At 45.6% G+C, this 121,896-nt stretch overlaps 6 protein-coding genes across 26 annotated transcripts in view; 4 read left to right on the forward strand and 2 right to left on the reverse strand.

Moving 5' to 3' along the window:
* LOC112859445 (uncharacterized) overlaps positions 1-7,558 on the forward strand; it is a 26,018-nt gene extending 18,460 nt beyond the window's left edge. For both annotated transcript variants that reach the window (XM_025922682.2, XM_086695818.1), the window contains one exon: positions 3,407-7,558. In XM_025922682.2, coding sequence (XP_025778467.2) covers positions 3,407-5,766 — 2,360 coding nt within the window. In that variant the 3' untranslated portion in view covers positions 5,767-7,558. The remainder of the gene's footprint in view (positions 1-3,406) is intronic.
* Positions 7,559-27,438: 19,880 nt separating this feature from the next.
* ZNF16 (zinc finger protein 16) lies at positions 27,439-44,800 on the forward strand. 2 transcript variants are annotated; one of them, XM_025922683.2, is made up of 3 exons: positions 27,439-27,972; positions 30,740-30,944; positions 40,025-44,800. In XM_025922683.2, the coding sequence occupies exons 2-3, from the start codon at positions 30,749-30,751 to the stop codon at positions 41,869-41,871; spliced, it is 2,043 nt and encodes a 680-aa protein (XP_025778468.1). In that variant the 5' UTR covers positions 27,439-27,972; positions 30,740-30,748; the 3' UTR covers positions 41,872-44,800. The 2 variants fall into 2 exon arrangements, with proteins under 2 accessions (XP_025778468.1, XP_086551953.1); XM_086695827.1 differs by having other exon boundaries at positions 27,439-27,573.
* An 11,649-nt stretch (positions 44,801-56,449) lies between these two features.
* On the forward strand, positions 56,450-77,214 carry ZNF250 (zinc finger protein 250). Of its 10 annotated transcripts, none has more exons than XM_086695842.1 (6): positions 56,450-56,573; positions 63,424-63,519; positions 63,755-63,896; positions 64,101-64,214; positions 64,682-64,744; positions 73,504-77,214. In XM_086695842.1, the coding sequence occupies exons 2-6, from the start codon at positions 63,478-63,480 to the stop codon at positions 74,826-74,828; spliced, it is 1,686 nt and encodes a 561-aa protein (XP_086551968.1). In that variant the 5' UTR covers positions 56,450-56,573; positions 63,424-63,477; the 3' UTR covers positions 74,829-77,214. The 10 variants fall into 10 exon arrangements, with proteins under 10 accessions (XP_086551968.1, XP_025778470.1, XP_086551971.1 ...); XM_025922685.2 differs by having other exon boundaries at positions 63,770-63,896; XM_086695845.1 differs by lacking the exon at positions 56,450-56,573 and adding an exon at positions 56,995-57,223.
* Positions 77,215-87,682: 10,468 nt separating this feature from the next.
* Positions 87,683-103,235, reverse strand: ZNF34 (zinc finger protein 34). 7 transcript variants are annotated; one of them, XM_086695857.1, is made up of 8 exons: positions 101,791-103,235; positions 101,324-101,419; positions 97,235-97,318; positions 95,055-95,106; positions 94,555-94,642; positions 94,117-94,243; positions 93,560-93,679; positions 87,683-91,367 (listed from the first exon to the last, which is right to left on the reverse strand). In XM_086695857.1, exons 5-8 carry the CDS (start codon positions 94,585-94,587, stop codon positions 90,007-90,009), a joined length of 1,641 nt encoding a protein of 546 aa, XP_086551983.1. In that variant the 5' UTR covers positions 94,588-94,642; positions 95,055-95,106; positions 97,235-97,318; positions 101,324-101,419; positions 101,791-103,235; the 3' UTR covers positions 87,683-90,006. The 7 variants fall into 7 exon arrangements, with proteins under 7 accessions (XP_086551983.1, XP_086551977.1, XP_086551978.1 ...); XM_086695851.1 differs by having other exon boundaries at positions 94,117-94,261; XM_086695852.1 differs by having other exon boundaries at positions 94,117-94,261; positions 101,256-101,419.
* Positions 103,236-103,377: 142 nt separating this feature from the next.
* On the reverse strand, positions 103,378-106,122 carry RPL8 (ribosomal protein L8). The gene is made up of 6 exons (XM_025922687.2): positions 105,977-106,122; positions 105,599-105,745; positions 105,378-105,519; positions 104,620-104,838; positions 103,807-103,922; positions 103,378-103,575 (listed from the first exon to the last, which is right to left on the reverse strand). Exons 2-6 carry the CDS (start codon positions 105,734-105,736, stop codon positions 103,417-103,419), a joined length of 774 nt encoding a protein of 257 aa, XP_025778472.1. The 5' UTR covers positions 105,737-105,745; positions 105,977-106,122; the 3' UTR covers positions 103,378-103,416.
* Positions 106,123-111,961: 5,839 nt separating this feature from the next.
* Positions 111,962-119,897, forward strand: ZNF517 (zinc finger protein 517). 4 transcript variants are annotated; one of them, XM_086695861.1, is made up of 6 exons: positions 111,983-112,032; positions 114,263-114,401; positions 114,912-115,035; positions 115,712-115,838; positions 116,124-116,237; positions 117,024-119,897. In XM_086695861.1, the coding sequence occupies exons 3-6, from the start codon at positions 115,003-115,005 to the stop codon at positions 118,223-118,225; spliced, it is 1,476 nt and encodes a 491-aa protein (XP_086551987.1). In that variant the 5' UTR covers positions 111,983-112,032; positions 114,263-114,401; positions 114,912-115,002; the 3' UTR covers positions 118,226-119,897. The 4 variants fall into 4 exon arrangements, with proteins under 4 accessions (XP_086551988.1, XP_086551989.1, XP_086551987.1 ...); XM_086695862.1 differs by lacking the exon at positions 114,263-114,401 and having other exon boundaries at positions 111,962-112,032; XM_086695863.1 differs by lacking the exons at positions 114,263-114,401; positions 114,912-115,035 and having other exon boundaries at positions 111,977-112,032.
* The last annotated feature ends 1,999 nt before the right edge of the window (positions 119,898-121,896 follow it).

Here is a 121,896-nt window from a genome sequence, read left to right on the forward strand (position 1 = left end):
GACCGCGAGATCGTGACCTGGCTGAAGTCGGACGCTTAACCGACTGCGCCACCCAGGCGCCCCGGTAGTGTTTTTGTATTCTTTGGGAAAATTCCCAGTAGTGCAATTGCTAGGTCATATGGTAGTTCTATTTTTAACTTTCTGAGAAACCTTCATACTGTTTTCCAGGGCAGCTGCAACAGCTTACATTCCCACCAGCAGTGCACAAACGTTCCTTTTTCTCCATATCCTTGCCAGCATCTATTATTTCTTGGGTTGTTGATTTTAGCCATTCTGATAGGTGTGAGGAAGCCAGTATTTCTTTTGTCCTGTTCCTTTTCTCCTCTGTTTCTGGGATTGTAACTATACATATATTACACTGTTCTACCATATCACACCTGTTTCTTATGCTCTTTTCTATATTCCCTGTCCTTTTTTCCCCCTCTGTGTTTCAATCTGAAACTTAAGAATACTTTTACTTGTGTACCTTCCAGTTAAGTAATCCTCTGTTCTATTATGTCCTGTCTGCTAACAAACTCTCTATTGAACTCTTAATTTCAGTTTCCGTTTGATTTCTGGTCACATTCTGTATCTCTTTATGTTCTTATATATACTAATCAGTTTTGCTTTTGATATTGGTTCATGACAGTATCTGAATCACCTGTGGGTTTGTTTCTATTGTGTATATTTTTCTCTTGGTTTCTTGTCATTATTCTTTTTCTTAACATACTTTCTGATATTTAATTGAGAGTCAATATTATAGATAAAACATTATAGAGTCTCCATTTGATGTCATACTCTTGAAAGAGGATTAAGTCTCCTTTTGGCAGAAAGATAACATGACATTGAATCACCATGTCTTGTCAAGGGGTTGGTCTTAGGCTTTGTTAGAGCTGTTAGAGTTAGACTTTGTTAGAGTAATTTCCTACTCATTGGTCACCTTTGAGGAATGCTAGGGAGTTGATTCATTATTCTGAAAACTGGTGAATAAAAATATCAAGTGTTTATTCTGCCTTTATAAGATGTATTATACCTCAGGATAACTGAACAATTGGTGAGTAGAAATTTGTCTTCATAGAGCTTCCAGCTTTAAAAAAAATAAAAGAAAAATAAAAGAATGACAGAATTAGAAATCACTATTTCAAAATTCCAAATTTAAAAATGAATATGGGGACGCCTGGGTGGCTCAGTCGGTTAGGCAGCCGACTTCGGCTCAGGTCACGATCTCGCGGTCTGTGAGTTCGAGCCCCGCGTCGGGCTCTGTGCTGACAGCTCAGAGCCCGGAACCTGTTTCAGATTCTGTGTCTCCCCCTCTCTCTCTCTGACCCTCCCCCATTCATGCTCTGTCTCTCTCTGTCTCAAAAACAAATAAACGTTAAAAAAAATTTTTTAAATAAAAATGAATATAAATAATGATCACTAATGGCTGCTAACATTGCAAAAAAGAGAAGCAACCAGACATTTTGCACCTCCTGATGGAAAAACAGTCTACCACTTATAAAGAGTTGTTTTTAGTTTAGTTTTTTTTTTTTTTTAAAAGACCTGAATCCTGAGATATCAACTAAAAGGTGTAAATACAGAAACAGCTAATAGTGACACATCCTTCCTCTAACTTTGTACAAAGAATACCCAACAGTAAGGCATCGTCTATCTAAGGCAAAAATTAGGGGATTGCCTCAAAAAACCAACCATAGAAGAAAGACTTCTAAATTTTGACATTTGGGGATGCCCTGGCCTTATAACTACCACCTTACTCAAATGTGCCTCCACTTGACAAGTACCATTCATACACAGAGTTCCCAAGCATCTTTTTATTGTCTCATGTTAAAATACAAATAGGCAACCAAGGATCACTAGATTCCTGAGGGAAAATGGCAGCCTGAATCAGCATGAGATGTTGGTTCTTGACCCACAGATCATTCTATTCTGTGGTTTGTTTGTTTGTTTGTTTGTTTGTTTGTTTGTTTTTGAAAGGGAGAGAGTGCACACAAGTCAGGGAGGGGCAGAGAGAGAGAAAATCCCAAGCAGGCTCCACACTGTGAGCACAGAGCCCAAAGTGGGGCTGAATCCCACAAACCATGAGATCGTGACCTGAGCCAAAATCAAGAGTTGAACACTTAACCAACTGAGCCACCCAGGCACCCCTCTTCTGTGGTTTCTCATTTTGTTCACATTCTTCATTGTTTCCTACCCAGTGAAATAATACCTCTTGACTGGGATCTTTTTAGACTCCACTCCTAAGATGTTGAGGACTCTTGACACTTCAGATACTCCTGATAGAAGCCACAGGAATTCTGGGTGTTTACATCCAGAGTCTGCCCCTTCAGACTGCTCATAAGTTTCTAGAATAAATTTTTGTTTGTTTTTAGCTTCCATACTTAAGTAAATCCCTTTGAAGTACTGTGAGTAGTTCACTGAAGTCTGTTAAAAGGACTTAGCCCAATGCTAGACACCATCTAATCAACGTTTTCAGCTCTGTTTCCTTGTCTGGCCAAACAGTCTGCAAGTAACAGCCTGTTACAGCTCTATAAGAACTAGGTTACAAAAGAGGTTCAATTATGCTTTCATGGCATCCCACAACAGGGCTCCCCTCTCAGTGTTCTGACCTGGGTTATCCTTCCAACAGTCATTGTGTCCACATGATTCAGTGGTTTAGTGTGAAATTTTTGTTTGGTCTTTAGTAAATTTCCTTTCATTGAATTTCAGAATTCGGTTGTATCACAATTTTTACCAATACTCAGGTACTTTTGTACATTGGGAATGTGTGGTATGGACTGTTGCACACATTTAGCTTTTCTGCCTTGTACTGTGCCTGCTGTTTGGATGAGTATCTGTTTTTGCATCTTTTCTTTGTATCTGTTTTTCTCTATTTACCCTAATTTGCTTCTATAAAGCCAATTTGTCCATATCAAATCATTTTTCCATTATCTATCACTCTGTATACCCTTTATTCATTACAAGCCATTTATCATTCATTTATTTTTAAACAAATATTTGAATATCTATTATAGAAAGCTATAAGCAGCTATAAGAAGATACCTTGTTTGCAAAGTATGCAGCAATGACATGATCAGCAGAGGTGGTGACCTTCCGAGCCTCCTCTCCTGTTACCCTCATCACCTTTCTGAGCGCCCTCAAGTCATGCCTCACTGTTTCTGCTCCATCTGTGCCTAGTTGGCCCATATGCAGATGTAACACTTTGACCTTGGGCTTCTCCTTACTTCCTCCCCACACCAGCTTTTGTTGCTTTGATAGAATGCTTCTGTCCCCTCTTTCCTCATCCCAGTGAGGTCATTTTTTGCTTTTGCATTCTGAAAATCCAGTATCCTCCTAGGAGATACTTGTTTCATATAAATGTTCCTATTTATGCTCTAATTCTTTTTCCCATAGTAGAATACACATAACTCATTTTTCTTCATTCTTTCAGGTTTTGAGTCTCTAATGGAAAAAAAGGAATTAACTCCAAAACAGGAAATTTCCAAAGCAGTGGAGTCCCAGAGAGCAAAACCAGAAGAACATGCAAGAAATATATCCAAGGAATCTGATTTTGAAGAAATGTGTAAAACTGAGGGAAAGATAAAGAATTACTGGGAACAATCTACAGTGGAAAGACTTAAGAAATCCTTCTCCCAGAAGAACAATTCCAGACCGGTGACATTGACACGTGTGAAAACCCCTAGGGGGGAAGGCCAGATATCCGGTTCCACGGAGGTAAACTGCACTGCAGACCCAAACCCTGTCGGATTTCATCGAGGGTCTAGAGGGGAGAGTCTCCACCAGAATGTGCCACATGTAGATGACTTTCAACAAACTCAGGACCTCATTAATCTCCCATGTTTCCATCTAGGAGAAAGATCATGTCAGACAGATGTGTTTGTGAAAGTGGCCAGGCAGAGTTCAGTTCCTGGTGAGAGTCAGAGGGTTAACAGGCCAAAGAAATCCTTTGAGTGTACTGAGTGTGGAAAACCTTTCAGCCCGAGTAGAGCTCTTTCTCAACATGGGAGTAATCACACCAGAGAGAAGCCCTTTGAGTGTGGTGGATGTGGAAAAACTTCCTGCCACTGCTCTGTCTTCAACCAACATCAGAGAGTTCACTGTGGAGAGAAGCCCCACACCTATGCTGAGTGCGACAAAGCTTCCAGGGCTCATGCCTACTTCATTCAGAACCATAACATTCACACTGGAGAAAGACTTTATGAGTGCAGTGAATGTGGAAAAGCTTTCAGTACGTGTTCATCTTATAGTCAACATCTTAAGATTCATACTGGGCAGAAACCTCATGAGTGTAATCAGTGTGGGAAAGCCTTCAGTCATAGCTCTAACCTGATTCATCATCAGAGAACTCATAGCGGAGAGAAACCTTACACGTGTAAGGAATGTGGGAAGGCTTTTAGTAGACAGTCACACCTCCTTCAGCATGAGAGAACTCATTCTGGAGAGAAACCTTATGACTGTACTGAGTGTGGCAAAGCCTTCAGTGCACGATTATCTCTCATTCAACATCAGAGAATTCACACAGGAGAAAAACCCTATGAATGCAATGAATGCGGGAAATCCTTTAGCCTGAACCGAACCCTTATCGTTCATCAGAGAATTCATACTGGAGAGAAACCCTATAGGTGTAATGAATGTGGGAAATCCTTCAGTCAACGTTCCCAAGTCATTCAGCACAAGAGAATTCACACTGGTGAGAAGCCTTATGTATGCAATGAGTGTGGAAAATCATTCAGCGCTCGCCTGTCCCTTGTCCAGCATCAGAGAATTCACACTGGAGAAAAACCTTATGGATGCAATGAGTGTGGGAAGACATTCAGTCAAAAGGGACATCTGATTCAGCATCAGCGAATTCACACTGGAGAAAAACCCTATGAGTGTAATGAGTGTGGAAAAGCCTTCAGCCAGAGTTTTAATCTCATTCATCATCAAAGGACACACAATGGTGAGAAGCCCTATGAATGTAATGAGTGTGATAAAGCCTTCAGTGTGCTCTCTTCCCTTGTTCAACATCAGAGAGTCCATAATGGTGAAAAGCCCTATGAGTGTCACAAATGTGGGAAGGCTTTTAGCCAGGGCTCACACCTCATTCAGCATGAGAGGAGCCACACTGGAGAGAAACCCTATGAGTGTAACGAGTGTGGGAAAACCTTTGGGCAGATATCCACCCTAATTAAACATGAGAGAACACACAATGGAGAGAAGCCCTATGAGTGTGGAGACTGTGGAAAAGCCTTCAGCCAGAGTGCACACCTTGTCCGCCATCGAAGGATTCACACTGGAGAGAATCCCTATGAGTGCCGTGACTGCGGGAAGGCCTTCAACGTCCGCTCCTCTCTCATCCAGCATCACAGAATTCATACAGGAGAGAAGCCTTATGAATGTGAGAAGTGTGGCAAGGCCTTCAGTCAGCATTCACAATTTATTCAGCATCAGAGGATTCACACTGGAGAGAAGCCCTATATGTGCAATGAATGTGAGAAAGCCTTCAGTGCACGCTTGTCCCTTATCCAACACAAGAGAATTCACACAGGAGAGAAACCCTACAAATGCACTGAATGTGGAAAATCCTTCCGACAAAGCTCTCACCTCATTCGTCATCAGAGAGTTCACAGTGGAAAACGACCTTATACGTGTAATGAATGTGGGAAAACTTTTAGTCAGAAAATAACTCTTACTGGTCATGAGAAAATTCACACTGGAGAGCAAGCCTATAAGTGTATTAATTGTGGGGCCCTCTTTAGTGCACAGGCAGCTTTCATTCAGCATCGTAAAGTCCACAATGGAGAATAACTCCACTTTATTCGATAGTCTTCCCGGTTTTACATCAGAAGCAATATACTGATGGGAAAGCTGTCACTTTTACAGCTTTCATTTTGGAGATTCATCTCTCCAGTGATTTAAGATCTCTCAGTGTGCTGTTAACTAAAGGTAGGCTGCAAAATTATGTGCTAAAAATTCCAAGGTCACATGCCTTCCCTCAGATTCAGAGGGTGGCCCTGTGCTTCAGTACTTTAAACAAGCATGGCTTAAATATACTTATTTAAAATCATGTTTTCATAGCACCAGATCTTAAGGTGCAGTGAGGTATTTTATGTGGTCACTTGCTTTTCTTTCCTTGTACTCATCTATTTCAGGTTCAAGAAAAGTTCACTGGAATCCTTGCACTTTCAATCATGATAGAGCCAGGTTGGGATTTCTTTGTTAGGGCCTCTTCAAAATGTTTTCGTTCTATTGTGAGGAATATCCCTTTAACTTCAAAAATGTTATCCCTTTTCAGCATCAGGTAATTCAGACAGGAGAGAAACCTTATGAGCTTGAGCAAAGTTTGTTAAGGAACGACATGAGGCTTATGTGTAGATTGAAACTTGTAAGATCCTGCTAAGAAGTCGAATGACACAAGTAAAATGGGTTTTTCTACAAGGTAATTGGGAAAGACAAAATCCTGTGAATTGGGAGGAAAGCAGCCATAAAGTAGACACACAGTGGTATATGGGATATGACTTAACAGGTTTTGTTCTCAAAACCAAGGTTGGTGTATTCTGTATCAGTTTCTCAGGGGGAGAAGGTGAGTGGTCATAACTGTGTTCTGGGCAGCCTGGCACTGAGCAGACTCTGGTGAGGAGTGGCAGGTCCTCCTGCTGCCAGAGGACAGGATTCCAGGTGAGGTAGGTAAGTAGATAATTGTGCAGGTTGTTTGTCAGCCTGGGAACTCTTGTGTGCATGTTTTAAAGCTGCCTTTTGTCCTCCAGAGTGATGTTGGTCAGCAAGGTCTCAGTGTCCTTTGGTTCTTGATATTTGAGATGACAAATATCCTAGGAGCTCTGTTTTCCTAAAGCCAGTTTCCAGAGTTGCCACCCTTGCCTGTGGTGCTTCTGGCCCAGGTTCCCTTATGAGTGGTTCACTTCAGTATCCTCAGAACCCTGTTCTCCAGAAACTTCTTTAGCACTTTTTCCTACTTTGTGGAGGAAAGATTAACATCAAAATGGTCTGAAACAGGCTATAAATAAATAGAAATTCAGCAACAGCAGTCTGTGAGAAACAGTTGTAGAAGCTGAAATCTGACAACTGAAAGTAGCTTAGAGTCTTTGATGAACAATTTGAATGCCATATGAACAAACACTTGAGAGGAGATTGACCAGTTAATATTTGGGATAAGCTATAATGGAATGGTGCTTTGTATATAAGAATCAGGGTAAGAAAGAATAAGTGAGAGCAATTGGCCATTTTATTCCTTTATAGTGTCATTTTCACTAATAAAATTATTCCAGTTTTCCCATTTATTAAAGGAGCTTTCTTAGAATTTGACTCCATTCTTTTTTCTTACATTGACTTGACCTGTACTTCAGATTTTATTTTACAGGCTGTTGTCCATATGGTAGTGGCAGTGGTCTTTACTTCTCTTAGAATGTTGAAAAGCTGATTAGAAAAATCTGCCTCTTGATGATAATCCTCCTAAGCATACTTCACCGCAAATAGCTTTGACTTAAAAAATGAAAATGGGAGTGAATTTACTGTGATAATAATGGTTGTATGCTGAATGAAAATTGTGATTCAGTCAATAAACCTTTACTTTTTTACCTTAGCATGTGCCAGGCATTGTGATTAATGCTTTGCATGGGTTTTCTCATTTAGCCCTCACATCAATTCAGTGACGTAGGTACTTTTATTTACCCTGTTTCACAGTGAGACCTGAGGCACAGTCTGCTCAGTGGTAGTGCTCTCTGTGTGGCTCCACCACCCAGGCTCTTGATACCTCCTGAGTCCTGCAGGCTAGCACCTGCTGCACCCCAGCACCCCAAGAATGAAGGCAGTGCTGGTAGGAAGCTTGCAGCCCCAAGGCTGGCCCATCTGCTGATTCCAAATGGTACATCTTACTTAAATGTGGTTTGGTAGATGGGTCTTTAGGTGTTTGATCAATGACGGAAAATGAGAAACAGTTCAAAGGTAGGAGCCTCTGGCTTATGACTTCACTAACCATTGCCCGACAGGCATGTTCCACATAAGAAAGAGAATGTCTGTCTTTTCCTGAGGTGGCTGGAAACTTTAGTCTCTGGAAGTTGTGTCAGAAGCTCCTTCTGGCTCTCCTGGTTTCTCAGTCTGAGATAGGACCTTGGAGCTTTTTATTCAGTTACAACTTTTGCTTCTAGAGAAGGGCCCTTTAGGAAGGAAGACAAATTAACTGTTTTTGCTCCAAGGGTCTCCCATCCTTTCAAGAGACAGAAAGACTAAGAAGCCATGACAGTGTCTTCCTCAAGATTGCATGTGATCTTAGAATGCCAAATCCAGAAGAAATATTTTTTTTCTTTTTAAATCCATCTTTATATACAGTGCAGATGTTTACTTAATTAAGAATTCCAGCCTTTATTTTAATCCTCTGTTTAAGTAACTATGGCTAAGACATCCCTTCTAATTCCTGTGATGAATTTTTAATTGTCTTAGTTTTCAGTTAAGTATTTCACCCAAGTTGTATTAGATCTTATTTACATAGTCGTTCATATGCTCCATTCCGTCATAAATTTCTCTCTTACCTAATTTTTTACTTAGCGTGATGATGACATCAATATTGGCTGGGAGGCAGACTGTCTTCTGATGATGCAGACCCGCTCTGTGCTACACTTGTTGCTTACCACAGAGCAGTCATCCCTTGGGACCCTAGCTTCTAAACCAAGTAAATTAATTACAATTGAGAAGAGAAGGACATTTCACTTTCTCCAGTTGATGAAAAGAAGCTTTCTGGAAGAGATACTCATTCTGTAGTGGCTGGAGCCTACTTCCCTCAAGGAGCATCACCCAGGCTTGAGAAATGCATTGGTGGGGGAGCACCAACGTCCTGGGAAGGTGATACAGTGGCTCATTTCTATAGGCTAGGAATGACAGTAGGAGGGCTGTCATGAAAATGGGTTCCATAACTCAGTGGGGATTGTTGAATACCAGACAGGAGCTCATAACCTTTTCAGTGGAAGTGTGTCACCTTAACAGGCCCAGGGCCAGAGCAGTAATCAGAGCAGTTAGAACATAGATGTTTTGGCCCTGGATAATGGTGATGGTGTCTCTGAGACAGAAATAGACGGCCCACTAAAGTTTCTATCAGTGTAAGTGAAAAAACCATATATTTGGTGAAGAGACACCTGAACCTCTTGAAAGAAGAAAAGGCCAGATTCCCTTGAGGAAAGACCCTAATGCTCTCCCCCAATTTTATACTATACCTTATTTCCTTCCCAAAAGGGAATGTGGCCAATTATGGAGTAACCATGTTGAAAGACAGGAAATACCCACCCTTATGAGAGATGAGAAAGTAAGAATTAGCTTGGACCGAGGAAGAAAACAATCTATTAAACTGCTGGAATTGCAGATGAGGATAAAGCCAGCTTCAAAGTTAATAGGAGACAATACTTTCCCAAAAACGATATGTACCTTTAAAATGTCATGACATTTTACCTCTGTTTTCTTACTGAAGAACTTTGTTCTCTAATGTCACAGAAAACAGGGATGTGTGATAAATTATCAAGAATGAAACACCCACTCTTTCCTGACAGATCTAAGTCACTGACACAGAGAAGCAGACTTGATTTACAACTGGAACCAGATAAGGAGTTTAGGACCCCATATTCCACATCTATATTTTGTGGTTTCCAGGGAAATAGGAGGCTGGGCCCACTTCACAGTCCAGAACCAATGTTGACCCACTACCCACAGCCTAGTTTTGCTTCCTGCCCGTCCAAGCACTGCTTCAGACAGATTTCACCTAAACACCCTTCCCTGAAGTCCTGTAACAACTCCATTTTCCTTTGGTGAGACACCCCACAGATCTCATTTGTCACCCTTGTGGTAATAGCTCCATGACCCTAACTTTGTTGGAGTATAGGCTTGTTCCTGGTAGTCTGAGGCTGATCAGGCAAGGGGAGGGGATACTGGACTCTGGCTCTGAACTGATGTTGGTTCAAGATATTGCTGTTGTTCACCAGAGTAGGAGTTCATGGAATCAAGTGGCAAATGGATTTTTAACTCAGGATAATTTATTTCACAGTAAGATCACTGGGGCCCAGAACTCACCCCATGGTATTTACCCAGATCCTGAATGCATAGGTAGAGGAGACATATTGCACTTGGCAGAATCCCCACATGAGTTCTCAGGGTGTTACGATAGGAATCTTTGGATTAAACAGGCCTGGAGGTGAGCCCAGCTCCCCACTTGTAGGCTGGATTACTCTGGGCAAACTAACCTTTCTGAGTGTTTGCTTCTCTGCAAAATGGGAAAAGAAATAAAAACCCATGTGGGGCTATTTGGGGGTTAGGATTAGGTAGAACCAAATATGCAGAGTGACCAATGTGCTACTCAGAACACAGTGGGCACACAGCAGAGCCAGCTCTCTTTCCTGCCACTCTGGTCAGGGCAGCAAGAACAGTAGAAAGAGCACACTGCCTTTGGAGAGGGTTAGCTTGAGTCTTGGCTCCACATCAATGGGCTGTTTTTCATTGTAAAAGAGGGCATAATGTAACTCCTATTGGAGAGAGATTTATGTGTAATAACTCCTATAATGGAATGTGGTGTTTTCCCAAATACTACCACTCTCTTCCTTTCTTAAAAGAGAACTAGTGTGGTTGATCATGGATTCATTTAATCAACAAATGTATATGGTAAGTACTTATTCTGGGTATGGTTCTAGATGCTGGGGATACAGCAATAGATAAAATCCCTGCCCTCATGGAGCATACATTCTAGCAAGGAGAGAAAGATGATAAGCAAAGAAATTATATGGTGGTGGTGAATGCTCTGAAGAAAAACAGGGAGTAAAGTAGCTCATTATGGAACAGAAGTAAGGTGTCCTCTCGATCCTGTGGCCAAAAAAAAATATCTACAAGCTCTCATCTCAGAAGAATTTGGCAAGTAGCTGCAGGGCCTGGGTCCCCTAGCCCGCAAGACTTGGATTGGGAATTGTGCCCTGGATGGGAACAATTGTTTTCCCCTCAAAACTATGGGGCCTGCTTGAGGGTGGGGACTGGTCTTTATTTGCTGTTGTATCCTAAGTATTTCAGGTAGAACAGTGGTCATTGCACGTTTCAAACACTGGCTAACCATTGTCACTCATTCCTCACCCCTTACACCCATACCATGCCCTTGGGAAGAGATTAGGGATCAGGTTTCAAGGTTGGGGGTCACAGGCTTTTCGCTATTTCAGGCTGCAGCACCAGGCTCCAAGGACTGATGACTCACCTGGGTCCCAGCGGTTGGAAGAGGAGACAGCAGCAGGAGTGAGCGCAAGTTGTTCAGGGCCCACCTGCCCTGCCTTCCTCACCAACGCAGCAGGCCGCAGGCTGGTCCTCAGTATGGGCAACCATTGTGAATCAAACTAGAGAACCAGGCTATAGTATCCCCAAGACCCATGAAACAGCAGAGAGCCTCATGGAGTTCCCATTCTGACACTTCCAGATTCCCGGGCCATTTCATTTGCTCCTCCCCAATTTGCTTCCTCTTTTCAACTGTCTGGGCTTCAAGGTCACCATTCTAACTGCAGAATGAGAGGATCGAGATCAGGAGAGTTCTCTGTATTATTCACAATCCCATTTTTCCAGAAACCTGGAACTAAAGAGGCCTTAAGAGGCTCCCAGTTGTGTTGAGAATCCCTTTTTCTAGGGATAGTGATTCCTTGCCACACTGAAACATCCATGATGGTATCCAATTCCCAGTAGTGAGAGAGGTGCACTACATCCAAAAGCCTCTGCTGCATTTTCAGGGCAGTTTCTCTGGTCTTTTTTTTCACATTTATTGGGGTAAATTAAGAAAAATAGTATATATTTAAAGTATACAATGTGATGAGTTAATATACATTGTGAAATGATTACCACAATCAAGTTAATGAACACATCCATTACCTCACATAGTTTTTCAACACTTTTCTTTATGTGATGAGAACACTTAAGATCTATTCTCAGCAAATTTCAAGTATAATACGCAATATCATTAAGTATAATCACCATGTAGGGGCGCCTGGGTGACTCAGTCGGTTAAGCGGCTGACTTCAGCTCAGGTCATGATCTCGCAGTCCGTGAGTTCGAGCCCCGCGTCGGGCTCTGTGCTGACAGCACAGAGCCTGCAGCCTGTTTCAGATTCTGTGTCTCCCTCTCTCTGACCTTCCCCCATTCATGCTCTGTCTCTATCTCAAAAAAATAAACATTTAAAAAAAAAAGTATAATCACCATGCTGTACATTAAGTCCCCAGAACTTACCAACTTGTAACTATAAGGCTCTGTCCTTTAACCAACATCTCTCCATTTCCCACACCACAGTTTCTCTGGTCTTGATCATTCCAAGCTTCTTCATGAGAACACAAAAAATTTCCTACAAACCATCAAAATGAAGTAAACACCACTCAAGTGGGCAAAGTCATAGCTAAAAACAACCTCCCTTCCACTCCTCAAAAACAACTCTGAGAACCCAGCCCTCCCTCAGCACCCACATGGGAATGTACACCTCCAATCCTCTCAATTTCTAAAGTGAGTACTACCTATGGGTGTTGGAGCAGTAATGTCACCTCCCCTCTCTTCCATCCCCAAGTGAGTAAGGGAGAGACCAAGTCTTAGTGGGCCAGGGGCACTGGCCAGGCAGTGACAGGGAAAGGAGAGAAAGGAGCCAGGACATGCATGATGGCAGGTGAGTATAGGCACAGGGGCAGGCCTCATGCTAGGTGCAGAGCTCCACCCAGGCAAGCAGAGGCTGAGGCTGAGGCTGAGGCTGAGGCTGAGGAAGCAAAAAGTGTCCCAACCATGCAGGACCCTGTGGACCAGGACTAGGCTTTAACTGTAAACAAAGGAGCACTGAAAGTTTTGAGAGTATTTAAGCTCTGTCATGTTGGGACATTGGGCAGATAACTAATTTTATGGAGTTATTTTAATCAGCAAAAAGAAAGGCAGGGAAGCAGCTGTTAGAGGCTTAGTGGTGGGGGAAAGAATGAGAAGGTTACAGGGAGGATCCAGGTAAAGGGATATGGGATTTAACTGGTAGTAGGGGAACTGGGCAAAAAGAATGTGTCAATTTTGGTGAAGGTGATGTGGAACTGAACTTATCATACAGAAATGGTTAAGGGAGATGAAGGGGTGCCAGGTAAAGTCGTTTAGGACTGGAAGGGATAGGAATTATCTAGGATAAAGGTGATATAGGACTGAATTCTTGATAAGCATGCAAGAGAAGGAACAGATGCCAGAAATGTTTAAATGGTAAAATTGGAAAGACTACATGACTCAACACATCTATATTTATTTTTTTATTTAAATTTTAGTTAACATGTAGTGCAATATTGGTTTCAGGAGTAGAATTTAGTGATTCATCACATATACAACACTCAGTGCTCATCACAAGTGCCATCCTTAATACCTATCATCCATCTAGCCCATCTCCTACCCACCTCCCTCCATCAGTCCTCAGTTTGTTCTCTGTTGTTAAGAGTCTCTTATGGTTTATGTCCCTCTCTCTTCTTCCCCACTCCCTTCCCATATGTTAATCTGTTTTATTTCTTAAATTCCACATATGAGTGAAATCATGTGGTATTTGGTCTTTCTCTGACTTATTTCACTTATCAAAATACATTCTAGCTCCATCCATATCATTGCAAATGGCAAGATTTCATTGTTTTTGATGGCTGAGTAATAGTCCATTGTGTGTGTGTGTGTGTGTGTGTGTGTGTGTGTGTGTGTGTGCATGCGTGCCTTCTTTATCCATTCATCAGTCAATGGACATTTGCTCTCTTTCCATAGTTTGGCTATTGTTGATAAGGTTGCTATAAATACTGGTGTCCATATACCCCTTCAAATCTGTATTTTTTTTTTTTTTTGTATCCTTTGGGTAAGTACCAAATAGTCCAATTGCTGGATCACAAAGGAGTTCTATTTATAATCTTTTGAGGAACCCCCATACTGTTCTCCAGAGCTGCTGTAGCAGCTTGCATTCCCACCAACAGTACAAGAAGGTTCCCTGGTATCTGCATCCTTGCCAACACCTGTTTTCTTGTTTAATTTTAGCCATTCTGACAGGTGTGAAGTGGTATCTCATCATGGTTTTGATTTGTATTTCCCTGATGATGAGTGATGTTGAGCATCTTTTCATGTATCAGCCATCTGGATGTCTTCTTTGGAAAAGTGTCTAATCATGTCTTCTGCCCATTTTTTTTTTTTTTTTTACATTTTATTTATTTATTTATTTGTTTGTTTATTTATTTATTTATTTTGGTAGAGAGAGAGAGTGCACAAGTGGGGGAGGGGCAGAGAGAGAGGGAGACACAGAATCCAAGCAGGTTCCAGGCTCCCAGCTATCAGCACAGAGCCTGACGCAGGGCTCAAACTCACAAACTGCGAGATCATGACCTGAGCCGAAGGTGGACGCTTAACCGACTGAGCCACCCAGGCACCCCATGCCCATTTCTTAATTGGGTGATTTGTTTCTTGGATGTTGAGTTTTGTAAGTTCTTCATAGATTTCGGATACTAACCCTTTATCAGATAGGTTGTTTGCAAATATTTTCTCCCATTCTGTAGGCTGCCTTTTAGTTTTGTTGTTTCCTGACTGGACAGATTTAGAGACTGAGGAAGAAATAAGATCAAGAATGACCCCTCATTTCTTATTTAAGTGTCTGAGTGGATCAGGTAAAGTTGGTGTGTTCTTGTATGGAGATGGATATGAAAGAAGGTGAGGAAGTGATGGTGCCCTGGGCCATGTAGGGGTTCTGTATATTGGCAGAAGTTTGGAGTAAAAAGTTAGGGGCTGGGGTCCTGGGCAAAAGCATCACTGAGGGCAGATAGAGGAAATGGAGTCCATCAAGGAGAGAGGGAACTCATTTGTAGAATCAGACTAAAAATAAGATCCTGGTAACATTGAAGCAGGAAAAAATTTAAAGGCCTGCGTGATAACTGCATCAAATACTACATAAGTCCTTTACAATAAGGACTAAAAGTGTCCCAGGATTTCATACCTAGGATATCCATTGAAACTGCATGCAAATCCCTGTGGGGAGGAGGGAGAGGGGTAGAAGCCAGGCTGCGCTGGGGGTGATTGCATGTGGGTGGCAAGTGCAGACAGGTTTCTGCAAACACCCCAAGCTGAAAGGGCTAAGGCCAACTTATTAGTGAGTCTATGTAAGGATCAAGAGAAAAGGTACAGAGGGGAGCGGCCTGAGAAAAGTTCACAGGAAGACATGACATCACAAAGATTAGGCTGTGAGGTCTGATGGGTAAAGTGCATGCACCTGTTGTGAGCTTTTAGAGGCAGGCCATTGGGGAGATGAAATCTAATCCTCAAAAGGAAGGACTGCTTGAGGAGAGCATGATGTTGTGACTAGGAACACTGAAGTCCCCGCATGGAGAAGAGGGTGCCCTCAAGAGGGCCTATGGTGATACTGCTGGCACTATGAGGGAGCCAAACATCTGGCGCTCAGGGGCAAGGGGCTCCCCAGGGTGGAGCCATTAGGAGTGTGCAGTGACCCCACGCAGTAGACCTTCCCAACTTCTTGACCCTCCAAGGGGAGCATACACAGTTGCCTGTAAGAGACAAGACGTGAGAAGTGCATCCTGGAGAGAAGGGGGCAAACAGGCCAGACGGGGCGGACAAACATTCCATTTCCCCACATCCTTGATTTCTTGTAGTCCTTCTATCCCTTATCTCATTGCTTCTGTCACCCCCCCCTCCCTTTCCCTATACTTCTCCCTCCCGGGTCAACCACATGCTGAACAGGCCCTGGAAATGCATGGGGAAGCTAGGGAGAGGAACCCTGAGATAATAGAGGGCACAAATGACTTTTCTGAGGTGGAGGCCTGTCCACTGCCACTTGAGGGCCTCTCAGGCCAGTCTCACAGCTGGGAAATAGAAAAACAGATTGTAGTGTTGAAGAGAGGAGCAAAGGGAACTTTCAGGAGCTTGAGCAGTTGTCTTGGGTGTAGGCTACTTCAAAACTCAACCCTGAGTGCCACCAGGTATTAGTGTTCAAGGTCAAAGTGTCAATGGCCACATCAGTAAGGCTCAGTCTGTGACTGCTGGGTCATGTGGAAGGTGCTTCCACACATATAACCCAAGTGGCCATGACAAAAATCTGTGGGACCAAGTGACCTCTTAAGGGAGGATTCTGAAAAATTAGGGACTTTAATAACTTGTCGAAAGCCAGGACCCCAAAATTTTGCCTCTGAAATATCCACTATGTGTCACTGTCCCTAGAGGGTAAAGACCCCTGCTCAGCTCCCTCACTTGTTACTCCCACAGAAGGCAGAGCAGAGCAAGCAGTGTGCCTGGTCCCTATTCCCCTGACAAGTTCCTCAGGGTGCTCTGGTTTCTGAGAAGGACTGGCTTTAGGAACTGGTGTCCTCCATGTTGAGGGATCTGAGCCTGGTAGAGAGAGAGATGGTCAAACTTGTGGGAGCCCAGGGTTGACCAGCAGAGTCTCACCTTTAAATTTTTATTTTTTTAATGTTTTTTTGTGAGAGAGAGAGAGAGACAGAGAGAGAGACAGAACACGAGCGGGGGAGGGACAGAGAGAGAATCTGAAGCAGGCTCCAGGCTCTGAATTATCAGCACAGAGCCCGACGCGGGGCTTGAACTCAGGGACCACAAAATCATCACTTGAGCCGAAGTCGGAGGCTTAACTGACTGAGCCACCCAGGTGCGCCAGAGCCTCATCTTTAAAAGCCCCCACTCATTTCTTCCTCCTTCTGTGTTCCTGCTGAAAGACAAAAAGAGACTAAAAGAGAGTTTGGAGCCTACTTCTTACTGTCCTCCTACTGTAGATTGTCTACATTCATTAACTTTGTTGAGATCTCTTTTGTTTTCATGTTACTCATTTTGAAGGTGATGAAAACACTTTCTAATGATCCTTTTCCATCAGTCCCAAGTAAGGAAGCATTTTGTGCATTGGTCTTCACTTGACATTTCAGTGTCCCCTATTGAAAAGGAGTCCAGATGTCAGATCTGGGGGACCATCTGTGCTGCATTCTGTGAATTCTGCTCCCTGGGGAAAGATGGAGTGGTTTGTGGTATGTCTTTTGAGCTCAGCAGTGATTTCTAAGTAGCCCTGATCCAGGGAGAAGCTTGGCCCAGAGACACCTGAGGTGGCAAGGTGAACCAATGTGAGTGAGGCCTATCCTCTAGGGGTCCTGAGCTCTCTTAGATCCCTTCCAACATGCTAAGAATATGGGCTGTTAGTTTTGGATAGAAGCCCTAGTCTTCACCTGACCACATGCCCTGACCAACCCATTCTCATAGGTTGAGAATGTTCCCATTTCATCAGAGAATGGTCCTCTGTTCCAGCAATTGTTTTAGGAAAGTGTAAATGATGGGGTGCCTGGATGGTTCACTAGGTAGAGCATAGGACTCTTGCTATTGGGGTCATAAGTTTGAGACCCACGTTGGGTGTACAGATTACTTTTTTTAAAAGTTTTAAAGAAAACTGGGAGGGGCTCCTGGGTGGCTCAGCTGATTAGGTGTCCAAACTCTTGATTTCCACTCAGGTCATGATTAACAGATCATGGGATCAAGCCCCGCATCAGGCTCTGCATTGACAGCTCAGAGCCTGCTTGGGATTCTCTCCCACTCTCTCTTCTCCTCCCCTGCTTGCTCGCTCTCTCTCTCTCTCTCTCTCTCTCTGTCTCTCTCAAAATAAATAAATAAACTTAAAAAGAAAAGAGTCTGTCTCTTTGGTGGGCTGGACCTTGGTTTCCCTTCCTTGAGTGATGTTTGTGTTTTTTAAGATCAGTTTTAGGTTCATAGGAAAGTTGAGGAGAAGGTACAGAGAGCTCCCATATATTCCCAAACTCCCACGCATCACAGCCTCCCCCAGTTCCAACATCCCCACCAGACTGGAACATTTGTTACAATTGATGGATCTATATGAACACACTCAAAAGCCATAGTTTACGTTTCTTTTTTTATTAATAATGTTTTAATGTTTATTTTTGAGAGGAGGTGGGAGAGGCAGAAAGAGAGGCTCAGCATGTGGCCCAAACCCATCAACCCGTGAGATCATGACCTGGGCCAAAATCAAGAGTTGGACATTTAACTGATTGAGTCACCCAGGCACCCAGTTTACATTTCAATTCACTCTTGCTATTGTACATTCTTTGGATTTGGACAACTATATAATGACATGTATCCATCATTATGGTATCATATAGAGTATTTTACTGCCCTAAAAATCTGTGCTCCACTTATTTACCTGCCCCCTTCTACCCCTGAAAACTACTGATCTTTTGACTGTTTACATAGTTTTGACTTTTCCAGAATGTCCTACAGCTAGGCTTATGCTATATTTAGTCTTTTCAGATTGGCTATGCTGGCTTATAGAATGAGTTAAGATGTGGTCCCTCCTCTTGAATGTATTGGAAGGTTTAAGAAAAATTGGTGTCAATGCTTCTTTAAATGTTTGGCAGAATTCACCAGTTAAGCCATCAGGTGCGGGGCTTTTGGGAGGTTGCTGTTTCAATCTCCTATTTTATGACAATTCACATTGTCTCTTTATTCATGGTTCAGTCTTAGTAGGTTGTGTATTTCTGGGAATTTTTCCATTTCATCTACATTATCCAGTCTGTTGACATACAGTTGTTCACAGCACTCATTTTTTTTCAAAGCGTCTTTTTTTTAAATGTTTATTTATTTTGAGAGAGGGAGAGAGAGAGAGAGAGAGAGAGAGAGAGAGAGACTGTGTGTGTGTGTGTGTGTGTGTGTGTGTGTGTGCACGCGCACGCGCGTGTGAATGAGGGCAGAGAGAGGGGAGAGACAGAATTGCAAGTAGGCTCTGCTCTGTCAGCACGAAGCCCAACTCGGGGCTCAATCTCACAAACCATGAGATCATAACCTGAGCTGAAATCAAGAGTCAGATGCCCAAATGACTGAGTCACCCAGGTGCCTTCACAGCCCTCTCCTGTATTTCTTTTTATTTCCATCAAATTGGAGGTAATATCCCCATTTCTGTTTCTAATTATAATAGTTTGGGTTTTTATCTTTTTCTCAGTCAATATAGCCAAAGATTTATTGTTGTTCATTTCCACACATATTCATCATTTTATTGTCTTCTCCCAACTTGAGGAGGCTGACTTATCATTTATATGGAAAATTCAGGACTGGTGAACTCAGATGTGGTGACTCCTATGCCATATGAAATTCTCCATTTTTTTACTTTATTTATTTGTGAAAGAGACAGAGTGAGTGGGGGAGGGACTCGGGGGGTGGTTGCAGAGGATTCAGAGCAGACTCCATGTGGCTTGAACTCGCAAACTTCGAGATCATGACCTGAGCCGAAGTTGGATGCTCAACTGAGATACCCAGGCATCCTGGAAATTCTCTATTCTGAGAAAGACAGTTAAATGTGGCAAACCTCTAAGGCCCAGATTTTTTAAAAAAAATTTTAATGTTTATTTATTTTTGAGAGAGAGAGAGAGAGCATGAGCAGAGAAGGGGCAGAGAGAGAAGGAGACACAGAATCTGAAGCAGATTCCAGGCTCTGAGCTGTCAGCACAGAGCCCAATGTGGGGCTTGAATTCACGAGTTGTGAGCTCATGACCTGAGCCAAAGTCGACCCTTAACTGACTGTACTACCGAGGCGCCCCAAGACCCAGATTTCAAGTAAAGTTGACTAGTGTCTTAGTCAGCTTGGCTTCTATTACAAAATACAATAGATTGGGTGACTTAAACAACAAACATTTATTTCTCACAGTTCTAGAGACTGGGAAGTCCAAGATCGGGGTGCCATCATGATCAGGTTCTTGATGAGGGCCCTTTTCCTGACTTGAAGATGGCTGCTTTCTCACCATGTCCTCACATGACAGACAGCAAGAGTGTGACTGAGAGAGAGTGGAGAGAGAGAGAGAGATAGCACAAGCAGAGCACACTCTTCTTCTTCTTACAAAGATACTTATCCTATCACAGGCATCCCATCCTCATGACTTCATGGAACCAAATTATCTTCCAAATTTCCCACTTCTAAATGCTATCACATAGGGGATCAGGGCTCCAACATATGAACTTGGGAGACACAAACATTCATTCCATAGCACTCCCTCCATGGCCCCTCAAAATGCTTGTCCTTCTTGCATGCAAAATACATTCTTTACATTCCTACAGTCCCAAAAGTCTTAACTAATTAAGTTAAGAGTCATCAACTTTAAAGTCTAAATTCCAAAGTCTCATCTAAATATCATCTGTGTCAGGGGTGCCTGGGTGGTTCAGTCAGTTAAGTGCCTGACTTTGGCTTAGGTCATGATCTCACAGTTTGTGAGTTCAAGCCCCCAGTCAGGCTCTGTGCTGATAAGCTCAGAGCCTGAAGCCTACTTCAGATTCTGTGTCTCCCTCACTCTCTGCCCCTCCCCTACTCATGCTCTGTCTTTTTCTCTCTAAAAATAAATAAACATCAAAATTTAAATATCATCTATGTCAGATATAAGTGACACCTGAGGTATGAATCCTGAGGCAAAATTCCTCTTCAGCTGAGAACCTATGAAACCAGGTAAATTATATACTTCAAAATGACAATGATGGGGCAGGCATAAAAAAAAATTCCCATTCCAAAAGAGAGAATTGGGAGGAAGAAAGGGGTGATGAGTTCCAAGCAAATTGAAAACCTAGCAGGGAAAATATCACTATATTTAAGGCTCAAGAATAATCCTTACAGGTTCAGGGCTCTGCCTTCCAGATCCACCAGGGCAGCAGTCTTTCCTCTGTGGCTCTGCCAAACAGGTGGCATCCTGAAGTCTCCAGAAAGTCCTGCAGAGGCTGCCCAAGGCTCCAGGCCCATTGAAACCAAGGTAATAGGCACCCCCTTTGAAACTGAGAAGACAGCTTTGGTGATCTCTGTATCAGCTTTAGGGTCATTCTTCACTTGTCTTGCAGAATAGTGCACATTTGTAGCCAAGTAGCTCTGTGGTTCAGTCCTATAGGATCTTAGAAGTCTAACAACCTTCCTTCATTTTATCCCATCTCTGTCCCCTTCAATGAAAGTTGTAAGTGTTTTTGCTCATGTCCCATAAGCTCTTTATCAAGTCATAATCCAGCCACATTCCTGCTGTTCTCTTCTGAACACACTTTTTTTTTTTTTTTCAATATGGGCAGGCTGAGAATTTTCCAATTTTTTATGTTCTTATTCCTTTTTGCTTAACAATGCCTTCTTCAATTCATCACTCCCTTCTTGCATTTTATTATAAGAAGTCAGGAGGAAACAAGGCACTCCTTCAATACGTTGCTTAGAAATATCCTCAGCTAGGGACACTTGGGTGGCTCTGTCAGTTAAGCATTCAACTCTTGATTTCAGCTCAGGTCATGATCTCATGGTTTGTGAGATTGAGCCTTGAATCCAGATTTGCAGTGACAGAGTAAAGCCTGCTTGGGATGCCCTCTCTCCCTCTCTCTCTGCCCCTCTCCTGTTCATGTGTGTTCCCTCTCTCAAAATAAATACACTTAAAAAAACTGGCTTTGTTTAAAAAAGATCTCCTCAGCTAAATATCCAATTTAATTGCTTACAAGCTCTACCTTCCACAAAATGTTAGAACACGAACACAATTCAGCCAAGTTCTTTGCCACTTTATAACCAGGATCACCTTTCCTCCAGTTTTCAATAACATGTTTCTTGTTTAATTTCCAGTTTAATAACATGTGAGACTCATCAGAAAGGCCTCTACCATTCATATTTCTTCTGACATTCTACTCATGATTATTTATGTATTCTCTAAGAAGATGGAAGCTTTCTCTACATCACTCCCATTTTCTTTCTGAGTTCTCACCGGAATCACCCTCAACATCCACATTACTAGCAAAACTCTTCCAGCCTCTACCCACAGCCTAGTTCCAAAGCCAGTTCCACATTTTCAGGTATCTGTTACTCATCACCCTACTTTTTGGTACCAAAATCATTACTAGTCAGCTTGGGCTGCCATAACATGACACCATTGACTGGTTGGTTTAAAATAGAATTTATTTCTCACAGTTCTCCATGCTGGGAAGCTCAAGACCAAGATGCGGGCCAATTTGGTTCCTAGAAGAAGGCTTTCTTCCTGGTTTGCAATCTGACAACTTTTCATTGTCTTCACATGGGACAGGGGTGGCAAGGTGGGAGGGGGAAAGAGGGGAGTGGAGAGAGAGAGAGAGAGAGAGAGAGAACACACTCTGGTCTCTCTTCTTATAAGGGCACTAATCCCATCATGGGGGTCCCACCCTTATGACCTCCTCTAAACCTAATCAGCTCCGAAATGTCCCACCTCCAAGTACTATCACATCAGAGATTAGGGCTTCAACATATTAATCTAGGGGGCGGGGACACAAACATTCAATCCATAACAAGTTTTAGCTTGATTTCTTCCTCATTTTTTGCTTTAATCTGGTTTCATGGTTTTTTGCTTTTGTTGTTGCAATCAACCATTAACAAAAATTTTCAGGGGCGCCTGGGTGGCGCAGTCGGTTAAGCCTCCGACTTCAGCCAGGTCACGATCTCGCGGTCCGTGAGTTCGAGCCCCGCGTCGGGCTCTGGGCTGATGGCTCAGAGCCTGGAGCCTGTTTCCGATTCTGTGTCTCCCTCTCTCTCTGCCCCTCCCCCGTTCATGCTCTGTCTCTCTCTGTCCCAAAAATAAATAAACGTTGAACAAAAATTTTCAGGCTTCAGTATATCACTTGTCATGTGAAAAGCAATTTACAGCAGTTCTGTGGTCCATTCTTAGTTTCAGTTTTCTCCCCTTTCTTTTATTTCTAAGTTTATTAGATAGCTTATCCTCAATAAATTTATTAGAAGTCTGCCTATTATGTCCTATTATGTATTATAGTAAAAATGCCACTATCTCATGAATTAATCTAGAAGTAAATATTTTTATTGCAAGGGTGATGAAAAGCATTATTTTTTCAGTCAATCTTAACCATCTCTCTCTCTCTCTCTCTCTCTCTCTCTCTCTCTCTCTCTCTCACACACACACACACACACACACACACACACAAATATAAAGGTAAATGTGTTGACACTACACAAGATGGCCAGCTGCTGAACTGAGAAACTCCCAATGACCATGAGATAGTGATTTCCTAACCACCAGCCTACACCTCCAAATCCTGACAAGAACTCAAGGCCCATTTGAGAAGAAGGCTGGGAAGAGCATGGGACCAATGATCTATCATATTCTATACAAATGTGCTTTCCCCTAGGTACATTATGGTGGGTTTTCACAGACCTTGTGTTGGGCATCTTTATCAGTTTTTCCTCTAATATTTGCTGATGTTGCTTCCTGATTTTGTATTTTATTTTGTATTTATTGTGTTATTTTCTCTCATAATAGATGCAGAGAGACTGCTGTTTGTCCTTTACTGCCTTTCCCTTCTCTGTGCCCTTTTTAGAGATGAAAATGTAGCAGAGCGCTTGTCCATCCATGCAGAAATGGCCTTTCTGAGCTGTGCTGGAGTAAGGTGTGACATGTGGGCCATGGGTAGAAGGAATGTGTGCATCTTCTTAGTGTGTCCTCAAAGTTTCACAGTTTCATTTTCCCACTGGACATGGTAAATGCATCATGTTTGGCCATAAAGGTGCTCTGAAGAGGGTGGAATCCTCAGGTAGAAGAGCCCTATGACCCTCCAGCTTCAGGAAGACAGCCACCACACCCATGTGGACCATTACAGGAGACCCTGTGCCTTGTTAAAGCCAATGTTTGTTTTGAGCCTCTTTATATCAACTGAGCTTTATTCTAATTCAGAACTTGACACCTGGGAGCAGAGTGGTGCCAAAACAGAACCTAATACATGTGGAATTGGCTTAACGATCAGCCAGTCAGGACAGAGATGTTACAGGTAGAAAGCTAGTGACCCTTGATATGCATGAAAAAGCATTTGGTATGACTCTTGCCTGTGGTGTATTTATAGCCCTAGAAGAAATGGTTGAAAATGGTTCAGAATATTGGCAAGTGTTGGTTACTTCTTGACACTTTCAGCAAAGCCCACCTAGAGACTTGGGTAGAGAAAGGAAGATGGACGAGACTACAGCTGGACAAGTGGGTTTTCTTCTGCCTGTGGCCTGTGATCTGTAAGTCTGTTAAGAAGGCCCCATAGGTTGAAAATACCAGTTGCTTCTGAACCCCACATGAAGCTTTGAGAAAGCAAGGCTCTGAAAAGGCAGCCAAGTGTGTGCCCCACATTCCTCTCAAATCCTGAGTTCTTAGCCAGATAACAGGGGTCGGTCCAGCATTAAACCAAGTGCTAGTCCTTCCAAGCAGAGGGCTCTTCTGACTGCACCAGATCCAATACACGTGAAGAGAACCCAGTCAAGAGAGTGGGACTGTGTCTTGCTTGTGGAAGGTCATTCTGCAAATATTTGAGGGACAGTTGGCGGTGCAAGTGGCCTCAAGGTAGCCACCTTGAGCTGGAGAAGCAGAGAAGGATGATGAGCATATAGAGACCAACAAATAAAAGACAAGAATCCTCAGGCTTAAACGCATGACTAGATGAGGCCTTTGCATGTGGAGCTGAGTGGGAGTATGTATGTAAGAAGCTGACCCAGGGACCCAGCTGTCAATCAGGAAGCCCCTGCAAAGCTAGGCAGCTGTGGCTAGGGCAGCCTCTCACATTCCTTTGCAGTTGACCATGAAGATTATGGACAAGGACACACCCCAGAAAGTAAAGTCAGACCTAATGAGGCCCAAAGTCCAGGGAGCTCCTCCCAGCTGAGTTTGGGTGATAGGGTTCTGTCCAGAGACAGAAGGAGACAGAGAATTCAAAGTAGGCTCTGTGAAGTCAGCACAGAACCCAATGTGGGGCTCGAGCTCACAAACCATGGGCTTGGGCTGAAATCAAGAGATACCTAACCAACTGAGCCACCCAGGTTCCCCTACACAGTTTTATTTAACTAACCGCGTGCCAGACTTACCTTGGACAGTGCCAAGCAGAGTTTGAAAGCTGCTGTGTGTTTCCCATTCTCCTCCTTTTCCACACTCCAGGTTGGGGGAGGGGGGGAGGGTGGCACACAACTGGCCCTTCAGTGATAGAACCTGTTGGAGAGCCTGTACCTTGTCCAGAGGGACTGGACTGAGCTGCATTGGGGATTGGACAGAACTTTGCGTTTTTCCTCTTGACCAGGGGCTGCATCCTGGTGCAGCAGGTGACCACATGGAAAGACTGTGGCAGAAGCAGCTCATTATCCCTATGATCTGTTCTTCTCCTCTCCTCCAAATCAGCGGGCAGAACATCCTCAGGGGAGGCACTTGGGTCCTTGATCACTGCCTAGGGAACCTGCCATAAAATTTGTGATTTTACATAAGAGAAAAATATTTGAACCTCAAGTGCTAACACTAGTGTGATCCAGGCTTCTAAGTTCTCCAACCCAGCAGTATGAAGTCATATCTCACTCATTTATTTGTCTTTCTCTGATAGCTGATCAGCAGAGCATCTCTTTCATCCCAGGGTTTCAAAATATTTCCTGTGTAGTTTTTGAGCTAACCTCACTTCTGTTCATATCAGGTCTTTAATTCATTTAGAGACTAACATTGCACGTGTTGTTAGGTAGGGATCTGGTTCTGTTTTTCTCCATTGAGTGAGCTCATTTTCTCAGTACCTTCTACTAAAGAACCCACCCACTCTTTTGCCATTGATTGTGGTGCCAGAATTATCATCTATTGAATTTCTACCTCCACAAAAGTCTGACACTGATCTCTTCACTGTCCTGCTTCTGCTGTCTGTGTTTTCTTCTGTCAATACTAATAGCACATCCTCCTCTTTCCCTTTTTAGGTTGATTTGGCTATTCAATGATTTTTCTTTTTCCACGCACATTTTGAGTTTCCTCCTAACCAAGTAGAACTTTGACTAGATTGCAGTGAATTTATAGGTTAAATTGGGGGTGGGGAGGAATTTACATCTTTGAAATATTAAATTACCTGATCCAAGAACAAGAAATACCTCTCTATTGACTAAGATCGCCTTCTGTGTCCTATACTACAGTTTCAAAGTGTTCACCAGATGTCTTGAGTGCTCGTTGTTAATTACCAAATGTTTTATGGTTTTTGTTGCTATCGTGGAGTACATTTCATTTTTTGTTACATTTTCTTGTTGGTTATTGCTGGTGCAATGTATTATTCCTTTTTCTAATTTCATCAAATACACGCAATATTAACAAAACTTTTAGAATCTCTTTAAAAAAGTGAGTTTTATCTGAGTCCAAATTAGGACAGCTGCCCTGGGTACACAATATTCACAAAGAAGAGAGTCCTCCAGGACACCTGGGTGGCTCAGTCCGTTAAGCCTCCAATGCTTGATTTCAACTCAGGTCATGATCTTACAGGTTCATAAGTTCGAGCCCCACATTGTGCTCCACACTGTCAGTGCAGAGCCTGCTTGGGATTCTCTCTCACACAAAATAAATAAACTTTTAAAAAAAAGACAGTTTTATGCCCCATAACAACAACAACAAAGAAGAGAGTGCTCCTGGGAAAGAACATTTGGTGCAGGGTTATATACTTTTTTTTTTTTAATAAGAAGTTAGTTACAAACCATTGGACAAAAATCATTTCAGAAAGTTACAGTTACAGTTATCTTTTTAGTATATGCAGAGCTCTATGACCTTAATCTTATGGGAACTGGAAAGGTTTTGGTTTTGGTTTTACTCTTCTCTTTATGTTTGGAATGCTTCCTTTTAGGTTATTTATAAATGAAGCAGACTACGATGTGTTCAGGGTAGAAACTGAGCTCATGCTTTAAAGTTTTGATGACTATGATGTTAAAATATAGCTTCCATGAGAGTCCATGCAGGGCCTACAAACATTAAAACTTGACAATTTCCTTTTTTTTTATTTCCTTTATTTTATCAATACATTATATATTTTTCTCCGAAAAATATTCAGTGAATTTTATATCTTTTACACGTTATACTGGGTCCCATAGGTTTGAGAATTAAGTGTTTCGCTTTTCGTTGCTTTATGCATTATCTGTACTTTTCTAGCTAGTATCATTTTTTATTAAAAGGTTATGTAGGCTGTTTGTAAATTCCGATACTTACGTTTTTTAAGTCAACTTTATATATTTCTAACTTTGATAACTGCCTGTCAAACACATACCTTAAAACTCGTATTCTTAATGTCTAAGTGTATAATCAACTTCTGTAAATGTTCCATGGACACTCCCACTAAATGTGTATTATCTATGTAAGGAATTTCAGTTTTTCCATCCATCTGCCCCATCATTTACTGATTTAGGGATTCAGTTCTACCACGTGCGCCCTCATGTTTTCATCAAGCTGCAGTCTGTTTGATTCCAGGAATTGGGCATCCAAGTCTCGCTACAGCGGCACGGCTCATTCTTCTGCATTTCTAACCGTCGTATTTTCACGTTTAGTCGCCACCGCACTGGTGGCTCGGTCGACTCTGAAGCAGGAAAGCTAGGGAGCTCCACCTCCGCGCCGGACCAGGGGCGGGACCACAAAGTCGCTCTGGCCTCCGGCCGCCTAGAGCGACGACGTTGGCCCGGAAGTCGGGAGAGGGACTTCCGGGGTCCGTCTCGGGGCCCAGCCGCAGGACATCTGCGGCGGTGCCGGGAGAGATTACCCGGAGTGGGGAGTTCGAGCCGGGGAAACCCCCACGTTTTGGACCGCGCTCCCGCGTGACTCCGATACCCCAGCGGTGGGTGCCGGCCACGGGTGGTCTAGGCGGGGCGTCGTGGGAAGAGGGGCAGGCGGGCGGCTCGGTCTGGGCGGGGTTGGGGCCTCGGAGGCCCCTCCCCGGAGCAGGCCTGAGGGGCGCCCTCCAGAGGGTGCCCAGGACGGCCGATCCTGACCCGCCCGGGAGTCAGCCTCAAAGCTGCGTGGCGAAGCTGCCTTAGGCGACGGGGCAGGTGTGCGGTCTCTGGCGCATGGGGGTTGGGGTTCAGGAGAGGCCTCTGGACTTGGGTGCGAACGTCAGAACTGTACTGAGCTGCATGAGAAGTGACGTTGTCGCTTGTCGCCTGGAGGCCTCAGGTGATGGATTCACTCTTCAGGTGGCGAAGAAGCTCTGAGGAGAGAGGAATTTATTCTCCTCCACGTGAGTGGGGCTGAGGGATGAGCCATGTCCATCCTGTGGATGCCTGCAGTGGGCTGCTGTCTGCTTGTCTTTCCCAGTTGTCTCTGCTCAGCACCCTGTTGGGCTCTTAGCTGAGAGAATCTGCTTCCAGGCTTGTTGGCAGAATCGAATCCTTTGGGGTTATTGCACTGAAGTGTCAGTTTCCTTGCTGACTGTCCTTAGCTCTTGAGGTCCCAATCTTTGCACAGAGACCTTGCATCTCAGAGCCAGCAATGGCTTATGTAATTAGATTGGGTCCACCAAGCTAATTCTCTCTGCAAAGTCTCTTTTGCTGTGTAGTGTATCATATCCACAGGTTCCGGGGAGTGGGATGTGGACATGGGTGTTGAGGGACATTCTGTTTACCATAGATTGACCCCATAGATTGGGTTTATAGCCTCCTGGGCAAGTTCCCACATATACTGAGGTGAGAAAAACAAGGTGTAAAATGAGCATAGACTATTCTGGAAGGATACATTAACAACTGGGAAGGGGAACTCAGTGGCTGGCCAGGAAGTTCTTTTTTGCCTGTTCATATTTGAGCCATATGATTGTGCCTCCATTCAGTGACAGTGATAATTTCAAGAATTTTATTTTATTTTTTTAAGTTTATTTATTTATTTTGAAAGCAAGAGAGAGCGAACACATGCATAAGCAGGGGAGGGTAGAGAGAAGGAGAGACAGAATCCCAAACAGGCTCTGCACGATCAGAGGAGGCGCCAGTGCGGGGTTCAAACTCAGGAACTGTGAGATCACGACCTGAGCCTAGATCAAAAGTAGGGTGCTTAACCAACTGTGCTACCTAGGTGCGCCTTCAAGAATTTTAAAATAAAATGAACTGGGGCGCCTGGGTGGCTCAGTCAGTTAAGCGTCTAACTCTTGATTTCAGCTCAGGTCATGATGTCAGGGTTCATGAGTTCAAACCCCACATCAGGCTCCATGCTAACAGTGCGGAGCCTGCTTGGGATTCTCTCTCTCCCTCCTCCTCTCTCTCTGCCCCTCCTGCATGCAAACTCTCTTTCTCAAAATAAATGAACTTTAAAATAAAGTGAACTGAATGAATATTGCAAATGACTGAGTCTCCCCTTGGAAGAGGGAGAGTGAAGGTTCCCCCCATGGAAGCAGCATCTGCTCTGTTCTGCTGCTGCATAGACAGACACCTTAAGTCAGTGCTGTCCCTGCTTTGAATCTTGTCTGTGCCATTCCCCTGAGCACCAGTGTCAGGTTAGTTCTGTCTGTCCTAATACAGAAATGTGGCCGGTGCCTCACCACTCAGGCAGCCAAGGGCCCTGATAGTCTCTATCCCAATGACCCTGCCTCTGAGCTCTGTCCACATCTTTGCCCCATCTTCTCCTACCTCTCTAACCAGGCATTGCCTAAGCCCTTTTCCCTGGGCTGGTTTAAATACCTCCCTGCCCCAGGGTGCTGCTCCTTCCTTGCTTCCTCTGTTTCCTGCGGTCTCAGCCTGTTAAAAACCAATGATTTGGTTGGATCAACCCTTGGAGTTCTTACCTGCAACAAAAACCATCAGGAAACTTTCAAAACAAGGGCCTATAGATTAGCACACCTGGAGCCACACAGTGAGGTTGCAAGTAATGAGAGAGAGAGGTTCATGGGCCTAGGCTTCTGCTTTTATTGGAGTTGAGGGTGGACACCTGGGGTTTTGTAGGCTACTCTTTATTGGTGAATTTAAAACATAAGAGTGGGAATTTAAAGTTCAGGAAGAGAAAAATGACGAGTGACCCAAATGACCAGTTATCAGAATCAACCAAGATTGCTAAAAGGAGGCTCAGTCAGGGGAGGCAGCCAGGCTTTTTATCTAGTCCAGTGGCTGGCAATGCATTTATTCTCCAATAACCATCTTTGAAATCGATGCCTCTTTGCAGTGGATGCCTCAGCAATCAAAGCTTAATTCAGGCATTTGCCTTATAAAACAAAACAACACGACTGGGAGGGCTGATACTTCCCACTACCCAGTAGGCAAGTAGTGTCCACAGTGGGCTTCTGCCAGCATTTCCTGATTTGTCTTCTCAGTCTCTGAAGGACAGAGGGGTCATTATAATCTATCAATGGTTCAGTGTGAATAAGGGGCCAAGGGGTATTGCCACAAACGTGTGGGCCACTGAGCAGAGCATGGTGCATTTGAAGAGACAGGGCAGTGGGAGCGGTGGAGGAAATCACTAACTCGGACCCATCGTGTCGTTGAGAATATTTTATCTTCTCAGAAGGAGCATTTAGAGCTGGAGATGAGCCCAAGCTTGGGAATCTTCACATAAGGGTCTTGATGCCTTCCTTAATCAAAGAAATTGGTATAGGTTCAAAAGTGAACCCTGGGGTAAGAACATGAAGAGGGAGATAAGGAGAAGCCTGGGAGGGAGCCACTGGTAGAGTGGGAAGACAGGGATACCCACTGTGGATGCTGCCAGGAGGACACAACTCAGATACCATGGTGGTCCGCCATGAATGGATCAGATGGTCCACCTTCAGGACATTGTGTCAGGAATTAGGGGTGGGCCCATGGTGGGCGCAGGTTTTGTGGGACTATTCTATCATGGCAGGATCCCTTCTAGGGGGACACTGTGCTCACCTTGCCCTGGGGTCAGCATCTTACCCCTTCCTGAGACCTAGCAGCAGGCCCTCCTCTGGTCTCAGTCTGTAGGAGTAGAAAAAGACACCCCTACCTGGTGGGAGGATGGATCCCTGGAGCTAGGCCCCCTGCACATTCACCTACATCCTTGTTGGTCTCCAGGTCCCAGCCATGCCCAGCCTCAGAGCTCGCTCTGAAGAGGCAGAAATGGAGCCCTCAGTTCCTAGACCATCCCCTTGGATCCCTGCAGCCCAGGCGTGTGTGAGTGATGCTCCTGCTGTGACCCACCCTGGATCAACACTCCGTGATCCCCACTGCTGTGACTACACTGAGCCAGGAACCACCCCTTCTCACCATCAGCGGCCAGGTACTGGGAGCAAGTCCCCCACTGGTGCCCTCATTCTAGAGGGACTTTATCCATGTCACCCTGTGCTTACCCCTAGAAGGCAACCATGTCATTATTAGGGATGGGGTGCCTCATGGACTTGAGGGCCAAGGCTAGAGATCAGAACGGAATTTGGCCTGGCCCCAGGCTGTCTTGGTGCCAGAGCAGGACACATGTTTCCCCCACCTGACCTAGAGGGGTGTGGTATGATGGTCACCAGCTGAGGCCTGCCCAGCCCAACTTCCAGGCTAATGATGGTTGCCTGCATTCAGGCAGGTAGGTACTGCCTGATTCAGTTACTGCCTTACCTGATTCAGGTACTGCCCTAATTCAGGCTTTCGTCCTGCTCCCTTCTGGCTGTGTTCACACTGCTCAGCCACTCTCATCCACTTCAGAACACTGCTAGAGTCCTTTTCCAAAGAGCCCTCAACTAGCTTGCCTTTTTCATGGACCTCTCAGCAGTGATTAGGGTGGATAGTAGTGTTCACTTTCCTTACCGGGATCTGATGTTGGCTATTTTACAAAAGGCACTCTTAAATGCAGGGACCTATGGTTATTCTCAGGACATCCGGGCAATGTACAGACTCTGTATGACCAGGGAAGGTTGGGATAATGGCAGTGTTGGTTGACAAACCTTGACAACTAACTTCCTGGGTATAACTTAAACTGGCCCCTATACATGGAGGGGAAGGAGAAGCTGAATAACAAGGCAGGCCACCCCGATTGGTAGGTGGCAGTTTAATAAGCAAGAGAGCTTACTTAAGAAGCTTGTCATGAGTGGCTGCAATACAAGTAAATCCCACCACCTGGCTGCCAAATCTTAAAAGTTGATATAGTGGCCTTAACTGGGTTTAGTCCTATGTACTGTCCAGATGGTCTCAGCACCATATCACTGTCTCAAGGCTCTGTCCTTGGGGCAGCTTCTGGGAGCAGGGAAGGCAAGCAGTATGTACATCCAAGGACAAGTGAGAAGATGAGGGGCCTCCAATCCAGGATTGCCTGGATCCAGCTCGTAAGTCAACCAGTGGTCGCATCCTCTCAGTGACCTTCCCCAACAAGCAGAGGTGGTACAAGGCAGTCCTGGATGTTTTGGAGCAGGAGAGTGTTAGGGGATGAGAGACATGATGAGGTCCCAGGAAGTAGAAGTAGCCCCGAGAGACAGGTCTGCTGACTGTCCCACACAGAGGCAGAATGTGAACCGAGTGGTTAAGGGTATGCTAGGCAGAGAATGGTGAGAGAGGCCAAGCCCTGCTCCATTAAAAAAGAACAGATTGATGGTAACTTATGTTTTAAATTTTTTTTAGTGTTTTTATTTTTTTTTTTTGAGAAAGAGAGTATGAGCAGGGTAGGGGAAGAGAGAGAAGGATCAAGGAAAGAATCTGAAGCAGACTCCAGGCTCTGAGCTGTCAGCACAGAGCCCAATATGGAACTCCAGCTCACAAACCACAAGATCATGACCTGAGCCCAAGTCAGTCGCATAACTGACTGAGCCACCTAGGCGCATGTTTTAAAAGCCACTGTGGAGGGGCGCCTGGGTGGCGCAGTCGGTTAAGCGTCCGACTTCAGCCAGGTCATGATCTCGCGGTCTGTGAGTTCGAGCCCCGCGTCAGGCTCTGGGCTGATGGCTCAGAGCCTGGAGCCTGTTTCCAATTCTGTGTCTCCCTCTCTCTCTGCCCCTTGCCCGTTCATACTCTGTCTCTCTCTGTCCCAAAAATAAATAAATGGTGAAAAAAAAAAAAAAAAAAATTTAAAAAATAAAAAAAAAATAAAAGCCACTGTGGGGGGAGGGGAGCCTCGGAGGCTCAGTTGGTTAAGCATCTGACCCTTGATTTTGGCTTAGGTCATGATCTCATGGTTCATGGGATTGAGCCACATGTTGGGCTCTGTGCTGACAGCGTGGAGTCCTGCTTGGGATTCTCTCTTCCTCTCTCTCTGCCCCTCCCCTGCTCACTCTCTCTAAATAAACAAACATTTAAAAAAATAAAAAGCTACTTGTGGAACTAAATGGTGGAGTAGGTGGTTCCAAATACCCAGTCCTCCACAAAAACAAGCAGAAACTGCCAGGACCAACTTCTTCAGGAATCTAGAAAATAGATTTACAGCAACCAAGTGAATGCCAAATCAAGAAAAAAGCAACTTAAAAATGATAGGAAAGCTCTGTGGTGTTTTTACTTGCTCATGTCCCCATAAATCCCCTCGCTCAGTAACAGTCTTAAAGTGAGCAGCTTATGTTCCCAGTGTGTGATCATGGTCCCTGATTCCAAAGGGAGAAGACCTATTTAGAAATTATTTTGTTTGTCCTAAGCTATGTGGGGTAGTATAAAGTATTGATGCAAAGTGCTTGTCTCTGTTTTGCCTAACTCAGAACTTACTCAGGGCAGAAAAGTAGTGGATTCAAAAACATTCTAAGGGGAACTACCTTCCCCAACCACCTAGGATATCACTTAACAGTACAGTCAACCACCTAAAGCCTAGGAGGAAAAACTGGGGAAATGAGGACTTTCAAAAGCACCCCAGTATATCAGGGAATGTAGAAAGTCACATACATGCCCAGGACAGGAAATGTGCTCTGAAAAGACCTCTGAAGATCATAACTTCACCTCTGGATCATCTCTAAGTTCAGTAAAAGCAGAAAGCTAAGATAGTTATATATAGTATTCAAATAGTACCCCAGCATAAAAAATAGGAGAGTGGTAATTACTTTTCTTTTACTGTTAGCATTCAAGGAAATCTCTGTCAAAAGACTAGCTGAACACAAGCTAAAGAAACAGAGGCCTCAGTGACCTCACATGACAGACTTGTTTTAGTTTGCAAAACTTGTTTGAAAAGTCACTAGATGAACAGATGATTGTAGCCTCAACAATCAGGAACAGCAAACCCTGGAGGAGGGAGAGACTGATTTACAGAGTTATCACAATAAATATTCAAATGTCCAGCTTTTAACAAAAAATTACAAAGAATACAAAGAAAAAGGAAAATAAGGCTCGCCCTTCAAAGGAAAAAAAATTAAGTGGCAGAAAGTGTCCCTAAAAAAGCACAGATACTTGACAGACTGTAAACCAACTATCTTTAATGTGCTCATGTAACTAAGAGAAACCAGAAAAACAATGTGCAAATAAAATACCTAGAGGTTTTAGATTTATATAATTATACAATATATAGTTACATAATTCTAAAAAGAAACAACAGAAATTCTAGAGTTGAAAGGTACAATAACAAATGGATTCACTAGAGGGTTTCAACAGCAGATTTGAGCAGACAAACCTGAAGAATCAGCAAACTCGATGGTGGAACCGTTGAAATTATTCAGTCTGAGGAGCAGGAAGACTAAAGGTTGAAAAAAAGTGAACATGGCCTAATAGACCTATGGAATACCATCAGTCAAACCAACATACATATTATGGAAAAAAGAGAGAAAGGGGCAGAAAGAATATATGAAGAATTAATGGCCAAAATGTCTCAAATTTGATGAAAGATATGACTATATACATTCAAAAAGTTCAACAAACTCCCAACTAGGATAAATTTGAAGAGATTCACACAAAGACTCATAATCATATTGTCAAAAGACAGAATCTTGAAAGCAACAAAAAAAGTGACCCGTCCCTTATAAGAGATCCTGAATAAGAGTAGTAGCCAGTTTCTTATCAGAGCCTGTGGAGGTTGGAAGGCAGTGGGATGACCTATTTAAAGCGCTGAGAGACAGAAAAAAACTGTCAACCAAGAATTCCTTATCTGGCAAATTTACCCTTTAAAAAATGATATTCTCAGATATTTCCAGATAAAAGCTAAGGGTGTTTATTACCAGTGGACCTGCCCTATAAGACATGCTAAAGGTCCTACAGGTTAAGATGAAAGGACACTGGGTAGGGACTAAAAGCTATATAAATAAATAAAAATCTCTGGTAAAGGTAACTATATAGGTAATTATAAAAACTACTATTATTGTATTTTTGGTTTATAACTCTACTTTTATTTCCTAAATGATTTAAAAGACAAATTTGTAAAAATAATTATAAATCTGTGTTATTAAACACAACGTATAAAGATACATTTCTGACAACATGAAAGTAGGGAACAGAGGTGTATAAGAGCAGAGTTTTTGTATGCTGTTGTGGCTAAGTTGATATCAGTTCATACTTGATGGTTATATTCTGGGGATATTATGTACAGCATGGTGACTATAATTAACTATATTCTATATTTGAAAATTGCTAAGAGAGTAGACCTTAAAAGTTCTTACCACAATAAAAGGGGTTGCCTGGCTGGCTCAGTCAGTAGAGCATCTGACTCTTCAATTCAGGGTCATGAGTTCAAGCCCCACATTGGGTATAGAGATCACTTAAAAAAAAAAAAAAAAAAGATAACTGTGTAAAGTGACGGATGTGTTAACTAACCTTATGATGGTAATCATTTTACAGTGTACATGTATCAGTATACAAATAATCACATTGTGATTAAACTTATATGATGATGTATGTCAGTTATGTTTCAGTAAAGCTGGAGGAATAAAAACTAAAACAGCTGGGAAGGGGGGACCATGCTACATTGCTTCAGGATATTAGGATGTTAATTGTCCCCATTGTACAATCCCCATTGTACCACTAAGAAAATATCTTTAAAATATACATAAAAGGAAGAAAGAAGAAAATTAAGATGGTACACTACAAAAAATAACCCAAAAGAAGACAATAATAGAGGAAACAAGGGACAAAAAAAGGTGAGATAACAAAAATAAATAGCAAAATGAAGTACATCCTTCCTTATCAGTAATTATTTTAATTATAAATGGTTTAAGCTCTCCAAAGGCTGATATTAACACAGTGGATGAAAAAGCATGATCCAACTATAATGTCTACAAGAGGCTTACTTTAGATCCAAAAACACAAATAAGTTTAAGGTGAAAGGTGAAAAAAGATATTACATGCAAATAAATAGTAACCAAAAGAGAGCTATGCTATAATACCACACAAAATAAACTAAGTTAAAACCTGTAAGAGAAAAGAAGGAACTTATGTTTGGATGAAAGAAATCAATTCATCAGGAAGATATGTTATAAACTTCTACATGCAAAAAGAGAACTCCCAAATATATGAAGCAAATATACATTTGAAGGGAGAAATGGATAGTTCTACATTAATAGTTGGAGACTTTAGTACCTCATTTCCAAAAATGGATAGAACATCTATAGACAGAAGATCAATAATGAAATAGGGTACTTGAACAACACAATAAATCAATCAGACCTAACAGACATATATGTACACACCACCCAAAAGTGCACATACTCTTCTCAAGTGTATATGGACATTCTCCAACATAGACCATATATGTTAGGGCCAAAAATAAATTTTAATAAGTTGAAAACAGTTGAAGTCATGTAAAGTATTATTTCCAGTCAATAACAGCAGGAAAATTGAAAAATTCACAAATATGTAGAAATAAAACAACATACTCTTAACCAGGGGGTCAAAGAAGAAATCAAAGGAAATTGGAAAATGTCTGCAGACAAAACAAACAAAAAGTTACGGTATGCAAGGAAGGTAGTGCCAAAGGGGAAATTTATAGCAGTAACCTAATTTGATATCTTAAGGAACTACCAAAAAAAAAAAAAAAAAAAAAAAAAAAAGGAGGAAACTAAACCCAAAGGTAACAGAAGGAAGGAAATAATAAACATTGGAGCACAGATGAATGAAATAGAAAGTAGAAAACAGTAGAGATTCAACAAAATCAAAAGTTGGGTTTTTTAAAATGATTAAAATTGACAAACCTCTGACACAAAAATTTAAAAATTCAGAAATGTACATTATTACCAATCTTACAAAACAGGAGTATAAAAGAAGACTGTTAACAGTTCTACACCAACAAATTATATAGCCTCAATGAAAAAAATTCCTAAAAACAAAAACAAAAAAAATTACCCGAGTGACTCAAGAATACATCCCATGACCAAGTGAGATGTAACCCAGGAATGAATACAAAGGTAGTTTAACATGGGGCACCTGGGTGGCTCAGTCATTTAAGTGTCCAACTCTTGATTTTGGCTCAGGTCAAGATCTCATGGTTCGTGGGATTGAGCCCTGTGCTAGGCTCCATGCTGACAGCACAGAGCCAGCTTGGGATTCTCACCCTCTCCCTCTCTGCTCCTCCCCCACTCTCTCTTTCTCTCAAAAATAAATGAACTTTAAAAAAATGTTTAAAGGTAGTTTAACATAACAAAACCAATGTCACTTACCACATTAATAGAATGAATAGGACTAATAGAATGTAATCATCTCGATGCAGAAAAAGTATTTGACAAAATAAACACTCTGTGATTAAAAAAAAAAAAAAAGCAGAAAACTCAATACAGGGGAACCTCCTCAACATGTAAAAAGGCATTCGTGAAGTACCCACAGCTAGCATCATTTAAAGCATCAAAAGAAAAAAAAAATACCTACAAATAAATTTAACCAAGGAAGTGAGAGACTTGTGTATTGAGAATTACAAAGCCTTGACAAAAATTGACAGATACCTAAATAATTAGAAAGACATCAAGTCCTTGAATTGGACTTAACAGTGTTAAAATGTCCATGCTATCCAGAGCAATCTACAAATTCAGTACAAATCCTAGCAAAATTCCAATGGCCTTTTTTTTGCAGTAATTGAATAGTCCTCAAATTCAGATAGAATTACAAAAGGCCCGGGGCGCCTGGGTGGCGCAGTCGGTTAAGCGTCCGACTTCAGCCAGGTCACGATCTCGCGGTCCGTGGGTTCGAGCCCCGCGTCGGGCTCTGGGCTGATGGCTCAGAGCCTGGAGCCTGTTTCCGATTCTGTGTCTCCCTCTCTCTCTGCCCCTCCCCCGTTCATGCTCTGTCTCTCTCTGTCCCAAAAATAAATAAACGTTGAAAAAAAATAAAAAAAAAAAATAAAAAAAAAAAAAAAAAAAAAAAAAAGAATTACAAAAGGCCCTAAACAGTCAAAACAAGCTTGAAAAGGGAGAACAAAGTGAGAGAACTCATACTTACTAGTTTCTAAAATTACTACAAAGCTGCAGTAATCAAAACATTTTGGTCAATGGAATAGAATTGAGAGCCTAGAAATAAACCCAGACATCTATGACAAATTGATTTTCAACATGGATGCCAAGACCATTCAGGGAGAAAAGATAACTCTTCAACAAAAGATGCTGGGACAAGTGGATATCCACATGCAAAAGAATAAACTGGGACCCCTACTTCATACTGTATACAAAAATTAACTTAAAATGGCCCACCAACCTAAATATAAGTAATAAGGTCATAAAACTCTTACAAGAAAACAGGTAAATTTTTACGACCTTGGGTTTGGCAATAGATTCTTAAATATGACACCAAAGCATGAACAGTAAGAGAAAAAGATGGGTAAGTTGGACTGTATCATAACTTAGAACTTTTGGGTATCAGAGGACATTATTGGGAGGCCTGGGTGGCTTAATCAATTGAACATCTGACTCTTACTTTCAGATCAGGCCATGATCCCGGAGTCATGAGATCAACATGGAGCCTGCTTAAGATTCTCTCTCTCCCTCTTCCCATCTCCCCCACTCATGCATTCTCTCTCTCTAAAATAAAATTCAAAACAAAACAAAACAGGACATTATCAAGAAAGTAGAAAGATATCCTACAGAATGGGTGAAAATTCTGTGCCAAGTGTATTTCTGATAAGGGTCTAGTACCCAGAATATATAAAGAACTACAACTCGGAGTGCCTGGGTGGCTCAGTCAGTTAAGCATCTGAGTCTTGATTTTGGCTCAGGTCATGATCTCATGGTTTGTGAGATTGAGCCACATGTTAGGCTCAGTGCTGATGGCATGGAGCCTGCTTGGGATTCATTCTCTCTCTCTCTTTCTCTCTCTCTCTCTCTCTCTCTCTCTCTCTCTCTCTCTCTCTGTCTCTCTCTGTCTCTCTCTCAAAATGAATAAACATTTTGAAAATAATAAAGTCCTAAAATGTATTTAAAAAAAAAAAAAAGAACTCTTACAACTCAACAATAAAAGACAACCCAATTTTAAAATGGGCAAAGAACTTGAATAAACACTTCCCAAAAGAAAACATGCAAATGGCCAAAAAACATATGAAAAGATGCTTAAATGTATTCAGTCGTTTAAGAAATACAAATCAAAACCACAACAAGATTACCACTTCATATCTACTAGAGAAGTAGGCTCCAAGCTGTCAGCACAAAGCCCGAACCGTGAGATCATTACCTGGGCTGAAGTCAAGAGTCGAATGCTTAACAGACTGAGCCACTCAGGCAGAGCCTTTCTAGTGTGATGAGGAACGTTGTGCACATTTCTGCCTTCAGAAAGATGGACACAGCAGCTTAAAACATTGTACCAGGGCACAGAATTGTCCAGCTAACGCCGGTTAGAATTGCAGCTTTTAGGGGGTAAGCGTTGCTTTGGCAGGACAGGGCTCAGTCTCTGAAGACCTCTTTGTTGACGGGACAGAATCTGATATTTTAGGCAAGTCCCTACTGCAGTTCTTAGCCTACTATGCAATCAGAACCACCCTTGCTTCTCTGAATGGAACAGGTCCCTCTGCACCTGCCAGCAGAGAGCCTGCCTCTCTGTACTGGTGACTTCTGAGGCAAAGCCTGAATGCCATTAGTTGGTGCTAAGAAAACAAATACTGGCCCAAGAAACATTGTGGGAAAGAAAAAACGGTAGAGTGTTTAACAATATAGCATAAGGCATGTAATGGTGGGAATGGTGAGTGCCTGCATTTGAGGCGCTCCAGGGTAGAGCTCACAAGACTTGTTGATGACCTGCTGTGAGACAGGAAAGGGACAGTTGAGGGGCAGGATTTTGGCCTGAGCCAGTAGGGGGACTACAGGTGATTTCCTGAGATATGGGTCAGGGGAGTGAGGGTCAGTCTTGTAGGTTGAATGCCCTGCAGCCTGGTCCCCTCAAAGCCATCCCAGCCCCCTCTGTGGCCCCCTTGAGAGATCTAGGACTACCACCCCTAATGGGTCCCACGTTCCCAGATGTGTCATCTGTATTTTCCTGTTTCCTTCCAAGTGACTGGGTTTGTTATTTCAGATTGGGACACCAGGACTGAGGACAAGGAGTTTCTTCAGAAGAGAGAAGTTTCTGAGGATTTGGAATCACAGGCAGAAGTATCAGAAAACTATACCAGTGATTTTTCCCAGGCTTCTGAGCTTGGAGAACTCTGTGAGGATGTCCTGGAGGGAGATTGGGCAGCCCCTGACAATGAGAAACGGGTGCAGTCCCACTACCAGGAGCGGGGCTTCACACCAGTGGCAGTGCTCCTTAGCAGCACCTTAGAGAAAGAGCTAGGCTGTAATGACTTTGTGAGAAGCTTCAGTCTGAGCCCAAACCCAATGGCATCTCAGGGAATTCCTACAGAAGAGAGAACACATATGTATGACATGTGTGGCCACAGCTTCCAACACAGTGTGGAGTTAACTAGCCATGAAGGGCTTCACGTAGCCGAAAGCCCACTCATATGTAATGATTGTGGGAAAACCTTCAGAGGAAACCCTGATCTTATCCAGCATCAGATAATCCATGCTGGACAGAAGTCCTTCATATGCAATGAATGTGGAAAATCCTTCAGTCAGAATTCATTTCTTAAAAGTCATCAGAGGTCTCATGTGAGTGTAAAACCCTACCAGTGCAGCGAGTGCAGGAAAACCTTCAGTGTGCATTCTAACCTCATTAGGCATCAGATTAACCACAGTGGTGAGAAGCCTTATGTATGCAATGAATGTGGAAAAGCCTTCAGCCAGAACTCAAGCCTTAAAAAGCACCAGAAGTCTCACATGAGTGAGAAACCCTATGAATGCAGTGAATGTGGGAAGGCATTCAGGCGGAGCTCAAACCTCATCCAGCATCAAAGAATTCATTCTGGAGAGAAGCCGTATGTGTGCAACGAATGTGGGAAGGCCTTTAGGCGGAGCTCAAATCTCATTAAACACCATAGGATTCATACAGGTGAGAAGCCTTTCCAGTGTAATGAGTGTGGGAAAGCATTCAGCCAGAGCTCACACCTGAGGAAGCATCAGAGAGTTCACACTGGAGAGAGACCTTATGAGTGTAATGAGTGTGGCAAACCATTCAGCCGGGTTTCCAACCTCATTAAGCATCACAGGGTTCACACTGGAGAGAAACCCTATAAGTGCAGTGACTGCGGGAAGGCCTTCAGTCAGAGTTCAAGCCTCATTCAGCATCGAAGAATTCACACTGGAGAAAAACCTCATGTGTGTAATGTGTGTGGAAAAGCCTTTAGTTACAGCTCAGTGCTCAGAAAGCACCAAATAATCCACACAGGAGAGAAGCCGTATGAATGTAGCATCTGTGGGAAGGCCTTCAGCCACAGTTCGGCTCTCATTCAGCATCAGGGTGTGCACACGGGTGACAAACCCTATGAGTGTCGGGAATGTGGAAAAACATTTGGTCGGAGCTCCAACCTTATCCTTCACCAGCGCGTTCACACTGGGGAGAAACCCTATGAATGTACCGAATGTGGAAAAACCTTCAGCCAGAGTTCAACTCTCATTCAGCATCAGAGAATCCATAATGGATTGAAACCTCATGAATGTAACCAGTGTGGTAAAGCCTTCAACCGAAGCTCAAACCTTATTCACCACCAGAAAGTTCACACTGGCGAGAAGCCATACACATGTGTCGAATGTGGTAAGGGCTTCAGCCAGAGTTCACACCTTATTCAACATCAGATAATCCACACTGGCGAAAGGCCATATAAGTGCAGTGAGTGTGGGAAAGCCTTCAGTCAGCGTTCGGTCCTCATCCAGCATCAGAGGATCCACACCGGTGTGAAGCCTTACGACTGCTCTGCTTGTGGGAAAGCCTTCAGCCAGCGGTCCAAGTTGGTCAAACACCAGCTGATCCATGCTAGGGAGTGAAACAGAGCTCCATTCCCGACTCCTCTGGCCATGTCCCAGCCTCACCCACTTCCCAGACTTGAAGCCAGGCTCACTTGCTGCCCTGTAAACCCATATCCCACTGTCCAAAAAACCTCAACCCTCCTTCCCCTGTCATCATTCCAGCCTCCTGTGACCTCTTGTTTCTTGTTTGTTTTGTTTATACATTTTGTTATCAGACTGCCACATTTATTAGGAGGAAAAGGATGATAGAAGGTGCATATTCATGAATAGAGTTTATTACTATAATCAAACAGAACCAAAAAAGTAAACTGACATTTGGTTCAAAATAACAACAGTAATTCTTTTATTTGGTAATTATTCATAGTGAGTTCTTTTCTATAGTTATAATGATACTCTGTTTACATATATCAGGTCGAGCTTTTCAGTTTGAATTATAGTCATCCTTCCCAGAAGTGGTGTGTAGTCATCACCAGTGACCCTCCCATACAGTCACTGGATGCAGGACCCCTTCGCCCCCCTTGCCCTTGTGCCTGAGTCTGAGGTCATGCTTTCTGCTTACAGTTCCACTCAGGGTTGCTGCACAAGTACACATGCAGGTGTTTCCCAACTTCCCAGCTCTGTGCCTTATGGTCCTGGCTGTTGGCCCCACAGAGGCCTGCCCTCTCCATGCCCCTCCTGTTCTCCCCACAAGTTCCCAGGTTGTTTTCTCCCAGGCCCATTCATCACCAGACATTTATGGAGGACCTGTGAGTGCCCCCAGTAGGTGGGGACCGGCCTCCTCAGTTTCCCAGAGCTGTGCCCTTCTCCGTGAGCAGGGGGAGTTGGCCCAGAAGCAACACATCTGCCACGAGAGAGGCCCCTGGGTGCCAGCCACCAGGTCTCAATTTAGGAGTATCCTAGGATGGGTGGACGGAGAAGCACTTCCCTCATGGTTCAGGAGGAAAGGCATTAATGGGCAGATGTAGTCAGGTTTGCAGTTGAGGTAGGAAGATAAGGGCTTGGCTTCTCTGCTTTCGAGGATGTAGAGGCAGAGTCATCAGTTGCAAATGAGGAGGGAGAGGTTTGAAGAGAGAAGTATGTGAAAGTTGGATCAAGGGTGCACAGGTTGGTTCCATGGGCTTGGGCTACAGTGGGCTGCCTACCCTTCTCTCAGAGGCCATCAGGGTAGCCCATCACTACTCACTCACTCCCCTCCACTTCAGCCCTGCTTTCCCAAGGCAATACGCTAGATAACAAACTGTCACACTTGCAGTTTGGTGACAGCCTTGCTCTGTTATCCTCATTTGCTCATCTTTTCACTCCATGGAGACCTCCATCTGTTAACCCTCATTCTGTCTCACCGTCAGGCAATCCTTTCTGGCTTCACATTCCCCATTGTCCAGCCTGGATTCCACAACCCCACCCCCACCCCCCAGTGAATACTTGTGAGATACTTACTACATGCCATTCATAGGGACACAGCAAGAAACAAGTCTGTCCTTGAGGTCAGTGGGTAGAGAAAAATGGCCTAATGGTCATGGTTGTCATGAGGTGAAAGGAAAGCAGGAAACAAGGTGTGGGTGTTTTGGCAGATTCTGTTTTAAATGGGGGCTGTCAGAGCAGGCCTTGCCACAATGCCCTTTGAGTGACAACTTGAAGCAAATGAGAAAATGACCAGTGAAAATGGGGGAGTGGGGCTGACAGCAAGAATAGCTGGTTTTGTTGGGAAGCCAGATCTGGGGTATTAGGAATGTGCAGATTATGACTGGCTGAGGTGGGACTCACAAGCCACCCACACGGGTTGGCAGGTAGCTCTCTCATTATCCAAGCTCCTGCTTTGGGAAAGTGAAAACCCAGAGTCTTTTTTGATTGAAGGCACAGTTTCAATACACTTACACAAAGGAAGTAAAGTCACAAGATTTGCTACACACACATCCCAGAAGCAAGGGAGCACAATGATGGAGGGCAGTCCATCATCCCAGGTCATGAGCAAGCAAGAAATAAGAGAACAGGGTAGCAGGCACCTATTACTTAGGAAGTGGTTAGGGTGGTGAGCACTGAATTCACGTTCTTATCTAAATGCCCAGACTCTGATAATAGGGTTATCATACAGTAAAATGCCTAGGCAATAACTGGGAAAAACAACTTTTGTTTTTCCATTCACACAGTACAAAAGCCCTGAGCAGAACAGGTCTAGAGTGTTCAAGAATCATTGGAGTTCAGTATGGCTAGGAGTTGAGTGAGCAGAGGGAGAAGCAGATGGGATGGGTAGTAATGGGCCATATCACAAAAGCCCTCATGGCCATGACAAGGACTTCGGCTTTTACTCTGGGTGAAAGGAGATGTTGGAGGATTTGGATGACTTACATTTTAACAGGGCCATTGCTGTGTGGAGAAGAGGCTCTAGGGGCAAGCATGTTCTCTGTATCACTCCCTCATCAACTCCTTTTGCTCCTTCCCCTGGCCTCCACACTGTTGGGAGACCCCTGGGGCTGAGGCATGGCTGTGGGAGTCTGGAGACAGGAAGGAGGAGTGAGTGTCAAGCTCTACTGGACCCTTGTCCATACCCAGTGTCTGGGCAGAATTGACCACATTTAGGGGCCTGCTATCCGCAGCCTGAGAGTTTTGATTTTGGAATGTCACATTTCCAAAGAGAAAGTCTGGGAAACAAATGGTCAGCCACAATTTCTTTCTTTTGACTTTGATGATGATATCCTTAGAAATGTTTCTTGGGAAACGGGCTGAGAGAGAAGCCTGAGTGCCATCCCCTTGGTGCCAGCAGATTTCAAACCATTCAAGTCCCACTCAACAGGAAATGTGCAGTATGTACTGCAGCCTCATCCCAGGCACAGCAAACACCCAGTTCAGTGCCCTTCCATCATTCCTTAAGCCACTTTGGGCCTCCCCAAGGAACCCTGCCCTGCTCACCTCAGTTACGTGAGTAATAAACCATCTCATGCCCTCTTGGTATGTGTGGCATTGTCAGTCTTGACATCTGAACCAACTTTTGGGTGGGGTCCATCCACCGTGCAGGTGATGGTAAAAGTTGGAGTTGGCACTGTGAACAGGACATCTAGACAATGGCGTCCACAGCCTTTCAGCCACAGTTTGCCTTCACCTCTGAAGGAACATGATATATCTTTACTAGGATGCCCATAGGGTGCCTCAGCAGCCTCACTGTCACATACAGTCTTGACTGCATCCACCTTCCTCTGGGAGCACAGATGTGACATTACATTGATGACATCCTCCTCCAAGGTGATTTAATTGGCATTCATTTGTGTGTCACTTATTCAGGACATACAGATACAAAGCAGCTCACCAAAAGGAATGGGCCATTGCCCCCAAATGTAGTGCAAGGCCCTGCCACTTCTGTTAAGTTGCCAAAAATGTTTTGTAAACCAAGGACTGCTCCATCCTTGAAGCTTCAGAAATAATCAGTGTCCCTATCAGCACCCACAACTCTTTTAGATCTTTTGGGGGTTCTGGAGGCAACATGTTCCTCATCTACAGATTTTACTTAACCCCATTTATGTTGTGACTTGCAAATCAGCCCACCTTGGTTGGGGCCCCCTCCAACAAAATCCTCTAGAATCTGTCCAGCTTCCAACACCACATTCCCATTAGTGTCCCTCCCACCAAGACTTTTCCATCACAGGGGATTCAACAACCTTTCACATCTCCCAGAGTCTCCGGACCACCCATCATGGCCATAAGTTGTCCAAGGGCTTCTGATCCAAGAAACTACCTTCCTTGCCCTATACTACATGCTACCAGAGCTGCAATTGCTGGCCACATACTGGAACCTCCTAGAAATGGAGGCTTTCACAGGCCCTGAGTCTGTGACTTTATCTCTGTACCCAGCTGCCCATTGTGTTCTGGGTTATGGAAGTAGTACACCATGAGCTCAATACAACTGCTGAGGCCACCTTGGTACAGTATAAAGCCAAACCTGGGCCCCCTGGTATATTCCACCTGCAGAAAGGGCAGCCTCCTCTGTCCTCTGTCCCTTGCCAGATGCCAGGGTGTTGGAGGGCAGCCCTCCCCAGACCCTTTGGCTACCTGGAGAGCCACCTGGGATGAAGTAAGTTAACAGCAGAGGGAATCCACAGACTATACAAGCAGCACTGCCAACCATCATAGGTGATGGAGCACAGTGGGGAGCTACTGTTCCTTATTTCTTAACCAGGACTTCCCTAATAAAGAACCAGATCCAAACGTCAGCACAAGTGGCTGGGCTGAATTTCCGGCAATTATCTTAGCACTGGATGGCCTAGCTAATGAATAGCCCCATCTCCACATTTTACAAACTTTTGTGCCATTGCCTTAAAAGTTGCCCCCTTTAGGGTGAAGAACTCTCAGAACCTCTTACCCCACAGATAGATGCCCCAAAATATCAATCAAGGTCAAGATATCTCTCTACCTATGCTCAGGCCTAAGTAAAAGGTCTCACCAGGACACCCTCATCCCCTCTGGAGTAGCTGAGGCACTCATGTCACTTCTCAGAAAACACAATGCTGGACTCTTGAAAAAGCAATTTAGTGGGATTTTCATCTCCCTCAACAGCCTCAGGCTGCAGGTGGCAGAGAGTGCCATATAGTTTATTTAAACGAGTACTAATTCAATTAGTATTTCAGTCATCAAACATCAGGGATGAATTATAATGAATGGTCTGGTTCCATTTTTTAGTGTTGGCTGATAGCTTTGGAACCACATCCTCCTACTTCTCCATGCCCACATTTGGACAAGCTGATAAGAAAGCTGGTGCTTGGGGTGTCTGGGTGGCTCAGTCAGTTAAGCCTCTAACTCCAGCTCAAGTCATGATCTCACGGTTTGTGAGTTCAAGCCCCACATAGGGCTCTATGCTGACAGCTCAGAGCTTGGAGCCTGCTTCAGATTCTGTGACTCCCTCTCTGCCCCTCCCCGGCTCGCTCGCTCTCTCTCTCTCTCTCTCTCAAAAATAAACATTTAAAAACAAATTTAGAAAGAAAGAAAGAAAAAGAAAGAAAGAAAGAAAGAAAGAAAGAAAGAAAGAAAGAAAGAAAGAAAGAAAGAAAAAGAAAAAAGAGAGAGAAAGAAAGCTGGTGCTCTCTCTTTTGACACCAGCAGGAGATTCAAACCACACAAGCCCTCACCTATGCTTGGCAGTCCTCCCACCCACCATACCTACTGACCACAATAAAGACCCAAAGTTAACATCCCTTACTTGCTCTCTTAAGCCATTTCAGACCATTCTGAGAGGCCTTCCCTACTCTCCCAAAAGACCTCCATTATGTAAGTAATAAATATTTCCACACCTTCAAAAATATATAGAAACTCTTTGGCCCCCACACCTTCTACTCTTCGGTTTACAGACATAAACAAATTACTCTGTGTTGTGACTTCACTGAAAGCTTCCTTCAGCTTCCTGTTCAAACTAAAACCTGGTTGCCCCCTGACACATGGTCTCCTGAAGACTTCTCCCTCCCCCATGTACCACTGGAACCAGAGATTGGGTGTTCTCCTTGCTCTTTATTTCCACTCCCAGATATTATTCCTACCTTCATCCAACAATCCCAATTCCTTTAATGGGGTGCCTCAGTTGGTTGAGCATATGACTTCAGCTCAGGTCATGATCTCACAGTTCATGGGTTTGAGCCCCGCATCAGGCTCTGTGCTGACAGCTCAGAGTCTGGAGCCTGCTTCGATTCTGCATCTCCCTCTCTCTCTGTCCTTTCCCCACTCGCACTCTGTCTCTTTCTCTCCCAAAAGTAAATAAACATTAAAAATTTTTTAAAAAAGAATAACAAGCAGCCCTAATAGTTGGTAGCTGGCTTGGTACCAACTGTGCCAAGAGATTCATGTGCTTGGTAGAGTCCTGGGAGATCCCCTTCACAGAACCCCACAGTTCGTGCCCCACGAAGTGTTTCCTGCAACTTCTGGAGTTAAATTGGTGAGGGATTAGAGTTTCCCCCAACATCCACAGGCACCCCTCCACACAAGGTGATGCAGGGAAACTGTGGAGCATGGTATGTGCAGAAAAGGGCCAGAATCCATGCCAATCCTAAAACCTCCATGGATCTGGTGGGAACTCCTGAATCTGAGGGGAGAACAGGGACCTGATGGCTGAGGACAATGCACTCCATGCCAGGACAGTTGTGACAGGAGCAGAGTCTTACCTGGACCATTCTCCTAGGGAGATTGGCAGGCATGGGCCAGACAATCGTCACTGGCCACTGGCCTTCCCTGGAAGTAAGATGAAGGCCTGGGGGTATCCTGGCTCCTAGGTACCCCATGTGGTTTGTTCTGTGTGCAGGGTCTTCTTCTGTGTCCATGGGATAGGCTCTGAGCATTTCCACATGTTAGAACATCAATTAGAAGGCCACTCCTGGTATGTACAATAGCCAAACTACAGACAGAGCCCAAATGTCCATCAACTGATTAATGGATAAAGTAGAAACAGTTTATATATACAATGGAATATTACTTGGCAATCAAAAAGAATAAAATCTTGCCATCTGCAACAATGTGGATGGAACTGGAGTGTATTATGCCAAACGAAATAAGTCAGAGAAAACAAATATATTTCTCTCATATGTGGAATTTAAGAAACAGAACAGATGCATATAGGGGAAGAGAAAGGAAAATAAGATAAAAACAGAGGGAGGCAAACCATAAGAGACTACTAAATACAGAGAACAAACTGAGGGTTGCTGGAGGTGAAGTGAATGGGATGATGGGCTAAATGGGTGATGGGCATTAAGGAGGACACTTGTCAGGATGAGCACTGGGTGTTATATATAAGCAATGAATCACTGGGTTCTACTCCTGAAACCAATACTACACTACATGTTACCTAACTCGGATTTAATGTTTTTATTTGTGAGGGCGGGGGGGAGGCAGAGAGAGAGGGAGACACAGAATCTGAAGCAGGCTCCAGGCTCTGAGCTGTCAGCACAGAGCCCAACACCGGGCTCAAAACTCACAAACCGTGAGATCATTACCTGAGCCAAAGTTGGACCCTTAACCTAATGAGCCACCAGGTGTCCCTAACTTGAATTTAAATAAATAATTTTTTTAAAAGGAAAAAAAAATATGCAGAAGGAGCAAAGGAGCAGTAGACCTTTTGAAAGTGTTTGACAATAATATAAATCATTGTTTTATTATTATTGAAATAATTTCACAAATTAACTCTCTTTGAAGACACTGGCAATGTAGATGCCTCACAATCAGATTATATAAAACACAGACATTATAAAAAAGAGAAGAAGAAGAAGAAGAAGAAGAAGAAGAAGAAGAAGAAGAAGAAGAAAAAGAAGAAGAAGGGGGAGGGGGAGGGGAGGGAGAGGGGGAGAGGAAGGGAGGAGGGGGAGGAGGAGGAGGAGGAGGAGAAGAAAAAGAAGACCACTCCTGGGATGCCTGGGTGGTTCAGTTAGTTAAGGGGTGTCTTGGTGTCTGCTCAGGTCATGATCTCACAGTTTCATGAGTTCAAGCCCCGTGTTGGGCTCTGTGATGGCAGCATGGAGCCTGCTTGGGATTCTCTCTCTCTCTCTCTCTCTCTCTCCCTCTCTCTCTCTCTGCCTCTCCCCCACTCGCACTGTGTCTCAAATAAATAAACTTAAAAATTATATTTGGCACAAAAACAGACACTCAGATCAATGGAACAGAATAGAGAACCCAGCAACGGACCCACAAATGTATGGCCAACTAATCTTTGACAAAGCAGGAAAGAATATCCAATGGAATAAAGACAGTCTCTTCAGCAAGTGGTGCTGGGAAAACTGGACAGCGACATGCGGAAGAACGAACCTGGACCACTTTCTTACACCAGACACAAAAATAAACTCAAAATGGATGAAAGGCCTAAATGTAAGACAGGAAGCCACCAAAATCCTCGAGGAGAAAGGAGGCAAAAACCTCTTTGACCTGGGCCGCAGCAACTTCTTACTCAACACGTCTCCAGAGGCAAGGGAAACAAAAGCAAAAATGAACAATTGGGACCTCATCAAACTAAAAAGCTTCTGCACAGTGAAGGAAACAATCAGCAAAACTAAAAGGCAACCGACAGAATGGGAGAAGGTATTTGCAAACGACATATCAGATAAAGGGTTAGTATCCAAAATCTAGAAAGAAGTTATCAAATTCAACACCAAAAAACAAATAATCCAGTGAAGAAATGGGCAAAAGACATGAATAGATACTTCTCAAAGAAGACATCCAGATGGCCAACTGACATATGAAAAAAATGCTCAACATCACTCATCATCAGGGAAATACAAATCAAAACCACAATGAGATACCACCTTATACCTGTCAGAATGTCTAACATTAACAACTCAGGCAACAACGATGTTGGCGAGGATGCAGAGAAAGAGGATCTCTTTTGCATTGTTGGTGGCAATGCAAGCTGGTGCAGCCACTCTGGAAAACAGTCTGGAGGGTCCTCAAAAAATTAAAAATAGAACTACCCTATGACCCAGGAATTGCACTACTAGGTATTTATCCAAGGGATACAGGTATGCTGTTTCGAAGGGACACATGCACCCCAATGTTTACAGCAGCACTATCACCAATAGCCAAAGTATGGAAAGAGCCCAAATGTCCATCGATGGATGAATGGATAAAGATGTGGTATATATATATATATATATATATATACACACACACACATATATATATATATACACACACACACACATATATATATATACACACATATATATATATACATATATGTGTGTATATATATATGGAGTCACTCATATGATGACTTTGATACAGAACAGATGAACCTAAGGGAAGGGAAGCAAAAGTAATATAAAAATAGGGAGGGGGACAAAACATAAGAGACTCTTAAATATGGAGAACAAACAGAGGGTTAATGGAGGGGTTGTGGGAGGGGGGATGGGCTAAATGGGTAAAGGGCACTAAGGAATCTACCCCTGAAATCATTGTTGCACTATATGCTAATTTGGATGTAAATTTTAAAAAATAAAATTAAGGGGCGCCTGGGTGGCACAGTCGGTTAAGCGGCCGACTTCAGCCAGGTCACGATCTCGCGGTCCGTGAGTTCGAGCCCCGCGTCAGGCTCTGGGCTGATGGCTCGGAGCCTGGAGCCTGTTTCCGATTCTGTGTCTCCCTGTCTCTCTGCCCCTCCCCCGTTCATGCTCTGTCTCTCTCTGTCCCAAAAATAAATAAAAAACGTTGAAAAAAAATTGTTTTTAAATAAAGAAAAATTAAATTAAATTAAAAAAATTTTTTTTAATTATTTTAAAAAAGAGAAGACCATTCCCATATGGAAATTTGATATAAGTAAAAGGTAGCATCTCAAATCCATGGGGAAAGGATAAACTTCAAAATATGTAGTGTTTTGGATAACTAGATAGCCATTTAGAAAAACAATAAAATTAGATCCATTCTTCACATCATATAACAAAATAAATCCTGTTTAAAAAATTTTTTTAACATTTTATTTTTTATTTTTTGGGAGACAGAGGGCAAGAGGGGGAGGGGCAGAGAGTGAGGGACACACAGAATCCGAAGCAGGCTCCAGGACCTGAGCTCTCCATACAAAGCCTGACGCGGGGCTGGAACCCATGAACCATGAGATCATGACCTGAGGCAAAGTCGGACACTTAACCAACTGAACCACCCAGGTGTCCCTAAATGATTATTTTTAAATTAGGGCTTTATTTTCAACATATGGTGCTTGGACTATAGAATAACCATATACCAACAAACTGAACCTCAACCCTTACACCGCATCATATATAAGAATTAAAATATATCGTCAACCAAAAATGCAAAGTAGAAACTTCCATGGGACACCTGGGTGGCTCAGTTGGTTAAGCGTCCCACATCGTCTCAGGTCATGATCTCACGGTTTGTGGGTTCGAGCCCTGCGTCAGACTCTGTGCTAACAGCTCAGAGCCTGGAGCCTGCTTCAGATTCTTTGTTTCCCTCTCCCTCTGCCCCTCCCCACTCATGCTGTCTCTCGAAAACAATAAATAAATAAATAAACATTTTAAAAATTAAAAAAAGAAACTTCCAGAAGAAGACATAATAGAAAACCTTAGTGATCTTAACTTTGGCAAAGATTTATTGAATAGGATACAAAAAGTCATGAAATTTCAAGGAAGGAAATCAACGAACAGGACTTCATCAATTTTAAAACTTTTGCTCCTCAAAATGAAATAAAATGAAAAAGCAAAGCACAAACTGGGAGAAAATATTTGCAAAACATATATCCCAACAAATGACCTGTATCCCATGCTATAATGAAGTCCTGCAACTCAATTAGAAGACAAATGATCCAATAAAAAATGGACAAAACATTTGAATCGGCACTTCACCAAAGAATATACGCAGATGGCTAGTAAGCACAAGAAATGACACTCAATATCATTAAACACTAGAAAAATGCAAGGTAAACGGCAAGACACCACCCCACATCCCCTAGAATGGCCATTTTCAAAACAAATGACTCCACCAAATGTGGGCAATATGTAGAGCAACTATAGCTGTCACATCTGCTTGGGGAGGCAAAGTAGTAAAAACACTTTGACAAGAGGTTGGTAGTTTCTTAAAAAGTTAAACACACATCTACGATACCACCCAGCCAAGCCACTTTAGATGTAAACCTGAGAGAAGTGAAACATAGGTCTACACAAAGATTTGTACATAAATGTTTGTAGCAGTTTTAGTTGCAGTAGCCAAAAACTGGCAACCCAATGTCCATTAACAGGTAAGTGGATAAATGGATAAACAAGTTGTGGTATATTCTTACAATGAAATACTACCCAAGAGTAAAAAAAAAAAAAAAGAAAAAGAAAAAAAACTATTGCTATATACAGTAATAAGGATAAAAATCAAAATAATTATGCTGAGTGAAGAAAGTTAGACCCACACATCCCCCCAAATATCTACTTTGGGATTCCATTTATATCTAATCAGATATACAGGAAGTGCAAAATAAGCTAAAGTGACAGAAAGCAGATCAATCACCAGCAACACTGGGGATACACTTAGGGCTAATAGATATGTTCATTATCTTGATTGTGGTGATGGTTTCACAGGTATATATTTATGTTGAAATTTTCATCCAAGTGTATACTTAAAGTATTTTCAATTCATACCTCAATAAAGCCATAAAAAAGAAAAACAGCAGTAAATTTTTTTTTAAATATTTAAAAAATATTTTTGCAATTTTTAAAATATTTTAAACAATATATTATCGGCTTTATACTGTATTTTCCCCTAAGAAATTTCCTCTGCTCTGAACATGGCATTTCTAAGTATCCTGTAAACTATGAACATTAGCTACATCGAGGATGAACTGAGTACTGATAGTTAATGAAATCAGGTTTAGATAACAGAAATTAAAATGTAGTTTGAAGACTATTCTTTATAACCATCTCTCTGGTATCAAATTCCTTATTAATTTGTTGGGTTGCATCAAAAAAACGTAAGGGCTTATTTTGTAATTTTTAATCTTAACTGATAAATTGGTGCATTGATAATAGAATTTTATAAATATCTGCAACTTATGTCACAAAGGGGTAACATAATAGCATTTCTACAACCAGAGGGAAGAGACCACCAACTAGGAAAAGAAGCAAGTTCACAGACAAATAAGTGAAGATGATGCTTAAATATATGAAAAGATGCCTGACTCCACCCACACACACACAAAAAAAGATGCAAAAGGAAACCACACTGAGATGCTATTCTTCTCAGATAGGAAGATTACATATATTTGACAAAATACTTGGCTTACAAGGCTGTGAGGACACATCACAGTGGGAATGCAAGATGGTGCACCCCTAAAAAAGGGAACTGGGCAACATACAGCAAAAACAAATTACAAATGCCTGCTGACCAGGCAATTTCTAGGAATCTAACCCAAAATTAAACTGGCAGAACTATACAAAGATCTGCATAAGACTATTCACTGTAGCACTAAGTTTAATAGGAAAAGACAGGAAACAACCCACATGTCCAGTAATAGCTGACTAGTTGAATACTCTATGGTACATTCACAAAAGAAGGGAGTTACAGCTGCAAAAAGGAACAAGGAATATCCCTAGACACTGCTAATGAGAGGTCTCCAAGATACTGTTAGGTGCAAAAGCCAAAATGCAGAACAGTAGATACGGGGGAGTCTGGGTGGCTCAGTCAGTTAAGCATCTGACTTCATCTCAGGTCATGATCTCACAGTTCAGGAGTTTGAGCCCCGCATTGGGCTGTCTGCTGTCAGCACAGAGCCTGCTTTGGATCCTCCATCTCCCTGTCTCTCTCCCCCTCTCCCACTTGCAGTCTCTCACAAAATAAATCAATACACTTAAAAAAAAAATGCTTACTGATAGGGAGAGGAAGGTAACAGGTTTGTGGGGACAGGGAGAGAAGTCAGACTTCTCTGAATGTACATTGTTTTGTAGACTTGACTTTGGAGCCATATACATGTTTTACATAATCATGAAAAAATTTTTATAAAAACCTGAAAATTTGGGGGCACCTGGCTGGCTCAGTCAGTGGAGCATGCCCCTCTTGATCTCAGGGTTGTGGGTTCAAGCCCCAGGTTGAGTGTAGAGATTGCTTAAAAATAAAATCATAAAAAAAAAAAAAAAAAAAAAAAGACCTGAGGGGCGCCTGGGTGGCTCAGTTAAGCATTTTGATTTTGACTCAGGTCATGATCTCACTATCCAGGACATGGAGCCCCACATCAGGTTCTGCACTAACAGTGTGGAGCCTGCTTGAGATTCTCTCTCTCCCTCTTTCCCTGCCCCTCCCCCATCATGCTCTCTCTCAAACATTTTTTTAAAAACCTGAAAAACTTAGCCCTAAAGAGCATAAGCAAAATGAAACAAATGAACCAGTATATATAACCCCACAGAAACAAATTATTTTCATTGACTTTAAAGTTTTATATCTATTTTTGAGAGAGAGAGAGAGAGAGAGAGAGAGAGAGAGAGAAACAGAATGCAAGATGGGGAGAGGCAGATAGAGACGGAGACACAGAATCTGAAGCAGGTTCCAGGCTCTGAGCTGTCAGCACAGAGCCCAACGCCAGGCTCAAAACTCACAAACCGTGAGCTCATGACCTGAGCCAAAGTTGGACGCTTAACCAACCCAGGCGGCCCTTAATTTACTTTAAAGCATGGGATATAACCTAACAACAGAAAGAACTGCAAAAGAATGTTACACTTTTCAATAACCATACCATTAGTAATATTGGCATTGTTATTCTGACATAATTATATATATATAAATAATAAAGTAAATCCTTGTGTTAAGATAATCAGGATCCAAGATTTTTTTTTTTTTTTAATTAGAGACAATGCATGTGCAAGTGGGGGAGGGGGGCAGAAGGAGAAACAGACCGACTCTTAAATGACTCCTTGATTAGGGTAGAGACTGACAGAGGGCTGGATCCCGCCACCCTGGGATCATGACCTGAGCTGAAACCACGAGTCCTATGCTCAACTGAGTGAGCCACCTAGACGCCCCCCAAGATTCTAAATATGAGGGGGAAAAAAGATACAAACATAAAATTTTAAAAATTAATAGCCACCTAGCTCTAAATTTGAAATATCACTGTAAACTCATGATGTATTTTTACATTTAAAAAAAGTTTCCTACATTTGATAATAAAGGATAATCATTAACATTCACGGGTGATAATAGCTTTGTAATTACGTTTTTAGGGGCCCTTATCTTTTAGACAAATATGAGAATAATTATTATATAAAATGACCTCCTCTACGGGATTGACGAAAGAAATAACCAGAGAAATAGGTGAAGAGACTGCCCATTTCAACTGTTTGATGGACACGTGGGGTTCATTACACTACTTTGTCTACCTTTGCCTATCTTTGAAAGTTTCTATAATAAAAAGCTAAAAGGAAAAAGGAAAGAGGAAAGGGTGTCACTGTTGAGGGACTCTCTGTCCCCTCCTCCTTAATTTTTCTTCCCATCCCTGCCTGAAGTTAGGGAGTCCTACTCCCAACCCAGGGTCGCTTATCAGAAAAGGCGAGATGGCCAACTCTTCCTCCGGCTCCCCAACCGCTCCTCCAAGAAAGCCCTCACCGCTCTAGTTTTTCTAGAACACGACTAAGCATTCCAGCCGTGGCTGTCTCAGCCTCCTCTCCCGGGAGTTGCTACCGCACCGTGCAACGCCCTCACGGACGGAGGCTTCACGGCCCCCCGCCGCCCCCCAAAAAAGTCTGTGAACAGCAGTGCAGGTGGTTGAGGAGGCGGTCACTGTCACACGTGACGACCACCGCTAGGTCCTCGGCGGGTCTCAGGGCACAGCAACGAGGAGGCACGTTCAGAGGGGGTGGCACCCGGTTAGGAGCGGAAAAGGAACCCGCCTGGACACAAGCGGGAAACCCGACTCTACAGGCACTAGGTGGCCCGTGGGTCCGATGCTCGGAAGCTTCACTAGAACTTTCCACAAGACCGCCGGAAGTGCGGTAAATGCGAGGCCGGAGCGCGGTGTGGCCTCTCTAGGCGCGCGGGAGATCTCGCCTCTCGGTGGCTCCGCAGAAAGCGGCCTCGCTGTCAGTCAGGAAAATGGCGCCGGCGGGGAAGGCGGGGACGACTGGGAGGTGTCCGCTCCAGGAGTGGTGACCGGGGGCGTGGGCGGGGACTGAGGAGGCGGGGCCCCCAGGGATTGGCGGATGCGCAGACCAGGCGGGGCGTCCCCTTTGTCTGAGTGCGTTGCGGGCGTCCGTCCCTTCGCGCGTGAGGCTGCGGCGTGGAAGGTGAGTTGGAGGTGCGCGTGGGCACTGGCGCCCGGGCCCTTCTGCCAGCACGCGCGCTGGAGCCGTGTCGTCCTCACGGACAGGGCACTTCCCCGCGGGCACGCTCCGCTTCCGCCCCTCCTGCCGGGTTCCTCCTGCGGGCGTGCGGTGGGCTCCTTCCCCTCCTCGGACCCCACTCTGAGCCCCCTCTCCGCCAGCGTTTTGCCGCATCCCAGTCCTCTCTCCGCTCCTCACACCCGGGCTTCTCCCGACCTCCGCCCCTCGGCCCCTGCCACGCCCCAGAACCCTCTCCCCTTACCCGTGACACACACCAGGCTGCCTGCGACCCAGTCTCCGGGCCCTCAGCCCTCCGGCCCTGCCACGCCCGGAATCCCCGCCGCCCCCCCCCCCCCCCCCCCCCAGGCCCTGAGACACCTCACCGCCCTCCTCCGACCCTCCCGGGCCCCCTCCCCCGCGGACGCCGAGCGCTGGCAGGAGGTGGAGGTTTGCGGCGGGGCCGCGGCGAAGAGAACGGTGGCGCGATTGCCCCGGGAAGGGTGGTCAGCGACCCGCGAGTCCCCGGCTCGCTCAAGGTCTCCCCAAAATACAGAACCAGAGGCTGAGAAGCCCATCCGGACCCCGCGGCGGCAGGAGCGCCTGTGCCGTTCGCAGTAAGCCGTTTCTCCGCGTCCGAACGGCGTTGGTATCTCGTTGGCTCAAAGTACTTTCCTAATTTTACATCCTTTCTCCATGTTTCTATCCATGCTCTTCTCCTTACTACCTTGTAAGAGCCCCTTTTTAGTGAACGAGACCAACCTTTTCTAACATGGTTTGCAAATATTTCCCTAGTTTATTATTTGCTTTTTAAGATTTCAGTAGAAAATAACATGCATTTTTTAAAATGTTAACGTGTGAGAAAAATAGAAAACTGGAAATCGTCGTTGGGAACAGCCTGCCAGTGTGCGCAGAGGCAGCACTGGCTGGTTTCCTTTGTACCCTTTCTGGATTTTGCGTGCGCTGTTTTCTGTTATTCACCTAAAAGGGAAGCTCGGGGGGGCAGAGGGGTGGCCATGCTCTAACGGTCGATACTTGTTAGATTTTTCACTTGCAAACCGTCTTCGTGGCGGTGCGTTCCATCGGTTTTGTACACCCGGTGTGTGCAGGGTGGACTCGGAGGCGGAGTGAGGGGGAGGTTGGGGCCTTAAGACCGCCCGCCCCGCATTGTTGTCACATGAATGTTTTAATTTCCGTTCCCCGATGGCTGGTGAGGTTGAAACTGTTCGTGTGCCTTTGTATTTCCTTTTTTGTTTTCCTTTGTTTTTCCTTTGTGATCTGCCAGCTTATACTCTTTTCCGTATATGTTGAAAACACTCTTCACAAACTGACATTTGACTCCAGTTATGGTGCTTTGTTCTGGTTTGGGGTTTTTTGAAGAGATTTCAAGTTTTTAATCGTAACATATTTACTCCGAAGGCTTTTGAGCTTTGCTATGTCTTAAAAGACTTTCCCCACGCCAAGATTATTTTTAAAATAGACTCTTGTTTTTCTCTGGTACTTGTGCAATGCTGGATCCATCTGGAATTTATTTTGGTGTGGGGTGAGTTGGGAATCCAGCTTCATTTTTTTCCTTCTATGCTATTTCTAACACTACCTACTGAATAATTCATCTTTCCATTGATTTGGAAAACCAACTTTGTCATGCATTAAATTCTTACATGTTTTTGGGCCCATTCTGGAATTTGGTGGCTTTGATGTGCATAAGGTATTAATTTTCATGCAGCAAATGTGGGAGTCTCTGCCCAGCAGGTTTCTGCTTTTGCTATTTTGCTTAGAACAGCCCTTCCCACCTAAAATAATACAAATGTATCTATACTTGTATTCAAGTCCTTAAAATGTGATCTAAAATTTCAACTCTTACTCATTAGTTAGCCTAGTGGATTTATTGGACTGAGATGATCTAATTTTTTCTGGCCAAATTTTTTTGTTTGTTTGTTTAAATCTCTTTGCCTCCCTCTACTTTCTGGGAGATTTGTTGAATTTTATGTAAAGGGTTAATTTTGCTTTTCCTAAAGCATTTAAAAAATTTTGTCTTCGCACCATTTATTGAATCATCTTTCCTGAGCAATTTGAATTGTCTCATCTGTTCTTCATTTGTTTATACAGACTTGGCCCTGCTCTGCCCCGTTCGGTAGCCACTGCTTTTCCTCCAGGCCCACCGGTTCTAGGCACCTTGGTTTTGTGGATACGGTGGGCAGAATTAACATCACATTTCTAAAGTTCATTTTAAGCTTGTTCCTTGTTGCCATTTATGAACAGAATTTTCCCCCCTATACGTTTTCTGACTGGGTGTTGCCGGTGTATAAGAAAGCTGTTGCTTTGGATGCTTGATCATTCCCTATGGAAGATTGCAGGGTTGTGCTTTGTGTTCGCAAATGGCTTGGAGCTGCCCTTTGTGAAGATGCTTCCACCGTGGAGGTGGGGCAGGGCATTCCACCAGGAAAGCCTGTGGGTGAGGATGGTGAGGACTGAGGGAAGAAGATCCTGGGAGCCTCTCACCCCAGACCACGCACGTCTGGTATGCCCATGCTAGCCTGTCACTGTGTGCGAGCTCTTTGGACAGACATGCGTGTTCTTTTACATCAGATCTATCAGGGATTCCAACAAGGGTGATAAGTTCCTAAAGCTTAGCTTACAAAACAAAACAATACTAGTAAACTTTAAACTCTAAGCTCTTTGCATCTCTGCAGCCCCTTCTTTAGTTCCTGTCCACGTAGCTGGCTGCTCAGTCATCATGAGAGCTAGATTCTGTTTGGCTGAGTGTCTCACTGCAGTGTGGCTTCTGTCCCATTAAGCATCCAGGGCTGCTGAGAACATGGATCTGTTCTGGTTTTGTTTGGGTTATTCCCTGAGGAGATTTCCAAAAATGGAATTCCTGCATCTGAAGAATGACTGTGATTGGTGGATGGACGGTGCTCTTTGTGCTTGCCCCTTTGTGGGTGTGGCATGGCCTTGCTCAGAGTCTGTTAGGGGACTCAGTGGTGGTGATTCTGGCTTGGGGGGTCATCCAAACAGGACTTGTCGTGCCCACCTGTTCTCTCTTCTTGTCTAAACTGTGTTTTTCTCACAGAGCATCTCACAGGGCATCAGAATCATGGAGGTCAGGGTTGGGGAGAGGGCGGCTTGTTAAAAGCCAGTTTGGGTACCCTGGATGACTCTGTTTTCCTGCCTGACAGTTGTTGGTTTTGAGATGCACAGTGTTTTGTACGTCTTTGCTTGAAGTCACAGGCTTGTTCAAAATTAGTATCACTTCTTGTGTTTATTTTGGGTTTTTTTTGTTTGTTTTTTAATCAGAATACAGTCGGGGCGCCTGGGTGGCTCAGTCGGCTGAGCATCCAACTTTGGCTCAGGTCGTGATCTCGCGGTCCGTGAGTTTGAGCCCCGCGTCGGGCTCTGTGCTGACAGGTTGGAGCCTGCTTCATATTCTGTGTCTCCCTCTGTCTTGCCCCTCCTCTGCTGATGCGCTCTCTCTCTGTCAGAAATAAATAAACATTAAAAAAATTTTTTAAAAAACAAAAGAATACAGTCATCTTAGTTCCTCGGGCTTCCAGAACAAATTACTGTAGACTGGGTAGCCTATAAAACAACAGACATTTCTCAAAGTTCTAGAGGCTGGAAGTCCAAATTAGGGTGCCAGCATGGTCAGGGGAAGGCCCTCTTCAGGTTGCAGACTTCTTGCTGTGACCTCACATGGTGGAAGGAGTGAGAAAGCTCTGTGGGAGTCTCTTCTTACAAGGGCACTAATCCCATCATGAGGACTCCAGACTCATGACCTAAGCACTTCCCAAAGGCCTCACCTCCTAACACCATCCTACTGGGCATTAGGATTTCACCATATGAATGTTGAAAGGACACAAATCTTCAGATCGTAGTAAAAATACTGTGTGATAGTGTAACACATACTATGTGATATGCTTTTTTTTTTTAACTTGGTAATGTGTGAAGGTCATCTAGGTAGAGATCCTTTGTTTTTGTGCTTTTCTAGGACTCCCCCCGCCAGGTAGGAATCTTTTCCTTTGCCCTCTCCACCCACCTCTGTTTCTCACTCGTGTTGACAGCCTGGTTGTTTGGAGTTAGTCTAATCGAATGAGATAACACTTGGTCCAGCGGCATCTGACTCTGCGCCCAGTGGTTCTGAGCACTGTCTCCTCTTGAGGCCCACAGAGGAGGGATGTGATCTTCCTGTTTTACGGGTGAGGACAAAGCACACACATACCCTTCATGGCCCTGGAGTCATTGTTTCTGAAAGAGGAACATTTTGGACATGCTCTCTGTGTCCCACGGTGTCATTTCCCTGTCGTCTATCTAGCACAACCTAAATCTTTCTCTTAGTGGGTCTGTGGCCTGTGTGTGGAAGGACTGTGGGTTGGCAGTCACACCATCCTCATCCATTCCAGCGGAGTTCCCACTGTCTAATGGCATGTCTGGTTCATCTACATAACTGTTAGGTGGCTTTTCTGAGACAGGGTGTAGAGTATGGTGTCGTTGATTTTTTAATTTCATTCACTTACTCAGCAAACATTGGCCTGATGGCTGCTTTGCTGAGACAGGAAGGGAGAAGGAGGACTGGGCAAGGCAGAGGCCCTCAAGATAAGGGGTCAGGAAGGGCCTCAATGAGAAGGTGATGTGGCCAAGCACCAGCGAAAGGGAGGGAGCCTCCCTGGCAGAGGGGAGGTTCAAGCAGGGTTCTGAGCAGCCTCATAGCCATAGAGGGGCCAGGATGTTAGTTGAAGCCAAGGACAGTCGCTATTCCCATGGAAGACAGATGCATGACCCTGCTGTAACAGGGCCAGGTTCTGGGTGCACTAGGAGAGTGGATTTGGAGTAGACTGTGAAAGAATGAGGAGGAAAGGTAGTTTCAGGATCAGGTCTTGGGTAGAGGTGCCCAGACCAAGCTGGGGGCAGAAATAGGAGCCTAGTGTTAGATGTTAAGTATCTGAGATGCCAAAGAACATCTCCATGAAGATGTTGAGTTGGAGGGAAGGGGATTGCCAGTTCAACTGCACCAAAAAGGAGACCCTAGGCTCCACTGAACATTCAGGCTTGTAGGATAACCATGGCCAGTGCCAGATATGTGCAGGATGTGGGGCAGGAAGAAGCACGGGCAGGAGCAGGAGTTGGTCTGGCTTAAGGCCTTATGGCCACATGTGCAACATGCCTCCTGTGTCATCTGTACCCACTGGGAAGGCCCTGAATGAGGTTCCTATTGGTGTTTATCGTTGGATCCTGGCCTAGTTGCAGTGGGGCCATAGTCCCAATGACTACTTCTGCCAGGTTCCCATAGGACCAGAGCTGTATTATACATGAAGGTCAAATTCTCAAACAGGTGAGGATGGCTGGAGGCCTTGGCTGAGGGAGCAATGTCCAGGAGACTTGGTAGAGACCAACTTGCAGGAGCACAAGAGACCAGTGTCATCCTGTCAACAGGGGGCAAGGATCTGACCACATGGAAGTCATGGGAGACCCTGACCAGGGCCACTTTCTGGTGGGGTGGGGGTACGGAGACCTCTCATGGATAGGTATCTGGACGAGACCATGGGGAAGATGACTGACAATGAGAGATGGCAAGTCTGTGAGCTGGTCGAGTGGATGTGGGTGTTGGATACACTGCCAAGAGGGCAGGAGGTGGAGTGGGTGGTGGAAATGGCTTCCTCATCTTTGTTCTGAGATCTGGTGAGGCAGGCCCACCCTGCCTCACACCCATTTTTTTCAAATTTTATTCTTAATCTGTTATCCACCATCTATCGTTCATGTGAATTCAAGGTAGTTTTACTCCTTTAAAAGGCACCTGTTGGAATCCTAATTAGAGTTGCACTGACACAAGCACACACAGATTTGGGGGGAATGGACATTCTTGATGAATAAGTCTACCATTGTGTTCCGCAGAGGCAGCTGCAGTTGGGAGTTCAGGATTTGTCTTCCCAAAAGTTGTCCATGCAAACTTACACATACATCTGATATTCTACAAAGAAATCAAACAAACAGATGAAGCACCCTGTTTGTTGAGGTACCTGCTGAGCTGCATGCATGAGAAGGTTGATCACCATCTTGTACCATTTTTCCTAGAGTGATCTGCCCACTTGGCTTCTGTGTCCCTGTTATAGACACCCTTTGGCACTCCAAAAGATGTGAACCCCATTCCCCCATTAGGAGAGCCTTTGGTCCCCCTTTTTTTCCCCCGTATTTTGAGTATGATAGACATCTCAGCTTAATTTAGCCTGATAAGCCCCCAGAACCCGCTCACCCCCAGGCCTCCACATCGGGTGTTCAGACCAGATCCCTGGGTGACTCTGTACTTAGTCCTCCAGAATCAACCATTTGTCCTGCCTCCGTTCCCAGTCCCTGGTGGAGCCACCACCAGGCTGATGACCCCAGCCTCAGTGGAGCATCAGGGCAACTGGGGCACAACCACATGAGACTGAGGCGTCAGTGGGGCCACAGGAGTTACAGTCAAGCCAAGCATGCCGGACCTGGGGTGAGGCCCCCACAGGAGTGTGGACCTTGAGGAAAGCCTGTCTTCACTGGGAGATTGTCTGTGGAGGCAGCCTGGCCTGGCACCCACACCAGACCTGATGAACATTTCACACCTACGTGAATGCTCTGGCATGGGCCCTTGTGCCTAGACTGTGGGCCTGAGCAGGTGCCTCAGAGTCCTTGCTAGCTCCCTAGCTGATCATAAAGACCCCAGGTCTGGAGAGCAAAACCTTGTGGCTAGGCCCATGGGAAGAGTTCACAGTGGGGGCTGGACTCCCTCCGAACTCAGGGTCTGTGGGGGCAAGGGTGGGCCCCTCATGTGCTCCCTCCTCTTCCTCAGCCCCACAGGCTCCTCTGACTTCCACCTTCCTTGGAAACCTCAAGGGATCACGCGATGGCAGCAGCCAGGCTCTTACCACCACCAGCAGGACCCCAAGTGAGCTGCCTCCAGGGCCTTTGTTGCACCCCTGGATTTCCTCACAACCCTCCCATGCCCAGGGTTCTGGGTGACAGCCTGAGTGTCACTGTATCTCCTGAACAATGTGGCCCCTTCCTGATGCCACCCATCTGCTCGCATGTGTTTTCCCTCCCCCCTGACCTAGGGCATCTCCTCTCCCCCCCACCCACATTGCTCCATCTCAGACATGGAGACTCAATCCAACCTTCAGCAGCCCCTGTCATTCCAGGCCAAGGTGACCTTTGAGGATGTGGCTGTGCTCCTCTCCCAGGAGGAGTGGGACCGCCTGGGCCCTGCTCAGCGGGGCCTCTACCGACACGTGATGATGGAGACTTATGGCAACGTGGTGTCACTGGGTATGGCCCCTCAGCAGGCGTCTTCTGTGTCTCTGTGCTTGGCCAAGGGCAGGGACCTGGGGTGGGGGGTTTGGGGTTGCCTCCAGGTGTTACAGCTCTAGAGGGACATCACACCTGTCTGTCTCATGCCTACAGGTCACTCAGGTGGGGTAGGGGTGTTCACAGATGTTGTGCTGACAAAAGGCCTTCCTTCCCCATGAGCAGGACTTCCAGGATCAAAGCCCAACGTGATCTGTCAGCTGGAGCGAGGAGAAGAGCCATGGGTCCTGGAGGGGCAAGGGGCTAAGGAGACTGGGGGCTTGGGCATTGGCCATTCAGGTGAGTGAAGGGAGCTGGCCCTCCTTCAGTTGGACTGATCAGCTCCTGGCAGCTGTGCACACTGACAGGTGACAGACAGCAAGAGTAGCTTCCACCTGGGGCCTCTTCTGCCCGAGGAGCCTGTGGTCTTAACTCTGTGAATTGCACTTACCTGCTGTAACAGCCAGTGGAGGAAGTTCCTGCTCTTTTTTTTTTTTTTTTTTTTTAATGTTTGTTTATTTTTGAGAGAGAGAAAAATAGAGTGCAAGCAGGGTACGGACAGAGAGAGGGGGAGACACAGAATCTAAGTAGGCTCCAGGCTCTGAGCTATCAGCACAGAGCCCACCACGGGGCTCGAACTCACAAGCTGTGAGATCATGACCTGAGCTGAAGTCGATCACTTAACCCAGTAAGCCACCCAGCTACCCCAGGAGTTCCTACTCTTAAAAACTGTTTTGTTCTCTCTTAACTCTCTTTTCTTTTTGCAGATAACTCCAAACGTGACCACATGGCAGCTTGTAGGCAGCAAGACAGTTCACCCTGTCCATGGGGTAGGTGTATGTCTTATCTTTTTAACCCAGTACAATCCCTGAAGGTGTTAATGCTGATGGTTCACCAGAATGTAAAGAAATTCCTGGGGTTCTCTGATGCAGAATGTATGCTCTTGTTATACAATACATACACTCTATACAAAATCATGGAGAGGGGTTTTTTAAATTAAAAATTTGTTTCAGTGGAATTTTTTTTTCCTTTGTTTTGTCCAATGTAAAACATTCTTCCTAGTCTGTACTTGAAACAACAGCTGAAGCTGTATTGTTCTGAAAGTGAGGGCTCTGCTCTTGCAAGTTTGGTCATGTGTTGCTTTTATGCCATGGATGATTGAATAACCTTTTGTACAATTATTTATTAAAGTCATTTTGCTCATCTCGTTACTTTGGCATCAGGAAAGACACTACCTATTTAGGAAGCTTCAAACAATAGAAGAAATACTTTTCAATGGAAATGGGTAATTATTTCTTTGGCTTGCTAACTTTATGAAGATGAGGCTTCTTAAGTAAAAAAAAAAAAACTAAACCATGTGTTCTCCAGTTTAAAAAACATATAGTATAACTTTTAAAAAATGAGATGTGTAAAAATTTTATTGGCCATAAACCCAGATTTTTTAAATGAAGAACTTATTGGTATTGCCATTTTTCAAAACAGTGTATACACTTAATAATTGCTCTGAAGAGAATTTAAAAAATGCAGAAATATCAAATAAGAAAAGTGGGCACAAAACTTGAACTCAAGTTCTGATAGAGGAGGAAGTCAAAGGGCTAATAAATGTGAGAACATGCTCAGCCTCACTATTTATCAGTGACATGGAAATTAAAACTGCTGTGATATACCATGTTAGACCTTCAGTATCAAAAAAAAAAAATAGATCTGACATTATCAAGTTTGGTTGAGAATATAAAGCAGCTAATGATGATGTAAACGTGCACATTCACTTTGGAAACCAGTGTGCCATTATCAAATGAAGTTGAAAATATGGATCCCTATGGCAGATGTTCCACTCTTAAGTGTACAGTAAGGACGTTTGTGTGTAAACCCCAAGAAACATGTACAAGAATCTTCAAAGAAGCATGTTTCAAGATAGAAAAATCTGGAAATGACCCAGGTGTTCATCAGCAGTAGACAGATAAATAAGCCATGGTGTTGTAATAGAACAGAATGTACTGTAGTGAAAGGGATTTGATAACTGTTGTAGAACAATATAACGAATCAGGAACACAGTGTTGAGAGGAAATTAAGTTGCAGAACACCAGGCAACACAAAATTCTAGAAATCTCAGAAATACGCCTAATTAAGTTATTGGTTAGAGATCCAACCTTTAATATAAAACTATTAAAAAACCCAGCAGCAACAAGGGCTTCTACTTCCAGCCAAGATGGAGTAAACAGAGATGGTAGTTACCCTCTCACTTGAAACAACTGAAAAACTGGACAATGTATATGAAACCTCGGCTCTCAAGATGTTGGACATCATTCTCTCAGTGGAAGTCAGTCAGTGAAGGAAAGTAATTCCCAAAAGACAGGAAACAAAGGGATGATCCCTCCAATTGTCCCAGCTCACCACTTGGAGAAGATCCCAGTGTAAGGAGGGGAACCCTGGCAGAGCCCAGTGGTGTCCCAGACTTGAGGACATTATTGCCAGGAATCCAGAGATGCCAGGGAGGCCAGGGGAGTCTGTGTGACAAAGAATTCTGGAGATCTGCAGGAAGACTTCTTGAGTATTAGCAAGGAAATCCAAAGCCAGGAAAGAGCTGCCTCTTTAGAAGGAGTAGTAGCTGTGGTAACCAGGATTTAAGATGGTCCTCATAATAGAATGAATGTTTGTGCCCCTCCCCCATTCATATGTTGAAGCCCTGACCCCCAGTGTGAATGTATTGGTGATGGAGGCTTTATGGAAGTAATTAAGTGACCTCATAAGGGTAGGACCTTGATTTGCTATGATTAGTGTTCTTAGACGAGGAAGAGAGACCAGAGCTCTCTTTCTCAGCACAGGACCTGCCCTGCCTGCATAATCCCCAAGATTGTGAATGTGGATTTTATTCTCGTGATTATGTTACGTTAAGCTTTTGCCTTTAAGGAATGGAGAACTCTTTAAATCGGGGTCTGGGGGGTCTGGGGGTTGGAGACCGAAGCCAGATTCAAAGAATGGGAAGAAGGATTTGATGCACCATTGCTGCCTTGAAGGTGGAGGGGGCCACATGGCAAGGAATGCAGGTAGCAATCAGGAGGTGAGGGTGGCAAAGGAAACAGTCCTCTTAGTCCTGTAGCTACAAGGGGCTGAATTTTGACAACAGTAAGAATGAACTTTGAAGTGCATTTACTCCCTGAGCCTCCACATGAGTATTCAGACTAACACTTTATTTTTCAGCCTTGTGATACACTGAGCAGAGAACCCATATGGAATTCTAGCCTGCAGAGCTATAGGCTAGTAAATACAGTGCCCAATGCTCACATAAGGCTGGGAATGCTATCTGTTCCCAACAGCAAGAGTGGGAAACTTGTAACTCACAGGGAATCCTTAATTAGAGAACTAACGTGTGTGTGTGTGTGTGTGTGTGTGTGTGTGTGTGTTGGGGGGGGTGGGGGGAGGGCTGGTGAAAGAGCCCTAAGCACTATTCTGTTCTGGTCTAACAAAGATCAAAGGCAAGAACCATACATGCTACTTCCAAGTAACTTAACCAAGAATACTTAAGTTCGAGACAATTTCTAGAAATAAAAAATATCCAACATGAAGCAAGGTAAAATCCATAATATCTGGCATTAATAAAAAGTTATCAAGCATTCAAAGAAGTAAGAAAACAACCATAATTAGAAGAAAAAACAGTCCTGTTAAACGGACCAGAAGTGACATCAGTGATAGAATTGGAAGACCAGGAGGAGTGCCTGGGTGGCTCAGTCTGTTAGGCATCTGACTTAGACTCAGGTCATGATCCCATGGTCAGTGAGTTTGAGCCCCGCTTTGGGCTGTGTGCTAACAGCTCAGAGCCTGGAGCCTACTTTGGTTTCTATATCTTTCTCTCTCTCTCTCTCTCTCTCTCTCTCTCTCTCTCTCTTTCTCTCTGCCCCTCCCCTGCTCACGTGCTGTCTTCTCAAAAATAAATATTAAAAAAATAAAAAGATTTGGAAGACCAGGAAATGAAAACAAAATAAATTTATTCTGTATGTTCAAGGACTAGAGGGAATATTCAGCATGTTAAGTAGAGTCTTGGAAGATACATGAAAGGCCCAGTTCTGATCTCTAGAGATGAAAACAATGCATGAGATGAAGAGTTTACTGGGTAAAATTAGTGACAGGTTAGATATTGCATAAGAAAGGATTAGTGAAAAAAATCCTAGAAACTGCTGAAAAGGAAAAGGAAGGAAAAAAAGACCACAGGACATTAGTGAGCTGTGGGACAATCTGAAATTGCCTAATATATCTAGCTGAAGCCAATAAAGCAGAGGTGGGAGCATCAGAAAAAATATTCTAGGAAATGATGGTTGAAAACTTTCCAAATGTGATGAAAACCATAAACTCACAGATCTAAGAAACTCCAATGAACCCCTTACATAATAAACGAATAAAATCACTAAGCTATATCATAATCAAAGGAAGTGTTAAAGCTAAGAAGCTGGGGGCGCCTGGGTGGCTCAGTCGGTTGGGCATCCGACTTCGGCTCCGGTCATGATCTTGCGGTCCGTGAGTTCGAGCCCCGCATCGGGCTCTGTGCTGACTGCTCAGAGCCTGGAGCCTGTTTCCGATTCTGTGTCTCCCTCTCTCTCTGACCCTCCCCCGTTCATGCTCTGTCTCTCTCTGTCTCCAAAATAAATAAACGCTAAAAAAATTAAAAAAAAAAAAAAAAAAAGTGAGAATTTGGTGAGGGCTCTATTCCTGGCTTGCAGTATGGCCACTTTCTGTGTGTTCACGTGGCCTCTGTGTGCCTGTGGGGGGAAAGTGAGTAAGCTCACTGAGGTCTTTTCTTAGAGGGCAGTGATGCCATCATGGGGGCTCCACCCTTGTGACCTCATCTAACTCTCAATTACCTCCCAAAGTCCCCACCACCAAATACCATCACATTGGGGGTTAGGGCTTCAACATGTGAATTTGCGGGGAGAGACACAAACATTTGCTCCATTACAACTATTTTTTTCAGGTTTATTTAAGTAATCTCTACACTCAACGTGGTGCTTGAAGTCATGACCCCACGAGTAAGAGTCCCATGCTCTTCCAACTGAGCCAGCCAGGTGCTCTAGTGTGTGATCATTTTTGCTTTGGACAATTCTCTTAGAGTGATTTAGAAAACCGTTTTACATAGTCTTTTATATTTACCTTCATTTTAACCATTTCCAAAAGCCTTCATTTCTTGTATAAATCCAGCTTTGTCGGGTATATTTCTGCAGCCTGAAGAATTCCCTGTAACATTAGTTTGGATTTGATTGTTGGATGTTCTCTCCATTGGTGTTTGTAAATTGACTTGTTTTTTCTTTTTCTGCCCTTCAAGGGTGTCAGTCCATTGTTTTCGGACTTGTTTCTGATGAGGAGTCTACTGTAATTCTTACATTTGTTCCTCTGCGTTGTATGTGTTTTTCCTCTACCTCTAAGATGTTCTCTTTGGTTTTTGGCAGTTTGAATATGATGTATCTAGTCAGGTTTTTTTCTTTTTCTTTTTTTTTAATGCTATTTTTGAGGGAGACAGAGACAGAGCATGAGCGGGAGAGGGGCAGAAAGAGAGGGAGACACAGAATCCAAAGCAGGCTCCAGGCTCTGAGCTGTCAGTACAAAGCCTGATGTGGGGCTCAAACTTACGGACCTGTGAGATCATGACCTGAGGCGAAGTCATATGCTCAACTGACTGAGCCACCCAGGCGCCCCTCTAGTTGGTATTTTAAAAACATGTTTGTAGGGCGCCTGGGTGGCAGAGTTGATTGAGCATTCCACTCTTGATTGCGGCTCAGGTCATGATCCCAGGGCTTGGGAATTGAGCCCCATGGCAGCATGGAGCCTGCTTAAGATTTTCTTTCTCTCTCTTCTCCTCCCCCTACCTGTCTCCCCCACTTGCACTTGCGCCCCCTCTCTCTCTCTCATATTAAAGACAAAACAAAATGTGTGACACTAATATCTTGAATCTGTGTTATGATGTCTTCCGTTATTTTTAGGAAAATCTCAGCCATTTTCTTTTCAGATATTTTTACTTCCCTGTTCTCTTTCTCTTCTGCAATTCCAACTACATGCAGGTGAGGCCATTTGATATTGATCCATATCAATTTTATTTTTATGTTTCCTACATTTTTGTCTTTGTGTTTCTTTTTGGGTAATTTCTGTTGACCTATTTTCAAGCCCACTGGTCTTTTCCTCATCTGGGTTGAGTCTGCAATGAGCCTATCAGAGGCGTTCATATGTTGCTATATTTTCTACATCTAGCATTTCCAGTCCTTTCTTACAGAATCTATCTGCTGAGGTTCCCCATCTGATCATTCACATTGTTCAACGTATGGGTCATCTCTAATTCTGGTCCTGTTGGTCACTTAGTCTCTTGACTCTGTGTGTGTGTACACACAAGCAGTCTTTTTCCTTTCTCTTGGGTGTCTTATATTTTATTGAATGTCAGCTATCACTAATTAAGACAGGAGATACAGAAGTAAATAGTCTATCTGTCTGGGAACATAGCCCCTCCTACTAGGCGGTTAGTGTGAAAGCCTGAGTCAGGAGTTTGGCTGGGTTCTGTTCCCATAGTTGCCCTCAGTATACCACTGGACTCCCGTTCTTCTGGCATTTCCGTGTGCATAGGGTGGGGACTTTCAGTCTTCCAGGTGTGCCTGCGAGAGAGGGTTTTCCTCTGTGCTCTGGCCACCAGCACCCCCCACCCCCAGCAGAAGTCTTCTGTTGCTTGTTACTCGGCGCTTGCTGGCCTTTTCGATAGGAGCAGGAGGAGATGACCGCGTGCTCCACTGTTCTGATCATCCTCAGTTTTAGGCAGGTGTTGTATTCTTGGGTCACAGCCCTTCCCCTAGTTGAAGCAGACTTCTCAATGTCTGGGCTCGTGATCATTTTCCTGCCCCTCCCTCAGGAGTAAAGGGTAGTTTTCCCTTCCCAGCCATTGGGATGTTTGTCTGTGCCCTAGAATGAGAAGTTTGCTTTCCTTTGCCCGGTGACTTGCAGCTTTCATTCTGTCGAGGAGAAGGGTTCAGGTGGGTGCTTGTGCTCTCCTCTTGCAGTCCTGAGCCACCAAAGGAGGCTTCCTCTGGATCTAGCCCCTAGGGGGAAGACCATGGACATGAGCCCCCGTGTCAAGGTGAAGAACTCCGAGTATCTGTGTCCAGAATGCTGCTGAATCTGGGGTGGGTGTGGAGAGCAGGTTAATCTAGCCTGGAGTGGGACCCCAGCCTCTACAAGGCCCCTCACACTTGGGAATCTCCCAACTTCCCACTCCTGCCTCTTCTCAGATGACCCTCTGCTGAGGGTTTGCTTCAGTCTGGCTGCTACCAACTTCTACAAGAAGTATTAACATTTGGTATGTCTTTGTCCCTCCAAGGTAACCATTCCTTGTCTGTCAAAAGGCAAAACAAGTGTATTTTATTTATTTAATTTCTTGTAGTCCTAATTTTTTTTGTAAGTTTATTTATTTTTGAGAGAGAGAGAGAGACCGCATGAGCAGGGGAGAGGAAGAGGGAGACAGAATCTTAAGCAGACTCCATGCCCAGCGCAGAGCCTGACATGGGACTTGATCTCATGATCATGAAATAGCAACCTGAGCCGAAATCAAGAGTTTGACGCTTAACCAGTTGAGCCACCCAGGCACCCCAAGCATATTTAATTTATGGGCCACCTTGGCCCAAATCTTTTTCTAAACATCAGTCAGAAGTCGTTTTAGAAGGTCCCTTGGCTTGGGGTACCAGGTGACCCACTATATAGCATATGTCTTCCCAGACCAAGTTAGGAACTTACTAAAAAGTGAAGCTTATATCTCAGTAATGCTGTTACCAGCAAGGTGGGGGGCTTATTGGACTTGAAAATATCCTTATTACAGATAGGACACAATTGGAAAATCATTGCTGGTCCACATCATTTCTGGTAAAGAACCCCAGAATGAAGCATACTTGCCACCAGATTCAGGTAGCACTACTACCTCTGTAGGTCTTTGAACCTGAAGGAACATTGCAAAATATGGTTCCCTAAGCTGAGAATACCCAGTTCTTACCCACATGAACCAGTAAAAAAGTTACTCCACCTCCCCTGGAGAGAAGGGAGAGCCAAGAAGCAGTTCATATGCACACTTGGATGCCATCCTAGCTCAGGATCTCTGGGTACAGCTAGGTTGGCATTTGTAAATTTCCCCTCAAGGCTGCCCCCCTCCCCCCCCCCCCCCCGCCAGTACCTGTCATAGACCTTGAGTACGCCTTTGAGAGAGAGAATTCCCTCAGATCTTCCCCTGCCCAGAGGGATTCTTACTCTGAAATTCCATTCAAGTGCAGCAGTCTTTAACGCTGTTCCTGGCAGAGGTCTTTGGGAAGCTGGGGTGGCAGCATGGTGTGAGGAGCTGGCCTAAACTGCAGGGTTGAAATTGGATTGGGCACTTGAGAGTCCACAAGGAGGCCTGGCTGCTCTCATGCAGAGTCAGCTCTTGCTTATGGGCCTGACACCCTGTTGAGCGTCCTTGATGAAGATCACTCCATGAGCGCAGCCCATCCTCCCACAGCATCCCTGTACACCCCTGAGAAGTTTTGGTCTTTGAGTGGCATCTTGTCATCTCAACGGTTTGGTTTCCAAGATTTAAGAAACCTGTTCTCAGGGGCACCTGGCTGGCTTAGTCGGTAGAGCATGTAGTCCTTGGTCTTGGGTAGTGAGTTGAAGCCCCACATTAGGCATAGAGCTTTCTTAAAAAAAATTGGGGTGCCTGGGTGGCTCAGTCAGTTAAGTGTCCAACTTCAGCTCAGGTCATGATCTCATGCTTTGTGGGTTTGAGCCCCACATCGGGCTCTGTGCTGAACGCCTGCTCGTATCCTGGAGCCTGCTTTGGATTCTGTGTCTCCTTCTCTGCCCCTCCCCTGCTCATGCTCTGTCTCTCAAAAATAAATATATGTTAAAAAATTTTTTTAAAAAAGTTATCAGCACATCCTGTAGATCCCCCAACCTGGTACTAAAAACCTCTACCCTAGTCTTCTCTGCAATGCTCACTGCTGCCCTACAGGACTCCTCTCCAGCCTAGACATGGCAAAACTCCCATTGTGTCATGGTTTCATCTTGCCCCCCAGTGCCTTCTCCACAAAGAAGAGGTCACAGTCCCCCATGTATAAGTCTTCTGGTCCTGTGTCTGTCGGACATGCACACAAGAGTTCACACATCTACCAGCCTGACACTAGGCTTCTCTGTTCCTGTGTTGCTGTCAGCCCCACAAAGCTCCTTGCAGTCATGGGTGGGGTCCTACGTGTATTCCTACCACAAGGACTCCAAGGAAGGCGGGACTCAGGTGGTAATGGGCTGTAGCCCTGCTGCTGTGTGACACGTGCACTTCACGCGGTGGGGGGCGGGGGATGACTCAAGACTACAGGTCACACCTGTCCCTTAAACTGCCCTGTGAGCCTGGGCACATTTCTAATTATTGGACACAGTTGTGATTTTTCTGCACTGCAGAAAATGTGTAGCCATGTGCGTTCAGGGACCGCACCCCTGATGGCCACCTGTTGTCAGCTAAACACCTTCAGGTTGCACTTTGCTCTGCTGTTTTGAGTGGGTTGACATTTGAGTTAACATTTTTACTTTGGTTTTGTTGTTTCAGAATACGAAAACAAGGGAGAGAACCAAAATAGGGACGTGAGTCGGAAGCCATTTATTTCAGAGGAAATATCGGTGATCCTGGGGAAAGCACCCAAAGGATGGATTGATCAAAAAAGTTATGAACCTGAGCAGAGTTTCTGTGTGAGTCCAAGCCCTGTTGGCCCACCTGAAGTTCAGGTCTTGAGCCAGAGTGTGCCTCTCTCTCAGAATCAGGCTGTTCCTAGTGGGGAGAGACCCTACAAGTGCACCGAGTGTGGGAAATGCTTTGGTCGGAGCTCCCATCTCCTCCAGCATCAGAGAACACACACTGGAGAGAAGCCCTATGTGTGTGGTGTGTGTGGGAAGGCCTTCAGCCAGAGCTCTGTCCTCAGTAAACATAGGAGAATCCACACCGGCGAGAAGCCCTACGAGTGTAACGAATGTGGAAAGGCCTTTCGAGTGAGCTCAGATCTTGCTCAGCATCACAAGATACACACGGGAGAGAAGCCACATGAGTGTCTTGAGTGTCGGAAGTCATTCACTCAGCTCTCGCATCTTATTCAGCACCAGCGGATCCACACGGGAGAAAGACCCTACGTGTGCCCACTGTGCGGGAAGGCGTTCAACCACAGCACCGTCCTGCGCAGCCACCAGCGGGTGCACACCGGGGAGAAGCCACACGAGTGCGCACAGTGCGGCCGTGCCTTCAGCGTGAAGAGGACGCTCCTCCAGCACCAGCGGGTGCACACCGGGGAGAAGCCCTACACCTGCAGTGAGTGCGGCCGGGCCTTCAGCGACCGCTCCGTCCTCATCCAGCACCACAACGTGCACACTGGGGAGAAGCCCTATGAGTGCGGCGAGTGTGGGAAGGCCTTCAGCCACCGCTCCACACTGATGAACCACGAGCGCATCCACACAGAGGAGAAGCCCTACGGGTGCTATGCGTGCGGGAAGGCCTTCGTGCAGCACTCTCACCTGACCCAGCACCAGCGGGTGCACACCGGGGAGAAGCCCTACGTGTGCGGTGAGTGTGGACACGCCTTCAGCGCCCGCAGGTCTCTGGTCCAGCACGAGAGGATCCACACAGGCGAGAGGCCCTTCCGCTGTGCACAGTGTGGCAAGGCCTTCAGCCTAAAAGCAACACTGATCGTGCACCTGCGGACCCACACTGGGGAGCGGCCCTACGAGTGCAGCCGCTGCGGCAAGGCCTTCAGCCAGTACTCTGTGCTCATCCAGCACCAGAGGATCCACACGGGCGAGAGGCCCTACGAGTGCGGGGAGTGCGGGCGCGCCTTCAACCAGCACGGTCACCTGATCCAGCACCAGAAGGTGCACAGGAAGCTGTGACCTCCTCTGCCACTAGGAAAACTCCCCTCCCCCACCCCACCCCCCCGCCCCCCCAGTCCAGGAGAAGGTTCTGGTAGCTCCGTGGGATGCCATTGTTTGGTCATTTAGTGTCACAAGTAACTCCAAAGAGAAGCACTGAGCATGTTCCTATGGAAGAATGACAGAGCATGCCTGTTTTGTTTTTCTCCACATCTTGAAGTTATATTGAAGAGTAAATGACACAACTATGGTAAATTTTGGTAAAGACACCCATAATTCTTTAACATTAGAAAGTTTATTGGAAGAAACTGAAGGAATTGAAGACATAAGGATTACTATCACAATGAAACTTTCTTACATTCTAAATAAAGATTTTGCTTAGAATATTACATGCCTTTCCTAAAAACAGTAACTATTCTAATTATTCCCTCTAAAATTAGAATTGGATTATGTGCAGTATTCTGTGAAAACACTAAAGTGTGTGGATAAAATGATATAAAAAAAGATTGTCATCAAGTATCATAATGTAATATGGCTAGAAATGCTAAGTGTGTGGAACCACTTGTTTTGTATGAAAAAAAGAAAAAGTCTAAATATTAGTGAGAAAACACTTCATCTGGTGTTTGAACTTTATTCAAGATGAGAAGGGATGTCCTAACTTTTTAGTGAAAATTCAACTCAAAAATGGATGTTTGCCTCAAAACCCACCCTTATGACTTACAGACCTTACGCTCTGGAACTCATAGGATGTCTTGGGTCTCTGGACCCCATGTGGGTAGGAAGGGAGCTTTGCCCTCAGAGCCCAGACCTTATAGCTGCTACACCAGCTGGGTGCCTCTTTACACATTGTGGTGTTTCCCAAAAAAGTTTTACTGAAAAGACCGTTCTTTGATACATATTTTTTATGATCTAAAATTTTCATTCCTGTGTTTGAGGTTTTTATTTTTTTACATGCCAAGAAGACTCTGATATACATTATCATATACTAAAATGAATCTATTTTATTCATAATTTTTAAGTTCTCTCTCTCTCTCAAGCTTCTCAGGAGAAATGAAGGACTAGAGTTGATCCTCGAGGGCACGGCAACACACTGACACTGATAAAAGCTCCTTTTCCCCTCGCTGTGATACTGCTGAGAAGATAACATCACAGGTGAAACTCTGGAAGTTGAAGTAGCTGGTGTTACCTCAGCAAGGAGATAGGCTCCTTCTGAAAGGGACTGATGTCACTAACATGTACTGCAGAGCAGTTGGGGTCACTAAGGCGTATGTTAGGAGATGAGCTCACTGAGGTGTCCCTTCACTGGAGTGGAGATCACACGGGTGTTTCTTCAGAGATGGCTGAAACCCCCAAGGAGAGACTGTAGTGGAGTCTGAGGTCATGGGGCAATTCAGAGGAGCTGATCACTGGGTGGTTACTTCAGAGGAGAGAGCAATAGTGTCACTTCAGGGAAGCTGAAGTCCCTCAGATGTTACTGCAGACAGTAGCTGAAATCACTAAGATGAAACTCCAAATCAGTAGAGTTCACAGAAGCATTACTTAGGAGCTGAGACCAGTGAGGTGCTAGCTCATAAATTCCCACAGAGGGAAGCTTCCGCCCCGTGCTGGTTGAGTTCCTAGCTGGCATCTGACTCAGTGGCTGCCCCTCAGAGCCCACCACTACCCGGGGTACAATTCCTAATCATGTGGAAGAGTTAGAATAAGAAATAGGCATATTCCAGTCAAGATGAGAACAGGAGTTCAGTTAAATACAATGTACAGAAATACTTGTTTGGGAAGATGCTGTGTATCACAGGACAACATAAATTACACAGTACGGATCGTTCTGGATCACTAAATCCAAATAATCTAGGGTTTTCAGGGGGACCAAAATGTATAGTTGGCTTTTTTACCTTCTTAAGTGAACTTCATATTCTGCCTTTGCTTGCTATCAGCCGCCATTGACCCACTGGTGAGTATAAGGCTCAAGTGTCTCTGCAGCTGGGAGGTGGCTTCAGTGCCCTTCTCCCTGGGGAGGATGCCTGGGCCATGCATTTTTGCCACTCACCTCTCCAAGGACCAGGAGGTAGTATATAACCTGCCAGAACATATGGTCAGTCTCCCTTTTTTGGAAGTGGTATCAGGCACCAGAATGACTTTGGGGTCCTTTCACCCTGTTAATCGCCATTACCTCCCACCTCTGACTGGTTAACAGTATTCCACACTTACTTTGGATTTTTTTTACTTTTATGTAGAAGTTTTTCCATTTTATGCATTTAAATTTTTATCTTATTTCTCCTTACTGCTACCAAGAATTTAACAGTTCTCAAGTTTTCTGTTACTTAGAAAACACCGGGAACTTTATTTCTGTGTACTGTGTATAATCAGACATATTTTCCAATAAAAAAAGAAATGACTAGAACACCTACTTGTGGGTGAAGGAAGATCAGTAATTTTGGCATAAGGATCAACTACAAATCAGTGGGCAGAGGGCATGAGCCAGCTGTTCCCAATAAGGGGAAATACAATGGGGAAAGCTTGAAAAAGGCTAAAGCACACCAATTTCAAACAAAACCATGTCCCCTCTTCCTGATCAATTAGGAAAGATTATCCTGTAATATAGAGCTATGAAGGTATATTGAGATGGGTGTGTTTGTGCATTGATGACAACCTGGTCAAGTGTGGGGGCATAATTGCGTGATCCATCACTTCTCTGCAGGAAGTTGACTGCACACCAAGACCCAGCTTGGCTGAGGCCGGGCAGTCCAGAGGTGGCCCTAAGGGAGGCAGGAGCACTCCTGGAGGACATGCTGGAGAAGCTCAGGCCACTCTGTGTAGAGGGGCTAGTAGTAAAGGCCCAAGAGGATCTTTCCCAGGAGTTGGGTTTGCCCAGAGGAAAAATCACCAGTTGGTGGGGACAGCATTACTCTGGCCCATCTGGGTGAGTTTGGGGAACACTTGGTTTCATGCATAAAAGTTCCTGAGCTAAGAAATGCATGTGAAGTACAGGGGTCCCCAAGACTGCCCACCCCTCTGACACCAATAACAAATTTGGGGATTCGCAAGATCACCCTCAAGTTCAATAATTTGCTACAAGGACTCCTAGAACTCCCCTTGAAACCTGATATACACATGGTCACAGTGTATTACAAGTGACAGACACACATTAAATTCAGACAAGGGATTGCACAGGGATAGAATCCAGGAAAAATACCAAATGTTGAGCTTCTGCAAAGTCATGGGCAGTATTACTTTCCTGGCACTGATGTGTGACAATGTGCATGGGGTATTGCCAAGAAGGGAGGCTCACCTGAACCTTAGCATTGAGAGTTTTTCCTGGGGCTTGGTGACACTGACACACATGACCACCTGCACGACTGACCTTGATCTCCAGCCTCCCCACAGATTGAGTAGATGCCACATGGCCAAAAGCGCCTACCATAAGCCATAATGTTACCATAGACTGGTTCTGAGTAAACAAAAACACTCCGGGAGGACACTCCAGCCACCCAGAATCCTAGGGCAAAGACTACCCCTCTCCTGGTGTCAAGTTAATCCTTTCTGCACAAGTGGGTCTTATCCTGGGCCCACTTCTATCTGTTCTGTGACCTTGATCCAATCACATCCCTTCCTTAGCCTTGGCTTCTGACATGTAGATGAGAATATCACCATCCACATCACAGGGCTACCTTGAAAATTAAATGAAATCTACAGGAAGACCAGCCTAGCACTCAGTTCTGTCTAGTCTGTGTTGGAAGTTAGTACAACTCTGAACAGGTGCAGCTATCATGGGAGGCAGGGGACCACAGAGAGCAACAGGCTAGGGGAGCTGCTCACTCACCACAAAGAGACAGAAATGCTCCCCAACCCTAAGTGATCATGGAGAAGCTCAGCCCCCAGTCATGCAATGCGTGCAGGAAACAAGCTGAGGCAGGGTAGGGCACAGCTGGTACCGAGCGAGGACTCATTTCCCTCCTCAGCATGAAAGGCCACACGGCCACCTCCAGCAGGGACCCATGGACAGCCTAGAGGTCACTAAACTCAGGGGGCACCTGCAGACTGGTCCAGCCCTTGAGGAAGGGTGGGAGGGCCCAGATCCAGCTCTCAGTGGCCCTCTGGCTCAGATCTGATGCCCTGCCTGGGTCCTTCTGCCTTAGGGGTATGTACAGGGCCACCCACAAAGGTGTGGGCATGGGTACCACACATGCACACTGTGAGCATAACCTTACCCAGACTTACCATGACCTCTGGGTTAGGTGCTATTACCTATTTTACCTGGGGATACTGACTCAAGTCTTCCCTAACCGGCCAGGGTCCTCAGCTGTCTGATCCTCTGACACCAGTAGTTCATCTCCCTGATAACTGCCCAGCGCTATTAACAATTATTAATAATCACCCTGTGGTCTGAAATGACATTGTTCCCAAAGGCCCTTTGCCATCAGCAGGCTGACAACTCAGTTTCTAATCCTGTGAGCTGAGGAGGCAATAGGACACCTGCAAGGAGTTAACCCACCAGACACCCAGGCATGACTGTACAAATGGCCCAGTGGAAACATCCAGAACCAATGAGTCCCTTTGCCTGCACTCCCTCTCATTCTTAGATGGGCTTGACACTTGGCCCCTGTGAAAATGTGTCACCAATTCATGTTGCCAGCCCTCTTAAGCCAAAACCAAACAGCCAAGAGAACTTGTCAAACCAAATGTTCTCTAGTTTTGCACAATGAAAACCACCAGCATCTTTTTTTTTTTCCAGGCATTTCCATTAAATATGCTTCTTCAGACTACACTGCCTCACCACACCTCCCTGGCCCCACTAGCCCTCCCACCCAGAGCTTTAATGCTCCCTTCCAGGCCACAATCCTTTGGGGGTGCCACTGGTTTAGAGGACATTGACACTGATGGGAGGAAGGACCCCCAGAGCAGGGGTTCTTAACAAACAACCCAATGAGAAAACATCTGGGCCACAAGCAGTGACAGGGCAGAAGATATGAAAGGAGAGATGGTTCCTATAAAAACACAGAGAAATACAGGTTTCCTGAGTAATCAGTCAAATGCAACACTAGCCAAAGTCATGCCTATTTAATTAGCAAGCAGAGGTTAAAATTACAATATCCTGTACAGGGGGGATGTGTGGAACTCAGACATGGCTCTACTCAAATTTACATCCTGACACAGAAGGTAAATGTTTACAATGATTCAGTGCTGGTGACATGGTATATTGGGTCAGCCACCCTACTTATATACATCAGTGTCCATGTCGTGCAGGAATCCATCCCTCCACCCAAACAGCTATTTGGCTGACAAGAATTGTCCGAAGTAACTCTTCTGGAACACCAGAGTCTAGTCAAACACTTATGTGCAGCTTCCAGGAGTGAGCCTGATGAAGACGGTAGTAAATTTCAGCAGATTTCAGTGAAATTCCACCTACCATGCCCACCTCTTATCCCATGGCATGCAGCCATGTGGATAGCAGTCTGCATTCCTGGTGTGCCTTGCTGGAGCCAGGATGGACAATAAGGGCCTGGTCCTCCAAATATCAGGGTTGTGTGTTTTGATGGTTTATTGCCATTTTTTCAATCACTGAGGGGCTGGCATAAGTTTAGCTGCCATTGTTTTAAATGCTGAAATAGTTTCTGGGAGAGAGTAGAAAGATTAGAGATAATGCTTGTTTCTTCCATTTTCGGGAGACAGACACCTAACAAAATCTTTTTCAGGATGCTGGATGACCACACACATAGCAGGACAGAACAGAAACATCAGGAGCCACACACATCAAAGAATAAACACTTTGCAAAAAAATAAATTGAAAAAGTCACAGATGGCTCTAGCCATCAACAAGCAAGATTCATCAATCTCTGAGAGGTGGGAGACTCAGAATTTCAAAATGCTCAAAATGTCCAGTTCTCAACAAAAAATATTACAAAATATACAAAGAAACAGTAAAGTATGGCCCATTCACAGAGAAAAAAAATAACTTGACAGAAAACCCTCCTGAGGAAGTCCAGACAGTGGAATTATTAGTCAAGGATTTTAAATTAATGGTATTAAATATGTTGAATATGCTAAAAGAAGCTCTAGAGAAAAAAAACTAAAGGAAATCAAGAAAATGATATATGAATATTAATAAAGAGACATAACTTATAAAAAGAAACCAAACAAAGTCTGGAGCTGAAAGTACAATAACTAAAATGAAAAACTCACTGGGGCAGTTCAACAGATTTGAACAGGCAGAAATAAGGATCAGTGAATTTGAAGAAAGGACAACTGAAATTACCCAGTATGAGAAGAAGAAAACATAATGAAGAAAAACAGATCCAAGAAACCTATGAAATGGGATCAAAAGTACCAAAGTACACATTATACAATTCCAAGAAGGAAAGGACAGAAAGGAGCAGAAAAAGGTATTTGAAGAGATAATGGCTAGAAACTTCAAAATCTGAGGAGACGTGAAAATACTTGTCTGAGAAATTCAGTGAACTCCGAACAGGATAAACTAAAAGAGACCCACACTGAGACACATTATAGTCAAACTGCCAAAACCCAAAGATAATGAAAATGTTGAAAGAAGCAATAGAGAAACAATTCCACATGCACAAAGGAGCCTCAGTAGGATTAACAACTGATTTCTCTGAAGCCAGAAGGCAGTGGAGGGGTGGGGGGTGGGGGGGTATTAATAAACTCGAAAGGAAAAAAGTTGTCAACCAAGAATTCAATATCCAAAAAAACTATCCTTCAAGAATGAAGGTGAAATGAAGACATTTCCACATAAAGGAGCGCCTGGATGGCTCAGTTGGTTGTGTCCGACTTCAGCTCAGGTCATGATCTCATGGTTTGTGGGTTCGGGCCCCACATCAGGCTCCATGCTGACAGTGTGGGGGACTGCTTGGGATTCTCTCTCCATCTCTCTGTCCCTCCCCCATTTGCACTTTCTCTCTCTCTCAAAATAAATGAATATACTTAAAAAAAAAAAAAAAAAGGAAATGATGGGGCGCCTGGGTGGCTCAGCCAGTTAAGTGTCCAACTTCAGCTCAGGTCATGATCTCATGGTCCATGAGTTCGAGCCCCACGTCGGGCTCTGTGCTGACAGCTCAGAGCCTGGAGCCTGCTTCAGATTCTGTGTCTCCCTCTCTCTATGACCCTCCCCCATTCATGCTCTGTCTCTCTCTGTCTCAAAAATAAACAAACATTAAAAAAAAAAAAAAGGAAATGAATTGTTTAGAAATTCTGGAGGTCTAATAACTGTTAGGGAGAGGAAGGAAGGAAGGAAGGAAGGAAGGAAGGAAGGAAGGAAGGGAGGGAGGGAGGAAGGGTGGGAGGGAGGAAAGTTGACAGAGCTCATTAACAGTACACCTGCTCTACAAAAAATACTTTTCAGGAGGCGCCTGGGTGGCTCAGTCAGTTAGGCATCCGACTTCGGCCCAGGTCATGATCTCGTGGTCTGTGAGTTCGAGCCCCGCGTCAGGCTCTGTGCTGACAGCTCAGAGGCTGTAGCCTGTTTCAGATTCTGTGTCTCCCTCTCTCTCTCTGACCCTCCCCCATTCATGCTGTCTCTCCCTGTCTCAAAAATAAATAAACGTTAAAAAAATTTTGAAAAAAAAACCACAATACTTTTCAGGCTGAAATGAAAGTACATTGCACAGTAAATCAAAGCCATAGGAAAAAATAAAGAACACTAGTAAAAGTAAATAGGTAACTATAAAAGATAGTATTACTTCACTTCTGTTACGGTTTGTAATTTTTCCTACATGATTTGATATTCAACTGCATAAAATAATAATCATAAGTCTCTTAGTGGGCATAAAACATAAATGTGTGATCTATGACCATAACAATGTGAAGGGGGAGGGTCAGCGTTAAATATGAAGAGTGTTTATACTATTAAAATTAAGCCAGTATTATTCAAACTAGGTTGTTCTATTGGGGCAGCTGGGGGGCTCCATTGGTGGAGTGTCCAACTTCAGCTCAGGTCATGATCTCACAGCTCATGGGTTTGCAGCCTGCGTCGGGCTCTGTGCTGACAGCTCAGAGCCTGGAGCCTGCTTCCGATTCTGTGTCTCCCTCTCTCTGCTCATCCCCTGCTCATGCTCGCTCTCCCTCTCTCTCTCTCTCTCTCAAAAATAAACAAACATTTAAAAATATTTTAAAAAACAGGTTGTTATAAGCTTAAGATGTTAATATAATCCCCACAGTAACCACAAAGAAAGTAACTAAAAATATAAATATACAGAAAAGGAAAGGAACTAGAATGGTACACGACAACACACACACAAAGCAAATAGTAATCGAAAAATTGAGGAACAAAAAAACCAAGACATAAGACAGATAGAAGTAAGTCTCTCATCAGTAATCACACAAAATATAAATGGATTAAATTATCCTATTAAAAGTAGAGGTTGGCAAACTGGATTGAAAAACATCAGGATCCAACTACATGCATCTATGAAAGACTTCATCTTAGATATAAGGACACAAAGAAGTTGAAAGTAAAAGGACGAAAAAATATATTTCATGCAAATAATAACCAAAAGAAAGTTAAAGTGGTTCTAATATTTTCAGAAAAGGAGACACTTTGAAACAAAAAGGATTAGAAGAGACAAAGAAGGAAATTATGGACTGATAAAAGTTTCAATATAGCAAGATATAACAATTATAAACATACACCTAACAGTAAAGCTCCAAAATATATTAAAGCAAAAATGATAAATTTGAAGGAAAAAAAAACCCAGTTCTATAAGGATTGGAGACTTCAATACTCTACTTTTTTTTTTTTTTTTTAACAGAGAGAAAGAGAGCAGGGAAGGGGCAGGAGAGGGAGAGAGAACCTTAGGCAGGCTCCATGCCTAGGGCAGAGCCCAATGTGGGCTCTTAGCTCATGACCTCGAGATCATGACCTGAGCCAAAATCAAGAGTCAGATGCCTAACCTACTGAGCCACCCAGGCACCCCAACTGCACTTTCAATAGTAGATACAACCAAACAAAATCAATAAGAAAACCTGAGGTGCCTGGATGGCTCAGTTAGTTAAGCAGCCAACTTTGGCTCAGGTCATAATCTCATGGTTTGTGGGTACAAGCCCCACATCAGGCTCTGCACTAACAGTGGGGAGCCTGCTTGGGATTCTCTCCCCACTCTCTCTCCCCCTCCCCAACCCGTTCTCTTTCTTTCAATATAATAAATAAATAAACTTAAAAAGAGAGAGAGAGAAGCTGAAGGACACTAAAACCAGCTAGACCTAACAGACGTCTACAGAACACTCGACCCAATATCAAAATACATATTCTTGGGGCACCTGGGTGGCGCAGTCGGTTAAGCGTCCGACTTCAGCCAGGTCACGATCTCGCGGTCCGTGAGTTCGAGCCCCGCGTCAGGCTCTGGGCTGATGGCTCAGAACCTGGAGCCTGTTTCCGATTCTGTGTCTCCCTCTCTCTCTGCCCCTCTCCCGTTCATGCTCTGTCTCTCTCTGTCCCAAAAATAAATAAACGTTGAAAAAAAATTTTTATAAAAAAAAAAAAAAAACAAAATACATATTCTTCACAAGTGTACCTGGAGCATTCTCTAGATCATACTATAGTCTACAAAACAAGTCAATATATATATTTTGTTTGTTTGAGAGAGAGCGAGCACACACAAGCAGGGGAGGGACAGAGAGAGGGGGAGAGAGAATCCCAAGCAGGCTCCGTGCTTTCAGTGCAGAGCCTGATGCAGTGTTCAAACCCACAAGCCATGAGATCATGACCTGAGCAGAAATCAAGAATTGGATGCTTACCCATGTCAGGACCCAGGTGTCCTGAGAGAATCTTTTTGTTGTTGTTTTATTTATTTGAGAGAGAGAAAGAGAGAGAGAGAACAAGCGGGGGAGGAACAGAGACAGGGCAACAGAGGATCTGAAGCAGGCTCTGTGCTGACAGCAGAGAGACCTATGCAGGGCTGAACTCACTTAACCGTGAGATCATGACCTGAGCCAAAGTTGGACACTTAACTGACTGAGCTACCCAGGTGTCCCCAAGTCGTAATATATTTTAAAAGATTAAAATCATAAATTATCTTTTCCAATCACAATAGAATAAAACTAGAAATCAATAACAGATGAAAAACTGGAAAATTAAACCAAACTCTTAAACAACAAATGGGCCAAAGAAGAAATTACAAGAGAATGTACAAAATACATAGTGACAAATGAAAACAAAAAAACACAAAATACCAAACCTTATAGGATGTGGTAAAAGCAGTGCATTGAAGGAAATCTATAGCTATAAATGCACACATTAAAAAAAAAAAAGTTCTCAATAACCTAACTGTACAACTTAAGAAATTAAAAAGAAAAAAAAAGCAAACTAAACACAAGTTAACAGAAGGCTAATTAATAGTAAAGATCAGAGTGGAAATAATGAACTACAAAATAAGGAAATAGAGAAAATAAAAAAAACTAAAAGTTGGCTCATTAAAAAGATCAACAAAATTGACAAACATTTAGGCTAATAGAAAAAATTCAAATTAATAAAAACCAGAAATGAATGTGGGGACATTATGACCAGACTTAGAGAAATAGAAATTATTATATGAGCACACTAAAATGATTATATGCTAACAAAATACATAACCTAGATGAAATGGACAAATCCCTAGAAACACACAATCTACCGATGACCCATGAAGAAGTAGAAAATCTTAATAGACTTATAACTCTAAGAAGATTGAATCAATGATCAAAAACCTCCCAACAAAGAAAAGCCCAACACAGATGCCTTCACTGGTCAAGTCTCTCTCTCTCTTTTTTTTTTTTTTTTAAGAGAGAGAGAGATTGAGAACACTTGAGCTGGGGGAGGGGCAGAGGGAGAGAGTCTCAAGCAGACTCCATGCTTATCGAGGGGCCTAAGGCGGAGCTTGATCCCACAACCCTGGGATTCTGACCCAAGCTGAAATCAAGAGTCAAATGGTTAACAACTAAGCCACCCAGAAGCACCTTCACTGGTCAATTCTACTGAACATTTTAAAAAGAAGAAACACCAATCCTCAATATCTTCCTGAAAATTAAAGTGGAAGTTTTACTTGCCTAATGAGGTTAGCCTAATGCTAAAATCAGAGAGACAAAGACAAAAACTATGGACCAATATCCCTTATGAATATTGATTCAAAAATCCTCAATAAGGGGCACCTGGGTTGTCAGTCGATTGGGCATCTGACTTTTGGTTTCAGGTCAGGTCATGATCTCACGGTTTGTGAGTTCAAGCCCCACATCGGGCTCTGCACTGATAGTGTGTAGCCTGCTTGGGATTCTCTCTCTGCCTCTCTCAGGAGAAATAAATAAGCTTTGAAAAATCCTCAATAAAATACTAGCAAAATGAATTCAATAGCATATTGAAAAGGATTATACACTATGACCAAGTGGGGTTCATTCCCAGAATGAAAGAATGGTCAACATGAAAATCATTATAATAGATCCCATTAACAGAACGAAGAAAAACCCCATGGAAACTTTTCAATTGATACAATAAATAAAATACTTAGAAATAAATTTAGCCAAGGAGGCAAAAGACTTGTACACTGAAAAACAGCAAAGATCACGAAGTTAAAGAACATATAAACAAATGAAAATACATCCTATGTTCATGTAGTGGAGGACTTGACACAAGTGATCTACAGATCCAATGCAATCCCTATCAAAAGCTGTGATTTTGCAGATAGAATAACTCACCCTAAAACTCATATGGAATCCCATATAGGGATCCCAAATAACCAAAAAGATCTTGAAAAAGAACAAAGTTGGAGTATCTGGCTGGCTCAGGAGAGAATGCAACTCTTGATCTCAGGATTGTGAGTTAGAGCCCCATGTTGAGTGTAGCGATTAAACATAAAATCTTTAAGGGGCGCCTGGGTGGCTCAGTCGGTTGAGTGTCTGACTTCGGCTCAGGTCACAATCTTCCTGTTTAGGAGTTCAAGCCCCACATTGGGCTCTGTGCTGACAGCTCAGAGCCTGGAGCCTGTTTCAGATTCTGTGTGTGTCTCTATCTGCCTCTACCCGCTCGTGCTGTCTCTCTCTGTGTCTCTCGAAAATAAATAAACAAAATCTTAAAAAAAAAAAAAAAAAAAAAAAAAGAGGGCACCTGGGTGGCACCATCAGTTAAGCAACAGACTCTTGATTTCTGCTCAGGTCATGATCTCACAGTTCATGGGTTCAAGCCCCACACTGGGCTCTGCACTAAGTGTGGAGACTGCTTGGGATTCTCTCTCCCGCTCTCTGCCCTTCCCCCTCTCACACGGTCTCTCTCAAAGTTAACTTAAAAAGAACAAACAAGTTGAAGGACTCATTTCCTATTCTAAACTTCCTAGAAAGCCACAGTTATCAACAGTATGGTGCTGGCATATAGGCATATAGATGAATTGAACAGAACTCAGAAATAAACCCTTGCACATATCATCAATTGATTTTAGATAAGGGCACAGACCATTTGTTATGAACTGTTTGTGTTCCCTCCCCCCGTCCCCATTTAAACATTGAAGCTCTAACCCCCAATGGGACTGTATTTGTAGACAGGGCCTGTCAACTGGTGATAAAGTTTAAATAAAGTCATAAATATGGGACCTAATCTGATAGGGCTGATGCCCTTATAGAAGTAAGAGACATCTGAGATCTCCTCTACCATGTGAGAGCACAGTGAGAAGGCAGCTGTTTGCAAGCCAGGAAGAAAATCGTCACCAGGGTTGAAATCAAACAGCACCTTGATCTTGGACTTAGTCTCCAGAACTATGACAGGTTTGTTTTTGATAAATTTGGGTTTTAAGCCACCAGTTCTGTGGTATTTTTATGGCAGCCTGAGCCAATACAGGCATACCTTGTTTTATCATGCTTTGCTTTATTGTGTTTCTTACAAACTGAAGATCTGTGACAATCCCATGTCAAGCAAGTCTATTGGCAGTATTCTCCCAACAGCATTTATTCACTTTGTGTCTGTCACATTTTGGTAATTTTTGCAATACTTCAAACTTTTTCATCATTATTACATTTGTTATGGTAACCTGTGACCAGTGATTATGATTCACATGATGACTACCATTTGTTTGAAATAAACTGTTCAAGGTATGCACACTGGTTTTTTAGACATGCTATTGCACACTTAATACGCTGTCCCGTAAATGTAACTTTCATATGAAATGGGAAACCACAAATTCATTTCACTTGCTTTACGGACATATGTGCTTTATCACAGTGGTCTGGAACTGAGCCCTCAAGATCTCTGAGGTATGCCTATACACCATTCAATAAGGAAAGCCAAGTCTTTTCAAAAAACGTTGTAGGATGGGGCGCCTAGGTGGCTCAGTCGGTTAAGCACCTGACTCTTGGTTTTGGTCATGATCTCAGTTTATGGGTTCAAGCCCCACATTAGACTCTGCGCTGACACACAGAGCCTGCTTAGGATTCTCTCTCCCCTTCCCTTTGCCACTCCACAATTTGTACTCTTGCTCTCAAAAATATATGAATAAACTTTTAAAAACAATGTTGTAGGGAAAATTGGAGGTCTACTTCCAAAAGAAGGAATTTGGACTCTTACCTTATACCATATTAAAAAATTAGCTTAAAATGGATCAAAGACCTAAAACTACAAACTTCAGAAAAAAACAGAGGGGCAAATCTTCCTAACCTCGGACTTAGCAATTTCTTGAGTAGGACACACAAAGCACAGGCAACAAAAGAAAAAAATACACTGAACTTCATAAAAATTAAAAACTTTTGTGCAACAAAGGACACTAATAACAATAGACAGAACTCACAGAATTAGAGTAAATATTTCCAAATCATATACCTGATAAGGGATTACTACGCAAAACATACAAAGAACTCCTACACCTCAACAATAAGAAAGAACCCAATTCAAAAGTTGGCAAAGGACTAGGACAGACATTTCTCCAAAGATGATATACAAATGGCCAATAAATGCCTGAAAAGATGTTCAACATCATTAGTCATCAGGGAAATGCAAACCAAAACCATAATGAGATACCACTTCACACCCATTAGTATAGATATTATTTTTAAAAATGGAAAAATTGGGGTGTCTGGCTGGCTCAGTCAGAAGAGCATGCGACTCTTGATCTCAGGGTTGTGAGTTCAAGACCCATGTCGTGTACAGAAATAAATATATCAACCTTTAAAAAATGGAAAATAACAAATGTTGGCAAGGATGTGGAGAAATCAGAACCTTCTATTCATTGCTGGTGGGACTATAAAACGGTACAGCCACTGTGTGGAAAAGTCTGGCCGCTCCTCAAAAAGCTAAACGTGGAATTACCATATGATCCAGCAATTTCACTCCCAGGATTATACCCCAAAGTACTGAAAGGATCCAAAAAATACTTGTATACAACACCCAAGTGCCCATTAAGAGATGAATGGATAAATAAAACATGGTATCTACAAATCAAGGTCATATTTTTCAGGCATAAAAAAATGACATTCTGATACAGGTTACAACATGGATAAATCTTGAGGACATTATGCAAAGCGAAATAAGCTAGATATAAAGGGCAGATACTATATGACTCCATACCTGAAGAAGCCAGACTAGGCAAATTCAGACAGAAAACAGAACAGACTGTCAGCAGCCGAGAGAAAGGGAGAGTTATTATTTAATGCGTACAGAGTTTCTGTTTCAGATCATAAAAGTTCTGGAAATAGTGGGGATGGTCATACAACATTGTGAGTGTATTTAATGCCACTGAGCTGTACACCTAAAAACGGTAAAAATGGTAAGTTTCAGGTTATGTGTATTTTACCACAATATCACCTCTATTAAGATACACGGAAAAGCATGAACATTATGCTAATCTTTTTAAATTACAATATGTAAATATGTAGAATTTTTCCAGGGTGACTTTTCTAGGATCGAGGAAATAACAAAGGAAGATCCTCTGTGCTGCAATGACAAGCACGCAGTATTTTCTTTTGACAACGCGCTGAACTGTGTGAAAGGAAGCTTATGCTAAATCAGCAGTAATGGATTCATTTTCTAAACGGGGGGAATCACAAGAACTTCTTTTTGCCTACCTCTCTCTCAATTTCTCTAAAATGAACATGCACGGCTTCGGGATTAAGGAAAGAGTTGCGTTTGTTTTTAATTAGAAATGCCCTTCATCTGTGACAACACTGTATGGACAATAAATAAAGGGGTGGGGTGGGTCATATGGAGAAGTGCACAGCAGAACTCATGCGCCCTCGTCCACAGTCACCTCGCAAAGTCCTCCCGGAGGTGAATCCTCTGATGCTGGCACATGTTGGAACTGTGCCGGAAGGCTTTCCCACACTTGCTGCACTTGTAGGGCTTCTCCCCCGTGTGGATCCTCCGGTGCTGGATGAGGTAAGTACCCTGGCTAAAGGCTTTCTTGCAATCGCTGCATTTGTACGGCTTCTCTCCGTGGTGTGACCTTTGGTGGTGGATGAGTCTGGAACTGTTGTGGAAGGCCTTCCCACACTCACTGCACTTGTACGGCTTCTCTCCCGTGTGGATCCTCTGATGCTGAATAAGGTGTGTGCTTTGGCTGAAGACTTTGCCACAGTCATTACACTCATAGGGCTTCTCTCCAGTGTGGCTTCTCTGATGTTCAACCAGTTTGGTTTTTTGGATGAAGGCTTTCTCACATTCATTGCATTTATAGGGTTTCTCCCCAGTGTGAATTCTTTGATGTTGGATAAGGTTAGAACTTTGGGTAAAGCCTTTGCCACATTCTTTGCACTCAAATGGCTTCTCTCCAGTGTGAGTCCGACGATGCCGGATGAGGATTGAGCCATCACTGAAGGCTTTCCCACAGTCATTGCACTTATAGGGTTTCTCTCCAGTGTGGATTCTCTGGTGGTAAATAAGGGAAGAATAGGCACTGAAGTGTTTCCCGCAATCACCACACTTGTAGGGCTTCTCCCCAGTGTGAATCCTCTGATGCTTCATGAGGTTGGGCCTTTGGTTGAATGTCTTCCCGCACTCACCACACCGGTAGGGGATCTCCCCTGAATGCATCCTTCGGTGACTGATGAACTCGCAGCTCTGGCCGAAGGCTTTCCCACACTCTTCACACTTGTAGGGCTTTTCTTCGCTATGAAGCCGCTGGTGCTTGACGAGGTTAGCACTGTACCTGAAGGCTTTCCCACAGTAACCACAATGATGCAATTTTTTCCCAAGAGGAATTATCTGAGCTTCTTTAGCCAGATTTGCACTGAAGAATTCCCCAGAATCATGGACTACATTTATCTTTTTTGTCCTGTGTACACGCTTATGGTTATTGAGGTATGATCTCTGTTCAAAACTTTGTTCACATATATCACATTTGTGAGGTCTCTGGTCAGAGATCGGGCTTGACTGGAAGCTGAGGCTCCCTGCAGACTCCTGGATGCTCTCCTCATTAGTCCATATGACTGGCCTCAGGCATCTCTGTTCCACAGGCTCGTCCAGGCTGTCCTCTGGCTCCCGGACACACGCACGGGCCTCTCCAGGCTCAGGTCCCTGGGAAACAGCACTCTGGAGTCGATCCAGTTCTTCCCCATCAAGCATTTCTCCTGAAGACAACTCCCTGTACTCAGTCCTGGTCCCACGAGCTGAAACAACAAACACATCTCTGGACCACCTGTTCTGACTTCAGAAGGAAGGTACGAAGATGCTGCCAACCATCGGTGCCGTACCGATTCCACCATCTCCAGGGTTACAACGCCTTGCAGAGAGGAGAGCCGGTAGCTCAGAGGCTTAAAGAACTTACCCAAGGCTGCAGTCATGTGGCAGTGCAAGTATTTAAACCAGGCCTGACGAATTCTTCCTGCCCGCCTTCTGCCCACAAAACCTTCCTAAGTGCGGCTATAGGGCGCAGGTCCTCATTACAAAGGGACAGAACATGGAAGCTTCATGCCACCACGGAGACCAGGGGGCCCTGAGAGTCACAGAGGACATCTGACAAAGAAGGGAGTCTGAGGCCACTTAACAACAGCTAATTCACCCCAAAATTCAGGGTAGGAAAACCAGGTGCCTCCTCAGGACGTCAGAAGGCCAACCTCGTGCCAACCATGGGCCTTGGTGTCTCTGAGCTCCCCCTCGCAGGCTATACCCATTCCTGTGTCTTTTCTCAGGGGCCTGAGAGGCAATTACCAGCCCCTTAAACTCAAGGTGCCACACAGAATGGTTCCTGATACCCTCAAGCCTCCTCTCCTTCCTGCCTTGACCAGACATTCATACACCAACTCCCCTTGCAGAAACATACCACCAGAAAGGTACTTTCTGTGAACCAAGAGAAACATCCACAACGACCCCAAAACGGGGACAACCAAATGTCAACAAGAATGGAAAATATCTTGGGAGTGCCTGGGTGGCTGTCGGTTAAGCATCCAACTCTTGACTTCAGCTCAGGTCATGATCTCACAGTTTGTGGATTCGAGCCCCACATCAGTGTGGAGCCTGCTTGGGATTCTCTCTCTCCCACTCTTTCTGCCCCTCCCCTGCTCTCTCTCTCTCAAAATAAATTTAAAAAAAAAAAAAGGAAAATAATTTGTGGTAGATTCACATGGCAGAACATCATGTGGCAACGAAAGAGAACAAACTGAGTACACCACAGCAGCCCTCACAATGTTCAGATGCGTGAGACAAGACACAGAGTTGAGGGGCAGAGTGCCGTCCCCAGGAGTGAGAGAGAAGGGTCCTGTGAGGAGCAGTGGGAAATGACAGGAGGCCCAGTGGGCTCCCAGGGAACTAGAAAAGTTCTACATTTTGATCTGGAAGAGGATTTTTATAAAAATTCACTGAGTTATAAACAAGATTTACCCTGGTTCTAGAAGTATTCATATTTGAATAAACAAATTTACAAAAGAGAAATTCAAGTCCTTTGAACCAAGAGTTGCTTCTTAGGACATCACCAAGACGTGCAAAATAACACTTATCAGAGTTGTTCATGGCAATGAAACTACAGAGCACCCTTTCCACTGGCACTTCCAACAAAACCAGTGACTGACTTGTGCATAAAGACGGACACTCATTGGGGCGCCTGGGTGGCTCAGCCGGTTGAGTGTCCGACTTCAGCTCAGGTCACAATCTCACGGTTCATGAGTTCAAGCCCCGCGTCAGGCTCTGGGCTGATGGCTCAGAGCCTGGAGCCTGCTTCTGATTCTGTGTCTCCCTCTCTCTCTGCCCCACCCCCCCCCCCCCATTCATGCTCTGTCTCTCTCTGTCTCAAAAATAAATAAACATTAAAAAAAAATTTTTTAAATAAAAAAAAAAAAAAGATGGACACTCATTGAGTGAAAAAGGAGGTGACAGCAGTACACTTGGGAGCACTGCATCCCTGCATCCCTGTCAAGAAGCAACATTCGTATGGGCGTGAAACAGCACGAGAAAGGGGAGAGTAGGAACACACTGGTATCTGGGTGATGACATATTCTCTCTTTCTTGTAATGGTCCGTGATTGCCAAGTGGCAATTTTAGTAAAGGAGAATGAAGCGATGGTCTCCATACTATGGCCCTGCCTCACCCTCCTCACAGGGCATGAGCTCTGGAGGGCAGGGCTCCATGAGGTCCCATGGACCCAGCCTTCCCTCACAGCATACCCGAATGCCCTTCCCTCTTCTCCTCTGCCAACAATGCCCCCTCTCACCCTCCTAGAAGATTCAGCTCAAGAATTACCACAATTACTCAGAATAATGCTGCCCCAATGCACCTTGTTCTCAATTCCGGAACCATTAACCATACACCCTGGACTCCAACAGATGCCTGTTCACCAGCTGTTGGGGAAGAGGCCCCCTTCACGCACCTGAGACACTGACTCTCGGTCGCCCTTTCCCTTTGGCACCCTGTGCATCCAGGACCCATGGTTCATCCCCTCGCTCCAACTGTGTGATCACCCCAGGCTTGGGACCTGCACGTCCAGCTCCTAAGAAGAAAACAGGGCCTGGGGTTGGTGCCAAGGAACAGGGCTGCACTGAGCATGATCTCACAATGTCTCCTTCCTGTGGCAGGAAGAGAAGCACAGGCAAAGTGGGGTGATGGGGAGTCTGGACACTCTGGAGGGCTGGGAGCAGTCATAAAGAAGCAAACTGAACACAGGGAACAAAAGTGCAGAGGGCTCTCTCCTCTTGGAAGGTACACAGTCCCTCTGGGGAGGGACCTGTCTTGGGTCTGGAGCAGGAGGCACTCTTATCTGGGAGCTCAGAGTCAGATGACAGAAGCACAGACCCAGCCCTGCCTGGCCCCTCCTCTAGCAGACCAGGCCTGCCCAGGACCAGGGGGAAGAGGCCCCCAGCCCAACCCCTGCTGAGCCCCCAGTTCCCGGGGCTGTTCCCTGAGCTGCATCCTAGTGAGGGGCCTTACCCAGGGAGACCAGATTCCTGTAGGTCTCCAGCATCACGTCCCTGTAGAGGCCCCTCTGAGTAGGGCCCAGACGGCCCCACTCCTCCCGGGAGAATAGCACGGCCACGTCCTCAAAGGTCACCTCAGCCTGGAATGACAAGGGCTGCTGCAGGCCCAGGTGCGACTCAGCATGGGCCCTGGGGGCAGGTGCCACAGAAGCATTCTAGGAGCAGCAGCACAGGGGCAGCTACAGGAATGATCCCCCAGCATGACCCAGGGGAGTGGCCCGGGCCTTGGCTGCTAAGCCAGCTAACTAAGGAAGGCCGGGGGAATCCCAGGGTCACTCCTCCTCTGCTCAACGCCCCAGACCAGACATGCCTCACAGTGCCTGCTGAGGCAGCAGAAGCAGGAAAGCCCCGTGTGGAGACTTCACACCTCCCAGGGAAAACGGATGCTCACCTGGGGCAGGGCAGACAGGTGCAAAGTTGCCATCGCCTGGTACCCTGGGCTTCCAAGGGGAGGAAGTCAGCAGTAAGCCACACTGGTGCTGAGGGAAGAGAAAGGAACACGTGGAGGCCCAGCCTGGCCTCTCCTGTGGGCACCTTCAGGACCATGTTCATCCCCATCAGGGCACAGCTGGCCTCCCAGGCTGACTCTGCTCCCTGCCTGGGGCTACCCTGCCCAACCTGGCACCCAGTACATGGACACGTGCACAACTCCTTGGGTCATCTGCTCCCCTCAACTTCCCTGACACGCCAAGCTGTCTCATTCAGGAGAAAGACGGAGATACCCATTCATTTTACATGAAAGAGTAAAGACAACTCGTTAAGTATTGAGAAAAAGAAAAAGAAAATCAACGGAAGGCATAGAACAAAGTCAAAGTACAGACGGCAAAAAATACAACAGTAGTGGAAACAATTCAGTGGATGAGTAATAAGAAATAAAACAATTAAACTCACCTACTAGAAGTACAAGACTCTCCAACAGATGCACACAACGCATCTACATAACCTAAAATAAAGTAACACAAAGGCTGAATATAAGACAGATTAAACAAACACTAATTAAAATAAAGCTGTAGAAGATATATACCTTTTCTTTGCCTTTAAAGCTCTTTATTGAAATATGAAATTTATGAAGAAGAGTTGAGAAATCCTGAACACACAGCTCCAGGGGCAATCACAAGGGCCCACACCGACAGAACCAGCATCAACGTCAGCCCTCCTGCCCCTGCAGGCACTGCTTCCTCCCTGAACGCCCAAGAGTGAAGCTCTACCCTGAATGCCACCACCACGGATCAGCTGTGCCTCTGGTGAGTTTTTTATCAAAGGAAATATAAGCTGTCTATACTCTTGACTTCTTCCCCTCATTCATGATATTTGTGAGCTTTTAATATGCATTGCTATGTGTGGATCAGCATTTATTTAAACCAATTAAAACAGAACTGAAAGCAAAAATTATAGGAACAAAAATAACAATACACGTTAATTAAAAGGAAAATCCACCAAGAAGACGTAATTACAGACATGTATGTATCTACCAACAAAATCCAAATGTAGAAAGCCAATGCTCTAACTGAAGCAGCAAAGAGGAACCTGGCAAAGCTCCACTGGAATGAGAGATTCTAACACATATCCCTCAGAAGCAAGAGGACTGAGTAGAGAACAGCCACTTAAAACATACAGAATAGACACTTTCCAAGATGCACATTCAAAACTATTAAAATAACATCATGAACCAGGCAACAATGAAAGTTTCAACAACTTCCAAAGGCTGACATCATTTGGGAAAACATTCTCTCACCAGACCGCTGTTATGCTGGAAATATATGCTAAAGACAAGTACCCCTTTCCAGAAAACCATAAAAATGGAAACAAAGGCCACCTAACAAAAAAATATACATTCTTTAAAATTTTTGTTTTAATGTTTATTTATTTGGAGAGAGAGAGCACGAGCAGGGGAGGGACACAGAGAGAGAGGGAGACAGAGAATCCCAAGCAAGCTCCGCACCATCAGTGCAGAGCCCAACGAGGGGCTTGAACTCACCGAACAAGAGATCATGACCCGAGCTGAATCCAATAATCAGACATTTAACCAACTGAGCCACACAGATGCCCCGAAAAATGTGCATTCTTAATGCACTTATTTTAGCATAAGAGAGACTGAAATAAACTATCTAAACATTCAATAAGAAATTAGACATAGACTGAGAAAAGTGGATTCAAGGAAAGATTTAAAAAAAAAAAAAAAGGGGCGCCTGGGTGGCGCAGTCGGTTAAGCGTCCGACTTCAGCCAGGTCACGATCTCGCAGTCCGGGAGTTCGAGCCCCGCGTCAGGCTCTGGGCTGATGGCTCGGAGCCTGGAGCCTGTTTCCGATTCTGTGTCTCCCTCTCTCTCTGCCCCTCCCCCGTTCATGCTCTGTCTCTCTCTGTCCCAAAAATAAATAAACGTTGAAAAAAAAAATTAAAAAAAAAAAAAAAAAAAAAAGAACACCACTCAATTTAAAGAAACAAAATAATATCTGGGGCACCTAGGTAGCTCAACTGGTTAAGCGTCTGATTTGATTTCAGCTCGAGTCATGACCTGACCTCACAGTTTGTGAGATTGAGCCCGAGATGGGCTCCACACTGACAGTGTGGGAGCTTGCTTGGGATTCTTTTTCTCTCTCCTCTCTCTGCCCTGCACCCCCCTTGTGTGTGCTCTCTCTCTCTCTCTCTCTCAAAATAAGTAAACATTTTAAAATACATAAAATAAAGAAACAGAAAATAACACTGGTCCTTTAGAATGCTAATAACAAATATCTGGCAAGTCCAATGAGGGGGAGGCAGCACAAAAGATAGAAAAAGAAATACTATTAAAAACAAAAAAGTCAGGGAGGGGGGCACCTCAGTGGCTCAGTCAGTTAACCGCCCAACTCTTGATTTGGGCTGTCATGATTCAAGGGTTGTGGGATCAAGTCCTATGTCAGGCTCCACACTGAGTATGGACCCTGCTTAACATTCTCTCTCTACCCCTCTCTCTCTCTCTCTCTCTCTCTCTCTCTGCCCCTAGCCCCTCTCCCCTACTGACGCTCTCTATGAAATGAAATGAAATGAAATGAAATGAAATGAAATGAAATGGGGGACACAACTCTACATACCATACATTCAACAATGGCCATCAAGTGTTGTCCAAAATGCCAGGGACAAAATGGTAAAACTTCACTGAAGGACATCAAAAAGACCTACGGAGAAACAGACAGTATTCATAAATAGGAGGATTCTATTCATAAAAATGTCAGCTCTGCTCAAATAAACCTATTAATTCTGTGCAATCAAAATTGCAACAGGACATAACACAAAATCTGACAAAAATGACTAAATATCAAAATAACGATCCATGATTAACTAAGACAATGCCAAAAAAGAACTAAGGTAGGCAGAGGCATGCCCTCCCACCTATCAAGACTTACTGTAAGGCTATGGTAATAAAAGCAAAGTGTAAGCAAAGTAAAGAAGATAAGGAACAGACCCATGCATATGTTAATGACATGCTATTCATAATGGTACCAACACAACTGATTTTCCTTAGGAAAATAAAATTCAATCCCTGCCTCCTATGGCCAACAAAAATATATTTTAAGCACATAGAAGACCTAAATATTTTTTTTTCAAATTACAGCTATTCTAGGAAAATACACAAAATACAGTCCATAGAGGAGAAGTTGCTTAATTTTACTCCAAAAATTTTTCTGTACAAAACACAAAATTAAAAGACAAGATGCAGAGTGAAAGATATTTGCAGACATAATACATAAGAAAAGATACACAGAATATACCTTAAAACACACACACACACACACACACACACACACACACACACACACACACGACAAGACCATTCATTTAAGAAACTAAACACAGAATGACTTGGTAAGTCACAGATGATGAAATCAAAGAGTCCAATAAACATTTGAAACGATCTTCAACGTCATTGAGAATTGGAGAAATGCAAATTCAAGACTTCTCTCCCCACAGTTTGGGAAAAATATAAAATGCTTCGCAATATCAAATGTTGAAGACATAAAGAACAATGAGATTCTCAGGGTCCTGCGGGAGTATAAACTGGTACAGTCACTCTGGAAATCCACCTGGCACCACCTGGAAGAGCTGAAGCCCTGTAAATTCAGTCAGGAAACCTAATTCTAGGTATGTGCCCTATAAAAACTCTTGCTAATGCACACAACAAGATACACAAGAATGTTACCATGTGGCTGTGTGTACCAAAACAAACAAACAAAAAAACACCCCAAAATCAGAAACTTCAGTATCTACTATCAGGGAACAGTCACGGTCACAGCGATTGAAAGAAATGAACCACATCAATGTCAGAGGCAATACAAAGCTATAAGGTTGAATGAAACTGTTAAGTGCAGAATATCAATAGTACATAATGTACGGTATGCAGACTTTTAAACACAAAAACTCTAGTGGGTATGTAAAGGTATAAGAAAATGTGTTGACAGCAAAATAATAATCAACAGAGTGAAAAGGCACCTAAGGAATGGGAGAAAATATTTACAAACCATGTATCTGATAAGGAATCAAGATCTAAAATATATAAAGACCTCACACAACTCCACAGGTTAAAAACCAAAAACCCAACTTAAAATGGGCAAAGAACCTAAATTTCTCCCTCAAAGCATACAAATGACCAACAGGTACATGAAAAAGTGCTCAACATCACTAGAGAACTGCAAATAAAACCACAATGAGTTATCACCTCACACCTGTCACAATGAGCATTATCCAAAAGCAAAAGATAAGTGCTGGTGAGGATACGGAGAAAAGGGAGCCCTTGTGCACTGTTGGTGAGAACGTAAATTGGGGCAGCCATTATGGAAAACAATGCAGAGGCGCTTCAAAAAATTGAAAATAGAACTAGCACATGATGCACCAATCCCACATCTTGTTATATTATCCAAAGGAAATGAAATCACTCCCTGAAAGAGAGATCTGCACTCCCATGGTCACTGCAGCATTATTCACAATAGGCAAGACAAGGAAACAACCTAAGTGTCCAACGATAGATGTAGGGATACAAGATGTGGTACATATACACAATGGAATGTGACTCATCCACAAAGAATGAAATCTTGCCATTTGCTACAACATGGGTAAACCTGGAAAATATCATGCTAAGTGAAATAAACCAGACACAGAAAGACAAATACTACATGATCTCACTAACATGTGGTATCTAAGGGCCCAAATCATAGAAGCAGAGAGTAGAATGGTTTGGCTGCCAGGGTTTGGGGGTTGGGAAAAATGGAGACATATCCATCAGAGTACAAACTTTCAGTTGCGCTAGATGAGTAAGTTCTGGAGATATAACATACAGCACTGTGACTACAGTTAACATTACTGTATTGTAACTCTGAAACTTGCTCAGAGGGTAGATCTTAAATATCCTCACCACAGAATAAACAAAAAAAGGGCACCTGGGTGGCTCAGTACGTTAAGCATCTGACTCGATATCAGCTCCAGTCACGATCTCACTGCTAAGATTGAGACCTGCATCGGGCTCTGTGCTGACAGCAAAGAACATGCTTGTGATTCTCTCTCTCCCTCTCTCTCCGCCCCTCCCCTCCTAGTGCTCACTCTCCCTCAAAACGAAAAAAAGAAAACAAAAAAAGCAAATGGTGCCTGTGTGAGGTGCTGGATGTGATTATCTCACAATGTATACCTGTATCATTTTTTTTTTTTAAACTTTTTTTTTTTCAACGTTTATTTATTTTTGGGACAGAGAGAGACAGAGCATGAACGGGGGAGGGGCAGAGAGAGAGGGAGACACACAATCGGAAACAGGCTCCAGGCTCTGAGCCATCAGCCCAGAGCCTGACGTGGGGCTCGAACTCACGGACCGCGAAATCGTGACCTGGCTGAAGTCGGACGCTTAACCGACTGCGCCACCCAGGCGCCCCTGTACACCTGTATCAAAACATCAAGTGTACACTTAAAACTTCCACAATTCCTGTTTGTCAATTACACCTCCATAAAACTAAAACAAAATAAAAAACTGCTGAAACTATGTCCAAACTAAGGGTTGCTTAGGGAAGCAAATGGGACTGGGGACCCTGCCTCTAAGGGCAATTTCACTTCAACAGCTTTCTTAAAAAAATAAAAACAAAAACTAGGAGCGCCTGGCTGGCTCAGTCAGTAGAGCATGCAACTCTTAACCTCTCAGGGGCATGAGTTCAAGCCCCAGTTCAAGACTCTCATGGAGTCTACTTTAAAAAAAAAAAAGGAGGGGGGGACGCCTGGCTGGCTCAGTCCCTATAGTATGCTACTTCCTTAACCTTGGGGACACAAGTTCAAGCCTCACATGACGCATAGAGATTGTTTAAAACAAATAAATAATGTATTTTTTAAAAATTGAAAGCTTGAAATACACGTGGCAAACCTAGTCACTAGTGTTTGCTAATCTATTCTCCATATTTTTAAGTTTTCTCTAAAAAAGATTTTTTTTTAATGTTTTCAAAGCACAAAAACATGGTGTTTTTTAAATACATTTTTTAAAACGTCTTCAGTTCCTGACCTTGAATAGAGGCCTCTAAGAAGACACATAAAAACGTGGCTGCTAGGGGAGCCTGAGTGGTTCAGTCGGTTGGGCGACCGACTTCAGCTCAGGTCATGATCTCACAGTCTGTGGGGTTCCAGCCCCCATCGGGGCTGCTCCGAGCCTGCTTCGGATTCTGTGTCTCCCTCTCTCTGCCCCTCCCACACTCACGCTCTGTCTGTCTGTCTCTCTCTCAAAGATAAAACAAACATTAAAAAATTAAAACAAAAACAAAAACAAAAAACGTGGCTGTTAAGAGAAGGCCTTGGAGCGCCAGAGGCAAAAGAGGATGGTTAGGAAGGTATATCGGTGGGGCAGGCATTTCGGAGAATTGCTAAAGGCAAGAGGGAAGCGAGGGGCACGGGAAGGGGGATGGTAAATGGGAAGGACAAGAGCCGAGGAGAAAGAGTGTGTTTTGGCATTAACTGACCCAAGCTAGAGACCCGGTGAGGAGAGAGATGGGGCTAGGGACAGGGAACAGGACGACTCAGTGGAGAAGCGGGGGGGGGGGGGGGGGGGGGGTGGAGAGCTGGGGAGGAGTGGGGAATACAACCTGGACCCACATGCGAGGGAAAGACTCGGCTCAAGCCGGAGGCTATGGTAGCGGGGGTTATTTGGAGAGCTGGCTTACCGTCTGCGGGGTGGAGAAGAGCTGGCAAGGAGAGGGCCTCGAGTCACCAGGCCATGAGGGTCCCGGGCATCCCGGGACGCAGCCCTCTAGGGCGACCTGGGAAGAGGAATGCGGTGGAGAGACGCCGAGGCTCCCGGAGTCATAAAACCCGGGAAGGGGAGTCTCGGGCGGGGCAGGGGCCCGGCAAGGAAGGACTCCCGGCCAGGGCGATGGGAGAGCGGGACGCCAGGTTTGGGGAGGACACCAGTCGGGGTTTGGGACCCATCGGAAAACGCCGGAGCAGGAACAGGGCTTTTCGTGAGGACTCCGAAAGTGGGGAGGGAGCCTGCCCGAGGGACGCCGGGCGGGAGAGGTTGTCGACAGCGGGGTGGGCCCCGGCCCGAGCATCGCGTTGCTACAGGGAAGGGCTGGCACCCCGCGCCCGGGAGACCTCGCGGTCACCGCCGCCCCCACCCAGCCACACTCACCTCAGCACCGCAGAGGAGCCGCCGCCGGGCCAGGCCCCAATAGCCCCACCCGCTGCAGCACGGCAACCCAACCGGAAGTGACCTCCCCACCCCGCGTCCGAAACCGGAGGTACCCTGGGGCCGCTCTGGGAAACGGACTCCTCGTCTCTGTAGTTAGTCTCCCTAAGGAACTGTAAACTCCGTGCCGGAAGCCGGGAGCGCTGCCACTGGGTGGCAGCCTGGAACCATGACCCCGAAGCTTCAGATCCGAGGCAAGGGGAGACTTAGGAACCCATTTCGAAGATTAATAAACTACAGCAATTTTCAGGGGAAAGCTCTCTAGTAATTCCTCAAGGCACTGCCATCAACAAAAGAACAGGTCCTTTCCTTTTCCGAGAATGGCAGAGAAGCCATGTGATGACCAAGAAAGATGCTTATTGGTTAGAGCCCCTTTAGTTCAGCACACTGAACGCAAGCTGCGTCCACTCTAACTGGGGTAAGGGGTTCCCGGGTGATTGCGAGTAGAACAAAGCCTCCCTGGGGCCACTTCTTGGCTAAGGATCCAGACCACTTTATCCAGAAGGGGAAAGCAGTGGCAGGCAGGTTATTCTACAGATCAGGTGACCAAGCCTAGCCCTCTTTCGTTAAAGAGAAAACCCCAGCCTCCTGTATGTTCTACCCATTACCAAGGCCTAGCCCTGCTAGGTTCACTGCCTAGGTGTGGTGGGTGGTCAAGAGGCCAGTGGAGACCGGGAAAGCAAGACCTGTGGGCAAGGTTCATGCTAGAGACAAGTGCAGACCCCACCAAGAACCCACCTGGCAACAACCAAAAGGTCTGCTCTCTGGTGGGAGACGCCGGACTGCACACAGCCTCTCGAAACAACCCTGAGGTGACTGGTTCTGATGCACTCTGGGAGATGGTCCCCAGGAACTCTCAGTCCCTTGCCTTCCTGCCTGTGGTCTGTACAACGAGTGTTCTACCTCAACCAGCCACCAACCTCTCTGCCCCCAGCCTTCCTGCTTCAAGGTATCACTTATAGAGGGCTGCAGCCCCTGCTTTTTACACAGGTTCACAAAGGGAACTACTGGGGCAGGGAGCTCTGGGAAGCAAGTGTCCCGGTTCTGAGGCTGCCATTACCATCTCTGCGCCAGACTGGCTCAGCATGATCTGCCTTGGATCTCCCACCTTTGATGAACTGTCAAAAGTTTGGGACAAGGTACCATGAGCCAAACAGGGAGCCCATTTGTCCTGAGAAACTAACCTACCCTGGTCCTGGCTTCCCACTGTAGGATGGCTTCCTGGCTCTCCAGCCTGCAGCTTCAGGAGCACCACTCTCACCCCAAAGGATCCATACCCTGACTTAGATCCTCCAAGCACTCGAGAGAAGTTAACACAGATGTGGGCAGAATTCTCTGCTCTGTGTACTGCACGGCACAGTAGTTTCCAGGAATCAAGGTGTGAAGATCCCTAGCACCCCACCTCTTCTTTCCAGAGCTTTCACTGTTCACTGGTGCATCTAACTTCATCTTCCTTCTCCTTACACAAAGAGCTCCATGGAGGTCCTCCCGGCAAAGACCCTTCCCTCTGAAACCACAAGCAAGCACAGCTTAGTGGCAAAAGGACAGATTTTATTGAGCTCCTCGTCCCTAGTTTTCTTTCTCCTGCACAGTCTTGGTTCCCCGCAGACGCCCGGTCCGGCGGGCAGCAATAAGACCCACTTTGCGGCCAGCAGGAGCATCTCTGCGGATAGTAGAGGGTTTGCCAATGTGCTGGTGGTTGCCACCTCCAAAAGGATGCTCCACAGGCTGCAAGCAGAAAAAAGTGGTATTAACATAGGGATGTGGACCCCATCTACCTCAGGACTTGGGTAAGAGCAGGATCAACTGACACGTGCCAACAAACCGTAACACAAAAAAGGCTCACGTTACGTACCCTCTACCACAGAGAGGAGACACTCCAGGAAAGCACCTGTCCATCCAGCCTCCCAGCCCCCAAATCCCTCAACACCCCAACTGCCCGATTTCTGGGTTACTTACATTCATGGCCACACCACGCACACGTGGCCAACAATTCCTCTTTGCCTTATATTTGTGGTAAGCACGCCCAGCCTTCAGAATGGGCTTGTCAATGCGGCCACCTCCAGCCACCACACCTGTTGGGGAGATCAGGCACCTGAGGGAGGTGCACCATACCCTCCCAGAACTTCAGGACCCTATCAGGCTCTAAGCATCCTTGCCAGTACCCCACCCCCACACCAACCACCCTCTCACGACAGTCCTACACCATCACACAGTTCCCAAAATTTCATTAACACCCCAAAACTACCACTGAGCATTAAGACCCTTCGCAACCCAGTAGCCAACATTAAATTTTTCTGGATTTCTCAGGCAGCCAAGCCAAGCCTTTCCCCACGTCATCTGTAATGTCGACCTCAACCCATGATTCTCCAGGGAAGCTCCCACTTTGCTGTGTCGGAGTGGATCACTCGATCTAACCTCCAAACACCAACAGGATGGCTAACCCAGCCTGACACACACATCTTGGCCAATTTTGCTTACTTCGTAGTAAACATACACTCAACAGCATCCCTTGAGTTTGCCACAAGAATAAAAAGATGTTGCCCAAATAGCAAAGTGAGCCAGGGCTCAAATCTTCCTTAAAGCATTTCCTAGTAGCTTAAAAAAAGTTACACATCCCTGAAAAAGCTCTTAACTACATGGACGTGACAGCAGGAATCACGGAAGGGCAGATTAGGCCACACTACAGACAAGTCTGACCAACAAGTCCCAAAGCCCAGCTCTAGCTGTTGACTTCACAGGCACAGTGTTCAACTGCTGCCTGCCACTCACCAACCACAGCTCTGTTGGCTGAAGAAATTACTTTCTTTGAGCCGGAAGGCAGCTTCACTCGAGTCTTCTTGGTCTCTGGATTGTGGGAGATGACAGTGGCGTAGTTTCCGGAGGCTCGGGCCAACTTGCCCCGGTCACCAGGCTTCTCCTCCAGACAACACACAATAGTGCCCTCAGGCATAGTGCCCACCGGGAGCACATTGCCTATGTTGAGCTGGGCTGCAAGAAGCACCATAGGTCAGTACAGCAAAGTGGTCCCCCTTAACTACTGCTCATCAGAAGCAATGCAAACCCAAGTCCCCAAGAAGGCCAGCACAGCCCACAACATCCAGCCTCCTCCTACACAGCTCTCTGGGCATCCCCTCTAGTATGTTTAGCCAAACAGCTCTCACTAGGTGAGACTTCTGCCTGGATGTTCCTCCTGACTTACGATGTAACCCTCCTCCCAGCAACCACAGGTCCAATCCCCTCCCCATCTCGACCTTCCACACCACACGCAAAGCTTACCCCTTTAAAAAAAAAATTTTTTTTTTAATTTGAGAAGAAAAAAAAACAAAAAACAAAAGTAAAAACAAAAACGTGCGCGCGAGCGAGTCAAGGGCAGAGAGAGGAGGAGAGAGAAAATCCCAAGGAGGCTCCACAGTGTCAGCGTCAGCGCCACCGCGGAGCTCGACGCCTCCAACCGAGATCAAGACCTGAACCGAAATCAAGAATCCGACGCTTAAGAGACGGGCAACCCAGGCGTCCGCGAAACTTACCCTTCTTGCCGCAGTACACGAACTGGCCGGTGTGGATGCCCTCAGCAGCGATGAACAGCTCCGTCCGCTTCTTGAACCGGTACGGATCCCGAAAGACTACCTTGGCGAGGGGTGCACCGCGGCCCGGGTCGTGGATGATGTCCTGCGGGCCGAGGTGGCATGAGTGGCGGGTCCCGGCGGGGCGCCCCGTGTCCCCACCCGCCCGCACGGGATCCCCGCACCTTCACGATGCCCTTGATGTAGCCGTGTCGCTCAGCGAAGTCCACGGCTCGCAGACGCGCAGCGCCCTTCCGGTGCTTGACGTGCGCGCGGAACACCGAGCCGGCGCCCTTTCTCTGCCCACGGATGACGCGGCCCATGGCGGCTGTCTGGAGGCGGCTTACGGTCAGCGCCCGGGCGGCCCAGGCAGCCCCACCACCCTAGCTTCAGGGTCCCAGGTCCCCAGGATCCTCCCTCCAGGTCCCGACCCTTTCCCACCCCCATCCCTGGCCCTGCACCCCAGCTCTCTCTCAGGAATCCCGCCGGGGTCCCTAGCTGACCCCAGGGCAGCGGATGGCGGTGGATAATGCCAGGGCCGCCACGCCGCATACACGTCCTACCTGCTGCCGAGCGCGGCCGGAAGAGGAGACACAGCGGAGGAGAGCCGCCTTATCTTCCGGGGCGGGGCCGAGAGCCCCTGGACCTTCCGACACGGCCGTGAGCCCAGTGCACGCCGGGATTTGTAGTCATCCCGCGGGTGCCCGCGGCCCTTATCGGGCCGCCGGGGCGCCAGGTCACGCAGGTGACCGGATGTCCTGCAGCGGGGTCCCTGTGGACGGGGCCCGGGAGGAGGCGGGAGGGATGTCCGGACTTCACAGAAGTCTCACGGAGGACGAGCGTCGCCCACTGAGCGGCCGAGGAGACTCCCCCCTCCCCCCCGCCCCCCCGAGAGGTTGGGTGACTTTCCAGGGTTACGCGGACCCGGATAGAGCGACTTACTCCGGGCGCGGAGTCGCAGGGGTCCTCTCTTGGCCTGGCGAATGCCCCCTTATATAGCTAGAGCTCCTTGCAAGGTTACTGGCTCCCGTCTAGGGCAAGGGCCGCTTTCTAGGGTGAGGCCCTTCCTTGTAGGGTTGTGGGCCCCCTTTTAAAATGGGTGGACGGTTTGGGGGAACATGGTGGCTTACAGAAGACGGGGGTCTGGACGAAAAATAGCAAACGTTCAACCACCGCGGGTGCGGCCGCTCCGGGCACGTTGCGACTCTGTGCACTGATAGGTTTTCGGAGAGGTCTGAGTGGCCGTACCCGGATGTGGGTATTGGGGAGAGAGACGGGGGCACCCTGGTCTTTGCTTGGACGACCCGGGCAGGGCATGGTTGGCGACGGTCGAGGAGGCTGCCACGGACAGATTGGGCGACAGTAGAGGTTCGGGAGTCTCAGTTGGGATGGTGGGACCTCCGGGGAGGAGTGTCGCCCTCCTGCTCCCTACACCACTCCCTCCCGGGCACGTGGAGGAGGGAAAGTGAGGCCAGGAAATGGAGAGGGCAGAACTGGTGGCTTGGGAAGTGGGAGAAGAAGAGTGTGAACCATGTCACCGCTGCGAGAATGAGGAAAGGGAGACTGGACAAATGACCCTGAGGTGAGGGAACACGATGAGCCTGCTCAGAACCCTGTAGGGAGGGGTGGGTGAGGTTGGAGTTGAGAAAGGGAACAGCTGGTGGGGGACCCTTGGAGTGTGAGCTGGAGATAAAGATCAAGTCTACCAGGGCAGGGAGCCCCCAGCTGGGCGTATGCTGCTGAGTGAGGACTTTCCGGAGTTCCGCCCCAGAGGAGTGGGAGGAGCCTTCAGGAAAGGGTGCCAGGGGTTAAGACCTGGGGGTCAGACAGAGTGAGAACTGCCCACAGGCAGGTCCAGGTAGAGCTTCTTGACTAGGGCTGTGGGTGTGCAGGGGAGACCAGTAGCGGGAGAGGTCGCAAGGTAAGGGGAGTGAGGGCAGGGGTCCCAATGGACAGAGACTTGCACTCAGGACTTTGCAGTAGGGTGTTTGCTAGCAGCGGTGCAGTCAGGTAGGCCTTGGAGGGGCGGTGACAAGAATGACATCGTGAGAAAGTAAGAAGGGGGCCACGTGGCCACATGCTGAAGCGAAGAAGCAGAGGGGACTGGTGAGGCCCCAAGAGAGGCAACAGTTGGGTCAGCAGGGTTGGGGACTCAGGAGGCATCGCAGCCCTGGCAGGGCCAGGGGCTGAGGGTGAGATGGGAAACAAAGGCAGAAGGAAATGGCAGATAAAGTTAAATTTCCTTATAACCCACAGCCCATTGGCAAATACTTGAGGCAGGCAGAGTAAAATGTTTCTCCTTGAACTCCCTACTGTCTTAATGGTAATGCTTTGCTAGAAGGAAAAACGTTAGTTTGACAATAGTGGGGCCTCCAATATCCTGTGAGTCTTCTCTAGCATATGAAAATCTCTTTGGGAACTTCCCCTGGACTCTACCTCCCCTGACTCCATGGTATAACCAGTCTCTCATGGTTCCCAGGACAGGTCTTTCTGCCCACGGGTCCTGTCCCCGTGCTTTAATAAAATTACCTTTTTGCACCAAAGACATCTCAAGAATTCTTTCTTGGCTGTTGGCTCCTAACCCCATGAACCCCATTATCACCCCCAAAAAAACTCATCAAGGGGCACCTGGGCCTCCTTGGGGCAGAGTGAGGGGTTTTGAGGTCAGCCCAGGATAGGCTCAGAGGACCAGAAAGGCACAGGGAGTGGCAGGGAGGTGGGGACGGTACTTGGGACACTCAGGCTATGTGGTCTCTAAGAAGGTCTCAGATCTCTGGGATGAGATATGGTGGAGGAGGGCCCCCACTTTCTCTTTGCCCTAGAGCTCAATGCAGCCAGAAGGTGGCTAACCAGGCCTACTGCAGGACATGTGTTCAGAGCCTTGCCATAGGCAGATGGTCAGTAATGCCAGCCCAAGAGTTCCAGGGGATGAATGGCAGCTGTGAGCCCCCAGTGAAGGTTCTGGGCCCAGGGAAGCCTCAAGAAGTGCTGTTGGGAGCAGGGGGAGGCTTGCTTGCTTGGATGCTTCCTCCTGAAGGCCCACCTGGAGATGGCAGGCATGGACTGACTTAAGGGAGGGCAGCCAGTTCTGGGGCTCTCTGAGGTGCAGACACTTGCCTGATATTTATTGTGGCCCTGCCTCAAGCTCAGTGCATCTGTCCTTGCAGAGATGGGGATCCTGGCTGGTGCCCTCCCCCTTCAAAGTCCAGAGACCTCTGACTTGCCTCCATCTCGCTAGCCTGAATGTTAGTCCCCGTGTGAGGGGCCGCCAAGTCCGGCACACAGCAGGGACTCCACAAATCTGGGTCACCTGATGATGGGGACCTCTCCAGGGGCAGCCACACTGGGCATGGGGTTCTCAAGCCTTCAAGAGGGGTCCATCTGCCTTTGCTCATGCTGGTGAGCCAGCCACCTTTCCCATGCCATCCAAGGTTACCTCTTCCCAGCATTTCAAACTTTATTCTTAGTTCTTTATTTCCTTTTAAAGTTGCTTTTTAAATATTTTTTTTGTCATGTACACACAAGAATAATTTGGTTTAAAATTTTCTTTTTTTAACATTTATTCATTTTTGAGAGTGGGAGAGACAGAGCATGAGCTGGGGAGGGGCAGAGAGAGAGGGAGACACAGAATCCAAAGTAGGCTGCAGGCTCTGAGCTGCCAGCACAGAGCCCGACACGGGGCTCGAACTCACAGACCGTGAGACCACGAGGTCACGAGATCATAACCTGAGCTGAAGTCAGAAGCTCAACCGACTGAGCCATCCAGGCGCCCCAAGAGTAATTTGGTTTAAACATGCATGACCACGACTCTCTTCTGTCTTTTTGCACTTGGCTCCCCGCCCCCACATCAGCTGCCCTCAGGCAAATAACAACACTATGCTTCTATTCTTTGTGTGGGAACAATAATACTGTCTTTCATACGGTTATTGTGGGAGTTAAGTGAGTGGATATACACCAAGGACATAAAGTATGCCTACAAAAGTCATCAGGGCTAGAGAAGTCAGAGTGGACACACTTGGACACAACCAGAGAGGTGTTTTGAGAGCGACCCGAAGAGAGCCCTAGGAGGCTTTGAGGTACCCAGACAAAATCAGCTTGTTGACACGGGTGCTAGCTTCACAGGATATCCAGGGTGTGAAAATTCATCTGGCAGTATGCTAAAGGTATTTGTGACTCCTTCCTATGTATTATACTTTTAAAAATACTGTTTTTTTGTAAGTGTGCATGAAAACTAGTAAAAATTCTTGGACGTCTTTAGACCTCCAAAAGCTGTGGAAGGGGTGGTGTCCAACTCTGTACCTCCAAGCAGAAAAGGGGAGCCCAGCTAATACCTGGGGTAAAATTGGAGTAAAGGATAATTCTTATATATAAATATCCAAAGCAAAACAAAAATGAAGGAAAATATACATGTTGAGACAAACCAAACAAAATTTAAGTGAAAAAAAGAAGAATCAGTTCTTTCATGCATGTTTTTAGTATCTGAATATATGCGCTGAAAGGTTCTAAGTGTATGTAAACAGGCATACCTCACTTTATTTTTTGCTGATACTGTGTTTTTTACAAATTAAAGGTCTGTGGCAACCCTGAATTGAGCAAGACTGTTGGTGCCCTTTTTCCAACACCATTTGCTCACTTATGTCTCTGTCACGTTTTGGCAATTCTTGAAATGTTTTAAACTTTTTCATTATTATTTGTTATAGTGATCAGTGATAGGACTTGCCAAAAGCTCAGATGATGGTTAGCATTTTTTAGCAACATAGATATAGATACAGATATATATACACGTATACATATATATACGTATACATATAGTTATAAGTTATTTATGTGAGAGGGAGAGCACAAGCTTAAGCAGAGGAGGGGCAGAGAGAGGGGAGAGAAAGAATCCCAAGCAGTCTCTGTGATGTCAATGTGGATCCTGATGTGGGGCTCCGACTCACGAACCATGAGATCAAGAGTCAGACACTCAACCTACTGAGCCACCCAGGCACCCCTAGCAATAAAATATTTTAAAATTAAAGTATGTACGTTGCTTTTTTAGACCTAATGCTATTGCATGCTTAATAGACTACTGCATAAACATAACTTTGTTATGTACTGGGAAACCAAGAAATTCGTTTGGTTTGTTTTATTGTCATTATTCACTTTATGGCAGTGGTCTGGAACCAAACTTGCAATATCTCCAAGGTATGCCAGTATATATATGTAAATTTATTTGTATCCTGCAAAGTATTTTCATTTTCTTTCAATTCCAAGTATGATTTTCTCTTCCTCCCATGAGTTATTTTGCAGGTTGCTATTTAGTTTCTAAGCATATTTGTTTAAACTATTTAGCCATATCTAAATGCAATATCTTATTTTCAGATAATGTAGTTTGTATGATGCCAATTACTTGCAATACAGATGCCTCCCGGGGCCCCTGGGTAGCTCGGGTTACCATCTCACGGCTTGTGAGTGGCTTGTGAGTTCAAGCCCAAGGTCGGGCTCTGTGCGGACAGCTCAGAGCCTGGAGCCTTCTTCGGATTCTGTGTCTCCCTCTCTATCTGATCCATCCCCACTCGCACTCTGTCTCTTTTTCTCTCTCTCTCATAAATAAATAAACAAACATTAAAAATATTTAAAATATAGATGCCTCGGGGCGCCTGGGTGGCTCAGTCGGTTGGGCGACCGACTTCGGCTCAGGTCATGATCTCGCGGTCCGTGATTTCGAGCCCCGCATCGGGCTCTGTGCTGACAGCTTGGAACCTGGAGCCTGCTTCCGATTCTGTGTCTCCCTCTCTCTCTGACCTTCCCCTATTCATGTTCTGTCTCTCTCTGTCTCTAAAATGAATAAACGTTAAAAAAAAATAAAAATAAATAAAATATAGATGCCTCCTTTGCTGCCTTGTACATTTTGGCTCTTGTGTCCCTCTTCAAAAAGGTGGTCTCTGCTTTTGTCCCCCCTCCCCTTTATAAAAATAAGAAAACATTTAAAGAAAAATATACGAGATTTCATCGCATAAGACTAAATAGTTTTAAGTTCTTTTAAAATTACTATATGTGTAAGCATTTATTCATAAGCATAGATTTGTGCGTGTGCTGGGTCACACTGTAAAGCATTTTTTACCGTGTCACAAAAGTTTGAAAGACACGATCGTAGAGAAGCTTTTTCAACTGTAGGGGAAGAGGGTGAAGGATACACAGGACCTCTCCGTACTGCCTTTGCAACTTGCATGATTTTATAATTATCCAACAACAAAAAATTGAAAGAGAAAGGACGCTGCCTCAGCACCCGGTTGCCTGGAATGATGCTCGACTTTTCCATTGGCCTTTCTCGAGGTCTCGCGTGGACGCGTCTGCTCTCAGGCTTGGGGGCTCTGCGCCGGGATCCCCGACTCCCGCAGCGGGCTCGCCCCTCGGATTTGGGAGTTCACGGGAGATCAGGTCCAGAACAGCGCCCCGCCCTCAGCGGCCCTCTTCCATCACCAGCCTCGCGCCGTAGGAGCCAAAAGGCGCCCACAGAGGCGCGTGGTCCTCCGAGCTTCCTAGAGCGGCGCTGAGACCCGTTTCCGGGGGCGGGCCGGAACCGGACCGCCTGCTCCCGGCGCCCTCTGCGCGCGGTCCGGGATAGCGGCCCAGGGTGAGTAGGTCCTGGCCGCGGGGCGGGGACCGGAGTGGGGTGAGTGCGGTTCTCTGAACCCGGCCTGGCTGAGGCTGTGGTCCGCACAGAGGCCGCGCTGAGCACCGCGGGGCGCTGACCTGCAGCCGGCGCCGCCCTCTCGTTTTTCCTTCGTTCTGGGCCTTAGGGAGGGTCCGGAGTCCGGTTCCCACCGGCTGGCGCGGCAAGTGTGCGGGCCGGTCCCGCAGAGCCTGGGTGGCTGCGCAGAGCTGAGGCTGCAGTGGTGGGAGACCTGGGAGGACCGGTTCTGTCCGGGTTGCGTCCCCCTCGGCCTCGCGCCTGCAGTTGCCTGAGCACACCCGCTCGTGAGCAGCTCGTGCCGGCTGGCCACCCCGTGCGCTGCCTCTCCCCTGCACCCTCGTTTTCCAACCAATTGTCAGCCCGACGCCCTTGCTTTACCCTGTGCGGTTCTTCGCCCCCGCCCCCTCTTCGCGGAGTTGCCTCATTCATTGGACAACTAGCATTCGGACAACTGGCATACTTACCTTGTCCTGACGACCCTTCTAGTGCTGGGGATACTGCAGTGAAGGGGTAACATCCCTGACTTCATGAAACATCTGTTGTAATAGAAGTGAGGCATTAATGCAATAGAGGCAACAAACAAGAAAGTAGTTTTTTTTGAGAGAGAGTGTAATCGAGCGAGGGAGGGGCAGAGAAAGAGCATCTTAATTAAGCCAGCTCCATGCCCAGTTGTGTTCAATCCCACCACCGTGAGATCTTGACCTGAGCTGAAATCAAGAGACGGATGCTTAACCGAGCCACCCAGGTGCTCTGAGAAAATAGTTTTTGATGATTTTAAGGGCTATGAAGAAAATGAACCAAGAGGATAGGTTTGTGAGAGTTAAGGAGTTAGGGGTGGCTGTAGGTGAGCAGGGAAGGTCTCTGCAAGAAGTTAACATTTGAACTGAAACCTGGTGGCTGACAGGCCTTGCTAAGCCCTTGTAGGCAAAGGAAAGTGCATCAGAATGGCATTGGCTAATTTGAGTAACAGAGAACGCCAGCTTGGCTGCAGTGTAGTACGCAAGGGGGTAGGTGAGGGAGTGGAGCAAGGTGCCCCAGTCCCCTGAGGAACAGAGGTTTTATTCAAAATTGGAGGGAAAGAATGACTCCTGCTGGTCCTCCAGGCCCCAATTAAATGTAATCCCCTCAAGAAGCCCTCCCTGAACCCCCATCTACGTTAGCGCTCCCCTTCCCCTTGATATTTTCTGTCTCAGGACTCCGAGCAGGAACCTGTTTTGTTATCATTGTATCCTCTCCTCCACTTTTTTCAACTTAGCGCTGTTTTTCTCACATGAAAGACTTATTCCCTGGCTCCAAAGATAGGACTAAAATCAGGTCTTTTCCCCTCTAACCAGGTGGCCCCTCCCTGAGGACATGCATTCCCCAGAAATGAGCAAAGAGACAGGCATGGTAACTTACCCTCCTAACTGTGGAGAGTGGTATGTGTTGAGTTGACAGCCAGGTCTTCTCCTGAGATGCTCCTCCTCTTAAGATGCTGTGGCTGTCTTGTCGGGGTGAGGAGGACAATAGCTCTGTCAACAGGGGCAGCAGCAATGGTCCACGCAGACTGCCCTGGACAGACAGCCCAGTGCTGTGTCTAGTAGTGGTGTGGCTCTGCTCTTTGCATTTGCCGTTTGTGCTGTGCGGGCACAGATGACTCACCAAGCCTCTCAGATCATCCTCTGTAGCCTGTTATACTCTCACATGTTAAAAGGGCCTTCCTGCCAGATGTTACCTCGTAGCATCATAACCGCAGGATTTCTGCTGTTGCCAAAAGGGACATCGCTTTACAAAGCGGCAGCTACTTGGGAGGCTCAAGCCCCACAGAAAAGGGTACTCTGGATACTTCCACCCAATACACAGGAGCTCAAGTGTCCACTGAGGAGGGGACACGGAGACCAGAGTCTACTCTGAGCACCTAGCCAGAGCAGATTGTATTTACTGGCTTTTATAAATACTTTTTCCTCAACTGCGACACATATTTGAAAAGAAGCAATAAGTCTTAGAGAAATCAGAAAAATGAGAAGAAGGAAAATAAAAACTACCTTGGAAGAAACTAAGGCTAATGTGCTGGGGTATGTGCTGCCAGATTTATTTTTTTGCTTAGAGTCTGCTTATTTCACGTGGTAATACGTGGTAATGCGGTAACAATGTTTTCTGGTGTTCCACAACATGGTTTTACTGGTTGCAGAATCACCCACTGTCAGGGAACCACTCATTCATTCCACAAATCCTTGCTGTGTATCAGGCCCTCCCCCAGGCCCTGGGGGTACAGCATGAATAACCAGACTGCAGGCCTCATCTCATGGGGGAAGGTGGATAAGAAGCAAGTAAGTTGACTGCATTATGTCCGATAACAGGTGCTATGGATGAAAATAAAACGCAATGAGGATAGGGAAGGAATTCTGCGGTGGGGATGGCATTTTATTTATTTATTTAAGTTTATTTATTTTGAGAGAGAGCACACATATATGTGAGGGAAAGGTGGGGGGGGGGGGTGGGAGAGAGAGAACCCCAAGCAGGCTCCAGTCTGTCAGTATGGAGCCTGACTCAGGGCTTGAACTCACAAACTGTGAGCTCGTGACCTGAGTGGAAATCAAGAGTCACACTCTTACCTGAGTGAGCTATCCAGACACCCGGGAATATCATTTGAAGTAGGATGGTCCCAGAAGACATCCCTGGGAAAACCAGGAGTGAGAGGTGGAGGCCTGTGGGTGAGCAGGTCTCAGGTTGTGGCTTCTTGGGATGTGAGGGGTCGTCTGGGCTGACCGGGATGTGCTTGCCTCATGTCTCACGCTTTCCTGTCTCTTCTGTATCTGGGTGGTCCTTCTGGGAGACAGGGACAGGGGTGGATGGGCCTTAGGCCTGGGCTCTTCCTACTCAACACTCACCGTCCCCAGCGCCTGCCTTTCCCCTGAAGGGGACCTTGGAATGGCGGTGCCACTTGCGACGCCCAGACTCCAGGTGAGTGTCCCCTCTGAGCCTTTAGGCTGCCTTCATCCCCATCCTCAGCTTTTCAGCCCTCAGGACCTTCCCAGGGGGCCCCAGGCCCACCCATGTAGCTCCCACTCCTGCAGGTGGGTCACAGGGATGGATTCTGTAAGCCAAGGGTCAGCCTCCTCCCTTCGAAGACTCACAATGGCTCTGTCAACTCCTTCCTGAGGCTTTGGGCAGAAGTAGGCTGCCCACAGTCTCCTGAAGCCCCTGAGCTTCAAGGGTCAGCAAGCAAGGTCAGGGGCCCTGTCCCTCCCCAGCACCTGCCTCCATCTGGTGTGAATGGTCAGACCTTCTTGGTGCACACAGCCTTTGGCTTCTCCACTAAGAGCAGAGAACCAGAGAACAGGACAGGAACTCTCCCCACCAGTGTGGAGGCTCGGCCACCAGCATCTCGAGGGTGCCCCTACCCAGGCCAAGGTTGAGACCCTCACTTCTCCCGTGGCTTTGGCAATAGGGCTGTTCCACTTTTCCTTGGAGAGTGTTGAGGTGTACCCCCTCCCCCCCATGCCAGGCCTTAGGAATGCAGCAGTGACCATACAGAAGCCTTGACTTCCCAGAGCTGAACAGGCATCCTAAATATCCCTGACATGGTCTCCGCATCTCCTGCCCAGATAGCCCCAGACAGCAGAGTTTGTGGTTGCAGGAGGCCGTTGTGTTTGAGGACGTGGCCGTGTACTTCACGAGAATAGAGTGGAGTTGCCTGGCCCCCGACCAGCGGGCACTGTACAGGGACGTGATGCTGGAGAACTACGGGCACGTGGCCTCACTGGGTGAGGCTTCCCCTTCCATCCTGGGGCTGGGCTCAGACACAACCCTGCTTCTTCCACCGGCCTCCTGGGGGAGTTGGTTCCTTTCCAAATTCAAAGCCTAACATGTTCAGAGGGGAAGTTGGAGGGGTTCCCCCTCATCTCTCCATGGCCACCCAGTTGCCCTGCTCCTGGGAAAGTAGGTGTTCCAACCCACCCCAAGTGTGTGTCCTCTGAGGCCTCCAGCCAGGCAGCCAGACACCCTTCCTCCTGCTCCCTGACACGTGCTGCTCTCCTCCCTGCATGTAGGCTTTGTCGTTGCCAAACCAGCGCTGATCTCCCTCTTGGAACAAGGGGAGGAGCCAGGGGCTTTGATTCTGCAGGTGGCTGAGGAGCAAGGGACTGTGGCCAACCTGTGCCCAGGTAAGTGCAAGGCACAGCAAGGCCTGGCCTTCACACAGCTCCTTGTAGCCCCCTGGTGCTTGGAAGGCTGTACGTTTAGTTCCTCACAGCGTGGCCAAATTTCTTACTAAACACCTTGCTTGTCATCCAAGGTCACCCAGGGCTAACTTGTACAAGAAACCCAAGTGCATGAACATCCTTCCTGGTGCCCCGAGGTGTCGGGCCAGATCTGTGGGGGCAGTGGGTGTGTGAGGAAGACCCAGCAGGGAAGACCCTTGAGCTGCTTTGATCCTTCCAGCTCCCCGTGGGTCACATGCCAAGGCCTGAGTTTGGGACTGCAGAGGCTGCAGAAAGGGAGGAAAGGTGGCCTGCAGTCCATGGGGCCTGTATGGGCAGGACTCTGACCTGTCTACTGAGTGGATGACCTGTGAGTGAGTGCTGGGAGGAAGAGGTGAGCAAAGGATAGCAGTACCCCACACCCTGCAGGTCCCACTCCTGCATCAGGCCTGCTCCCTACCCCCCAACCTCTGCCCCCGTACTTTGGGCCAAGCTGTGCCCTCCCCTGTCCTCCTGATGCCCCTCCCTGGTCATGAGTTCCCCTCTTGAGCTAACCTCCCACAGTGCTTAAGCCCTTAATGAACCTTCCTTTGGATCCTCTTATACCAACCCTGATTTTACAGTTTCTTTCTTGCAAGAAGTTTCCAAACCTCTCTACCACTTTGACATGAGGATTCTGTCTTCAAATCAGAGTTCCTCTGGTGAACGTAGAGGCGAGGTCACCTTTCCATTTTCTGTTCATTCTTCCAGATTCTAGGATGGAGGCCGGGGTCAAGGAGTCTTCTCCAGGGAGAGTGTCTTCTAAGCAGTTAGGACTGTTGGGCACAGTTTGGGGGCGCCTCCCTGAGGAGAGGAATGGCCGTCCTAAAGATGGGTCAGATAAAGGACAACTCGACCCCCAGGCAGGCGGCCTTGGTGGGGAACTTAGCACGTCCCTGGGGACCCTGGAGGCAAAACAGCCAGGCTTGGGCCCTGCAGAGGCTGCTGGGGACAGAGTGTACAGGTGTGCTTGCGGCAAGGCGTTCAAGTACAACTCGCTGCTGCTCAGGCACCAGGTCATCCACACGGGGGCCAAGCCCTACCAGTGCACCGAGTGTGGCAAGGCCTTCAAGCAGAGCTCCATCCTCCTGAGACACCAGCTCATCCACACTGAGGAGAAACCCTACCAGTGCAGCGAGTGCGGGAAGGCCTTCCGGCAGAGCACTCAGCTGACCGCACACCACAGGGTCCACACGCGGGAGAAGCCCTACGAGTGCGGGGAGTGCGGGAAGGCCTTTGGCCGCAGCTCCCGGCTCCGGCAGCACCAGAAGTTCCACACGGGAGAAAAGCCGTACGAGTGCGGCGAGTGCGGGAAGGCCTTCTGCCGCAGGTTCACCCTCAACGAGCACGGCCGCATCCACAGCGGGGAGCGGCCGTACACGTGCCTGCAGTGCGGGCAGCGCTTCATCCGCGGGTCGTCGCTCCTCAAACACCACCGGCTGCACGCCGGGGACGGCCCCCGAGAAGACGGCGGCCGCCAGGACCCCCAGCCCGGCGCCGCACGGAAGACCGCCTCGGGCGCCAGGCCGTTCGAGTGCCCCGTGTGCCAGAAGCCCTTCAAACACAACTCCTTGCTCCTCCTGCACCAGAGGCTGCACACGGGCGAGAAGCCATTCGAGTGCAGGGAATGCGGCAAAGCCTTCAGCCGGAAGTCCAACCTCACTCTGCACCAGAAGACCCACACCAAGCAGAAGCCCTTTGCCTGCACGGAGTGTGGCAAGGCTTTCCGCAGGAGCTACACGCTGAATGAGCACTACCGGCTCCACAGTGCCGAGAGGCCCTACCGGTGCCGGGCCTGTGGCGGGGCCTGCGGCCGGCCGTCAGCCCTCATCCAACACCAGAAAGTCCACGGGCCCGCGTGTTCTCGGGAGGGTGGGGAGGACAGACGGGTGCCCCACTGGGCTCCCCGTTGAGTTGATGAAAGGCGGAGAACTCATCCAGGAGGGGGCCCCAAGGCAGAAGGCTGTCGGTCCTCCCCGCTTGGCTGTGAGAAGGGTCAGGGCCAGGGCTGTGGTCGAGCAGCCCGAGGGAAGGGCAGTGAGGAAGGCTGAGCCGGAGCGGGTCCCCCCACAACTGCTGAGCCCAGATGCCCGCGGGAGGGCGGCATTTCTAAACCGTCCAAGTCTGCGCCTGGAGGCACACGCGGGCTCCAACACAAGTGGGGGTTGGGGGTGGGTTTCGTTTTCTCTTTCCACTCCTCGGTTTTCCAAATATTGACTTGTGATGGGGGGAGGGGAGCGGAATCTGTTGGCTTTTTTTTTTTTTTTTTTTTGGATGTTCATTTGTTACTAGAATTGACCAAGATCAGACTGTTGGCAGGGGACCCAGCCACCTAGTGGGGCAGAGGACTAGAATCCACACAACACCTGCCATGGAGATGTTGGGAACTCTCAGGTAGACCCAGGGTTTGTTGACAAGCCACGGCAAAGCTGGAGGGGTAGTGGTGGCTGAAGCAGGACTCGGGAGTGGGGTCTGCAGGCTCCCAGGCAGTGCCTTGGGAGCCCCAGCCAGGCTAAGTGTGATCCCTCAGCAGGCCTGTCAGCAGAAGGTATTCACTGGGGAGAAGCTTCCCTGGGTGGCCGCTGGTGAGAGGGGCCATCTCTTAGTGACCCTTCTTCTTCATCAGCCCCCCGGCCCCAGGAGCCCTGTGAACACGGAGGGGCTTCTACAGCATCTTACAAAAGGTGTGCCAGAAAGGAAGCCGCCAGCCCCAAGCAGAGCTACCAGTGAATGTGTATTTTTTAATCATTTTTCCCCAAATATAAATTTATTTTAGGACATTTGGGAAATGCAAGAACTTAGAAATGTAAAAAACTGCCCTTTGGTCTCACTCTTCAGAGATCACTACAGCGATGTTTGGTGTGTTTTCTTAGCCTCTTTTTAAAAATTTTAATGCTTATTTATTTATTTTGAGACAGAGAGAACATGAGTTGGGGAGGCACAGAGAGAGGAGAGAGAGAATCCCAAGCAGTTTCTGCGCTCTCAGCAGAGCTCGATCTCATGAATCACAAGACATGACCAAAACCGAGATCAAGAGTTGGACAGTTAGCTGACTGAGCCACCCAGGCACCCCCTTAGCCTCTTAAAAAAAATTTTTTTTTAATGTTTATTTATTGTCGGGAGACACAGAATCTAACCCAGGCTGCAGGCTCTTGCTGTCAGCACAGAACCCCGACGTGGGGCTCGAACCCACGAGACTATGACCTGAACCAAAGTCGGATGCTTAACCAAGTGAGTCACGCAGGTGCCTCCCCACCCCCTGACTCTTTCTAATGCACATGTATGGTATTTGTTTTACAAATCGGGGTTTACTTTGCTTAGAACCGTGTCCCTGCTGACTGGTTTAGGTAGCAGCTTCCTTACTGTCACACATCTGTCCTTTCCTCACACCTTCACTGTATTTGTTGGCCCCGTAGCAGACCTGTGCACATTTGCTTGTGGCTGAGGTGGACTTTCCCCATCAGGGTTACAGATGTGGAGGGACTGTTTTTAACCATTTGATTAATCATGAAAAATGCCAGTCTTGTTTTCATTTATATTTCTTGGCCTTTTCGTGAGTAAATTCCCTGTAAGCTCTTGTACCTATTTTTATTAGGTTTTTAAGCCTCTGTGTTGAGCTCCAATCCCTTTCCCTTAATACGTGTTTCTTCAACTGTGATACAAACCACAGGTCTTTTGGTGGTGGGTGAGCATGGAAGAGATGGGACGGAAACTGCATCACACACTTGAAGAAGTGATATATTACAAATATTTTTTCCCAGTTCCTTATTTGCTTTTAGTTATGAGGTTTTTAATAAGAAAAATACATGTTCCCTATGGGCAAAACTGTCTTGTTATGATTAGAAAGGCCTTATCCACCCCAGGATTTTATAAAACACTTTCTTTACTTTGGTTAAGTTACAGAAATACTACATATTTGCAGTAAAACAATAACGAAATCTCAATACAAAAATAGGAAATATTTCCCTCTTCCCTTGTCCCACATTCCCACCTTACTCCCCAGACATACACCTGTTAAGTCTGGGTAGTTCATTCCAGACTTTTTTCTCTACATTTCAAATATTCAGCCTATGTGTGCCTGTGTTTTTACAAACAGGATTACTCTAGTGTTTGAAATGACTTTTAGTGTGTCAAGTCACCGGGCTAACCTGCCCCCAGAATTCCCTTTCAGCTGAATTCCTGAGTGGCAGGCTATGCAGGAGGAAGGAAATGGTGGTCATTTGTAGCTCACACACCTACCTAATACTTAGACACTAACCCAAAGGCTGTTGTGAAGTGATTTTGCAGATGTGATTAAAGCACCTAATCAACTGATTTTAAGTATCTTGGTAGGTCTGGAGTAATCAGTTAAAAAGCCTTTAAAAGCTTAGGTTGGGGCGCCTGGGTGGCTCAGCTAGTTGAGCGTCCAACTCTTGATTTCAACTCAGGTCATGATCTTGGTTTGTGGGATTGAGCCCTGAGTCAGGCTCCAAGCTGCCCTTGCCCATCTCTCTCTCTCTCTCTCTCTCTCTCTCTCTCTCTCTCTCTCTCTCGCCCTTGCCCATCTCTCTCTCTCTCTCTCTCATTCCTCTCAAAATAAATAAATTAGCTAACTAAATAAGCAAGCAAGCAAGCTTAGGTTTCCCTATGCCTCCAGCCTGTGGAAAAGCATCAGCTGGTGATCTTGTCAGCAAATCCTCGAAGTATTTGCAAAATGTGGTTTTCTCACTAAGTAAACTAAGAATATACTTGAAGAGGTGCCCTTTTTCAAAGCACAAAGCCAGTTTTCAGCCCTGACTTTTTTCCAAAATTTAAAAAAAACTGTGGTAAAATATCCACAGTGTTTGCCATCTTAACCATTTTTAAGTGTACAGTTTGGTGGTATTAAGCGTATTCATACGGTGGACCCGTCACAACCATCCATCTTGAGAACCCTTTTCATTTTGTAAAACTGAAACCATCCCCATTAAACAACTCCCCGTTCCCTTCTCCCAGATCCTGGTAACTACCATTCTACTTTATGTCCCTATGATTTCTGACTACTCTAGGAACCTCATCTTAGTGGAGTAAAACAGTATTTGTCCTTTTTTGACTGCTGATTTCACAGAGTATAATGTCCTCTGAATTTATCAATGTTGTAGCTGTGATACAATGTCTTTCCTTTTAAAAGGTTGAGTAATATTTACTATTGTATGGTTGGACATTTTCCTTATCCACTCATCTGTCATGGAGACTTGCATTGCTTCCACCTTTTGGCGACTGTAACTAATATTGCTGTGAAGATGGGTGTACAAACATCTCTTCCAGACCCTGCTTTCAATTCCTTTGTGTATTCACCCAGAAGTGGAATTGCTAGGTCATAAAGTAATTGTGTTTAATTTTTTTACTGTTTTCTACAGTGGCTGCATCATTCTACACCCCGACCAGCAGTGCATGAGGGTTCCCTTTCTCCGAATGCTCGTCAACACTTGTTTTTTTGTTGTTTTGATAGTAGCAATCCCAATGGGTGTGAGCCCTGACTTTTTTTAAACAGTAGTATTCAAATGGACACTAACAGGAAGCAGCTCTCCTCTGAAAAAGAATTCAAAAGTATCAGTGACATCTG

This window comes from Puma concolor, chromosome F2 (assembly GCF_028749965.1).
Source record: "Puma concolor isolate L17-30 chromosome F2, mPumCon1.1.hap2, whole genome shotgun sequence".
In the NCBI taxonomy this organism is placed as follows: Eukaryota; Metazoa; Chordata; class Mammalia; order Carnivora; family Felidae; genus Puma; species Puma concolor.

What these genes read in the sequence shown, in the direction of transcription:
- ZNF16 (XM_025922683.2), top strand. Translation starts at nt 30,749, where the DNA reads ATGCCCAGCCTCAGAGCTCGCTCTGAAGAGGCAGAAATGGAGCCCTCA. An exon ending in TTCTCACCATCAGCGGCCAG is followed by an intron (nt 30,945 to 40,024) that starts GTACTGGGAGCA and finishes TTGTTATTTCAG; the next exon opens with ATTGGGACACCAGGACTGAG.
- ZNF250 (XM_086695842.1), top strand. Translation starts at nt 63,478, where the DNA reads ATGGCAGCAGCCAGGCTCTTACCACCACCAGCAGGACCCCAA. An exon ending in CTTGGGCATTGGCCATTCAG is followed by an intron (nt 64,215 to 64,681) that starts GTGAGTGAAGGG and finishes TTCTTTTTGCAG; the next exon opens with ATAACTCCAAACGTGACCAC. An exon ending in CAGTTCACCCTGTCCATGGG is followed by an intron (nt 64,745 to 73,503) that starts GTAGGTGTATGT and finishes TTGTTGTTTCAG; the next exon opens with AATACGAAAACAAGGGAGAG.
- ZNF34 (XM_086695856.1), bottom strand. Translation starts at nt 94,587, where the DNA reads ATGGCAACTTTGCACCTGTCTGCCCTGCCCCAG. An exon ending in CAGGAATCTGGTCTCCCTGG is followed by an intron (nt 93,680 to 94,116) that starts GTAAGGCCCCTC and finishes TTTTCTTCTTAG; the next exon opens with GAGCTGGACGTGCAGGTCCC. An exon ending in ACCGAGAGTCAGTGTCTCAG is followed by an intron (nt 91,368 to 93,559) that starts GTGCGTGAAGGG and finishes TTGTTGTTTCAG; the next exon opens with CTCGTGGGACCAGGACTGAG.
- RPL8 (XM_025922687.2), bottom strand. Translation starts at nt 105,736, where the DNA reads ATGGGCCGCGTCATCCGTGGGCAGAGAAAGGGCGCCGGCTCGGTGTTC. An exon ending in CGTGTACTGCGGCAAGAAGG is followed by an intron (nt 104,839 to 105,377) that starts GTAAGTTTCGCG and finishes TGCTTCTTGCAG; the next exon opens with CCCAGCTCAACATAGGCAAT. An exon ending in AGCCAACAGAGCTGTGGTTG is followed by an intron (nt 103,923 to 104,619) that starts GTGAGTGGCAGG and finishes TCTCCCCAACAG; the next exon opens with GTGTGGTGGCTGGAGGTGGC.
- ZNF517 (XM_086695862.1), top strand. Translation starts at nt 115,003, where the DNA reads ATGGCGGTGCCACTTGCGACGCCCAGACTCCAG. An exon ending in CGGGCACGTGGCCTCACTGG is followed by an intron (nt 115,839 to 116,123) that starts GTGAGGCTTCCC and finishes CCCTGCATGTAG; the next exon opens with GCTTTGTCGTTGCCAAACCA. An exon ending in TGTGGCCAACCTGTGCCCAG is followed by an intron (nt 116,238 to 117,023) that starts GTAAGTGCAAGG and finishes TCATTCTTCCAG; the next exon opens with ATTCTAGGATGGAGGCCGGG.